This window comes from Simochromis diagramma, unplaced genomic scaffold (genome assembly GCF_900408965.1).
Source record: "Simochromis diagramma unplaced genomic scaffold, fSimDia1.1 OVJJ01000216.1, whole genome shotgun sequence".
NCBI lineage: Eukaryota > Metazoa > Chordata > Actinopteri > Cichliformes > Cichlidae > Simochromis > Simochromis diagramma.
The window spans coordinates 7160184-7300598 of NW_024386883.1; the positions used below are offsets into that span (position 1 = coordinate 7160184).

The following is a 140415-nucleotide window of genomic DNA, read 5'->3' on the forward strand; positions in this document are numbered from 1 at the left end:
GTACACCGAGAGTACACTGTTTATACTGTCTTTATATTGGACACTCTAAAGTTGGTATGAAGGTGGAATTCAGTGAATGGATCTCAGCATCATCACCTAAAATTCATATGAATATCTGCTGCACTTGATGTAACCCAAGTCTGACCCAACTCTCCGCACAGGTGATGATGCTCCCCAGAAAACCGATGATAGCCAAGACCAAACCTAGAATCCGCCTACAGCCAGCTGTCATGATGAAGCTAAGCTGATGGGTTTTTTTGAAAGCTGCAGAAAAGACTTCTGCAGGAAGTGGCTGAATCTGGGTTCCTCACTTAAGCATTACATTTTTTACTTTATACTCTGAACCACATCTCTGTATAACCAACCTGAGTGCCTTCTTGGTAATTACCATAGTGTTAAACTACAGATTATCTGTTTCAAATTATCAGTGTGACGTTGTCGGGTTTTTCCCTATAATTGTGAAGCTTTCAGACTCCCAATCACCACACCACTGCCTTTGTGTTTGTAACATCATCATTTTTTCCCTTTTCTCTTTTTGCCTCACCTCGCCTTTTTCCTCGCCTTGCACTGCCACAATGTCTTTGCTTCAGTTTCACTGAAATGTGAGATTTATTGACAGCAGATGGTAATGTTAAGTTCCTGGAAAGGACATATGGCACACATGGACTGACATGTTGGTGGTTTGAATGATATCAGGTTTATCTTTATCTCGGGAAGCCCTCTTTGCAATTTGTTGCTCCGTTCCCTGTTCAGCTTGTGATCATTTTGTTTTAGCATGAGATAGCATACAACTATTACTCACTTTACTGAATTGTAGAGGGGGACATCCAAATGCTCTGTGACTTGTGTCAAAGTTATTTGATGAGTACATTAGTTTCAAATTAGTATATAAAATATGTGAACACTACTTTTCTGCATTTACAGTACAAAACAAAAAGTATAGCAAAAACAAAAATCCTAAACAGCCACATTAGCAAATGCAGACCTTGATTAATAAACAAATTTAAAAAACAAATAAATAAGCAAAAAAAGAAAAATATTTTCAGAAACAGACAATCAGATAAGACCGTGCAACTAAAGATAAATATGTGTATTATAAAATATTGTGTAGGCCTATTGTTATGACTGTTTGTTTTTTCTTTGCTAAAGAAAGGCATAGTTAAACCTGCTCCACTGTATCTTTTTGATGCTTACACTTACACATCCAACTGCTACTACATCATTTTAATATTGAAAATGATCTATACAAGAATGTGTGTGTTTCCTTCCACCCCTATAAACAAAACATCAAAATAGTAAAAAAAAAAAAAAAGGTAAACTTTCTTTGGAAACAGACAAACAGCAATAAACAAATTACACTCTAAAAACTATTGTTTAAGCTCAACAAAAAAAATTAACGCAACAGTTTCCATTACTCTTTTTGAGTTATGATAACTTATGTTGAAATTAGATTGAACCAACAAACTATATTGAGTTACAGGAATTAAATTATCCTCCATAATCAAAGGTGATTTTAATTACCATTTACGTAATATTTGGTAGCTTAAAAACATATTTTTAAGTTGTTTACTCATAAAAATTATGTTCCTCCAATTACTTTTTCCACATTATTTGAAATGATTTTTAAGTGTTATGTAATTAATTACAGCAATTACAAAAACAATTTTTTAAAGTTCATTATTTAAAATATTAAGTTGCTGATTTTCATCATTATTATCATCATTTTAGCTTTCTCTTTTTTTTTAAATTGTAATAGCTTTTAAGAAAGGAATTCATTCAACATTTTTTTTATCAAATAACTTTTTTATTTTTTAACAGTAGGCATTTCAACACTTTGTATTTAAAAAGTGAAAATAAACCAGAAATTTAGATTTATACCATCACAGCCAAGTTATAGAATATGCCTTTATGTATTTAACACCACAGAAACAAATGTGTTCAATTGGTAAAAAATCTACTTAGAAAACATTTTGTTGCAGTAATACTTCCATGCAAGTGTTCAGTAAATGTTAACTTTCAATGCCTACCAAACTTTACAAGATCTTGCATCTTTCTATTACACAATGCAGCAAACACCTTTAAGATCAATGTTACACATACTGGATTCAAAACAGTTAACAATTTTTGAAACAGAGTCAACATCTTTAACATAATGATGGTTCCATCAAGGTCAAGGAACAGCTTCTGAACAACTTCAAAAGTATATTTCAGATCCTTGCATTAGCTCAGATTGAGAGCATATATTATGCCCATGAGCAAAACACAGCACCTTGGGAAATTCTGGCCCTCCATGATTTTTGTTTCCTCCACCACAATGGTTGCAGTCTTATGGTTAGATCCAGGGGTGTACCGGTCACTGATGATGGCAGTTTTTATCACCTGCCTTAAGTTCTTCGGTGTCCTTGTAAAGCAAATTTTAAAAAATAGGTTAGTGAATTATAGATTAGACTTTTATACTTACTGAATCTTAATGAATTCAGATGATCAATGGAACACACACACACTGCTGAATTACTTACACCAAACTCCATGAAAAGGTCCTCGTCCTTCTCTCCAAGGAAAGTGATAAGGCAGCAGATGGCTACTTCTCTGCGTGTTTCAATTGTATTGTGCTATTTAAGAAAAAATAAAGTATGAGTATAAAATACATGGGTGACTGCCAACAAAGTGCATTTCAAAGCTACCCAAAGTCTAAATAGTTGTCCTACCTCAAGAAGCATGTCCTTGATCTGCCTGATTCTCACTCCCTTAGCTCCTCCCCTTGATAAAATGACATCCATCAGTTTTGGGGTGCAATTGTCAAGTGTAGCCATTCAAGGCTTACAGTGGTTATTCTCTTGAACTCCTCCTTTATCTGTAGACCACACAAACAGAAGAATTAAACCTTGCAGACTATTAGCTATACTTCATTAATGAATGCTCTAATACATTATTTAAAGAGGATAGAAGTGATCTAAGGCTACCCCAAGTTTTGAGGGAACAAAAACAATCTTGGTGAAGACAAGGGAGACTTCCCCACCATAACCGTGGTGTAATCTCTAATGTTTTAGCAACCCTGTTTTTGCAGAGGTTTCGAATTTACACATTGTTCACTCCCAGCCCATTTTGTAAAAAATGTGTCCCAACTTAACAAAGCACTAATGACCCTAGATTATCACACTATACTAACTGCTTACATAAAGTCTTAATGTTAAGTAGATTCACATAGCCTATGCCAGAATAATGCTATTGGAATGACATTAACAATATTTCACACAATCTGATTTTTTAAAAAAAAAACAAAAAAAACAAAACAAAGATAGCTACAGCTCTTAAGATCAGGAACAGTACTTACTTTAAGCTGTATCACAATACTAACCAAAATCATTTACAATGTAATATTACGTATAGGTCATGCAAGTTTTATAAAGATATAAAATAGGTGAGCCAGACAGAAAAAATAAGCCTCTAGGTTATCCCTCTGACAAAACTATTCACAGTTTAAAGGCTTCTAATTTTGGTAAAAAGAAAAACAAAATCAGCCTAAGATCGAAATTAGATTGCACTGTGTAGCAAAACTTTAACCACGCTTTTCCTAGCCACAGTTGCACTCTCTAGCTGAAGACTTTTGTCAAATGAAACTTTCTAAGTCTTATCCTCTGCTGTGCTAAAGTTTAGAATGGCTAGCATTAGCTACATGTGGTAGTGCAAAGTATTTCCTTATCTGTATGAGCATCACATCATACACAAATCCACTACAGGTGACTAGCACAAATGCTTTGCTTGGTAGAACTGTTATTTGTAAAATGAAATGTTACTTACCTTGAAATGTCTTTTACAAAAGCTTGCACCATGCAACCCACATGTGTGAATTTGCCCGGGCTAGTTAAGTTGGTAGGGGAGGGAATTTGAAATCAGAAGTTACAGTGGAAAAAAAAATAAGTTATCTATTCAATTTCTTTAAGTAATTACAACTTGAATTTTATTTTGAACCCCTAGATCAAATACCTATAAAACAAAAACAAAAAAAACAAAAAAAATAAAAAAAGAAGGTATCTAAAAAAATTAGAATTTTGTTGCAGCAGAAACATAAAAGCAATGAAACTTTTTAGAGTGTTTCAGTCAGTCTTCACATGAACCTGTGGGTTTGCTTCTACTCTGTTGACGCGTGTTTGAACATTTCGCAGAGGGACATCCGCACGCTAAGTAGACTGAACTATATAAAGAACAACTTAGAGATAACCGCAGTCTAGTGATGGGATTTCCAGCTCTTTTTAGAGAGCCGGCTCTTTCGGCTCCGAACCGGCTCTTCTGGTTTTTTTGTTGCTTTAATTAATTTCTTATTAACAATAATATAAAATTATGCACAATAGGAATTACTAATGTAAAAACAAAGTGGTTTTATTTATATATGTTTATATATAAATATTTATGGTGGCCCCTTGAGACAAAGCACGTACAAACTCCAAAACACATTTCTAGCGTTAACTGAACTTCCAAAACAGAGCTACCCAGATCACTCAAATTACACAATTGAAAGCATATGTGTATTGTTTGTGTATTTATACACAAGCACTGTATATATTCAAATAATTTTAAAAAGAAAATGTTCATTTACTGTTACTACCACACACCAAATCGGGTCATTGGTACTTCCTGGCTTGTGTAACCACTAGGTAACAAAAGCTCAACACTGCCCCTAGCATCCTGGAGCACTTCTGTTGTGTTTTGTACGTGTTTTGGAGTTTGTACATGCTTTGTCTCTAGGGGCCACCGTAAATATACTTTTATTTATTCACTCCACATAAAAATAAATAAATCATATAATACAAAAACCAACTATTCACAGTTCAACTTTTAACTAATTAAATTTTCAGCTTTTTCCTTTTAAACTAATTTAAAGTGAAACAACACAAAACACTGCAAACCACAACACAATTAAATATAAACTAAAATATGAAAACAAAAAGAAGATGCATATTCTCTGTCATATTGGGCCTGCATGAATAAACTTTCTGAATCCTTTATCATCCGCAACTGAGAATAGTTGTGGATGATTACTATACCTTTCTAATGTGACCCTGGCTCTCTTTCTCTCTCTCTCCCTCCTGCTCTGTTCCTGTGCTACTGCGAGTGTAACTACCGCCCCTCCCCCCTCTGCCCAGCGTAAAGCACAAGGCTCGCGTGCGGAGTGAAGCGGAAAAAAAGTGCGAGAGAGAGGGTGAGAGAAAGAAAAAGAAAAAAAACACAGCTCGCGATAAGGAGCCGGCTCGCGTCGTCCACGTCAAAGATCTGGCTCTAAGAGCCATTTTGGACGGCCACATCACTACCGCAGTCCAAACAGCAAAAGCCACAAACGTTTGTAGCAATGGTTTGATGCTCACTTAACTTTTTTTATTTCGAACTATGCCTAGAAGAGTAATGAAAAAATAATAAAGCAAAGAAAAACATCTTACTTGAACTTTTATTTGATTTTTGATTTGAGGTTTTCTCATTAAAGGATGATTGTGTCTTTAATAGACTAATAATCAGACCTGTTTGGCACTAAATTATATTCTAAACTGAAAAAGAAGTGGCCTCATGGTGGTTCCTGTATTTCCCCCCACTTGTGAGGCTTTGCCTCGTAGATATTCTGTGTCAACAATATTATTATTATTATTATTATTATTATTACTACTTTTTGGCTTTTCATTTCATTTGTACATAATGTGAATTCCTAAAAACATTTTTGGTGATTAAATCACTACAAGCTAACATATGATTAAAAGTCCAAAGCTAATTTTAGCAGTTTAAGTGTTTAATCAAGCCCTTCCCGGTGTCATTATGAGGATTGTGAAAGTTTTGCTTTTTAAATCACTCACTACACTAAGGGTTTCAAACTGAAATGAGCCGTGGGCCACGGCTGGTACCGTCGTCTCATTGGAGGGCCACTTTAGTGTTCAAGAAGTATAAAAACAAACAAACGCCCACAAATATTTCTGAAAACGTCGTGTTTTGTTTGTTCTTTTAAATTTCGATTATTGTATAACAAAACAAAACTGCAAACATGAACACAATTTCTTTTTCTCACTCTTAACTAACCGAAGCCTTTCATTGAACTACCAAATAAACACATTGGCGCTCTCATTCCAGTCGGACACTTGGCAACACGTCTGCTATAATTTTGTTTGTATTTAACAAAATAAAAATGCAGACATAAATGTACACGTTAGTTTTTGACTGTAGTGAAAATTGTTTTCTTTAGAAATAAGTCTCTCACTACTGAACTAACACTGCGAATCCCTCAACAGGTTTGTGCTCTCTGCTCAAATTGCATTCATATTAATTTTTTTTTCTTTTTAAGAACTTATTTTAACATTGCACTCAACAACAAACAAACTCTCGTAACAAAAAAAGTAACTTCAAGTACCAAACTGCATTATATTTCATCACGTCAATATATGGGCTGCAAGTACGGGTGACGTGTGCCACAAGTGGCCCCCGGGCCACATGTTTGAGGTCCCTGTATTATACTGTATTCCATTATCAGACTATTTGTAAACAAAAAACATGAAATATGTCTTAATGAGGGCACACGCTACTGTTGGCTATACTATTATTGTAGCACAAAGTACCTTGAGGTACCTGCATAAAAAAATACAACTGAACTGAATTGAATATTTCTCTCTCCTTTGACCCACTCTTTATGCAATAATATACACAACTCCTTAGTAGCTTATAAATGAAGACATAAACACAAACACAAATTGTAATCAGACTCTTTATTTAGATGTTTGAAAATAAAGAGCCACTGCCATCAGATGCAACGAAGAAATGTCTGCTCTCACATGCTTGTGAGTAAATCTAATGTACATTTTAATGGTACATGCTCACAAATTAAACAGACAAGCAAAAACCAAATATAAAAAGAAGTATTTAAAAACAGCAAGTAAGACAATAATCCAAATCACTATCAATATTGAACCAGTTTAATAAATCATAGATTTAAACTTGTGGCTGCTCAGTCAGATTTTACAGAAAGTTTAAATACACAAACTTTACTACTCATCCAAATCACACATTTAAGTTTCAAAGAGCTTTTACTCTTTCTAATTAACTGCTTTTTCTTTTTACAAGACCCTGATTTACACAGAGGGAGGTTGGGAGTACTTAACATCATAGCTAGTCTCCTTTTTGAGTGGACAGGAGCTGCAGAGGAGACTTCCACCCAGTATCAGCAGCCCTACAGACACCCACCCGATGTGGAGCGCAGCTCCCATTCTGTATTCTTCATTGTAGGATTCATGAGCTATGGTGATTGTGGTCCAGCAGACTGGTATGAGCACCAAGACACCTGCAATGATGAAGGCAATGCCAGAAACAAAGGCCTCTTTAGTCTTTTGCCTTTCATCCTGAACATTGGTGGTGCAGTTGCCCCCTACCACACCAAGCATGATACCAAAAACACTGATGATGATGGCCATGATGGTGAGCACTCTGGCAGCCTTCAGTTCTTGAGGTACATCCAGAGAAACATAAGCTTCACATGCTGTCCCGTAGTAATAGTCCTGACTCTCACAGTACTTCCACAAACCCAGCCCATTATTCTGAGCAAATTTCCAAGTGGAGCCGATGCAGATGGCCATGCATCCAAGAGAGCCGAAGATGGCAAAGACCAAACCCAGAAGCTGCCTTCCACTAGCCTTCATTATAATGATTTCTTGGCGTATTCTTGAGAGCTGCAGTAGCTTATCTGTGAGCAAAGAGCTGAGTGGGAAGTGGTTTGTAGGTGGTTTTTATAACCAGAGATGTCTGTAGCTTCCTCAATGAGTATTCACATATTTAAAGTTTGCTGAGTATTTAGTACTACCCTTTAGCTAAAAAACTGTTTCTAAATGAAACATAGTGTTACAGAGATACATGTACCAAAAGAGGCACAAAGGTATAATTGCTTATTTTATCATTTGAAATATTTTGAAAAAGCTCTTTTTTTAGTCGAATGATACTAACTATTCTAAATGAACTGCTATATGTCCCCAACAGATAATAGTGGAAAAAATAACACTACTTCAGGGGTACTTTAGTTTCACTGTCAACTTTTCATTTATTAAGAATTGAGGTGATAAAACACAACCAAAATCAAATATTTTTCACTGAAAAGTGTGAAATTTATTCACAGCAGATGCTAAAGTAGAGTTTGAAGGAAGAACAGGTGATTTTCAGAGTGACTTCACTGTCTCTCTGGACTGGCATGTAGGGTGTGTGTGTGTGTGTGTGTGTGTGTGTGTGTGTGTGTGTGTGTGTGTGTGTGTGTGTGTGTGTGTGTGTGTGTGTGTTAACGATCTGGAAGCAAATCATGTGTGGCGAGTTAAGGACCCAGGAGCAGGCGACACAGGAAGACAGGAACTTAATAAAAAGTGAAAACATGTGCCAGGAGTAGAAATAACTCAGCAGGAAAAACCACGACTAAACTAAGTAACAGAAAACTAAAACATAACAATACAACAGAAAGAAATCATAAACTCAAAATGCTGGGTCGAATGACCCAGAACCATGACAGTGTGAATATCAGTCTTCTTTAAAGAGAAAATGAAAACACTAATGGATTCTCACACAAACACTTTCCTCGTGTTTGACAGGTAAACACACTCACATTATAGACATTGTAGACTTCTAAGTATTTATAAAAAGTAACCAATCTAATGTGGTGATATATGCTACTATAGGTATGATTTCCACCGATGTGCGATCTACAGTAATTTCTTTATTTTTGTACAAGTTTTCCCAAGCTTCTCCAATCCTGCTTTAAAACTGGAAATGCCACATTTCCCTGTGGGTAAACTAATAATAACAGTGTTGGTATAATTGAATATATTATAGGTTAAGAAAATGTTATAATTTAATTGTTAAATATGAATTAAACATTTCACAACACATTTATTTAGAAAAAGACAAACAGACCATCCAGTGTCTTTTTTTCTATGTTTGCATTCAGAGGTGAAAAAACACCAGCATCTCACACACTGAGGTTATAATTTGGCATGCAAAGGCAAACTACTACATGTTTTTAAAGTGGAAAAAAAATATCTACACAAGAATTTTTGTGTTTCCCCTCACAACTAGAACAAAACATTAGCATTAAACAAATGTTATCAGTCTTCACATGTTAATGCTGGGTTTGATACTAACATGTTATTTCATTTCATTTAGCGCAGAAAATGCGTGCAGAAAGTAGGTTGAACTATTTATAGGACAACTTGGAGATAGCAGCTCAATGTTCTGTGGCAGTGGTTTGCTATTTAATGTCAGTTTAGTTTAGCTTTGCCTAGGAGCACTTTCAAAGTAATAAAGCAAATCAAAACTGACTCTTCTTTCATATGATTTTTAATTTGTGGTTTAATGTATTACAAAATAACTTTCTTTAATGTTGAACTAGACTGCATATGCAACTACATTTATTAACTATGATGAACATGTGTTTCCTGCAGTACATGTAGCCTGTTGCTTGAATGATAAAGCGTAACCACAGACCGACACACACGTATACAGACACTAATTGCTTGGTTTTTACAACAAATATTTTACACTGTAAATTAGAAATGCAAAACATGAAGCTCAACAGTGTTGTCTTTATTAAAAATATTTTCCTCTCCTCTTGATCTTCAATGAAAAAAAACCTTAATTCTCATTAGTCTTTTAAATCATGAGAGATCTACATAAACAAAAACACATTCTGATTATGTTTATTAAACCTTCACAGAAAAAGATCCATCATGATCAGATAAAAAAAGTAAATATACACCATCACTTATTATAAAATTTTACTGGCATGCAATCTTACATAAAGAAGGAAAAGAAAAGAAAAATGAGGACACTATTCACACCGTGGATACAAATCAGTGACAGCACTCAACAGTTCAGTGATGAAAGAGTAATCACAGACCTGACCTACACTTAAAACATTGGTTTCCATGTCAGACTTTTTTGAAAGTTGAAATGAAGAAGACTACCTAGAAAAACCCCTGTTTCTATACCTATGATATAATATAAAAAGAGACTAAAAGAAATATTTGTTTTACACAATTACACTGCAAACATTTTTGCCTGTTTTGGTCACATTCCATGCTTTATTTTTTTTCTCAGTCAAGAAAAATACAGTAAAGCTTTTCTAAAACATTTCTCTTGATCCCTAGAGACTGTATACATTTAAATTTATTTAGTTTATAGAAGTATTTATATATTTTTACACAGAGCTAGGTTTGGAGTATTCAACTTTAAAGCCATTCTCATTACTGCGTGAACAAAAGAAGCAGAGGAGGCTTCCTCCCAGTAACAGCAGCCCTGCAGATGCCCAGCCGATGTAGAGTGAGGCTCCCATCAATGGAGGTCCGTAGTAAGACGTTCTCGCCATGGTGAGAGTTGTGATGGTGCTCCAGCAGATTGGAATGATCACCAGGACACCTGATATGATGAAGATTATTCCAGAAGCTATAGCCACTTTGCTATTTTTCCTCTTATTTGACACCAAGTTGGTGCAGTTGCCCCCGACAACACCAACTATGACTCCAAAGATCCCGACAATGATGGCGAAGACGATGAGCACTCTGGCAGCCTGCAGGTCTTGAGGTAAGCCCAGCAGAGAATCATATGATTTGCACTCTGTTGTTGGTCGTAGATAGTAACTATAATCAAAGTTACAGGACTTCCACAAACCCTCTGATTTCCTCCACTCAGGGGATCTCCATGTGGGGAGAGCACAGCTGATGATGCTCCCCAGGACTCCGAAAATGGCCAAGACCAAACCTAGAAGCTGTCTCCCGCCAGGTTTCATGATGAAGTTTTCTTGAGCTCTTCAAAGAGGAAAGACAGTGTGTTCTTGAGAGTTGCAGTAATTTAGAAAAGAGCTGGGCAGGAAGTGGTTTTTATGTGTTTTTCATGATCAGAGGAGCTGACTAGTTTCCAACTCACTAATCATGCTGTTAAAGGAAAAGACAGATTGTTGCCTTTAAGCTGAAAATGTTCTCTGAAGGAAACCCAGACTCTCAGAGAGGCATAAAATGTAAAAAGTATAATTAGAAAAAGGTTGCAAAGGAAATCGCATATATTTGTTAATTAAATCTAAAGAAAATTACAATTGGATTATATTTTTTTTAAATGGTCTGTGGCAATCCTGGTTTAAGTTAATTAAATTAAAGTCTTTAATGATTCAGCATTTTGTGACTAAATACAAACAAAATCAAACATTATTGTTTCCTCATAAATAGAGGAATATAAATTCCTTCATTCTCACTGAAATGTGAGATTTACTCATAGCAGATGCTAATGTAGAGTTCCGAGGAAGAAGATGTGACTACAGATTATCTTCATTACCAGTAGATACTTGTAGTTCAGTCACTGATATGTAGCTGCAACGATGATAACAGACTCATCTTCATGACCGGATGTTCTCGTTGCAATTTGTTGCTTTGTGCCTGGTTCAACTTGTGATCATGTGTTTTAAATGAAGTGGCATGTCCTTTATGCTCAGTTTACTTAAATTTAGAGGGGAACATCCACATGGTCTGAAACTTTTATTCAGTGCAGTTTACTCATCCGTTGGCTCGTACTCAGATGAGATCATCTAATGATCTTCTGTAATCCATGTTCTTCTGTGTGCTCACATTGGATACGTTTTAAAAATCTTCTTCAGGAACTAAAGTTGGTTAATGTGATATGTCCAATAAATTTCTGTCATAAAATTGTTTTTATTGAAACTATATCATCTATACTCAACCTATTCAAGATGTACATGGTGAGATTAGTTGTCTCACCCACACAGAACAACCAAAAGTAAAGGAGCTGCCAGTATACAGGGTCTCTGACTGTCTGTCTTTCTTCACTCTCATTTTGTGTTTAACTCTCTTTTCAGTTTCAGTTAATTTAGTGATTGATAGATTTAATTGTATATAGGTAAACTGACGATGGCCGAGGCCAAACCAAGAAACTGTCTTCCACCGCTTCAAAGAGGAGGGGTGATGTGGTCTGAGTGCTCCAGTTATTTAACAGTGAGCGACAGCTGAGCAGGAACTAGTTTTTATGTGGTTTTCACACTTGAAACCACTCGAGTGGCTTCCTTACTCGCTCGCTCACATTGCATGAGAAAGCACACATTAGATTGTACTGATGCTGCAATCTCCAAGCCACAAAATTAAATATAGATATATTACTTAGAACATGTGAATACCAATGTTGTTGACAGCCATACGGCACATTATAAAATATGACTGTCATTTAAAATAGTTTTGACTTCTCTTGAATTATGGATAAAAGAAGAGCCGAGTATGAGAATGCAGGTAAAAATAAGACCTTTGTGCAGTAACTTTTCTTTTGCATGAGAGTTGGAAAGAGTTCACTTAGCTCTCAGTATCTGCACATCGTGTGAAAATATCATTTACACTTTATGCTCTCGTTGCACTCTTTATAGGATCTCAAAGTGTATATATTTACACATGCAGCCTCCTCTTCTCGTGTTGGTTAATTGGACTCTCACCACCATATGTGTAAATTTAAGTGTGAATGGTTGTCTTCTGTATCTGTGTTAGCCCTGTGACAGACTGCCCAGGGTGTACACTGCCTCTTGCCCTAAGACAGCAGGGATAGGCTTAAAGCCCTCCTGCAACCCTGAAAAGGATGAATGGAAGGATGGACATAGTGTGTCCTTGAGAGCTGTAATTTTTATCTGTGAGGGAAGATCTGAGCAGGAAGTGGGGTCATACGCTGTCAATTTTTCAGTCAGTGTTCTGTTTCTTCATAAATAAAAACCAGTTCATAAGCAACTCTCCCCACAAATTGTCAACATAATATTTTCACCCCAAAAATATGTGTTAAAAATATGTACCACTGCGGTACCCAGATGTCAGAGAGAACTGTCAAAACGCGTACATCTGTAGAGGGGGCAATCATAATGAGGTATTTCGTAATTTGCAGATTCAAGCTGCTCTTCATATTTTTTGCCACCAGATGTCACCAAAGAGGACTGTGTTGAAAATCTGTGAGTAATTCGGTGCTTCAGGAAGCTTTATTTGACCATATCTACTTAGCCTTATACCAGATTTAATGACTCCATTCAGAAAAGGTGCAGAAAGTTCTTCTCAAGCAGGAAGACTCCTGGACCAATGGAACAGAGCAAGTTTTACTGTAAATTTAAACCTTAAACTACAAAGTGAGCTCAGCGTAACCAGGGTAACTGTCAATTATCTGGGTTCACTTTCCCTAACGCTGGCAAACGGGATAAGCAGTCACACAAAGTTGGATATCAACTTGCTAATTTTAACCAGGGTTTTGCTGTGCTTTTCACATTAATTTGTTTTTTTAAATCAGAGACCGGAAGAAAAATGAAGGAAAAGACGAAAGCGTTTGTATTCCTTTTTTTCCTGTCACAGTTTTAGTTTCTGAATCTTTAGGACGAGCACGGTTTGCGCTGGTGAAATTCAGGAGAATTCCTTCAAAAAGGTGTTGTTAGCATAAAAATCTGGTGTTGCAGTCTTGTGCTTGTGTCAGTTACTAGTGTTTTTATTTCACAATATAAAGAATATAGGGAAATATATTTTATCTGAAATCAGATAAATGTGAATACATCTTCACAGCATTACAAGTACACGTGATTGTTTATTTTGTTTGTATTTTCACACATATATTTACATTTATTCTGAAATGTACTGGTAAATATATTGAAATGTATTAAATATATATAAATCCTTATATTTTCTTTCTTGTTGTGTGTAACTGGAGTAAGCAACCGTCAGCAAAAAGCCTGCTGAAACGGCTTTGCGGTTAATGAGCTTTGCGTTTAGCCACTTTAACAAAAAAGGAACCAAAAAGAGAAATAAAAAAATACACATCATTTTACATGCTCAGAAATATATATTCTCATTTGAGATAAGTCTTACTTGTATACAATCACATAAACAGATGATACTAAAAGATAAAACATAGACTTAAACCAGTGGATACAGAGTCAGATTTTATAGCATTTTTAAATGCACATGCTTGGTATGATTTTACACAAAAAAGGAACGTCTCTTTTCATACAACAAAGTGAACAACACAAATAATAAATTTTTAAAAAATGCAAAGGTGGTTATAATGGTGTAGGATACAACAAAACAGATTTAGAAGCAAGTTACATAACCAAACTGCAAAATTTTTCTTTTTTAATCTGATTTTATACTTTGTTAATCTACTCATTCAAAGGACAAAGTAAAGATGAAAACTTTCAGAAAACCTTTTTCTTATTTCCAATAGACTGCTCGATGTATAAAAATAAGCCTTATTACATATGGCCTTGCTTACATGGTAAGAGTTGGAGTACTTAATGTTTTAGTCAGTTTCTGCCCTGCAGAAAAAGGAGCTGCAGACAAGGCCTCCTCCCAGGGACAGAAGGACGGCGGTGAACCAGCCAATGTAGAGCGAGGTTCCCCACTCCATCTTCCTAAGCATCCCATGGTGAGGATCATAAGGAGACTGGGTAGGATGAAAATGATCACTGATGGTGTTGGCTGTCCAGCTGACTGGTATGAGAACAAAGAGGCCTGCAATGAGAAAGGCAATTCCAGAAGTCAGAGCCATTTTGCTCCTTTGCCTTTTAATTGGCACAAAGTTAATAAACTTGCTCCCAGCTGCACCAAGCAGCATCACAAGGAGCTCAATGATAATGGCAATGATCATAAGTACTCTGGCAGCCCTCAGCTCTTTAGGTAATGGTGTGTGCTCGTAATCCATACACACACCAAAGGATGAGTTTTCTGCGAATTCACATTTCTTCCACAAACCCTCTCCACAGCAGGAGTACACTGTGGTATCTTTGAAGTCTGTTATGATTTATATTTATATTTAAATTAATTACTTTTTCAAAGTAACTTGCCCAACACTGGATGCAATACATTTAAAAATCCAAACAAAAGAAAACAAACATTTTTTAATTGGCTTCTTTCAGAAAAACAGCCACCAAAAAGATATCTTTAAAAACACTAAGCAAAACTCAAAATGCCCAAAACATGATCTCATTCTCTTATTAACCGACAACTTAATGTGACAATTTTACTGTTACAATACAATCATACCTAATCAAAAAACTGCAAACAAATACTGCAGAAAGGTATTCTCAATGCAACTGCAAATGAATAACACAATCAATATTGAACAGTTTAATAAAGAAAAAGTCAAAGATCAGATCTGGATTTAAGATACACAATCATGTTTTATAGAGGTTTTGAATGCACATGCTTTTGATCTTTACAAAGATAACAGAAAAAAAGGGAAACTGTGTCCAAATTCTTATAGTAAATAGCATAAACAGTAAACATAATAAGAAAAACTGTCTGGTATAAAATACAACAAAATATATCAAGAATTAAGTTACATCCACAAATTGCCGAAAGTTTTTCCTATTTTAATTATTTTAAACTTTCTTGTACTACTCATTCAACCTTTTTTTTTCTTTTTAACAGACTGCTGGATTTCAAAGCTTAGGTTAATATGAGTAACTAAGTAACTGCTCTTTGTAAAAAAGACTATTTACAAAGAGTGAGGGTTGACGTACTCAACATCTTGGTCAGTTCCATCTCTGCAGATAAAGGAGCTGCAGAGGAGGCCTCCTCCCAGGAACAGAAGTGCTGTGGTGATCCAGCCAATGTAAAGCAAGGCTCCCGGTTCACTCTTTACACGGTCACCCTGCAGAACATAGGTGATGGTGATGGTGGTCCAGCAGACTGGTATTAGCACAAAGAGGCCAGCAAAGAGAATAGCAACTCCGGAAACCATAGCTATTTTGCTCTTTTTCATTTCATCTGGCACAAAGTTGATGAATTTGCTCCCAACAACACCGAGCAGGATCCCAAAGACACCAATAATAATGGCAATGATGATGAGCACTCTGGCAACCTCAAGGTCTAGACTTATATAGAGTCGTTTTCCATATTGTTTGCACTCCACGTGCTCTGCACTGACGGTATCACAGGCTTTCCACAAACCTTCAGATTGTACGTTGTTCGATGATTGATGGTCGACTTTATGCACTGTCCATGTGGGAAGAGCACAGATGCTAATGGTCCCCACAAAGCCAATGATGGCCAAGGCCAGGCCCAGAAGCTGTCTTTCACAAGCCACCATGATGACGCTGAAGCACCTTTACTCTTCAAAGAGTAAAGGTGATGTGTTAACAGGAGATTCAGGAATTTATCTGAAGCGCTGAGAAGGAAGTGGTTATCATTTGGTTTTAATACTCAGAATTTGACTGTGGCTTCCTCGGTTCCTGTTCACACTTCTACAGGAGATGACAGCTTTTAGTGTTGCCTCTGAGTTGAAACTGGTTTCTAAAGAAAGTGACACATAATGGCAAAAAATAGCACACAGAAGAACTAATAATAATTTGAATTTGAAAAATGCAAGTAGTATTTGATTGGAACCTACTAAATGTGCATCATCATTGCTGAAAAATGCCACATCTCTGTTACAATTTTAATCTCAGTGTTAACTTTTTATTCACTTAGAAGTTTATCACAAAGTAGAAACAAAGTCACTAAGTAAATTATTTCAGTGCAAATAAAGAAATCAAAATTTGTTCAGGATCACTAAAATTTGTGAGATTTATTCACAGCAGATTGAGCCTTGTGTTGTTATATTGTTAATCTCAATCCTTCTGAAGAAATGCTGTGTTTAAATTAAAGTGGAAACTATGATTGGGAACTTCATATACGTGTGAGATCAGTAGTCTGTGTGTGTGTGTGTGTTTAATGCATGGAAGTAATAATTGCATACGGAATATATTTCTGAAACAGTGGGAGAAAGATGAGAAACAATACCCTGTGTGAAAAGCAGTTTCACTGCAGGATATAGTGTGAGAAATACAACCACACAAAGCCGGCAACACATTAGGCACCAAACCAAACCTTTTAGTTGGGCTCAAAACAATTTCATTTCTGGTGTTATATCACACCTGTTTACTGGCAACAATTGTTAATGTTTTTTAATTCCTTTGGTTTTCTTTCACTTTGTTTGTGCTGTTAAATATTAATTCTTGTATATTTTAATCTTTATGTTTATGTTTTACTAACAGTTTTCTTCTTTCCTTTCTCTCCCGATTTCCCCTACAGAAAATTAATGATACGAATGTGAATGTCATGGTCCTGGCTCTTTTGACCCAATGTTCTTCTCAACTTGCTGAAAAAACATTTTAACAAAAAGTCTGTTTCATGCAGAGTGGCCAAGATGCTGATGTTGTTTCATAACCAAATAGTGCAGCCTAGTGTTAGGGTGATTTTGGTAAAAGTTGTCATTGTACTTAAATTTGTAAACCTTGTCCTGAACTGCATGTTCAGAAATTTTTCTGTCCCTTTCTTACTTGTAGGATGGTGGAGGAGGTTATAGCTATAGTGTTTAACTGCAGGCACATTTCATGTAAGGTCCTGGTTTTCTTATTTGGTAAGGAATGTAAGGACACTGTTTTTTTTTAGTTGTCTGGGATCAGGTGAGGAGCTTTCAGCTCTAAGGCCCTGATCCGATCGGCTCCCCTTGCAAGTTGAAATAGATTGATCTCTGATTGTCTTGCTTTGTTTATGGGGATAAATCTTTGAACTAGCGAGGCCTGCAAGTGCAGACCTAGTGTTAGGGTTTTTTGTTTGGTTTTTCTGTTTTTTGTTTTAAACAAGAGAGAAGACAAATATACTCCAATTATAATGTAGCGGCACGAGGAGGGGAGGAAAGGATTTGGCTGGGCAGGTTAACACTGAACCTACATCCTGTCGACAGATACCAAATTGTAGCGGTGCGAGGGATTACGGAGGGGTGCTACCTGGGGGAAGTTACACCCCAGGAAAGAATATTAGATTTTGCGCTGCATTCGCAGACTTCACTACAATTAACCCCCGGGATTTGAATCGTTGTCCTGACTATTGACATTTACTGCCAAGGTCTAAACGGTAGGGGTGCAACGATACACAAAATTCACGGTTTGGTTCAATACTTTGGTGTCACGGTTCGATATTTTTTCGATACAAAAAAATGTTCATTCCTTTTTAATTTGTCATTTATTAAAATTCTAAATATATATTTTAACTCAAAAGTACAGTTTTTATATATAATGTTGCTGAAACAACAAAGTAATAAAATAAATAAATAAATCTATCTGATCGAGAAATCACTCATATTTGGAAAAGAGAGTTTATTACAGAGAAATGGCTCTTTCCAAAATAAAAGCTATAGTATACGCTTCGTCTGGGCTATATTCTCAGCAGCATATTAAACATATCAGGTCCCCATAAGGAGAATCATGTGATAATGGCTGTCTAAATGACTCGGGTAAAGTTTGTAGCATGCGTGCTTGTTGTTTTTGTCTGCTTCCACTTGTCTTTGCACTAGGATGATGTTGGAGTAAATGTGCAGTCATATTCATTGTGTTCCCACTAGTGCTGTCAGCGTTAATCTCATTAAAATGACATTAAAGCCATAACGTCGCAAATCTCCGTTAACGAGTTACCGCGGATCGCCCCATGTGTGGGGCTGGATGGCGTCAACACGTTAACGATCTAACTGCGTTAACGCACTAGGTCCCACAAATGTAACTGAGCATTGCGTGGCACATCCAACATACTGTTTTACTTTTGTCCATGACGCGCTAACATCAGGGTCATGCTTCACATGAAAACCAAGATAGTTCCATAAGCCAGATCTGAATGAGGGTGGGGGAGGTTCAATTTCGGGTAGCATTGAGGCAGTTGCCATGTTGCAACGAGCTTAACTTCTGTCTCGCTAGCTTGCGCTGCGCTCAGTGGATCTGCGCTCGACAGTGCAGCCTAGGCGGAGTAGTCGAACGCATCGTCAGAAGAAAAGTTGATAAAATAAATAAAAAAATTTGTATTGTTCGATACCGATATGAGTATTGTTGCACTCCTACTAAACGGGGTAATTGTATTGGGCACCAGTACCTGGGGACTCCCAGTCTTGATTGCTCTACTCCCTGCTACCTGGCGAAGATTATGCGGATTCGACTGTATCCCAGCATTAGCCCAAGTAGTCCTACGTAAAGGGGCTACACCATTCTGGACGTCAGCAATACCTGGCAACGGATTTGTGCAAACTGACACCACAGTGGATGTTAAGGGTTCTAGCTAGCCTGATCGACGTGGGCGAGGAGTCTCCAGTCTTGGTTGGCAATTTCTTGGGGCCGGATTAGGTTCAAAAACCAATAAAAACCACTCACAACCTTGCATAGGTTCCTCTATAGGGGCAGTTTCTAGTAGTTGAACTGGAGCACTGAAGGGACAAAGGCTCTCAAATTCCACATTCTTCTTTAATTGTGAACAGCGAACATGTTTCACGTGACTCGGGTTATCTACCAGAGCAACAGTGTACATGGACCCATTTTGGTCAGGGGCCTCAAGCACTTTATACACCACTGAACTCCAAACACCCTGAATTTCATGACGGCCTCTAAGCCCAACTTCCTTCAGGTAAACCAACTGACCTTCTCGCAGGGGAGCATCCTTTACACACTGGTCGTGGCGCGTCTTACGCCAGTTAGCTGCAGGGATTTGCTTTGGTCGGGATGCCAGCAAATGACCCACATAAACATTAGGATGGGTTTGTGCATCTTTAGCCGACTCCTGGTGCCACTTTTGGATGTCTCCATACATCCCTAACCAGTATCACCATTGAGAAACCACATCTACTGTTCTCTGAACACCCTGATAACCGTACTACAAAACCTGACCCTGAAGGGATTTGGGCAACAATGTCTGCAGCACCTCTCCTCTCCTATGATGACGCCATCCCGCTCCACTGACCTACGCCATTGCCTGGCCAACCTGAGGGCCCGCCTTGAAGTGCGACCACGCTCCTTGGCATCAGGCCACCATCTCGGTTTCCAATCAAGGGGTCAGTTTCCTGTAAAACACGAAGGTCAGACAATGCATACCCAGGGAAGACAGAGGTAGTGGCTTGAACAGCAGGGGTTAGTGGTTTCCTACCAATAACCCGGGGCAAAGGGTCAGGTACTACAGACTGTGAGCCTAGGACGCCCCACCCGAACCTCGGCTCAATGGTTCACCCGGCGGAAGTTTCCCTGAATGGAAGAGCAAACAACATTACTTGAACAGGCCTGCGCTGGATTGCGTAGGCATAACTGTGGGCCAGGGCACTCTCTGGCAAAATGCTCAACCTTCTGGCACCGTCTGCAAATTACGGCCTTATTACAGGATATGGCAGGATATGGTTAGGATAAGCACTATTCAAAGCAGCTCCTTGCGAGCTAATTCAACTGCTCTTGCTGACTTTTAACAATCTCTTTTAACTCCTGTAATTCAGATTTATAGGCTGCAATACCTGCCGGACTACCTCTAAAAGGGACCTCCTGGATCAATCAATTCAGATAGATGTTTCTGTTTTCTAGTATATGAACAGTATGATATAATATTGCCCCTTTAAGAATGCTTTTAAGTTTTCACAAACTGTACTGTAGGCCATGCCAGGCGTAATGTTTGTTCTTATAAAGATATCAATTTGTTTGGAATGATATTCCACAAACTCTTTATCTGACAAAAGAAGAGGATTGAGTCTCCAGGAGTACACAAAGGGATCATCCGGGAAGCTGAGTTCCAAAACAAGTGGACTGTGATATTACTGTGCTATTGTATTTACAAGTCTTGATATTAGGAAGCAATTTTTTGTCGAAAAAAAAGTAATCCATATGAATCTTTTGTCCGAGGAGCAATCTAGTGCTAGATCCGTAACAGTATTCATGGCTCCTCCAAGGACCAATTGGTGTGTATCAATCTGTGGAAGGGAATTAAGAAAGTAACTGAAAAATTTTGAGTCATTCCAATTCGGAGCACTCAAAAAAAGTGAAGTATTAAAAAGGAATCCTGTCACAACTACATAGCGACCACCTGGGTCAGCTGTTGTGTGAGAGACTATAAATGGCATATTCTTATTGATCAAAATTGCTGCGCCTCTGGCTTTACCATTAAATTTGGAATGAAAAATGTGTCCAACCCAACTTCGTCTTAATCTGGCATGGTCATTATTCTTAAGGTGTGTTTGTTGAAGAAATGCTACATTTCAATTGACTGCTTGCTGCAGTCTCTGAGCAGCTAGCCTTTTTTTTTTAGCAGACTGCTTAGGAGGTATTTCACTTCAGGATAAGCCAAAAAGACGGAAAAAACAACTACTAAAACAATGCTGACTTTCTTAATAGAGCTTAAGGAATCTCTGAAATCGGGCCACAATAGGTGAACCATAAAGTAATTTAACAAATAACTGGGACCTCGTGGTTTGCGCGTCTACTCCATAACGTGCCCCTTACTCCGGCTCCAACACATCAAATCTTGAAGCGTGGGATGCTGTTTGTCTTTTTTATTTTTACTTGTGGTGTACTGAGAAGGTACACTCTGTAAGGCTGCATCTTTAGCCTGAGTATGAATCTCAAAAAACACTTCCTCCATTGAGGAGACAAAACTATTCACAGTAGATTGGCTTAATCCTGCTGCCCTGAGCTGTGCAACAGCAGAGGCACACATATCCAAAGTGCTCTTATTTGACCTTTTCAACTTTTCAGATGTTGTGGGTGTTTCTTCTACATTAGTTGACATCACCTCTCCTGTAATGCTAACTTCTTTAACTTCCACATCAGGCTGTAGATTAACATCAGCGTCAACCTGTTGGTCAAAATAGTTAACATGTTTGGTATTTAAATGTTTTCTAAAACCTGTGGTTTGGATGAATTTGTACATGTTGTGAAGCATGGTGTTGTAAGATGTGCCAAACACAAAATGTGCTTTAAACAGTTCATCAAAAGCACCAAGTGAACAGGTAGACTTGCATGGTATGGCATTGTTGTCAAGAATAATGAAGAACCGGTGGATGTCATTCTTTTTCATCCCAACAGCCAGGAGGTAGGGTTGAGTGCTGGTAGTGATGGCATCAAGGTGCTCTTGGATATTTGCTCCAGTATGAAAAGACAAATACAGACAAGCAATAAGAATCAAGTGTTTCTTAAATTGGTAATTCATAACATAAAAACAGAAAAGAAACACAAACCTTCTTGAAGACCACAAGATGCCGTTCTGCTTAAGAAGCTGATACATTTCCTGGTCTCTTCTGACCCTGACCGGATGGTGGAATCAGATGTAATAGCAATAGAATTGCTGAGAGGTCACTGTCCCAGCCTGCAAAAAATACTTGTTTTTAATAAAGTTGAATCATCATCATCAACAACACATTTCAATGCATCTGCATTGACAAAATGTTTGAGTAGACCCAAAATACAAAAAGGATAGCTGTTCTGTGACAAACATTATATATGCTATAAATGTGCTAATCCAAGAAACAACAGCTCACCAATGTCAACATTAAATTCAGTGGAATCCTCAGGAGAGTCAACTGCCAGCAAGAGTTTTTTCAGGTCACTGGTTGAAGGAAGCTTTCTGCCTTGTTGGATAATCTTTCTTTTGAATGTTGTTGGCCACCTTTTCAGCAACCTGCCTGATACATCCTCACCAAACATCAGTACAAAATCCTGTTCGATCTGTAACAGGGATAGAGAATAGAGAATTATATCTGCTGTCTGCAAAAAATAAAATGTGTTTACATTGTCAAAGTAATGACAAATATTCACCAAGCCTTTGATATCTTTGAAATGTGGAAAAACAGACAGTATGTTGCTTGACAGCAGGGGGTCAAGGACCATGTTGTGTCGATAAACAAATGTCAACTTAATCTTCTTCTTTACTGTGTCTTTATCAGCTGAATGTTCCATCAGAGAGATTGCTTCCTTGCACTCATCCTCACTCAGTAACTTCTCTGTAACAAACTGCAACTCTCGTCTGACAGTTGGTCCACCACACCGGACTTCACCCGATGATCCATCTCCTGGTGCTAGACAATACGAAATACAGCTTTATCAAAACTAATAACAACATTTGATAACCATTATTAATACAGTACCACAATTTGGAACTGTATACTGTATTTCCACTGAATTATAAGTGTTACCTCCAGATGATAATCGCCTCCCTTTAGCAGTGCATCTCTGTATGGTTTTTTATCCTCCAGGCCAAGTAACCAGTGCCACTTTCGCAATCATAATAATGTTCCTTGGAGAGTGACATGTACAGACATTTTGTTTATTCATTTATCAGTTATGTAACAATGAACAGTTGATAAGGACGTACATTTTGGCAGGATTTAAAATGATTAAATGCGATTTTAGTTGTATCAGTTATTACTGTGGGCTACTTACATAGCCATTTTTGGAGTACGGGTCACTGAGGTAAGGGAAAAAGGTTACAATTCCTCTGGCATACATTTCTTTTACCTGCCGTGGTGGTGATGTACTGCAAGATCAAAAGGAAAAGGACTAGTCAGCTTCCCTGGAATTAATAGAGATTTAAAATCATTTGAAAATGATAGTAAAATCAAAGGGCCAGAAATAAATTACCCATTTTTTTCTGTCAAGTCAGCTACCAGTATGTTGACTATTTTTCTTCTGGTTTCATCCACCAGGGACTTTATATTTGATTGTATTCATTTATTATACGTTCTCCACCAGGTTTGCTGGTGAGAATCGATTCCACCAATTGGAAAACACAATAAAAAACATTCTACATGTTGATATAACCACAGTTCAGAGCACTTAAACTACAAACAAAAATGACACTGTTAGAAGAATGGGGAACTCTGCTAACTCTTACTTGCTTAGCTTCTGCATCCAGCTTCTGACGTTTCCTAAAAGGGCTGTCTGAAAGGATGACCGTATCCTGTGAATCTAATGAATGTGGCGATAATAACTGGGACTGCTCAGGAGACAATTCTGCAGAAGCTGTTTCCAGTCAAAGCTACATGGGAGGGACCCAGAGAGAGTTTTCCTCATGCTTTCATCCAGAAAGTGCTGCTAGATTTGTACTTGCATATTTAAAGTTTGCAGTGATATTTTGTTTGGATTCTCCTACCTTCTACATCCTATCCAAACTGCCACTGGCAGCTTCTGCATGTTGAGGCAGCAGGCTGGCGCTCCATGGAGCCCATATGTTATGGTTTAATTTGCAGTTAAATCCCCAGGTGATAGCTTTACTTATAGGTTAAGCCTGCTCTGAACTCTGATGGTTTTTGTAGGACACATCATGTTTTGAAAATCTTGGCTGAAGCACCTCTCTCTGCCTCGTTGTCACATGAGGTGGGAAGTAACAAAGTACAAATATTTTGTTGGTGTACTAAATTACAATTTCCAGGTACTGTACTTTCCGTGAGTAGTTTTTACTTTTTATTTTTACTCCATGCATTTTTAAATAAGTATATGTACTTTCTATTCCTTTTCAAAACAGTCTTGTTACTTTTGCTTTAACACATTTGGGGGTAATTATTTTATCATCACATCAAACCTATTTGAGCCTTAATAAACCAACAAACATTAGCAAACTGCACACAAATTGTTTGTGTGCAGTTTGTCACAGTGTGTTGCTAGCTAAAGGTCCAGCTGCTATATTTCACAGGAAGAGAAAAAAAAGAGAGCTAACTTCACTCAGAGATAGAGAAAGATAAGAAAGCGCACAAGAGAGGAAGAAGAGAGGTTAGATTCAAAGATAAGGACGGCTTATTTACAGCTTACGTGTAAGTCCTCATGTTTTTAAATCAGATGTGACATTATGTTTTTTTATATTGTGAAACATGCTGCAAAACAAGGCACACTAACAGCTATTTAACCCTTTCATTATGACAACCTCAATCTGGATTATTCATGTTATGCATGGAAAGATTGTAGACTGTACCTAATCAGTTTCAATATTTTATTAGTGTATCGGTACTTGTAGCTGAGAGTCTATGATGGATTTGATACAGGGCAGGAAATCAAAACCAAATAAAAATAAATGAGTGACATAGATGTAACCATTTTACTGTGCAGATGAATGCTTATAGCCTGTGCAAAGTGCATATGCTGTATAGTAGAGAGATCTTATTAAACTCTACAAAGACATTTTTAAAAAAAAATTAAATGAATGTGGACAATGTGGACAGTGGTGGTTGGCACTGTTGTCTCACAGCAGGAAGTGCATTCAGTGATCGTGTGTGTAAGTTTCAAGCTATAAACTGATCGCCTGCTCAGTAGATTCCCGGGTCACACACTTGGCTTGGTATTGCACCCTGGGGAGCCTCTGTCAGTGCGCCCCAGGGTGGCTGTGGCTACAATGTAGCTTGCCATCACCAGTGTGATGTGTGAATGGGTGGATGACAGGTTGTGTAAAGCGCTTTGGGGTCCTTAGGGACTAGAAAAGCGCTATACAAATACAGGCCATTTACCATTTGCCATCTCCATCACAATTTAATGGCTGAAGATCACATTTAATAAAAACTGATGATGTTGTATTGTTTTGCTTCCCAGAGGTCTGCTCTAATTTAACCTGTTTTTCTTCCTTTCATCAACTTTATTTCATTTCATGAAAGTGTGCAGTGATGTTTTTTCTCCTAATTTTTTTTTACAGGATCAGGATCTCTGCAGTCTGATCTCACTCACCAGATTTCAAAAACCTCGGGCATCTACCTGGAGGACCAAGGACACACCGAGGTGAAGTTATAGCCATCATCAAAGTTGAATAGCTGAAACAGCTTAAAGAAGCATTAAAGAATTGCACTGTTATGCTATATAGGTGAAAGGTTTTATTGCAGATATGAAACTAATGGTTGTGATTGATTCTGTAACACAAATTTATACAAATGCCTTTACAAAGTGGATAAACATACTGCAGAAACGTATAGGTCATACCTAAAAGGGCATTTAAACTACCATTATGACTGGCAGGGACCACATCCTCAGCTGGACTGAGAATATTTCTTCAAAGACATGTAGGATGTAACAGAAACAGATCAAGGCCTGAGACTGTGGTTACGTCAGTATGACACCAGCTCCCAAGTTAGACAGATCCTTTATTTTGTTTTATTTTATTTTAAAAATTGATTTCAAGGATCCTAACAAGCTCATGCAGCAATTTTCCTTGTTTAAAAAGTATACAACACAGTATGAAATGTGGCAACCACAGTGGGCCAAACACGGCTATGGCCAAGTTTTATCACACCAATTTTACACCTTCTACACAATAATTTAACACCCTTTACTCAATAAAACACACCCCATTTATCACGGCACACAGATCACCTGAGAGTATCAGGCTCTTTATGATCATCAATAGTATGCCTACATTTTCTTTTAAAATCAACAGCATCCAATCCTTTAATCAGTAAACTGTTAACGAACTCCACTCCTTCCTGCAGGTGCAGTCACTTTACCCTGATTACCTCCGGTGCTTTCACTTCACTCTGTGCTATGCACATCAGAGGGATCGCCGTCAGCTGTGTTTTTTAGCTGCCGATATTTAAGACAGGGAAGAGGCCCTAAGCCAGAAGGACAGTTGTGTCTTGGGTTAGTGTAGGCAAAAAAAAAATGTTGGCCAATATTGCAAGTGTGTTTCGAGTGACTGCCCAGAAGAATGTAAGTACTCAGTTTTTATTTTATTGTGACCTGAGTTAAAGGCTTTGTTTTTGTTCTTGTTTTTATTTAAACATTAAAGCTTTAGCGCTAAAATATTATTTGCACTTGAGACTACTGGAAACTGACAGTCTGCTTAAAGACTGTTCAGTGCATGGCTTAACTACAAACCTGGTTCTACAAAGGAGAAATTCTTTTGGCTTGTTGGGGAAAGAACCACTAGTGTTAGTTGCATTGAGTGATTAATGGGAGCAGCGCTTGAGGGAAAAAATGTCTTGGAAGCATCATCTCTGTGGCTGTCTCAATATGACATGCATTGCTTTTAAAGACTAAGTGCTTAAATCTGTTTCAACAGGGTGCTGCACTGATTATGTCAGCACGCACATTCACTGATTTCACAACTCGGGCTACCTTTGAAATAAAGGTAAGATTGACAGTGAGGTCTTGAACACAGACTGGCACTTGGCACTTTGACTCATGGATATTTGCTTCTCCAGGAATGTGACCTCTTCCTGCTGGATGAGGGCCCTGCCACTCAGGTGGTTTTGACTCGTGATGAGGGTCTGCAGTACTACCGCACAATGCAGGTCATGAGACGTATGGAGCTGAAGGCAGATCAGCTGTACAAGCAGAAGATGATTAGAGGATTCTGTCACTTGTATGATGGCCAGGTTGGGTTTTTTTTTTTTTTTTCTTCATCTACAATGAAACTCATGGCTGGTATACATTGAATACCTGCTAAAGATCTGAAACTGGCTTTGAACTGCAATCTGATTGCAGTAACGCAGTACTATTACTGTAAAATACTTTTTGGCTACTCTTCAGAATCTCCCTTTAGGTCCAGACACATGAAGTTGTTTTCTCATAATAGGAAGCCTGTGCTGTTGGTCTTGAAGCCTCAATTAACTTGTCAGACCACCTGATCACAGCATATCGTGTCCATGGCTACACTTACACCCGGGGAGGGACTGTCAAGGAGATCATGGCTGAGCTCACTGGTGAGTTGTTGAAGACTAAAGATCAGTAAACATGGGACTCATTTTGGCGACTCCACTGTGAACGTGGCAGTTGTAAGTGTTCAGATCTTGCCAGAGTAACTTGACAGGTTTTTAATATTTCCCAAAAGTCAAGCTATTGAGGTTCAGAAACTTAAAGATTATCCTAAAGAGCCCAGTACATGGAGTACTACAGTTACAAGATGACAATAGAAATGTCTCCCTAATTGGATGAAGGTGGCACAATTGTGGCTTGCCCTTGGTGGTTTATTCCCTGAGATTAAGGCTCTAAGAAGTTTTTGGCATCACTGAATCAAGGAACAAATGGCAATAAGTACTCTGAGATGGAAATACTTTCGTTATGTCAACTAATGTTTTCCATGCACAGGCAGAAGAGGTGGAATTGCAAAGGGCAAGGGCGGCTCTATGCACATGTACTGCAAAACCTTCTATGGTGGAAATGGAATTATTGGTGCTCAGGTAAATGTCATCTATGTGTCTTTTTGCCTTCTATGGTTTAAACATGTCATTGGTTTGGAACTGACACTTGTTGTACATTTAGACTTTAACACTAATGTCCACACAATGTGAGATTTCTCTAGGTTCCTTTGGGTGCTGGTGTTGCACTTGCTTGCAATTACCTGGGCAACAATGAGCTGTGTGTCTGTCTCTATGGTGATGGTGCTGCCAACCAGGTATGTAGTTTTTATTTTGTATGTAAATGGGTTGAAAGCGCAACGCTTGGCTCTGCACGGCCAGTATCTGTCAAATATGTGCTAAATGCACAACATGACTAAACTCTAGGAAGTCTTGAAGCTGTAACTTCACAACTTTGCAGGACAACCTTTAAAACCCTTGTGTATATTCAACAGGGCCAGATCTTTGAAACGTACAACATGGCTGCTCTCTGGAAGCTGCCTGTTATCTTTGTCTGTGAGAACAACCGCTATGCCATGGGCACCTCAGTGGAGCGAGCTGCAGCCAGCACAGATTACTACAAGAGAGGAGAGTTCATTCCTGGTCTGAGGGTAGGGGGTCTGGCATGCTTCGGCACATCTCTCATTAGTTGTAAAATAGTGCAGCTCAAAATGACAGTTGCTCTCATTTTGCAAAGTCTTGCACTCTTTAATCAAAATGCCAATTATTCAATCTGGGTTTGTTTAGTTACAAATGCATGTCTGAACTCTTTGTTTCAAACACAATGCACACTAGCTGGAAGTGAGAGAAATGCCGTTTGGAGAAATGGCAGCCTCAAATGGTCAGGTAAATGGCCTGTATTTGTATAGTGCTTTACTAGTCCCTAAGGACTCCCAAAGCACTTAACACATTCAGTCATCCACCCATTCTCACACACTAGTCTAATGTTGAATTCTGAAGTTCACTATCAGACTGCAATACAGACAAGTATACCAATTCTGACTCCTTGTAGGTTTGACTAATTTAAAATGTGTCTGGTGCAACCATGGACTTGCATATGGACCCTGTCAGTGGGGGGTTTTTTTTTTTGGTTTTTTTTTTTTGGTAAGATGGGATTAAAACTCAGTAACTGTGCGCAGGTGGATGGAATGGATGTTCTCTGTGTCCGGGAAGCAACCAGATTTGCTGCTGATCACTGTCGCTCTGGGAAGGTATGTTTAAAATGCTTAATTGTCATTTGCAGGATATGAAACTTGTCTCGCTGAAATTCTTTGTCCTTTGCTCAGGGTCCTATTCTCATGGAACTCCAGACATACCGCTATCATGGACACAGCATGAGCGATCCTGGACTTAGGTAAACGTCTACTTGAGCCAGCTTAAGTTGCAGCAACTTAAGTTCTTGTTTAATCTTACAAATGTCCTTTGCCGTTCCTATGGCTCTGATCTCTGCTCCTTGGTCTCATGTATGCCCTCTGTAGTGGCTAGTTCTGCCTACAGAATTTCAGTATCTTCTGCTAGATTTCTCCATTTGACAGACTTGATGCTTCAAAATAACTTTTAAGTCTATCCATTTCTAATCTGCATAGAAATGGCTTATTGAAAATTTCAAGGCACTAATTTTTCACTTTGAGCATCTAAATCACTTTTAAATGCTCAAAGAACATTTTTTTTTTTTTTTTTTGGGCAACCCTTGTGCATCCCTAAAACTGCTGCACCATCTCCCCCTCTAGCTACCGCACACGTGAGAAGATCCGGGAAGTGCGCAGTAAGAGTGACCCCATCTCCATGCTAAAGGACCACATGCTCAGCCACAACATGGCTAGTGTGGAGGAACTCAAGGTAGGAGATGCAGAAATCAAACTTATGAGCAACACTTCTGACAGTTTAGACCTTTTCTTTGCAGCGAGTAATGGAAGTCTGACTAGCTAAGCATACTAACATTTGTGATCTCACTTGAACTAGTATTAATGGCATGCTTTACATGTGAGGATAATGAAAGGGCTGCAACTCCATTTAAAATGAGATCCTCCAGGCAGAATTGCCTCCTATACTGGGAGATGCCTTGTTTAACTGTCATTTCTGCAGGGAATTGATGTGGAAGTGAGGAAGGAGATTGAGGCTGCAGCTCAGTTTGCCACCACAGACCCAGAGCCCCCACTGGAAGAACTGTGCAACCACATCTTCTACAATGAGCCACCTTTTGAGGTGCGCGGAACAAACCCGTGGACCAAGCTGAAGTCTATTAGCTGAAGTTCTTGACAACCACCTGTCCTTAATGCACAACATGTACTTTAAACGTGTGCCTCACACCAGAGCCAAGACAAGATCAGATTCACTTTACTACCTGAAGTCTTGAAATTGCTACAGTGAAGTGTTAATGTTATCAGTGTAAGACTTATACCTACATTTATGCTCTTCACCATATTTACATTGGCCAGAAATGTTTAGTGATTGGCTTCTGGTAGATTTCATCTTTTTACTTGAGCCACATTCCTTAAATCTCTGGCTCTGACTAGATTATTTGCTGTGTAATCTAGTAATTTTTGAGGTGCTATAAATGTTTAGTGTCAAAGGATGTATGACCTTAACATGGCTTTGTGCTCCATATGTTTAAAGAAGTCAAATTGAGAAAGTGCTTGTCTTCACATGGTAACTTTTCTTGACACAACTGTCTGAGGTTTAATCTGACTCAAGTTAAGCGGATGTGTTAGCATAGTACTCAAATCCTGAGGCCCTTTAAGAGTGGCTTCACTTCAGGCTTGACTTGAACTAGAAATGTGAACCCTAACATTGGGTGACAAGTTTGTGCATCTGAAGACTTAACATGCTTCTGTCACTGCTGGATTTAGACTTCAGGCCAACTTTAACAAACTTTAGGCTTCAATGTCTTAAGATTATGGTTGCAGCTCTGACAAAGAACAATGGTCTATGACTGTCTAGTCTCAATACCTACAAAACTAAGAGGAAAATGGCTTTAAACTATTGCATGAGCAAATATTACCAGAATGGTCTATGTAGCCTTCTCTAAGGGACACTCAAGAAATACCCTACTTGATCCCTTTCCAAAGAAGTTGCTAACTTTTGTAGCATTAGCACACCAGTACTTCAGGTTTAGTCCCACTCCACTCATCTAAACTAATGTGGTGTATGGTGAAAACCCTCCAGGTTGCAGCTATCCTTGCAGCCACTTCATGTTTTCTTTTTTTGCTGTGGGACTTCCAGGTGCTTGCAGCTATTCTCAATGCCTACAGTGTCACCTTCTGGTAGTGGAGTCTCCTCAGGCCTGATTACCTTTCATTATGATTGAGCCTTTATTTCTCAGTTGCCTGCAGTGAAGTTGGACCCCTTCCAAACATTACACAAGTCCCATTAGAGATGGGGCAGAACAGGTAGCTTGGAAGCCAAACAATGAAATGTACAATGGAATGGTGGGGGCTGGTAGAGGATAAGTATGAGAATGGAAAACTAACTTCTCAGCACAACAATAACATGCATTCACACCTCAACACCATAAACTCACGTGACAAGCAACAGGGGTGGGTATGTGGTGACAGTTTCTACATCCAGATGAACAGAATCAACTTTCGGGGAAACTGCATTTTTCACAGTTGGTCTAATGTCCGTCACTGGTCACCTGGTCTATCAATTTCTCGTTGAAGAGCTGTGAGCTTCTCCAAGATCTTATCCATATTGCGTTCAATGAGCACAGTCTGAGTACTCATGGCCCTTCCCATCGCTTCGATCAACGCAGCCAGCCTTGTGGGGTTTTGAACAGCTGTAACCGCTTTCTTCAATAAGCCAGAGCCCAGCCAGTTCCAATCAGCAGGAACCCTGTTATCATGGCTCTTAATAGGTATAAATCTCAATCGACAGTCCTCCCAGGCACACAACGCACCAATTCCTTCACCCGTCCATTGTGTATCTGTGGCACTATGTCAAAGACAGAGACATGAAAATAGTAGCCCCCCATTTTATTTGATGCTCAGAGACATTTTCTTTTAGTAAGGCCACTGCAATGTAAGTTTTACTGTTGTATAAGTTCCGCCAGCAGAGGGCGCTCGGTCCTGTACGCATCGGTAGCTGACGCTACACTAGAAGTAGTAGTGTCAGTGGCGAAGAGGCAGCGTACGGCCTGCGCGCCAAAGAGAACTGATTGTCTTATTTTTCTGTTTTTACAGGTAAGCTGGGTGGTTGATAATATAAACAGATGTTATAAAAGTGACAGACAGCAGTGGCGATTAATGATAAATGTCTTGTGTGTGGCGAATGTTAAGCTAAAAAGCTAATTTCCGAGTTGGTCCAGTTGTTAGCCTGTGCCGATCCAAGTGTTATACTGTACCGAAACTCTGAGCTCGGTGCAGGTGTATTTTTGGGTTAAAGCCACAAGATATATATTTTGCACAATAAGAGAAAATGTGAATTGCTTTATGTTTAGTTCATGAAGAGTGAATGCTATAGAAATATGTTAAGAAAAACATTTATTTGAAAGAGATCTAGTTTATTAAATACAGTTAAGAAGACAGGTTCATAAATAGATTAAAACAGTAGTAAAAACAAGATAAAACTGTAATGAGAGTTCACTATGTTATTCATGTGTATAGTAAAAATGTATTTGTGTGATTTAACCAGTTTACAAAGGTGGTGCATGTGAAACTGTATAAGTTACTTGTATAAAGTAATGTCAGCTACACTAGAAGAAGTAGTGTCAGTGGCGAAGAGGCAGCGTACGGCCTGCGCGCCAAAGAGAACTGATTGTCTTATTTTTCTGTTTTTACAGTTTTCTGTAAAAATAAATATGTTGCACGGGAGATGAGTTGGCCCATCATTTCAACAGTGTAACATATCCGACAGGAAACGTCCCTGTAGGACGGTTGGGCTCTTCCGAACCCAGGCTGCTTGCCGAAGAGTGTGTGTCAATTGCATTAAGAGACCAGTCAAAATCTTGTTGGCTGAATTTTGGTGGGGGGGGGTTTCACCCAAAGGACAGTGAGAGTGTAAAGAAGTATCCAATTGGCAGTTTGCTTCAATGCTTACAGTTATGCAGAATTAGGAATGCTCTTTGTGACAGGTGGGTACTGACATACATGGCTGCAGTTGCCAGCTGTCTTCTAGGCTTCACCTCTGCTAATCCTGCATCTCTGAACTGGACCTCGTCAGTATTTGGGGTCTCATAAGCTCTCCTGTGATATTTAGTTTGCATACTTGGATTATTCAAATAAACTTTTAATATATTATGCTAAATCTATACAGATTTTTCTACATCAGATATGATAGTACGAATTAGTCAACCTGTATTAAAGTCTCCCTCTACAGCCTGTTGTTTCATAGTTCCAGCAATGAAATTAGATTTTAAAAATAAACATAGATGACATTCTGTCCCCTAGGCATCCACCAAGATCCCGCTGTCTACAGTCATTCAGTAACACTCAGAACAATATGATGATCACTGGATAATGTTAATAAATATCTTTTCCAAAATATGAACGTTTTCTACATGTCCTAGTTCAGCGGTCCCCTACCTTTTTTGCGCCACGGACCAGTTTGTGCCCGACAATATTTTCATGGACCGGCCTTTAAGGTGTCGCGGATAAATACAACAAAATAAAACTAGTACCGGTACCGAAAAAAAGATTTATTCATAACACAACCAGAAAAACCGAGTTAATGGAAAAAACGATAACAAAATAACGCTAAGACCGGTACCGGTCCGTGAGAGTTGGGTCGCGGAGTATGGGAGTGCCTACTGGGGTCAGCGGGGGAGCTGGCCCCAGGGAGGGGTCACCTGCCCCTCCCTTCCTTCCCTCCCCATCTCCAGCTGCCTCCCTCTTCCCGCTCCACCACAACCACCCACACATGCAGGGCCTTGGAGTAGGGGTATGTCACCAGGGTGCAGAGGAGGCTACCCCCCCCTCTGTCCCCTTCTGGCTGCCTCTGCCTCAATTTTATCCCACAACTTAGACATTCACATTACTCACACTCTCATTACACATACATATAGGATCTTGGGGGTGGGCACGATACACGGAGTCCAAATTACCATCAGGTTGTACACCTCACCCCCTGCGTCGTTTGCCCACCTCTCAATTTTGAATACACGTAGACATTGAGGGCTAGCAGGAGGGACTATGCGCTTACCCACCTGGGTCTGGGTGCAGTTCCCCCCTCCAGGGGCAAGGGTACCTAGACCCGGTTCGTAGAGTACGCTTGGGGAGTGTGATCGTGTGTACAGCGTCTCTTTATGTCTGTCTCCACGTTGGTTGAGTGTGGAGTAAGTGTATATGAGAGCATGAGGGTGGGAATGGATGTTTGTGTCTGTGTGTGCCTGTATGTCTGTGTCTATATGTCAGGTTGGGTATCAGACGCCACCTCTCTGGGGACATCTCAGGCCCTCCAAGGTTTGGAGGCCTATCTCCACCCACCACCACTTCCCCTGCCAGTGGCGGACTCCCTCAGGTGTCGGTGCGTTGGTGGTTCTTTGTGTCTGGGGGTGGGCGTCCGGGTACACACCGGCTCACTCCTTGGCGGCCGCTTATCGGGGCCTGGAGCCTGGGGCTCGCTCGGGCCACTTCGGAGGTGGGGTGCCCCCGGCCTCTCGGCCTGGGGCTCGGTCACTCAGGCACAGCTGGCTGCCGGCGGAGCTCACGGGCACGTCACTGCAACTCCCCCTGGCTTCTGCTCCGCGGCTGCTGAGTGAGCCCTCATCTGGGACTCTCCTCAGCTCTTACTGGGACAGTGGCGCGGCTGCCCCTCTGTTGGTTTTCCTTGGTCTCTTGTGTTCTGGGGGCCTCTGGATGTCTGGAGTTTTGATCTCCTCCATACCTGCTTCATACCCTGGAGGACGGGGCTGTGGCTCCCCACACTCCCTAGCAGATCGTTACATGGAGAAACCTTTGGAATGCAAGCATACTGATCCACACAGGTATGCACACAGGTGTACACACGGGTATTCACAGACGCGGACTACAGCTTTCTTGGCTGCTGCCTCAAAGCACATTGTGCGCTGTCTATCTTGCGTGCTGCACAATATCGTTTATTATTTAGTATCTACTGCTAGCTAGTTTATTGTGATGGTGCCGTTTTTTTTTTTTTTTTATTATGTTGCTCTTTGTTGTTTGCTTTCTCTTCTGTTTTGTTTTCTCCATACAGGTGATCCAGGTGTTTTGTTTTTGTTTGTTTTGTTTTTTTTCTTTCTTCCCCCCCCCTTCTCACCGTCTCTTCTCCCCTTTGGTTTTCTTTCTCTCCCTCTCTTTCTTTCATTCTTTCTCCCTGTCTTATCCCCAAGTCATGTCTGTCCCGTTTGTTGCAACTGAAAATAAAATAAATTCATAATTATAATAAAGGTCAATCAAATGGACCAATATGGCAAGGCCATGATGATCCACTTGGTAAAATAAATCCGCTTGGCATCTTTCTTGGCCTTAAGACAACAATTCTGATGGCTAAAGATCCAAACGGGACACAAAAAAGAAAAAAAGAAAAAAAAAAGGTGTCGCGGATAAATACAACAAAATAAAACTAGTACCGGTACCGAAAAAAAGATTTATTCATAACACAACCAGAAAAACCGAGTTAATGGAAAAAACGATAACAAAATAACGCTAAAAACCCTGAAAACCATAAGTTTCACACCCGAGTCTCAACTCTCACGGACCGGTCCGGGGGTTGGGGACCGCTGTCCTAGTTTACATTATGAAAGAATTTATTATGAGTGAGAATCTCTTGATAGTCTAATACTTTCCCGCTAAACAGTCATCTTTTTTTTTTTTCCTGCAAAATATTTCATTTCTTTATTTCATATATACCACTTTGTAAATCCTGCTGCCTAAAACATATTTATCAATTGAAGAAAATATTAAGAATTAAAAACCCCACAGAGAAACATCAGAAACTTCTTTTTTTTCTTTTTCTTTTTTTTAATTTTCTGGGGGAAAGAAGGGGAGAAAGAAAGAGGGAAAGAGAAACAGCTGAGAAGAGGGACGGGGGAGAAGGGCAAAAGACAAAAACCAACAGAATGAGCAGAAAAATAAAGAAAAAAAAAAAAAGCATAAACAGTCATCTTCTACTTCGGTTAGGTTTATTTTAACATCCGTTTATTAAAACGTATGTTTTGCTTTTGTTTTATTTTTTACTGCAATTCTGTTAGAGTAGCTTTTACTGTTTAGTGCTTTTAGTGTAAAAACAACCTGGTTGTTAAAACTAAGATAAGGCAGACGCAGGGAAACGCAGACGCAGAGAAACGCAGATGCAAACGCTGAAGAATCTACAATGGCAGAAGCACAAATGAAAATGGTCACCAGACCCAAGAAAAAAAAGTGCAAAAAAACGAAAAAGTGCCTGAGGAGCAGTTACTCGGGCATATACTCTGGCTCTTCTTGATTTGCAAAACAGCATGGCTGAGGAACAAGCCCTAAAAATTAAGAAATGCAAGAAAACACTTAAGCAACTTCTGTAAGAGGAAACCCTGAATCCTTCACTATTTCAGAAGCAAAGGAGGACATGAATATGGACACACAGGGAAATGTGAATAACCCCAGCGGACAAAACCCTAGGCCTAATGGAGGGACTTGGCAACATCAGCCCTATTTCAAATTTAGATTTCATAAGGGCAAAGGCCAGTATAATCCATGGGACAAGATTTCTGCTCTCAGACAGCAACTGCAAGCTTCCCACTATCATCAGAACCAGCTTTTTTTGGAAACTGGAAGTTGCTAACAAGGTTGCTTTATATTACCAAACTGGATGATGTGATCCTTTCCCTGCAGCAACAAATCAGCCACCCTGCAACAGAGCGGAGTCTGCCACTCAAACCACAGAGGCTTCACACACAGACTTTGTAAGCCTGAAATCTTCTAAGGAGGTTGAATTTGAGGTCCAGTGCAAGAATCAACAAGAACAGACAGAAATGCTCCAGCAACAGCTCCTAGAAGCTCAAAATCAACTGAAGGAGCAGTTAGTTAATGTGATACACAGTAGCAAAAGAATAGCTCTACCACATGGCTGTAGCTCAGGTGGCACCAGGTTATCTACTAACTGGAAGGTTGGTGGTTCAGTCACTAGCAGCTCCAGATATCCTTGAGCAAGACACTAGCCCCAAATTGATCGCTGACCCATCCCTCAGAGTTTGAATCATAGCTAGAAAGCACTTAAGCATAGCAAAGGGTGCTCAGATAGAGTAGAAAAGTGCTGTTAAAAACACAAACAAAAACAAAATTTACCATGAATTACTGTACTTTGAGTGTTTTTATTTTGGAGCAGGGAAAAGACAAATTCAAGCTGTTTACTTTTTGATGACTTCTTTAGGAATTCAAAATGGCTCTTGAATAATATTAAGATATATTTTGTGTTCAGTTGATTATTTGTTAATCAGTGTTATTTGCTGCACCAGCAGAATATGAATGTGATATTCAGTTGATGCCACTAGGTGGGAGCCTATGACCTGTAATGAGCATGTTGGATCTCGGATGACTGCTTTAGGTGAAGCCTTACTCTTTTATGTGAAACCCTATTTGTGTTGCATTCACAAAGTCTGTGATGCCTCTTGCTCTTCTAATGTTTAGTGTTTAAATAATTGTTTAAATATTTGCCATGGTGTCTGTTTTACCTGTGTTTCTGTGGTTATGCTTATTTCTTTTTGTTTCCTTTATGTTATTAAATATTGACGTCTGCCTTTTTGTTCCTTTTTTCTGTCTCCTGTGTTTTGTGCTGTGTGAGTTTGTTCCTGGTGCTTATTTTCATTTTAATGGTTGTATTGAATGTCTTCAAATCCACAATTTAAATAATCTTGATGCAGCTGTTGTTTTGAATAATAAATAAAGTGTAACTGAAAAGAACTCCCTGTCTTATGTGGAAGGATGACCCTCATGTAGCTTTCTGTGTTTTATATGCGGATGAATATTAGTTATCGCCTTTTATTACACTGTGATCTTGAAGTCATTTTTGACCAGGATACGTCCTCCAGTCCACATGTTAAAACAAATATGTAGCACTGATTTCTTTCACCTGATTACTGAGCAATGCTAGAAACTAGTTCATGCTTTTGTTAATTCAAGGCATGACTATTTTCATTCTTTAGCATCAAGCTCTTTTAAAAGCTTTCAGTTGGTCAAAAATGTCATGGCAGAAGTACTAATCGTGTTGACAAAGGGAGGCCTTATTTCTCCCAATCTCCATTTCTCTTAATTTGCAAAGTTAAGACTGGATCAGGTAACTATTAGCTGTGTTGCTTTATATTTGAAATGATAGATGAAGAGGTGGAAAAACTATATGGATCACCAAGCCACCTAATCTGCTCTGTGAATTTTGTTCCAATGAAAAGGAGTCAAACAATACCAGTGGCAATAAAACCCTTTTCATCTCTTTCAACTAACTGTGGCTTATGTGTTTCATAGCCTGCACAATGGTGTTCAAAGAGAGAACCGAGGTATGATGACAGTGACTTTTCAACCTATCCTGAAAATAATCGAGACTCGGATGGATCATAATCGAGCCTCGGATGGGTCTCAGGCATAATAGCAGTTAATTTTCCATTTTGATCTCTTGAGTTTATTTAATAGTATCGCACTGCTGTTTGCTCTTGCTCTGATTAATGTATTTACAATATTAATCAAGTGAAAACAATGAAATATTAAACAAATTAAATGGTTATAATTTCAGGCATTGACATTGACAGCACACACGGTTTCAACCGTATGACCTGGAATGTAACACATGATTGTTTTTAGTAGTGGACCTTCACAAATACTTCACTGAAATCAGCTAATACCTTTATCCCTTGAAAAGATGTAAGCCTAATACAGGTTAAGACAAGAATGCTACAGAACATAACATCAAAATATTGTTGCACTGCTTACAGTTCTACATCAGATTATCATGACTTCCACTGTAAAACTGCCACTGGATGCTTACATGTGCCGTAAATTTGTGACCTAAATTAATTGTTTTTTCTGATTCTAACAAGCTGTGCCTGCCCAGTTAGTACTTTACCCACAGCTGAATATTGAATATTACCTCTTAGTTTGCAACCATGCAATAAATTGAACAGGGTTGCAAGATGGCAGATTGGGTAACTCATGTCGAAATAAACTGACTGTGTTTAGAAAAGTTTGTAGTCAACATTTGTAGATTACCCATAAAAGTAACCACACCCATAGGGGGATTATGTTCACACTAAAGTACCTGTAAACTGGTTGAAAATTTAGTGACTCATAATAATTTTTAAATGCAAGGACATTAAAACTAAATGGGGGGGGTGGAGACAGCTGGAGTACCTGGAGAGAACCCACACAGACACAGGGAGAAAAATGTGCAGCTAACAGTAGTGAAGGAAAACATGGTGACGTACAGTGGGAATAAAATTAAAGCTTGGTTACAATGGTGAACTTGTTTAGATTTACTGAGTGGTAATACATAAATAACAGTCTCCCTTTTATGTCCATTGTTATATTAATCAGTTTGATGGATTATGTGAAAAGGTTCCTTGCTTAGATGCTGATTTTATTCTTTGTTCTTTCTCTGTTTGACTATTTCTTTAAGATATAGACCCACTAACTTAGAGTGAACTCTCACATGACTACACCTTGTTGCACTGCACTGTTTTTAATGTATTTTGCATTGTGCTTCATGTTGTTGTGTGCTATTTATTTGTCATCTTTTCAAGCTTTTTTTAGTTGTTAATTTTTTAGTTATATTATTACATATTATATTGTGCCTTATGTTGAGGTATTTCAATTGACTGTGTTTTCATAATTGGAGTGGCAATAAGCATTAATCTTTGTTTTTTAGTAGAGGTGTGATGAGCTGTTACATTTATTTAGAAAAAGGCCCGCTTTAGTTAAAAAATATATATATATATCCCAGATGTCCCAGCATCAGGCAGGCACTTCAATCCAGCTTACATCAAAATTTGTAAATATCAATCCTTAGTGTGTTTCTCATTTCATGCAATAATAATCTGCTAATACAGTACAGCCACTGTACCAAAAGAAGCAAGCTGACTGTGCTGTGTAAGTAGAGAGAAAGCTGCTGGCTTTAGCTTTAAAGGTTAAGACAACGAGCTCAAGATATTTTAAAAGTTGTCCCGGGATGGGGTTGCTTTAAACCTGTCTGTAAATGTAAATTGTTTATGTTGAGTGCTGAGCTTCAGAGACAAACTGCTATTTTCCTCTCAGTTTGCTAAATGAAAAACATTTGAAATAAATTTCATGTAAGACAAAAATGCATTAAAAAGCAGAAATATAATGTATATTTTTTGGCTTGTTATAATACAATGGTTATCCAACAGAACCTTTCCACTCTGCCATTTTAAATTTGTTTCATGTCTTATGCTTTTATGATTGATTAAACTGCTTGCTTTTAATTATTCTGCTGTGTACAGTGTCCTTGAGTGTTCTCAAAGGCACTTTCAAAGAAATTGTGTTATTATTATTTTTTCTCTATACATGACAACAGGAGCACACATTTGGACAACATGTGTAGTTAAATTAGACAATGACTGCCAAAACACATTAGTAAATAAAAACCATTGTAGAAAAATATTTATCAAAAGTCTGAAGCAGACTAAATGGACAAAACAAGTTCATATTTAACCAGGTTTTATTGTGCACAGGAAATACGTACAAAAGACAATGAGGGGATGTAGCAAGGGTCTCAGACGTCGAGGCACTGAAGCAGAGGTGGTTAGGTGCAGAGCTGTGTTGCAGATGACTGATGTCATCAAATAATTTGTGTGGCATCTTATTGAATGCAGAACACCTGATTGTTCTGTAAACAGTTTGGAATTTTTTTTGTTTTTTTAACAAAAGAGGCAAAAAGTAAATGGCTGCAAATAACGTTGTTTGCAAAACTTATGCATACAATCTTAAAATTGACAATTTATATTTGCATTTAAAATTATGAAATATGATTCAATAAACATGTTTGTGGTTGTTACAGTAAAGAAATATAGATTTTTCTACTCAGATTTGATGTAAATTCAGACAAAAAAAAACATACATTTTGTTAATACAGTATGTCAAAATTAAAACATAACTGTAAATTCAGACACGTGAGGTTGTGCTGAAAAGAATGATACCAAACAAGGCAAAGTAAATAGTTTTTACAGTGAATATGTAGAGATCAAATCAAAAGTACTCAAAAATGGTGATTTATATCCTGGACCCCAGAGGGTTAAACATTTTTCTTAAAGTAACGCAATAGTTACTTTTCAAGTAATTAATTACTTTTAGAATCTTGTAACTAGGTTACTAACTCAGTTACTTTTTTCAAGAAGTAACTAGTAACAACCTGGTGATTCCGAGAATCCAGGAGTGACAAAAGGCGAGTCCCGTGAGTAGTGGCATTTCCAAGAAGGGGTTTGCAAGCAGGTTTGTAGATTCTTACCAGGTGCAGCCACTGTTTATGAGATTAAACGTAGGTGAGGTTAATCAGAGGCAGGAAAACTAGCAACCAAAGAAAATGAGGGTACATGCAAAGCAAGGAACAACAAAACACTCCCGCAAGCCACAAGGAGGCTGTGAGGTCATTGACAAACTGACAGGACGGCGCTGGCCTTATGAGTCAGCTGCTGAGTGCTGTTGATGGATTACAGGTGATAGAAACAGGTGAGCACCCAGAGCTCCACCCACATGGACGGACACAGTAAACCACAGGATTCAAGCAGAATAATACCAGATACACTTGCATCATGACAATATTATTGCAGAACTGATGATTTGTGGTCTAGATGCTAAAGCCATTTACTTTACAGCTCTATTTGCCGCATTTTTCATATGATGTGAAGTTCAAGATAATAATACATAATTAACGTAGAGCTTCAATCAATGTCTGAAACAACTGGATTCTATCAGTGAACACATTATTGTACTCTGACAACTACAGCACTGTTTTGTATTTGGTGGATAACACTGTCTGTTCCAGTACTGATTTCTCTTCTTGTTTAGCATCTGTGGGTGGTGCATGTAAATATTGTGTACATGCAGAATACATCAGGGGTAGAGTGATAAATTTGATCCTGAGAAACTTTTCAATCCATACCACAAGATTTTGGAAAACTAAAGAAACTAACGTTGCTTCATTAATACGACAACATGTAAACACCATTAGTTTTTCCACATTTCACACCCATAAGATACAATGGCAAGTGTTAACAAATGACTATATTAAAATTCTTTTAAAATAAAAGGAATCGTGGCTAGAAGGAGAAGCTTGCATCAAAATGTAAGCAAAAAATGAGACTTTTCATATTCTACATCTTGAAAGATTACCCAATGTGCACTTTTTAATGTTTTCTTCAGTAAATTATTAAAAAAATCAAAGATGAAACATTCACCGTACCAATTCTTCAAATAAAAACATGAAGTAACTATAAATGGCGCTTACAGTTACCACGTGGATGCAGGCACAGAGAATACCGGCATGGCCAGTGAAGATGAGGCAGAACCAGGTAGCTCCAAACAGAAGGCAAACCGTGTTATACTCACAAAGAAAATGGCGGCTCAAAACACTCCAGGTAAATGACACCCAGCTGAAACACTTCACGCAAGTCGAGTTGCCCGAGATTCACACAATTTACAGAAAATGTCAGGACGATAAATGTCTCATATGAGATGAGATTTTGGTCATGTCGCACATCCCTAATTGCACTTTCTACATGAAAGTATCTCAGAGGCTCAATGCTCAATATCAACCCTTTCTATGAGTGTAAAAGCCTGAAAACCTGACTGTGTAGCCCAGAGGTGTTTGAATATTTGTTTTATGCGTACATTCAAAACAGCTCAGAAGCTGCCTCTTTTCAAAGGATGTATTCATATCATTATTGAGCTCCTTGTCTGTTGTATAACAGTTTAAGAAAACATCTTTCTCTCTACTTGAAATTAAAGGAGATGAGAGTCTGTTGAATTTCTTTTTCTTTGTTTGGAGTTGCAGTGGATGATTAAGACTTGCTTCATGTGGTTCATTGCTTCAGAGCTATATTTTTTAAATGGGTCAGCAGGACTGGCGGCAGGCTGAAGTGGGGGGCTGGTGCTGTGGCTTTTGGATGTTTTCAGAGTGTTTTGCATGTGAACTGCCACATGCAAAACATGTGAGAAATCTTTTGTGGGATCAAGTGTTGTGACTGCAAAGTTGTCAAGTTCATGCATGTCACATAATATACTCCACCTTTTGGAGTAGAACAGCTAGGAGAGGTTCCATTGGTGGAGGGTATGGACTGCCCTCAGAGCACCAAGCCAATTGACAGAAACCCAGCGATTCTCTTTGAGTAAGCTCTTGATTTCTCCTTCTTTCCTAAATTAAAAAAAATCTCACACTGACCACTTCCTGCCATCCCTCCTCTTTGAAACATCAGTAATGCTTTGTGATGGTGACAGGTAGGAGGGGTTGAGTAGCGTTGTAGGGTACAATTTGTATGAGCGAGATGCAATGCAAAGTCAACCTCTTACATATAGAATTTCTCGATATGTATTCAGTGAATATCTGCTCTATGTAGTGAACAGAAAACATACCAGATCTTAAAATGTGGATTTGGTGTTGTGTAGTATTTGGTCTGGTTAGGTTGACCACTCATTGCTAGGTTGGCTTCCCAGCCCCTTTATGTGCCGCAGAGTCCACAGACAAGAAACAGAAGCCCAACTCAATCCCAATTTTTTTTTATAAGGTGTTACACAAAATGAGACCTTTTACTATTGCAATTTAACTGGCTAACCATCAAGCAGGGGGTCTTTGGAAATAAAAATCAGATCAGACAACTTATTACAGTATGTTTAACTGAAGCCAAAGCAAAAACGTTTTATTCATATTCATATCGTCAATATTTTCCAAGTTTCAGGCCAACTAGCTTTAAGAACATCATGGGATACATTCTAGTTTCAACAACAAAACTGCACCAGTATATCTATTACATAGAGCAACATAAAAGAAGAATTGGTACGGTGAATGTTTCATCTTCATATTCTGAAATTTGATGTTTGAGAATAATGCATTTTGTCATCATTTCAGTTTATTTTGAAAAATCTCAACAGGATCTTCAGCTTTATTGTGAAAGGTTCATGTGGAAAATAAATAAGCGGATGGCGGGTTGGGTTTACCATTGTTGTTGCTAACAAACCAATGAATAAAAACAGTCACTTATCCGTCTGTAGTTTGGTTATTTTAAATATAAGAAAAAAAGAGAGCTTTAAGAAGTTAATGTAGCCACTACAGGGACCATCAAAAACAAAAATATTGCCGTAAACAGTTTATTTTGCGACACCACGAAACAAATGATAGCGTATAATATTAAACTATAGATGTTTTCATATCATTATCCGATATATATCGTCATATCGAACAGTCCTAAGTGCAATTAGCAGTTTTACAAAATAGAAATAAAAAGACAAAAAATAAATAAACTGTCATCCAAAGTACAAATATACAGTGAATCTTTTATTTTTGTTAAGATACAAATACACAAAGGGTTTTTTTTTTCTTCATTTACAGAGTACAACATGCACAAACAATGGAGAACACATAGTTTAAAAATGTTACAAAGTCTACCACTGAATTCATACCTATTTTTACCTAATTTTTTAATAAACGGTAATAGCTTATTTTTCTGTAGCTGACTGGTTTACTTCATTTTGTCTAACTTCCACTAAAACTATCACTGAAATTCACTGAAAGTATAAAAGTATAAAAAGACTTTTTCACACATGCAGTAATACAAATATTGCAAAAGATTATGAGCCTTAAACAAATACTATTCATTAAAAATTTTTAAAACATGTGCTCTACACAGCATATCGGACATTTTTTCAGTAAACATTTTGTATTATCATATGCAACATACATACAATCCAAGAGCAGCTCAAACAGACTTCATTTTCCTTGTAGCTCTTTAAAAATATTAAAATACATAATTATACATGCAATTTACTATATTAATGTGTCACATTTCATTATGATTTGTTGTAAAATTTCAATATTGTGCAATTACAGGTTGACAAAAATGATGAAAATCGAAGTTCAAAGCCCAAAACAAAAAAAGTCTTTGAGAGTGCACACATTGTCTTGTGAACTGTTAACTGCAGCATGTATTGGATGTTCTACAGCATGTTCTCTCATCCTCTACAGCATCTGTAGGTGGTGCACAAAGTAATTCCTCCAATGACGAGGAGTGCTCCAGATACCCATCCCAAATATATAGAAGCTCCCAGCTCTCCTTGACTTCCTGTTGTGGCCACAGGATTATAAAACCCTGTGATGATGCTGTAAGCCGACCAGGTGACAGGAATAATACACACGATCCCTGCTATGATAAACACCACACCTCCTGCAATGCCGGCATTGGATTTGGTCAGTTGGTCATAATCAAAGAAAGAAGTGCATCGAGCTCCAACCACTGTGAGCCCGATGGCCACCACGCTGACAGCAATAGACACGCAGATTAGAGCCCTGGAGGCTTGCAGCTCTTGTGGTAAAGCCAAAACAGAGTCATAGTTTTTGCATTGTGACTGACCCGTGCTCTGGAACACACAGTTCATCCATAAGCCTTCCCAAAACACCTGAGCAGTGATGATGTTTGACTGTATAAATGCCGACACCTTCCACATGGGCAGTGCACAGATGAGGATGGTGCCAAGAAAACCGAGGATTGCCAAACACACACCAACGATCTGAGTCTTCATGTTTTCAGAAAATAAAGTATATATTTAAAGTAAAAAAAACAAAAAAACCATCAGAATCAACCTCCAGTTGAGTTTAAGATCATTTTTACTTCCAGTTGTCTGTAAATGCTGCTGGTTGGGTTTTGCTTTGTTTTGCTCCTCAGGTATGAGAAAGGCAAGAGGGAGGGGACTCTGTGTTCTGTGGCAAGTTTCCTGTTTGTCTTGATTCCTGCTTGACCTGAAAAACTAGTAGAAGGCCATTAACAGAAGCAATCGTGTATAAAAACTTGCTTTGTCATTACAAAGGATAAACAGATTGCAGTCTCTATATTGCTGGTTTAAATGAGCAGAGTTCATGAGGTATACTTCTTGTATTTTAAAGTCCTTTCACATATTACCAGAATGCATGAAAAACTAGACCAGTATCAAATTACTGATGCATTTTTATGAATATTTCTTGGCACTTAAATGTTTTAATCTTACTAAATAAACAAAGCCTATGTTAGCTCATGACCTCTTTTTACAAAATCAAGTCAGCAAGCAAAACTGGCAGACAGATACATCACAGGCCCCTGAAGATTTTTTTTTTAAATCTATATCAGATGGGATGTCACCTAGTAACCACATAAGGTAAAATTGTCAATTTGGGACTTTATGCACCAATCACATAAAGTCCCAAAGCACAATATTCGAACCTATAGCCACAAAGCCTTCATTACATGACATGTTACCTAGCAACCAGCAATTAAAAGCAGACCAAACACTCCAGCATCAAGCATACCAGTTGTATGTCAGACGGGCCAGATAGATTTTTAGCTTATTTTGTACTACTGCCCCCCCTTCAAATACAATATAGTGCACCTCATGAGCTTATAGCGCATTTTTGCTGATTCTGGTTTGGCATTTGTTGCCTTTTAGTTTAAATTCTGCAAGACAATTTGCATGCAGTTAGCTGCCTTCTCTAGATTCCTAGAGTTTGCGTTTTAGTTGTGAGCTGGAGTGTAAAGTCTACCATGTTTGCTAGAAAGTACGGTCTACAAAAGCAGCCTTTTAGCTTTTACTCATTGAAACCCTCCACTAGAGCAAAGTTTAAATTTATAATATTAAAAAAAATAAAAATAAAAAAAGGGGGGGGGAAGAAAAACACAACCATAGTCAAGTTAGTGAAAAGTTTTATTAAATCTAAAGTAAAAACACCTAAATATTTAGTCCATAAAAACAGCGTAGTCCATTTCTCTTGAGGGTGACAGTCTACAGCCGTTCCAACCTCTTGCAGACATTTAAACATATGCTCCACCACCTGTTGCAGAGCGTGGAGCAGAGTATTTGACAGAGTATCCACCATCTTTAGGCTGCTTGCACTGACAACAAAGGAGTGCACCTCCAATGATCAGGAGTCCAGATGAAGCCCAGCCAATGAACAGCGATGCTCCAAGCTCTCTCCTCTGTCCGTCAGACATGATTGGGTTGTAGAAGTTCCTGATGACCTCATTAGCAGACCAGGATACAGGGATGAGGCACAGGATGCCACCAACAATGAACACCACCCCCGCAGCAATGGCCACCTTACTCTTGGCAGTCTCCTCTTCAATGCAGTTGGTGCACTTTCCGCCTGCGATGGCAAGTAGGAGTCCCATTAGGGTGACCAAGATGGAGATCACAACCAGAGCACGGGCTGCCTGCAGGTCTTGAGGAAGAGCGAGCATGGAATCGTAGACCTTGCACTGCATCTGGCCAGTGCTCTGCATTACACAGTTCATCCAGAGACCCTCCCAGAAAACTTGTGCTGTCACGATGTTGTTTCCAATGAAAGCAGACACCTTCCACAATGGCAAAGCACAGGTAATTATGTCCCCAGAAAAGCCAATCACTGCCAAAATGATGCCCAAGATCTGAAGTCCTGCAGATGCCATACTGTCTCTTCTGGTGCAACAGAGAGCTGTGAGGAAGAATCAACTAGAAACACAACAAGACACCAGCCCTCAACTGCAGCTTTTATATCCACATGGGAGGCTCGTGGTTTCTCCTGATTGGTTATTCAGAAGTGTTCAAAGTGAAAACACCTGTGGTCATTAGGACTGATCTCCTGCCCAGTGATAGCTGGCATATGCTCCAGATCCCCTCCAACCCATTTTCTTATGATAAGCCAATAAGAAAATGGATGAATGTTTGCAAAAGTGCTGTGAAAACTGAAATGAAAAGAATGTTTAGAATAAAAATCTTCCACCTAAATTAATGTCTTTTTCATTATTTTTTGTGGGTGTTTTTTTTTTTTTGTGAGGCTATGAATTCACACAGACAAAAGTAACAGTTTTGCCAAGAACATAACAATGAGAAGAAGAGTGATTTTAAAGATTGCATTTTAATATTGACTTTAGTATCTCGTGTAACAATATGAGATCATAATGATTGCTTTTGGTTTTACATCTGATTTCATTTTCTTTTACCAGTGCAGCAATCAAGCTGAGTGAGTCCACCTGTGGTAATTAGGTGTGAGGCATTGGCTTGGGGAAAAAAACAAAAGAAACAAACAGTATTAAATTAGACATGCACCACGTTGGTTGTTTCTCAACCTGTGATCCTCCTTGGTATGGTTGGTTTCTCTTTTAATGAGCCTATCTTATCAGGTAATGGGTTTTAATAGTTTTGATATTTTTAACCAAATCAAACTTACTACTTTTTTATGATTTTGGGATTTCTTACTTTCTTTCTCCAGAGGCAATAAAAATGTTTACCCTTCTTTAGAGTTGCTGCTCAGACATTTGAATTTTTTTATTAAACCTAACATGATGTGGTTCGGTTTGTGCATCATTCCATATATTTAAAATTAATTAAAAAGAATTCCCCCTTGATTTGCACTGTTAAAGCTTCTTTTCTTTCTCTGGGCTCTGTTTGGGGACAAGTGGGCCTCTTTGTTGTCAAGAAAACCTCTGAAATCAAATGGAGCGTGATTGATGCAGTGGAGCCAGAGCCCACCCAGAGGAGGGCTGTATTCTGGGGGGATTTGTAGGTCATATAAAACTTCTGCTGAGAGTGGACTCTTATTTGGAAACCCTGCAAAGAACTGACTCGTCTAAAAAAAAGGGGGGGGAAAGCTGTTATGGCTTCTTTAGGGTTGCAGATTCTGGGTGTTGGGCTGGCTGTGCTTGGGTGGATTGGAAACATACTGATCTGCATGCTGCCCTTGTGGAAGGTATCTGCTTTCATTGGAAATAACATTGTGGTGGCTCAAACCATCTGGGAAGGACTCTGGATGAGCTGTGTGGTGCAAAGCACCGGCCAGATGCAGTGCAAGGTCTACGATTCCCTTTTGGCCCTGCCTCCAGACCTGCAGGCAGCTCGAGCCATGATCGTCATCTCCATCCTGTTTTCTTTGTTTGGCCTGCTGCTTTCTGTGGTTGGAGGTAAATGCACCACCTGTGTTGGGGACAAAATAGCAAAAGCCAGAGTTGCTATCTCTGCAGGCTTTTTCTTCATCCTGAGTGGGGCTCTGTGTCTTGTGACTGTATCGCTGCCTGCTAATACCATCATAAAGGACTTTTACAACCCCATGGTTCCAGATGCTCAGAGGAGAGAGCTGGGTGCCTGTTTGTACGTGGGCTGGGGTGCAGCAGGGTTACTACTGATTGGTGGTTCACTTCTCTGTTGTCAGTGCCCAGCAGGAGACAACCGCTACAGTGGTGCGAAGTACTCGGCACCTAAATCAACAACACCCGGGAAGGAATTTGTCTAAGATTATATTGCATTACATGAGAAGTGGATGAGCATGACCTCTTTCACAAAGAGTACAAACCTGTTTCTTATCACAGTGTATGCATAGTGCAGGTGTGACTAACACTATGGCCTTTTGTCTGTCAAAGTGTGTGTGATGTTAGATTACTGCAGGATTGGTGTGCTGGGTTTTTTTTCTAACTCCTATATTAAAGTTCTTTAAGTGATTTTTAACCAATAAACTGTTTATTGCCACATGTAATTTTTTAATTGTATTTATTCTGCTTAATTCACTAAGATGTTTTGGGATCTGATTCCCCACCACCATCAGCAGATCGACCCCTCTGGTAGTTGTTTTTACAATTCAGACTTGGTTTTCAAACACAACTCGTGATAATACTTAATTTCCCAAAAATATTAAAGTTAAGATAAATTCTGCATTGCTTTTACTTTTGAATGTATACACCACTTTGCCAAACTTTTTTTTTTTTGGGGGGGCTGTTTTTAAATTTGATGGTACTGCTACTTTTACTTTATCCTCTTGCTATCTCCCAAGAGGCCAAAACTGGTCCAGGAACAGTGTTTATAAATCACAGTGATGTGTTTGTGTTGTCCTCACTGGTTTCAACTGAGAATCAGGGAAAAAAAAAAAAAAAAAAACCCATTCAGGTGGTTCAGATATATCGTCTTTCCAAGACTTGGCAGATGTCCTCTTACTGGGCAAAGTGTAAATATCCATTCTTTAGAGGTGAAAAGGGGTTCCCTTAGTAACACGAATCTGAACAACAGACTGTCCATTTTACTGAAGACAGAAACTGTAAATTCCTGTCTTTACTACACGCCAACTTCCTAGGAGTCTACTCCCTTGAATTCTTGAATGCTTTGTCATTACAGGTTACTAAGAAGTAGCTTATAGTTCTAGTTTGGGTTACAATGTGTCTGTACTCTGAGTTCCAGGAAAGGAGGAGGAGCTGCATGAACAAAGCTTTGTCTTTTTGGTATTTAAACCCTGTAACACCAAGTGTGTCACATTTGATGCACAAGTTTTACAGACCTCGACGTCATCAGTGGGATCTTTTTTTTTTCAAACCCTAAGTCACTCATGTTTTTGAGCTAAACTGTGAACAATACAACTTAGACATTATATGCAAGTTGGGTTTCATTTTTCATTTGTCACAAGGTTCAATAAGGTTCAGATAAACACTCCCACTTCAAAAGGTTCAAATTCCCTGGCAATTGAAGGCTCATTATCCATTATTAGTGGGAGCTTTAAAAAATTCTGCATACAATCAAGTCCATTTCTCTTCACATGCAACTTACAAGATATATATGACAAACTTGGTGGTATTCATGCAAAACATTTATTTGTGAAAAATACACATTTCATCTAAAAATAGCATTGACATTCATTCAGTAACCTAAAATATACTTTAAAAAAAAGAATCAAGATATGATCAAGACATGTATGAAACCTATTAAATGTAGTAAAATGTGATCTGTTTTTTTTTACTGCCTTCAGCCTTCAGAATTGTTCGAGTACACTGCTGTGCCTTTTTATTAGCATTGTAGCTGAGACACTCACACATAGTCAACATTTGAAGATATGCTTCTTACAGGTGTGAATTTGGCAGGTATGTAGGGTCTGCCACCAACTTTTGGGGGACAGCTGCTGCAGAGAAGACCACCTCCCATCAGCAGCACCGCAGCAGAGCACCAGCCTATGTAAAGTGAAGATCCAAGCTCCCTTCTTTGAGCCTCAACCAATAGGGGGTTATAAAAGTCGCTGATTACTGCATGAGCTGACCACGATACAGGAATCAAGATCAGCAAGGCGGTTATTATGAATATCACTCCAGCCACGATGCAGGTTTTAGCTTTGGCCACGTCATCCTCCATGCAGTTGGTGCATTTTCCTCCGATCACAGCCATGAGGATGCCGAATATCCCAACAATCACAGAGATGATCACCATGGCCCTGGCAGTCTGCAGGTCCTGAGGCAGAGCCAGCATGGAGTCGTACATCTTACACTGCATTTGCCCCGTGCTCTGGACCACACAGCTCATCCACAAGCCTTCCCAGATCACCTGGGCTGTGACGATATTCGCCCCCACGAAAGCGGTGACTCTCCACATGGGCAAACCGCAGGTGATAATGGCGCCCAGCCAACCAAAGAAGGCCAGTAAAACACCCAAGATCTGGAGGCCCTGAGAAGCCATGAAAATGCTGCTGTAACAGATTTCTACGCAAAATTCAAGAAATAAGAAAAAGAAAAAGTTGGCACCACAGAAAATTTAACCACACTCCAGTCTTGTATGTGCTGCAGATACACCTGCCTGATGATGGATTTGCTGTGGTCTAATGTTCCTGTGCCTAGCTGTGAGAAGATAGATGCTTGCTGCTGTGTTTCAGGGTGGAGTTTCTGTGTCCTCAGACAAAGGGGGAAACTGGAGACCTGATATCCACAGACCTTATTCTCTAGCTTCCTTCATTGTCCTCACACAAACAAGCTTTATTCAGTCGTTCAAGACTTCAACAGTGGGAACAACAGTGCTATCAGATCCTCAGGTGTCCTCACACAAACACGCACACTCTCTCTCTCACACATACACATACACACCTACAAACGTGCATGCACACAAAGGTAAGGTCAGTCTCTGAGCAAAAACAAACTCGTACGAGAAGCTTCTTCAGTTCTGGGGTCAAATGGTGGCCCTGTGGGTGTGTCCCCCCAAAGAGGGACAATGGAGCCCCTGATGATCCTCTACCTCCTGACCCAGTATGAACCTTCCAGATCCTTCAGGTCATCTGGATCCGGTCTTTTATCAGTTCCCAGAGTCAGAACCAGACACGGAGAAGCTGCATTCAACTTTTATGCTCCTTATATCTGGAACAAACTCCCAGAAAGCCTCAGATCAGCTGAAACACTCAGTTTATTTAAATCCAGGTTGAAGACTCACCTATTCTCAGCTGCATTTGAATAAAGCACCAAATCCACACTTTTAAGCTTAAATTTCAAAACTTACATTTAACTACTGATTTTATCTACTGTTCTGATTTTATCTGTTTTGATTTTATATACTGTTTTGTTTGTTTGTTTGTTTGTTAATTAGTTTGTTTGTTTGTTTGCTTGTTTTAATCAATTTTAAATCATGCTTTTTATTTGTTTTTGTTTCTAATGTCTCTGTAAAGCACTTTGAATCACCTTGAAACAATCAGCCAAGGTTTCAGGTGAGCTAATTGTGAAACCTGGCCCCACCCTTTCATGTGATTTCCTGTGGTCAGATGGCCCAGGATGTGAGTGGGCGTTAAGGCGTCTGGGAAGGGATCTCAAAACTGGATTATAGATGGCAGACAGTTGGTGTCGAAAACCACCGCCTCTGTTCAAAGATGGTCGCTCACAGTGAACAATGATGGCTTCTTTCACTCCTCTTTCAAACCATCTGTTTTCTCTGTCCAGAATGTGAACATTGGCATCATCTAAGGAGTGACCTTTGTCCTTTAGATGCAGATGGACCGCCGAGTCTTGTCCTGTGGAGGTGGCTCTTCTATGTCTTCAAGCAACTCCAGACGCTTTTCTTTCCAAGCTCCTTAGACTACGATGACCTGGATGACTGAAAACCTTCACAGACCTTCACAGACATAAATTAAGAGCTGACTGTAGCTCAGGTGGTAGAGCAGGTCAGCTACTAACCAGATGGCTGGTGGTTCAGTCCCAGGCTCCTCTAGTCTGCATGCCAAATATCCTTGGGCAAGATACATCCATCAGAGTGTGAATGCCTATGAATGTTATGTAGTAAACACTTACAAAATGTGATTGGCTGAATGAATTAGTTGTGTAAAGTGCTTTGAGTGCTCAGATAGAGTAGAAAAGCGCTATATAAGAACCGTGGATTGTTTTACACTCCAGAAATGTTTGCTTACTACAAGACTTTGTTTCTTTTTAAATATTTACTCCCCTAACAAATAAAACTTGGTTCTGTGACTACATTCAAAGTCCAAATACCTTTGTTGTAGGTTCACAGTTTAACCAGACAGGCCGGTTTCCAGCCAGTATTATTCTTGCCACAACCAAACTTGTTCAACCAGAAAGTCGGAGAATGGTTGCTTCTCACATACTGTGACGTTTGTTTTTTAAGCATCCTTGTTTTGATTATGCCGTGTTACATAATGAACATGTATGTTACAATTAATATACATTAAAAATGTGTCAAACGCACAATAAAAAGAGTATGGATACTGTAAATACACTGTTTTTAATGTTAGAATTTCCTTTAAATGTGATTGTGGGTGACCACTGAATGAATCCTGTTGAACACAAACATTGAGTGGAAACAAAAAAACAGTAACACATATTCTCAGATTTGTAAACAGTAAAAATATTTATTTACAGTAGAAGTGGTGCATTGAGAATTTTGTATACATAGTTCTGAAAAACAATCTACAAGCACAGGAGCAAAAGTGAACATTTTAAAAAGATACATAAGCATATGGATATACTAGACTTGTTAGCACTTACACAACATAGTACTTTTGACACAAACACACACTGTAGACTATGTAGACTTGGGTGTGGTTCCTTTCTTGGTGTTAACATCATCTCAAAACACTCCAACACTCTCATGAGGAGTCACGTTTCATCAAGTAACCTGAATTACCAACACACACAACCCATAAACTCTGGTGCATCTGTCCCAGTAAATATTTCAGACGTAGCCTTTCCCAGATATTGGTGCTGAGGCATCAGACCTAGTGGCAGCTGTGTACCTTGCATTGTAGGGTTCTTTTTCTTTTTTGGGGCAGCTGGCACAGAGTAATCCTCCTCCGATAAGCATCAAAGCAGAAGCACCCCATCCGATATACAGCGAGGCACCCATCTCTCTCTTCTGGGCCGCGTTCACAAGAGGGCTGTAGAACTCCTGGATAATAGTGTTGGCTGTCCAGCAGACAGGGACAAGGCAGAGGACCGCAGCGATGATGAACATAACCCCAGCTGCGACAGCCACTTTAGCTTTTTGCTGTTGATCCTCCACACAGTTGGTGCATCTTCCTCCAGCTACAGCAAGCAGAATAGCCATGACGCCTACCACAATGGAAATGATAGTCAGGGCCCGAGCACCCTGGAGGTCTCCGGTGAGGGCGAGCATGGAGTCGTAGACCTTGCATTGCATCTGGCCTGTGCTCTGGACCACACAGCTCATCCAGATACCTTCCCAGATGACCTGTGAGGTGACAATGTTGCTGCCAATAAAAGCAGTGACCCTCCACATGGGAACAGCGCACACAACGATGACTCCAATCCAGCCAATGATCCCCAAGGCTGCACCCAGCATTTGGAAGCCAGCAGACACCATTTTGGTCAGATTTGTTCTTCAAGCTGCTTCAAATTAAAGTCCTTTCTCTTTTCAGAGGTTGCTGATAAAGCTCTGAGTGCGTATCGACGTTCTCACTGTGGAGTGATACAGGCTGTTGAATATTTGTTTCTTCCTTGCGATGAAGTCGAGTTTTCTGCCGGTCAGACAAGTCTGCTGAATGGGTGAGGAGTGGAGCAGGTACAAATGCCTGATGGAGGAGGGGCAATGGAGAAACAGCAAACCGTCATCAGCACCTGCTCTTCAGATCCATTCCCTAAATATAAAGTTTCACCTGAACAGGTGAGCCGGTGAGCAGGTGGGTGGAGTGATGTCCTGAATGTCTGGTGACTCAGTCAGTCTGAAATGACAACACCTCTGACCAAAACTTCCGACTAACCAAAAATGGTCATGTGCTCAGTGTTTTTGTTGTGTTACACCTGCGCTGATAATGGATGGCATCCCGCTGGAGTTCTCTCTCAAGTAAATGCACATAAATGGCCTTGCAAAAGACTCTCTGGAGGAACTGTATCTTTCACTTTACAGCATGTCAAGAGGTTGAGGGGGGTGGACACAGCTCAGGACTGAGGGGAATATTATTCTTTCACTTAAAGTTAATTCGAATACTTTAATTGATTTTAATATTAAAAGTGAAGTTAAGAGTACAATCATTTGCTTGATTAGGCTTTGACTATGTCCCTAAAAACAATAATGATCAGTTTTAATCTGATATGAGTATTAATAATCTTTGACAGGAAATTATCTTCATCTGCTTTTCCCAAAGTCCCAACGAGAGAGTGATATATTTCCTTATAATTAGTTTTTTAAGAAATCATAAATAACACAAACAGTTTTTTATAAAATACCAGTACTATCCAGTCATATGCAAGTCGGAGTAACAAGTAATATCACAAACTGCCCACCTCCTATTACCAGTTTTAATTTGCTTTTTATATAAAATAATATATTTATATAAATATCTACTTGTACATACTTGAGAGTAAATTTAAACAGAATTTCTCTTACTACTATGGCGCACCTGCAGTACCTTCGCAGCCCACCAGGGGGCCCCAGCCCACGCTTCGGGAATCCCTGACCTATTTTATTAGATAACTGCATCCAGTGTAAAATACAAAGGTTCAGATTTAAGTAAATTAAGAACAGTAAAATAATTAAATCATAAATTGAAATGAAAAGAACAAAGTACACCTAACTGTTTGCTCTACATTTGTGTTTGACCTCGAATGAAAAATTAGCAGAAATAACATGTAAGCGTAGTAGTGTAAATCTTTCAAGCACTTACTCTTCACCAAATTCATGAATTACTGGTGTGTGGGGTTTTTTCAAAGAAGTGCACGTAGTGTAGGGTGTCACTTACAGTCAGCATGAAGGAAAACAGGAGATGAACCAGCTCCGGATGTCACTCTTCCACTCTGTTTGCTTTACAGATTGTGAGATTGTTGCCTCTCCCAGTAGCTCAATACTGACGAACTCATATTATCCTATAACATTCTTGTGTGTGATGTGTGATATCTAATCAACCTATGCTTCCATAAACACTTCACAAGACACACCTGTTGTCCTGTCACTTCTGTTTTCTCAAACTGTTCCTGGAGAAAGAAAAAATAATATACAATCTTATTTCTGAACATGTTTGGACACTGTCTAAAATGTCAATAAAACAGATGCTGTGATTTGCAAATCTCCCAAACTCCTATTTTATTCTCTATAGAACATGGGAAACATGTCAAAAGGAAAAGAGGGTCATCCAGCTTGTCAACAGCTCTCAGTGTAAAAGCCAGCATCTCTGAAGGTATGGCAGTGCCTTTGGATATAGTAGCTTTCAGGTGGCATCTTTTTCAGAAAAGGCCTTGCATATTTAACAAAGACAATTCTAAAACACATATTGCATCTATTACAGCAAAATGGCTTCATAGTAGAAGAGTTTTGAACTGACCTGCCTGCAGTCCAGACTTTTTACCAGTTAAAAATATGTGGAGCATTACGAAATGAAAAGAAGACCCAGAATGAATGAACTGTTAGTCCTACATCAGACAGAGATGGGAACACTGTGCTCTCCCAAAAAGTTCAGCAGGTGCTTACCTTATTTCCAGATGTTTACACACTGCTGTTAAAAGAAGAGGCAATGCTACAAAGTGAGATATGTTGCTTCAAAATCAGCAAATATATTTCCTAAAATATTGCATTTCCTTAAACAACTGATATGTTTTTTATGTTCTATTGGGGGTTTATGAGATTTACAAATCATTTCAGTCTGTTGTTATTTACATTTTACACAGTGTCCAAACTTTATTTTTCAAATACGGTAAATATGTGATTTATGAAGTGGGAAAAATATTAAGAAGGCGTGCAAACTGCAGGCTGAGGTTGGAGGTGAGAGAAGCTCTGTGAGTGTTCTGAAGCTCAGACTGAAGGCCAATTGTAAATGTGAACATACAAGAGCTTTTTGTTTGCTGAAGGTTACAAGAAAAGAGCTTTTGTTGTGTATGAAGCTCATTTAGGGTGAGTGGATGAAGGCATCAAAGAGTAGTCAGTGAGGTGATGTACAACATATTTGGCATGTCTGGATTTTGCAGCTATTGCAGCAAATCAAAGCATTGAAATCAAAGGAGAATGATAAACTCTGTTTTGTCTGCTATGTTTCCCCTTTTATCTGTTATTCCTCGTTGTGCCCAATAGGTGACAGCAGTGTCTATTTTTGTGCTTGTGCATGTATGGCATGTGCACACGCATGTATGCAGTTGGTGATGTGAACTCTTTTTCTGCGTAACCAGAATCTGAGGTTGCAGTTAGTAGAAGCAGCCTATTAATTTTAAACTTTGCATTTACAGAAAATAATATCAACTTTAACCTTTTTTGCGATGCAGTACATGTACTAAGAGATATATGTCTGGAAGATTGTGAAAGTGTGCTATCACCTGTGCTCAAACATCCTTTATTTCCATTTCTTATGTGACCATAACTCTCTAAGCACCCATTAAATGCAAGGCTCCACCCTCCTTTAAAGCATTTATGGCTTTGTAACCAACGTTCTGCTTCTAGAACAGAAGAACAGACAACAAAGGCTGCCTGTGGAAATCACCATCTCTCTGTGCACTGAACTGCTTGAAATGAAATGGGATTGGCAGTTTGCTGGAAACTTGAAAAATCAGTATATTTGAAAAAATAATTTTTTTAAATCGCCTAAACATACAAACAGTAAAAATAAAGTAAATGAAGCAAAAACCCGTGTTTGTACAGTTCTAACTAGCTTAAAAGTCAATATTTAGTATGTCCACCTTCATTCTTCAGCACAGCCTGAACTCTCTTGGGAAAAGTTCCTTTTAATTTCTTTAGTCTTCAAGAATAATTTCCCAGGCTTCATGAAGGACATTCAAACCTCTCAATGTTGGCAGACTTTTCTTCCCATTCAAGCTCTGGAGAGGCCAAAATGGCTAATAGTGTGTTTGGAATCGCTGTTGTGCTTAAAAATGAAGCTGCTATCAATCAGACGCTTTCCAAGTAGTACTGCGTGATGGATCACAATCTGACATTTTTCTGCTTTCATGATTGAAGAAATGACTTTCAGATACTGTAACTTCTTTTTTTTTGTTAACCACTTGTCCAATTTTCTAATTTCCTCATGCTAAAATAAGCCAAATTTCCAATCTTTTAGATGTAAAGTTGGTTCTTATTTGAGTTAGGGGCCTGTTTTTATCCTTCAATGATTCCTTTGTAGATATAAAGTGGCTTTACAAACAAAAACAAAAAAACATTACTGAAATGTTTTTGTTGTTGAAAATGAGTGAAAAAGCAAACACTGTCCAAAGAAAAACTTGAGAAAGACCTTGGGAAAGTCCAGAGAACTTTTGATCAAGACCATTTTAAAGCATTCAAAGAAATCTGGAAGCAAAAAGAGTGGATGAAGAAATGGCATTAGACTTTTGCAGAGTACTGTATCTCAGTGAGAGCTTGTGATTAATATCTTAATATGAAAAAAGCTTTTTAATGTTTTATATGAAGTAGCGCTGCAGACAGTTCAATCTGTAATCTGGAAAGAGATAAATACTCAGTTAAATATGTTAAATATAAAGTTTTTATCTATTATTTGAAAACTGACTAACAGTTTAAGTGTTACTGTAGGTGAAAGAGGAAAAAGTGCCTCTCATGTTTTCTGTATTCGGGTTACTATGCTCCTTGTGTTGGCAGTGGGTTGATACTCATACAGATATACTATCTGGATTTCCTCTGGTAGTTAACCAAATGATACGGTTGCTGTTTACGCTTGAAATCCCTGTTTACACCCCCTTTAGATATGATGAAGGGTCTCAAACACACACACAGAGGTGGAAAACACAAAATGGGTAATCCCTCTGTAAACTGAAACTAATTCATCAACTGACAAAACAATCCATTGAAATTATCCACACAATGTAAATCTGCTTCAGTGAAAATGATATTAAAAAAAATATCACTATTGATAATCATAGACCATTCTCAATAACATATTCAAATTATTTTCAATTGAGATCCAGCTCTCTGAGACAATTTTATGGCAGAATAATATCTAAACTTTCCAGTAGTCATAGTCTTCCTGTTGCTTCTTGGTGAATAATTCTCAACAGGCAGTTCCAGGAACTGGGTTGCATAACTGGCCGATCAAAACACTTGAGTCAGCGTTCATGCTTCTAGTTTTTGTTTTGCATCTCTTATCCTGTTGAGTACATAGCACTTGAAGTTGTAGTGTACTGAGTTTAATTAGTAACACAACACAAGTACAGTATTGATACGATCGTTCTATTTCCCACAAAGGCACAAGCTGGGGTATTACTAGTATTTACAATTCATTCAACAGAAACAAGTTAGCAGAGAAGGATGTAAAAACATTACTGTCACACCAAAATTAGATTCATAATTTTAAGGTGATAAATCTGCTGTTTGGTTTTATATGTGGTTTTTCTTTTGCTTAGTTTTTTTTTTTTTTTTAAGAAAAAGGCCATCCTCATAACTGAATCACAGATACAACTGACTCTGGATGAGAAAGTTTCATTAATTATACTTACAAGGAACAAGGTATTTGAGGCCTCGGTAGGTCGTGTAATCCTTCGTAAGGCAGAACCATGGATTTATTATCTAAAACTACTCCATGTGTATTTAAAGCTTCATATATTAACTAATATCTTTACCAACCTCCAGGAAGACATTTAGATGCTTCTATGTTCAAAAAACAAATTCATTTTTATAACTAATTCTAAAGTGCAGTAACCGGCTTTAGCGATACTGCTTAGTGCACTCGCAAGATAGTTCTCAATGAATTAGAGTAAATGAAGCTAAATGTCAAAGAAAAAATGTATGTACCCCTCCTACACCAAAAAATATATACTTTACTAGTATTATTATTATTATTTTAGTAGCCACAAGGGGTTACCAGATGGTCACTGACTGATCATTATTCACCAAATGGTTTGAATGTGTGATTAAATTAGAATATGCTGTAATGTCTGTCGAGGCAGACATTACACCGAGACTGGGGGCATGAAAAGAGAGACGAGACTAGACTCTGAGACAAGGAGAAAAAAGTGAAACTAAACGCGGAACCACAGGGAATGCACAGAAACCAAGAGACCAGAAATTATAAATAATAATGAAAGCATTAATTAATAAAACACAAAACATTGGATCACCGACCCAGGACCATGACAACATCAACTCTCCTTTTATGCAACTTACTTTATGTCTGCCAAACCCAAAGAAAACTTGTGATGCAAGAATATTCAGAGTAAGTCACATACTGCCCAGGGCTGCAGGACCATGACATAAGCTGCTTATACCTAAATGGCTAACCACCCCTGAGGAAGAACATTCCTACTTACACAGTTTTGCTTTATACCATTGCATTACTGTTGCCTGAAATCAATACCACCTGACTTATCACTTAAGTGACTAACATGGATCACATTTAGTGGGGTAGAAATTTTGTATCTTTCCAACTAACACATCTCTAGTGATCAATCAAGGTTTACTGAGCTAGCATTTTCACTGACTGATGAAACAACATAATTATGGCAAAGTCACCAGATCACCCCAAAATCTTGGATGAATTTGCTTACAGTGCTGTCTAAGAAACTTGGAAAGAAAAGCGCCTGGAATTCTTTAAGTTTCTTGACAACTGAGTGTTTTACTCAGTTTCTTGCAAGTTACTAATAATATCGTACTAATAATAAAGCTGATATTATCTTACAGTTCAAGGTCAGATATGATACTCAAAATAAAACAAGGTCTCACCATAAAGCAAATGAGATACTGGTCCTATGATCAATAATGAACCTTTTTTTTTCACTCCTTCCTTTATCTAATGCCAGCAATCATTGTCAAGTGTTCCTAATCATTTGCTTCTTGTGGCTCTTCACTGTTGATGGTTGTGTATTTTAGCTAATGCTAAAACATTACCACATAATGAAGCTAAGTATAAAAATGATAACATGAAATATATTATTGAAATATATCAATTTCTCTTTTATCCTTCAGCTGGGATCTGTCCAAAATTGCCACGGCAAGTGCAAGTTGTAGAGACTATAGCAGTAGCCACCACAAATGTTTGAGTATATTGATTATAATGGTATCAGTGAGAAAGCAGCAAAAGTGAGTAAGATGCATTCATTAACTTGCACAAATTAATTTTAAAGCCAGCTGATGCTCCAGAAGCTGCAGATGGTCTCTAGTTTGGTGGATTGTTCAGGCAAGTTTGCTTAATGTCAGGTCCGACTACTATCATGCATTATTAGCAGCTACAGTGATGCCAAAAATTTCCCTAGTGGCTTGTGTACACAAAGGATAGATTTGGAGCAAAAGCAAAGAAAGGAAGGAAGCAAGAATAATAACTGCACTATCATATATTTCTTGTTTAAACACGCAAATAAAGACATACAATTGACAATCAGATTTGAGTTGTTGGTTCACTGTATTGTTTCCTTCCCAAATACAACATTATCTTAATAATTGCCTTTTATTAGGCTTTATCTTATCGTGGTTTCTGGGTCACCTTTTTTTGACCGGGAGTGTTTGACAAATATTACAGTTTGATAAAGTGTACACGTATGCAAGACAAAGTGTGATCAGGTAGACAAAAGTATTGAGACACTTTCATAGAAATACAGACTCAGTGACTGATACTAAGAACACTGTAGGTCTCTTCACAATACTTTACTGCTCTGTACTTTTGTATAAGTCCTTATTTTCATGTTTTGAAACAAGTACATTTTTGTCACACTTAAATGTTTCGAATCGTCAAACACAGTTTAATGTTAGGCAAAGATAGCCTGTGTACATACAAAATACAGTTTTTAAATGGTGATGTCATTTATTAAGGAGTGAAAGCTATCTAAACCTTCGTTGCCCTGTGTGAAAACAGAATTTTCCTTCTAAAATAAATAATTAGCTGTGCCACCCTTGGGAGTAAGAACAACAATTGAGCATCTGTGCTGACTGAAAGGGAATTTTTTGCATCGCCATGCAGGAATTTTTTCTCACTCTTCTGTGCGTAATTGTTTTAATTTAGCCGCAGTGAAGGGTTTTCAAGCATGAATGCCGTTAAAGGTCATGTCAAAGCATCTCAATCTGATTTAAGCCCGGACTTTGATTGCGCCACTCCGCCGCAGATTATTAAAGTTGCAATGGGGATATCAGCAATGAGTTTGACAAAGGTATCGAGACACGGGTCAGTGACTTTTATTAAGAGTCCATTAGGTCTTGTTGTAAAGAAGTCTTCTTCGTCATTATGTAGTTTTTCGGGGTCATCAAAGATTAGAGAAATCCTTATTTCACGTTTGCCTCAGTCCGCACAGTGTAGTATGCTAACCCGAATAAAAAGAGAGACACTGTGCTTACATGTGAACTGTATAACTAAAATTATTTTTCTGCATCAAGCCACTGTTACTTGTGTTACGTGTGATGTTACTGAGAAAAACTTGTTGAAGGTAACACATTAAGAAAAAGAGTTCCTCATAATTCTGCTAATTATTAGCTCTCTGATCAGAGCTGATGTAAGTTAAAGATTTTTCTGTGCTGCAGTGTCTATCTGCTTTAACAAATCACTTCTATCTGAAGATGACTTGTGTGTCCAAGCCCAGTGAATAACGAGTTTACTTAGGACTCAGTAAATTAACTCTACCTGAAATACAGCAAAGACGGTTTATGTTAGAACTTTATCTGCTGTATGGTGACTTTGATTTGCTAGTTATTGGATGGATTATGATGGATGTGGTCCAGATACTTATGTTCCCCTCAGAATGATTTGTAAAACTACAGCAAACTTTTTTTATACATCATCAATTTTTCACTTTAGCTTAGTTAATGATGAGATAACTGTAGATAGATAAGCTATAGATATAAGCCTATGTTTGCTCATGACCTCTTTTTACAAAATCAGGTCAGCAAGCAAAACTGGCACACAGATATACCTCCAGCCCCAACCACACCTCACGCACAATATTCAAACCTATAGCCACAAAACTTGGATTACACGTCATGTTATCTAGCAACCACCCAATTAAAATCAGACCAAACACTGTAGCATCAAACATACCAATTGCATGTCAGATGGGCCAGATGGATTTTTAGCTTATTTTGTACCACTGCTTTTTTCCTCTCTTCAAATACAACATCAATTCAAGTGCACCTCATGAATTTAACACTTTGCGTTTTTGCCGCTTCTGGTTTGGCATTTTTGTTGCCTTTTAATTTTAACCATAATGGTTAAAGTATATACGCACTTGTAATTTGTGCTTTCAACAATTAAAATTCATTTTAGGCATTCACGACTAATTTTCTGATTAACTATGTTAATCCTGCAACATTACAAAATAACCACATTAACAGTGCAATAATTTAAAATACAGTAAAATAAAATGGAAAAATAAAATACTATAAATGAATACATGCTGCAAATACTGTACATACAAATGCAGTAAAAAAAATTACTGCAAATTAGATTACAGTAAATAACCATTAATTAAATTTACAATAACTACTGTAAGCCTTCAGTTAATCCAAAATGCTGCAGCAAGAGTACTGACAGGGACTAGAAGAGAGAGCATATTTCTCCTATATTGGCTTCCCTTCATTGGCTCCCATACACAATAAAGTGCCTTGAGACAACTGTTGTGATTTGGCACTGTATAAATCGTGTCCTTTAAAAAAATGTTTCTGTAACTTTAATTACTGTGAATGTAATTACAGCCAGACAATTTTTTTCTATGTATAGTACTAGTATTAACTTGTTGGTAGAAACTGACTAGCATTCAGTAGTAGAATTTACAGCAACCTATTAAGTTCACACAAGGCATAGTAACACAGCTATATAGTGCATTCTTTCTGCTTCTAGTTTGACATTAACTCAGTTTTACTGCGAAACTAGTTATGAATTTCTAACCCTGCAGGAACTACTGTGGTACGCGTTACTGGTGTTAAAACTGTAATAATGTGTGTCAGCTGCGGCTATAAAAATGTGACACAGAAAACTGGAAATGGAAAAAAAAATAACATCAAGTCAAATATAATAATCTGTGCAGATTCTTTTTATTCCTCTGTCTCTCCCACTCTGTGTACACACACGCTTTATGTATGCTAACGCTTACATACAAATCTTTTAGAAAGCATGCGGTCCTGTGTGGTCACTTATCAACTGCATAACAAGGTCTGTCCTGGCCACTCATTATCTATTAACAGCAATAAAACAGGCACACCTAGAGCTACCAGGGGCAAAAGGTTAAACCATGAAAACACTCTTCATTTGAAAAAGCACACAAACGAGTGCCAACACACCCAGGCGATAAATGAGGCCGATGCACAGGACTCACCTGATTGGCTTAGTTTGGCGAGTGATGTCATCCCCTAGGTGGGTCACACCAGTTTATAATAAAAAGATACACAGATAAGGGTCAACGGCTGCTCAAGAACGGACAAATACATGGTGCAGAAAGTCCCTGGAGGAAGTACACTGAGTGGATTCAGCAGGAACTACAGTGGCTACAGCTTCAGAAAAGGGCGTACCTTTTGGAGAGAGGTGCAGAAAAGAGGAAATTAAAGGACCAAATAACAAAGGCTTGAGATAGTCACTGAAGCAAACACAAGGAAAAGGAACTTGAGAAAATAAGAAGAGAGAAAAAACTTTATCTTGTCTTGAAACACAGGGAGAGAAAATATAAAAAAGGACTGCGTGGTTGCACCATGGCATCTTTTGGACTTGAGCTGGCCGGCATCACCCTGGCAGTGTTGGGGTGGGCTCTCACTGTGACCAGCTGTGCCCTTCCAATGTGGAGGGTCTCGGCCTTTATTGGCGCCAACATCGTCACTGCTCAGGTGTACTGGGAGGGTCTGTGGATGAGTTGTGTGGTCCAGAGCACGGGCCAGATGCAATGTAAAATCTACGACTCGATGCTGGCTTTACCTCAGGACCTCCAGGCTGCCAGGGCACTCACAGTTGTTGCCATCCTAGTGGGGTTGATTGCGCTCCTCATTGCCATGGTGGGAGCCAAGTGCACCAACTGCATCGAGGAGGATGGGGTTAAAGCCAAGGTGATGATCTCTTCTGGAGTGGCGTTCATCATAGCAGGTCTGGCTCAACTAGTGCCTGTTTCCTGGTCAGCAAACACCATTGTCGTCGAGTTCTACAGTCCAATCATCCCTGCTGGGCAGAAGATGGAGATCGGGGCATCACTGTATGTGGGATGGGCTGCCTCAGCCCTGCTGGTGACTGGGGGAGCTATCCTCTGCTGCAGTTGCCCTCCAAAGGAAGACAAACCACTGAAGTATAACATACAGCCCCAGAGTCGTGCAGCATACTCAGCCGCTCCGATGTCGGCAGCTCAAAGCTCCTATACTAGAAGGGACTATGTGTGAGTGGAAAAGGACAAAAACTAAAGAGGATTGGAGGGGATTGCATGCTATTTTTATAAAAATGTAGTTAAACAGATACAAATGTTATGGTGTATGGAAATCTATCGATATTTAGGATGACAAGAATGTCTATATAGTCTTGACACTGAATTTGCAGTTTCTTTAGGACAATGTTTACATATTCTCTATATTTAGTCTAACTGAGCAGATTGAAATTGTGATCATGATCATGATCAGTTATGGCAAACGATGTGATTCTTTGTCACAGCACTGTGAAGAAACATTTGCAGAGAAAAAAAATATTATATATATTTATTCATAATATAACATTCATAGCATTAGTGTCTGTTGTGGACGGTCGTTATTCTAATGATCAATGTACTGATGACTTTGTATATATAGACTATCATAGATTCAAAGCAGACAGACACCGTAACTGGAATAAGTTTCATGTGATGACTTTTTGGACGTTCATACAAAACAGACATGCTGAGTCACAGATGTGAAACAGCATGCAGCTGAGCAAAGTGGAGCTCACCCTCGGCTTCAAACGAAGGTCAAAAGGGTGGCAAATGTATGATTTATTAGAATGATACGTAAATAATTTTATTTGTTCATTCTTCCTTATTTTATCATTTGATGTTTCTGTATTCCTACCGTTTTTAAATCTGACAAACTTTCATGTATTGTACTTTACTTAATGTCCTTCATTTCTATGTATTCACCTTTATGTGTTTGACAAAAAAATCTTAATATTATCTGATTTTTGATACAACTTTTATAATGCATTTGACTCCATAAATACAAATATTTTATTTTGGAATCTGACTTGATTAAAATACTTTAGGTTAATAAAGTAATTACAAGTAACTACTGGTTTAACATTGAGTGACTGTTTAATGTTCTACAAGAGTGCATGTAAACAGGTTTCTAAATTCTGTAGAAAGACGAAGAAACTAAGAGTAATACGTAATCCACTGGACAACATTTTAACAACATTTTTTTAAGTAAAGCACAACAGGTCACATAAATAAATGTACCAAGTTCATTACACATTCATCAGAGTCTCTTCTGAAACTCACGCATGAAATCTGATGTCATTTGGGAAAATGTCCCTTCTGTTTATTGTCTGATTCAGTGCCTTCACAGATACCAACTTTTTCCTGGTTTGAATAGTCAAATTATCCTGACCTTTAGCATGTGAGCAGCCACCCTGTGCTGCGCCATTACAGCACATGACTGACTCCGCTCATCAGCACACTGAGTAAACTTTCAACAACCAGGAAAGGCTTTTATTGGAACTACTGAAACTCCTTGGTAATGAGACATAAAGGCCATAGATAAAGAAATCTATTCCCATTAAATAAGTATTAAAGAAAATACAGACGTTAATCTGAATCTGCAAACTTGTGAGGAGAGTAAATGTGGTTCATCTAAGGTGTAATGCAGTAATAGAAACACCATCAGCATGTATTCTTCTATTTGTTTGGTGGAGATCTTTATCTTAAATTACTGGGGGGAAAACAGCTGCTGCTTATGCTAATGCGTTTGTTTTTGGTAATACAGGTGTTAGCTGTTATAATAGCAGTTGTCATTCATGAAAGGATGATGTAATACATAAACATCTGATCCCGATGTTCATGATGAAACTGCAAACAGGCTCCCTTATTTTTTTCAGTCTTGTTTTTATATGTTTGAGCCCTATTTTGGTTTATGACAGCATATTGTTGACATGCAGTTGTGTGTACAGCAGAAACGTTAAGTCACTGAGCTTGTTATCGTGAGCTGTGCATTTGAAAGAAAAGTTTTAGTTTCCATAACCAGCAGAAATTATTATGTGAACTGTGTTTTACATATGTAATAAAATCTCTCTTTTTACAGGTTATTAGAAAATCATTACCAAAAATTTTAAAATTCTTAAAAAAATATAATGAGTCTACTTTCCTAACATGCATTAAAACCCATATAAATCACATTACAGCACATAGTTCCACTCAAAAGTTTGGGGTCAGCTAAAATTTCAATCATAGGGGGGTTCATTTCATTATCGTTTTTTTTTTTTTTTTAATAATACTTTTTCAGAACTCATTCTATAAATTGTTTGCTGAATTACAAAGTGATAGGGAGCTTTTGTAGCTCACTTTTTCTTGGGTGGACATGTGTGTGTTTCAGGGAAATGATTGGTCAGAGGCTAACCGATACTGAGAAGGTCACGCTCTCTCTGTATGCTTAGGGTGTCAGACAACAGCACTGTTATGTTTTCTCTCTCTTCATATTTGTTCTTGATGCAGTTATTCCGGTTCTCAGAAGAGCTCTGGGATTGTTTTCCAGACACTAAATCCTGACTGTCGTTAAAAGTCTGAATGAATGAAACCAGGGAGTAACAAAATAATTACCTGAGGGTTATTTTTCACCATGGTTAAGTTTCTGATTCACAACAAAGCTTTAGAAGTAGCCTGAGGTCAAAGGATTTTTTTTTTTTTTGCCCCGTAATGTTAATCACTTAATGCAAAGTAGCATTTACAGTTAGCCAGTAACTTTTTTATGCTCTTTTTTTTTCATTCATTCATATGCAGTGAATTAGAAGGTCAAGTGCCTCGTTTTGGTGTCTTCTTCATTATTACTTTGTACAGTCACAGTTTAATCACACACATCAAGTCAAGTCAAGAGGCTTTATTGTCATTCCAACCATGTGCAGCCGTACAATACACAGTGAAACGAGACAACGTTCCTACACGACCATGGTGCTACATATAACATATAAAAGACAATCAACACAGGAGTAGATTAAGTGCAAGTGTGCCAAAATTGCAACAAAACAGAAAAAAAGAAAACAAAGGCAGTGTAACATCAGACAGAACAGAACGATACAGACACAAGATAGTGCTATAGAAATGTGCAACAACGACAGTGGTTTGTACAAAAGACTGAGCATTTTGCAAAAGTAACTTGATGTATGAAGTGTGATGTGTTTGTGGATAAGATTGTGCAGATAAGTGCTTGGTAGGGACGTGTATGAAGGGATGTGTGAGTCCACCCACGTGATGGTGAAATCAGTTCCTGGGAGAAAACAGGTGAAATGTTTTACATAGTTCTTGGAATTTAAGAGAGAACTACCTTTGCCCATCCCCCACAAACCACAGCCACACCTTGCCTCCATCACATCACTGCTCTCTTGCTCTGCCTCAAGCTCCCCTCCTCCACTGTATGTTCACATGTGTGTATTTGTTCTGTGTGTATGTGAAGACAGCCTCTCGCTGACATCAACACCAGAGGACTCCTCCTTGTTCTCTCGAGGTATAAAGATATCTTGTTTCTGTAGCAGCATCCTAAAGCTACGCCACACCCTCATACAGCTGCTCACACTTCAACAAACACCTGACAGTAAAGCAGAATCCTTTTCACCAAAGACTCACCCGAGGGACTCAGTTTGTTGGACACTGTGGACTCGCTTTTTGGATTTTGTTCTGTCACCACACACGAGAGCGAACATGTCGATGGGTATGGAGATCGTGGGCATTGCCTTTGGAGTCATTGGTTTTCTTATAGCCATCTTATCATGTGCCCTACCAATGTGGAGGGTGACTGCCTTCATCGGCGCTAACATCGTCACTGCTCAGATCATCCAGGAGGGTTTGTGGATGAGCTGTGTTGTCCAGAGCACAGGTCAGATGCAGTGCAAGGTCTACGACTCGCTGCTGGCCTTGTCTCAGGAACTGCAGGCGTCCAGAGCAATGATGGTTGTTGCCATTATACTCGGAGTGCTGGGCGTCATGATCTCCATAGTCGGCGCCAAGTGCACCAACTGCATTGAAGAGGAAGGAAGCAAAGCCAAAGTGATGATCATCGCTGGAGTCTTCTTCATCCTCAGTGGCCTCTTGGTTCTCATCCCTGTTTCTTGGACTGCCAATGTTATCATCATGAATTTCTACAACCCTACTCTGCTCAGTTCTCAGAAGATGGAGCTAGGGGCGTCACTCTACATAGGCTGGGCATCAGCCGGACTGTTTCTGATCGGAGGGGCGATGTTGTGCACTAGCTGCCCACCAAAAGAAAAGAAATATCTGCCACCCAGGATGGGGTACTCGGCCCCACGCAGCATTAGTGCAGGTGGAGGATATGACAAGAAAGACTACGTCTGAATTAATGCTGAAGGATGAAAGGAAAATTATTTTTGTGTGTGAGTTTTTGTCTGTATGCATGTTACTTTTTTTTACCGGAAACCACAGCGTGAATCCGACTGAAAGACTCCGAGATGAAGATGCTGTAGAAATATTAATCTTTTGCTTTGCTTTTAGCTGATATGTTTATTCACATCCTTTTGTTTTGCTTAAAAAAATAGACTTAGATTTTTCAGTGCTTGAACATGGGAGCTTAAACAAATAACTTATTTCTTTTAAGATTTTTAACTGGGAAAATATTTCTACTAAATTCTTGGCATTATGTGAACTTGAAAACACCTGTGTGTCGTCCTCTTATTAGCTCTTGGCTGGTTGCGTGGTGTTGTGTTTCACTGAAACCTGCTGTTAAAATGTGATCTGTCATTTCACTGACAATGACCAGGAAGAGTCAGCTCTCATTTTACATGCATTTGGTTGGTGTGATTGTTCAGTGTGTTCGTGTGTGCGTGTGTTTTGCATGACCTGTAATATTTGCTTAAGAGAGTTTCTGCTGAGACTGAAACTACAGATAGATCCAATACTGCCCCAGGTGAAACTTTGTCTTCCTTTTCACAGTTTCACTGTGTGTGCAAATAGAAAATAGTTTTTCATGTAAGGATAACTTTATTTCAAATGTCTGTATATTCATGTGTTTAAAATTTATTTCAAAATGTTCAAATATTCAAATATGTTCTACACTATGCTCCTTTCTTTTATTATTTTTTTTTTATTTTCTGGAAGTTGACAATGAGCGTTAGTCACAAATTTTTCTCAATGATTTTTTTAAAGTTTTTGAATAGATTATAACCCATGTTTGGTCCATTTTTTGTTAAGCATATAACCAAGGACCTCTTTAGTGTATATTTATGTGTGCGTGATGCTCCAAGGATCCCATGTCTAGACCCTTTTAAAAAGTATGTAACCAAGATCCTCTTTAAAGTATATTTATGTTTGTAACACCACAGCAGTTTGCAAAGTACATATGTGTTTGTATTTCACAGATACTGGTTGGTTTTCTTTGTGTATTTGCTTGGTTGGTTTGTACAGTTCGTGTGTGTGTGTGTGTGTGTGTGTGTGTGTGTGTGTGTGTGTGTGTGTGTGTGTGTGTGTGTGTGTGTGTGTTTAAAATAAGTTGATCATTTCTTCATTTCTTAAGTGAGTGAAACTGTTCAAATATGTGTCTATGCTTAATTTGCTGTTCTATATTGCCATTGTAAATTCAAATATGTTGAAAATTAACAAAATAATAGTAATACTACTGCTAATAATAATAGTTTTAATAAAATTCTTCTTAGCTAAAGCAACAACCTTGACTCCTTTTTTTAAAATATATATATATATATATATATAAAAAATTCCCCACTCGCCCCTGTGGGCGGTCAATCCTTCAAGCTCAGGTCCTCTACCAGAGGCCTGGGAGCTTGAGGGTCCTGCGCAGTATCTTAGCTGTTCCTAGGACTGCGCTCTTCTGGACAGAGATCTCCGTTGTTGTTCCTGGGATCTGCTGGAGCCACTTGCCTAGCTTGGGAGTCACCGCACCTAGTGCTCCCATTACCACTGGGACCACCGTCACCTTCACCCTCCACATTTTCTTGAGCTCTTCTCTGAGCCCTTGGTATTTCTCGAGTTTCTCGTGTTCCTTCTTCCTGATGTTGCTGTCATTCGGAACCACTACATCGATCACTACGGCCGTCTTCTTCTGTTTGTCTACCACCACTATGTCCGGTTGGTAAGCCACTACCATTTTTTCCATCTGTCTTAGCTCGGTCATTCTCCATCACCCTTGGGGGCATCTCCCATTTTGACCTTGGGACTTCCAGGTTATACTCGGCACAGATGTTCCTGTACACTATGCCGGCCACTTGGTTATGGCGTTCCATGTATGCCTTACCTGCTAGCATCTAGCACCCTGCTGTTATGTGCTGCATTGTCTCTGGAGCATCTTTACACAGCCTGCACCTGGGGTCTTGCCTGGTGTGATAGACCCCAGCCTCATTGGATCTTGTGCTTAGTACTTATTCTTGTGCTGCCATGATTAGTGCTTCCGTGCTGTCTTTCAGTCCAGCTTTGTCCAGCCACTGGTAGGATTTCTGGATATCAGCCACCTCCTCTATCTGCCGGTGGTACATACCGTTCCGGGGCCTGTCCTTCCATGATGGTTCCTCACCTTCCTCCACTTTCTTGGGTTTCTGCTGCCTGAGGTATTCACTGAGCACTCGGTCAGTTGGGGCCATCTTCCCAATGTATTCTTGGATGTTCATTGTCTCATCCTGGACTGTGGTGCTGACACTCACCAGTCCCCGGCCCCCTTCTTTCCGCTTAGCGTACAGCCTCAGGGTGCTGGACTTGGGGTGAAACCCTCCATGCATGGTAAGGAGCTTTCTTGTCTTGATGTCAGTGGCTTCTATCTCCTCCTTTGGCCAGCCTATTACCCCAGCAGGGTACCTGATCACGGGCAGGGCGTAGGTGTTGATAGCCCGGATCTTGTTCTTACCGTTCAGCTGACTCCTCAGGACTTGCCTGACCCTCTGCAGGTACTTGGTGGTTGCAACTTTCCTAGCGGCCTCTTCATGGTTCCCATTCACCTGTGGGATCCCCAGGTACTTGTAACTGTCCTCTATGTCTGCAATGTTGCCTTCTGGTAGTTTGATCCCCTCCGTTCTGACTACCTTCCCTCTCTTTGTTACCATCCGACTACACTTCTCCAGCCCGAACGACATTCCGATGTCATTGCTGTATATCCTGGTGGTGTGGATCAGTGAATCGATGTCTCGTTCACTCTTGGCATACAGCTTCATGTCATCCATGTACAGGAGGTGGCTGACAACTGCTCCATTCCGTAGTCGGTATCCGTAGCCAGTCTTGTCAATTATCTCACTGAGGGGGTTCAGGCCTATGCAGAACAGCAGTGGGGACAGAGCATCTCCTTGGTAGATCCCGCACTTGATGGTGACTTGTGCTATAGGCTTGAGGTTGGCCTCCAGTGTTGTCCGCCACATCCCCATTGAGTTCCTGATGAAGGCTCTCAGAGTCCTGTTGATCTTATATAGTTCTAGGCATTCCAGGATCCAGGTGTGGGGCATTGAGTCATAGGCCTCCATGTAATCAATCCAGGCAGTGCACAGGTTGGTCAGTCTGGTCCTGCAGTCTCGGCTGACTGCTTGGTAGCTTGGTGCCAGTAGCTGGTGTTTTGCGCCTCTGGTATTCTTGCCCATCCCTTTCTGTGCTCCGCTCAAGTTCAAGTTCAAGTTCAAATTTTATTTGCCACATGCAGTGGCAGGTTGCCCTGCAGTGGAATGAACCCACCCCCCGACCTTACACACACAACACAGACATCACATGGGGATACAAGTCAGAGAACGGCTGCATTACAGAAAAACCACTGAAATGTACACTACAATGGGAAAGTACAAGAGGAAAAAAAGAGACCTCTACTCATGCTGGGCTATAGGAGGACAGCATGAGAACAGGAAACAAAAAAAACTCCTCTGCACAGAAAGCACATAAATGTCCACAGTACAACATTATAGAGCACGTGACCAGCAACAGGGTTGGGTAGGGGATGAGGAGTAATCCCAGGCAACACAGCAGCCATCCTGCCACTGCGCCATCTCTCCAGCGCGGGCCCAGACCCACCTCGTGTTCCCAGGAGGCAACAAGCATCGAAGGCGTTGGAAGGGGAAGGGGGATGAGTGAGTGCTCATCAGTGTAAGTGTATGTGTGTGTGTGTCCAGAGTTCAGCTGAGACAGTGTCCTTCACCCTACCACCAAGTAAACAGTCTTCCAGCCAACCCAGGTGGCCTTGCATAGAGTGGGAAAAACAGTCAAAAACACAGTCGTTATCAGGGTGTTGTTGTTCGGCTCCAGCCTTGAGCCCACAGCTGGCGCCGAAGGGATAGCCGCAATAAAATGGTGATTTTTCTTTTGTGCGAACAACTCATGAGAATTTCAAAGCTGTTCTTAACACTCCGACACTGGTCTCTCAATCTCCCGTTGGAGAGCCGCGAGCTTCTCCATGATGTTATCAAACTTGCGCTCCGTGGTGTTGTCATTCTTGTGCTCAGAGAGCTGATTCTGAGAACTCACGACTGCAGTGAGCTGCTCCACGATGTAATCCAACTTTCGCTCAGAGGTGTTATTCTGAGTGGACTTCTCCTTGATGTAATCCAATGTACGCTCAGAGGTCTTATTCTGAGTATTCACGGCAGCCGTAAGCTTCTCCAAGATCTTAACCATGCTGTACTCAGTGAGCCCATTCTGAGAAGTCGTGCCTCGCCCCATCGTTTCAATCCCAGCGGGCAGCCTTTGGGGGATTTGAACAGCCGGTTCCGCTTTCTTAATTCTCCGATAAGCCAGGGCCAAGCCAGCTCCGATCAGCAAGAACCCTGTTATCATGGTTCTGAATAGGTAGATATCTTTAGCGTCCTCGATCGACAGTCCCGCCAGGCACACGATCCTCCATTTCTGCCACCTGTCCATCGTGTATCCGGCAGGGAAAGTCCCTCCAGGGCACTCGGGCTCTCCCAAGCCCAGACGTCTCGTTGAGAAGAAGGTGTCAATAGCATTCAGGGACCAGTTTATCAAATCCATAATTCTCTTTTAGGTTTTAGAGAACAGACTGTGAGAGAGTGTTCCAGGGAAAGTAATACACACGAGACAAGACAAGGACACAAGAGGCTAAGCAGGGAAGATAAGGGGAAGGAGGAGAGGAGAAAAGTGCAACTGCCTGTGCCGAGAGCCAAACGAGAAAAAAGAAAAAACTCTCATGTATTGACCCATGTGCCTGTTTATCTTAGCCACTATGATGCCTGACAGGAGCTTCCACGTGGTGCTGAGGTGGGTTATTGGTCGGTAGTTGGAGGGGACCGGTCCCTTCTGTGGGTCCTTGAGGATCACGACTGTCCGGCCTTCGGTTAGCCACTCCGGGTGTCTCTCGTCAACTAGCAGCTGGTTCATTTGTGCTGCCAGGCGCTCGTGGATACATATATATATATGTATATACATATGTAGATAGATAGATAGATAGATAGATAGATAGATAGATAGATAGATAGATAGATAGATAGATAGATAGATAGATAGATAGATAGATAGATAGATAGATATCACAAAGCAAGTGTCACCAAAGCACACGATGGCTGAAGATCAGGTTTGGCTTCCATTCGGTTACTTTGTTTAGCTAGCAGCTGTGTTGGATCTCTCTTTTGGTTTATTGGGAGACCTTTGTAACACTTGGGTGTGGCAGGGTGCAGAGAGGAACAGAAAGAGAGAATAAAACACAGGCACCTGGCCTGTGACCTTTACACAGTAGGATATTGGCGCTAAGCCTGGTTTTAACTTTTATTTATTTAAAGTAGAACACTGTGATTAGCAGTGGCTGTTCACTCTGTGTAGCTTGAAAGAATACACAAAATAAAGTTTTTTACTGAATGTGTCAGTGCAATCAGTGCAATTTCAGCGTTTCTTTGCATTTTAATTTCACATATTGTTTTTCTTTCGTTCAGCGTCAGTAAATGCTGGAGGGTCATTTTTGAGCATCACATCTTTGAATCACTAAGTCGTGTTTCATAGTTTTTACACATTCTACATCTGAAATAAAAGGAACAAACGTACTTTAACAGTTAACAGTTGTCAAGTTTTTACTCACAAGCCACACACATGTTCTTTATACTGGTCCATTAATCTTAAAGTATATGAGCTGGGTCAATAAATGGATTTTTCAGAAGAAAAAAGAAGGAGAAAAGAGGAGAAAAAATATCTGCAACAATTTTGCTAATAAGTGGTAATCTTTTTTTTTTTAAACAAGATAATAAATCAACATTCCAATTTCAGTATCAAAATCCAGGCTTAAAAAAGAAAACATCTGACTGTGATTAAAACCAGTTTACCTTATATTTTCAGCTCTTATGAATGAATGCTTATTCTTATTGACTGCTTTACACAGACTACAATCCCTTGTGTCAGAGAATTGTCGTTTTTTTTTCCAAAGATGTTTCACTAATTATCTGATAACAATTAATGTAAGAATGTCATTTATTAGGCAAGTAGAAGCATCTCATCAGAATTAGTGCATGCTAATCATGTGAAATCTCTTTCATTTACTCTATATTAGGCTTAAAGTTCGGCAATATTTGTGGTCTGGATGTTTGCCCCCTTCATCTATCTACATGGCACAGAACCCCATGTTGGCGCTCAAAATTCAACAATGCAGAAGTGTTCTCAAACCACTCTGACACAACTTTGTAAGAACAGAGGTCTGCTGCGCTTCAATTTTGTTAGATCTAATCGCTAAATTGAATCTGACAGGTTGTCACTTTTTAGACCGTTTTAAATGCAATCTGTGGACTATAATGTGGCTTATGTGATTTATATATGGATTCTGTAAATAATTTAAGTAACACCCCATTCATAGTTTCTTTTTCTAATTTTGGTGAATGAAATCATGCTATTTTATTTGTTGGTTAACTAGCACAAATTGGCAGGTGTTAGTGTCTGTGGAAAGCAGTCCACAGCTTCCACTTCTCATTCAGTCTTTTTTTCACTCAGAGATATCATGGGGCGCTGTGCTGGCTGATGCCTTATGACCATCCTTGCATACACAAATGGTGACTTCAAGCACCAAAAAATCCCACATAGCCTATGATGCTAAATCCAGGCCTTTGCACTTTTTTCTATTCTATCTATTTATCTATTTATCCATCTATTTCCACACGTAAAGAAAGCTTTAAAAACAAGTGGATTGAAAGTTGTTGTTTTTCACATGTAGGTTTGTTTATTTTTTAAGATAATACCTAAACCTATTTTATACACTCTAAAGGTTTAATGTATAAAAAAAAATGAGAAATAAGAAATAGAGAAGTATGACAGGGCAAAAAAACAGAAGAGAGAGAAGATGGAGTCATTCAATATTGTGACAACAAATACAAAGAGGATGTGCCATTGTTTTTTCCGTCACCTAATACCACTGCTTACATAATTGAATGTCAGGTTCCCTTTACAGCAGAGACACATGAAACTGACAAGTAGTTAATTTCTTACAAACAGAACAATAATCATAAGGTCCAACTCAAACAGACTCTAGGAAACACAGGCTCAGGTTATCGCTGATTTCTTTAACCTCTTATTAGATGGAATGTAAAGTTGCATGAAGCAGATAAAGTATAATCTGCATCTATAATTGTGTCCCAGAGATGAAGGCAAGATCTTGACCCAAGTCCCCACCCTTATCAAATGTTCTAGTTGAGCTTTTGCTGTCTATTGAATGTTTTGCTGCTCGAATGAGGGAGACTTTGATCCTAGATGTTGACAGCAATGAGTGATTGTCCGGATGTTATATATTACTGTTCTTTTCCTCTCCAAAGCCATCAAGATAGTTCCCTTATCTGGATTTTAACTTTTATGACTTTGGGAGTTAATAAACCTTTTATATTTGTCGTGCATCCTGTGAATCATTGTAGTAAAAGACTAAAATAGCAACTTATTTCATGGTTTTTTGTTAGTGTTGATTTTTTGTAATCTCTTGTCTTGTTTTCATACCCTTCCACCTTGTATCTTATCTATGTCAAGTTTACATGCATTTGTCTCTGCTTTTAGTCAATCGCTTCCTCTCTTATTTTTGTGCTCACTTGTCTTTTCATATTTCTTGTTTATAGTTTCTCCAGTTTCTCAATACAAACCTGTTCCCGATTCTTCGAAATAGCTCTTAGTATGTCCACCTATCCATTTTCTTACAGGCCAGATAGTTCACTGCACTGCCCTCTTATGATCTCATCTTGTATGTGCTGTCGTCCACCTTGCCTCAGTTTTTGTAAACCTGCACTTTATGTTCTTTGTTTGCTCACGAGTCAGTTTGCCTTTTACTTTTTGGACTTTGAATTTCTTGGACTGCTTCAACAGCTTTTGAGTCAACTCCTATCTGTTTTGTGTCCTGCATTTGGGTTCCTGACAGATTTGTTTGGCGTTAAGTGTAACATTAAGTTCCATAAAAGACATTATAGGTTGCTTCACATCAGCAACGTGTCACAGAATTTCTTAGCAGGTTTGTTTCCCTGCGCTAAAGCCCCATCCTGCAATTTTAACCATTTTAAAGGTTGCTCTGTGACCTAGACAGCACACCTCACTGATGCGTTTGATGAAATTCAGCTTATGGAAACCAGCTAAAAAGTCTGCCAGGAGCTAAATGTTCAACTATTTCTATTTTATTACCTTTTTGTCAATAAAACACTTGCCGAATGTAATATCACAATTTAAGCAGTAAGAGAACTATTGTTTCAACTAATAACTCTTTAGAATATTAGTTCTTTAGGTTTTCTGCTCCGGGATCGGAAAATAGAAAACACATTGTGCCATGTGGGAAGTGAAGTGACATGCTTGTCGAAGATTAAAATCATTCATTTGGTTATCAAAGTAGGGAAGTACTCTTACATTTACTTCCATCACAAGACTGAATGTTTCCATTTCATCGTTTCTGTGACAGCTGAAAAAGTAGAACAAAGAAATGTCACTAGTTATATAACCTTTATGTGTTTATGTGCAGGAACTATGAAGAAAGAAGTTGAGAATAAAGGAAAATGCTTTAACTATTCATTTAGTAATTATTACCCTAAGTTTGCTTGTTTTCCATTTTTTCTGTGTGAAAACACAGTGTCATGACAATAGTGAAAAGATGCACGTCTGCCACTTCCCTTTTCTTCTCTCCCTCAGGGTGCACCACATGCTCTCCCAGGGCCTCGCTCTCACACCATCACTATGGCGACAGCTGGCGGCGGCATGCTTTATCCCACAAGACACAGCTCCCATAGCAATCAATGTTTATAGATGCAGCCAGGCTCTAAGAGCTCTCGTGGTTTGTTTTTGTGTTCCTGAACATGATGTAGACGCATAAAGACAAAACCTAACTTCACTAATGAAAAACTAAACCAGATTGAGAAAGAAGGACACGACAAAGACAATATGACACAAATCAAAGACTCAAACCTAAGATCTAATAACTTTCAGAACTAAAAAACCCACAAACTGCTTTTTTGGCTCTGGCGAAAACATCCTTACGATCCATTTCATTGACTATCACAACAATATAAAGTCACACATGATGTTGGAGCAGTCTGCTGAGAGACATGTCCACAAACAAGAAAGTCACCTCTTTGATCTCTAGAGATTTACTTGTCTTCAGTAAATGTTCCTCCTAAGACAATGTAACTCAACAATAAAGGATTTGCACTCACAGATTGGATTTTAAGCAATTCTTCAAGAAAATCATTAAGTTGGCGATGAGCCACTGTAGCCCAAAGTATGAACTCTGGCGTCACCTAGTGGCTTAACGACGCAATGTGTGTTTGCATTGTTGCATTGGTGGTTTGCTTTTCTGTAATTTAATGTTTTTTCAATTTTATTTCTGGTCAACCTGTTGTGGTGAAGAGAGAGTTGAGTGTAAAAGCGAAGCTCTCAATTTACCAGTCGATCTACGTCCTTACCCTCTCCTATGGTCAATAGCTGTGGAGAGTGACTGAAAGAACGAGACTGCGGATACAAGTGGCAGAAATGGGCTTCCTCCGAAGTGTGGCTGGCATCTCCCTTAGAGATAGGATGAGAAGCTTAGCCGTCCGGGAGGGGCTCAGAGTAGAGATGCTGCTCCTCTACATCGAAAGGAGCCAGTTGAGGTGGTTCGGGCATCTGACAAGGATGCCCCCTGGCGCCTCGTGGGTGAGGTGTTCCGGACATGTCCCACCAGGAGGAGGCCCCGGGGCAGACCCAGGACACACTAGAGGAGATGGCTGGGGAGAGGGAGGTCTGGGCTTCTCTGCTTAGGCTGCTGCCCCCGCGACCTGGCCCCAGACAAGTGGAAGAGGATGGATGGATGGATTTTCCATTTAATTCTGAAATATAATGTTTGTTCCAGAAACTTTCCAACGTTCTGTTTTACAAAAACAAATCTGGAAAAAAAAAGTAAAGCCCATTATTCTTGTATTTAGATTATTTTATCGGATTCCTGAACGTGAAAAAATATTTTAGGACACTTGGTTATTTTCTGACTTCTCAGAAGTCAGAAGTTCAATGGGCTGAAATTTGTGAAAAGAAAAAAGTGAAATCGGTTTATTTACCAGATAAATAACAATATAATTTTTGATTTTCAGATGGTTTAGTAAATTTGTTAAGCATTGTATATACATACAGTCACCTGTAGGTATATATGTACCTACTTTTCGACCTGGGTCGAAACAGACCCCCCGAAAATACTGTACATGGTAGAATGTGAAAAGTAACTAAATAGCGCTTCTCATGCTGGTAGCCTGATAGTCTAATTTCAGGGGAAAGAACCGCCCCTCTGCGTCATTACGCACAGCACAGCCAGGCCCTCTCCCTGTAGTTTCAACCTCCGGCCGCTCTGTGCATGCCCGCTCATCAGCTGTCACTGTGGCCGTGTGGAGACGCACATGCTGTTTTTCGACTACCTGGTAACGGAGCATATGCTGCCATGAGTGCTTTGTGTCGCCTGCTTCAGAGAGGACTGCTGAGCGGCCGGCCTCTGTGTCGTTTATTCCCCGGACAGCAGGATGTTAGCGGGGTGGCTCCCGCGGTCCGGTCAGCCAGCTCATCCAGGTATCCGTGCTAGCTTTCCCGGCTAACAGATGCCCTCTGCCTGTCACGTCTGTGACATGGTTCTGGGTAGATATGACAGTCCGGTGTTTCTGCTATAAAATAAAAACTGTTTAAAACCGTTATATAACCAAAGGAATCTCTGGCCACGTCATACAATTTTTGTCTTTAAACGTTACTTTCACAGTTTTACGTAAATGACATTCAGATGTTAGCTGCATGGATAACGGGCAGCTCAACTATCATCACAACCACAAACAGGATTTTAGATCTGAGCTTTTATTATTTTATATTTTATATTGTCGGGATAAATAAAACAGTCTTTGCTGTTATCTAGTTCGATTATTATATGCTACATACCTTCTGAATTGCCAGCAGTTTAGCAGTCATGCTAAGCCTGATTAAAATAAATGCTAACGTTGTTGTAATAAGCCCTTAATCTTACCTTTGTTTTGTTACTTATTTACATACATACAAATGATTTTACCTTAATTACTTTAATATTATATGAATATTGAGAGGTACTAAGAGGTTTATTATTATTTAAGAAAGGTGTGCCCGGTAAACAGGCAGCTGCCTGCAGATATGGTAAATTTCCATTTCAGATATATTTTCAATATAAAAATAAATAAAAACACATTGAAAACCTCAGCTTAATTAGCTTTAACTGTGTGATATTTTCCTAGCAAGCATGACAAATATTTGCTGTTTCCAGCTCGTCGACTTAAAATGTTTAGTGCCTATCTTTGATTTATGTCGTTGTGAATGGATTATCTCTGGACGATGACTTCCTGTTTAACGAAATAAATGTATTGAAGCTGTCGCCTGGCACTGAGGGGCTTTAAAGTGTGTCGTTTTCATGTTTTATAGACTGAATAAATGAATAATCAAGCAAACAATCACAGGATGAGTCAGTGATGGAATAACTCACAAACACCTTGTCTCATTGTCCAATTAAAACCTGAATGTATTATTTTTCTCACAGTTTTCTGTCAGTGTTTTAATCTATTAACTCTTTGTACATGTTGTCATGTAATTAGTCATCTTCCCCTTATTAACATTGTAATGACAACAATTTAAAGTCACATTGATATCCTATGTTTGCACGTAAGAGTAAATGTATTAAATTTATTTGTACATGTGTGTGGTTGCCTGTGTTGTACCAGTAGGTGACAGGAAAATAATTCCCATCAAATAAATTATTTTAACAGGGCAGTTTGAATGGGATTTAATATTAGAGAAGAAAAATGCCCTGTAAGTGACTTTAAGCATTTCTACTCCCTAAAAGTTGAATAAGAGTTTTATTTGTTGGATTTATTGCAGTTCCTGTCTAAGTAGTAACACAAATCTTAGCACAGCTGGAAGCATAGAGGTTCATTCTAATAAACATGAATGTTTTTTTCTTTCCCAGCCTCCTCAGTCCTGTCAACTTGACCTACGACGTCTTCGATGGGAAGGGAGAGAGCACTCCCCTGGTGTTTCTGCACGGCCTCTTTGGCAGTAAATCTAACTTCCACTCAATAGCGAAGTCCTTGGTGCAGCGCACAGGCAGAAAGGTAATGCAGTGATGAAGACAACAGACCTGTCAGTTTTTACATCAAAAACGTTCCCACTTATGTGTTCACTTTAAGCACCCTGTTAATAGTCTTCATACAAAAGCAGGTATGGGAACGTACAGTTGACAGTGTGTTGTGTGTAATTTGATACAGCTTCCCAGCAGTCTGTGCTGTTGCGAAATTGCCCTGACAGATAATCTCTCATGTGTTTCCTTGATGAAACTCGTGTTCACAACACATTCTTTGTTCGTGCTGGGCCCAAGACAGACACAGCTGACATAAGAGCCGATTCTGCGTGTACGCTCTCTCGCCTCCTCTTCTCCAGTCCAAGTGTCCTAACTGTCCTTTGTCCAGTTAGGTGCTGACAGTAGATGCCCGTAACCACGGCAACAGCCCTCACAACCCCGTGCTGACCTACGAGGCGATGGCGAATGATTTGAACCACCTCCTCGCCCAGCTCCGTATCGACAAGTGCATCCTGATCGGCCACAGCATGGGTGGGAAAACAGCCATGACGACCGCTCTGACGCAGGTCAGCGGTCACAAAATGTCACATGAATTTATCATGATAGTACAATTCCCTCGCTGGATGTCACCTGACCTTTTTCACTGTACATTCCTATGAACTTAATAATCCTCCTGTCCTAGCAATTTCCATTTTCTTACTGGTTTTCCCACAGTGGCATTTTTTACTTCCATTGTCCTGCTTGTTTACCTCAGTCTGTCTGTCTCTGTAGCCTGCTTTAGTGGAGAGGCTGGTGGTCGTTGACATCAGTCCTGCTCAAAGCAGCACACGGACCAACTTCCGGTATTACATCCAAGCAATGCAGGAGATGAAGATCTCCACAGACATCCCTCGTTCCACTGCAAGGCGGATGGCTGAGGATCAACTGCGCAGTTTAGTGAAGGTCAGGATCATCCATTACACTTCTATAATTTAATTTCTTATATTGTTGTTATTAAATGGTATTGCATTTCTATTATTCTGTTAGTATTCAGAGTTGTTTTTTTCTAAGTCTGTGTTATTATTTTATTTCATTTACTAAATGTTTTGTTTGTTTTTCCCACCTAGACTAGTTGTAGGTAATTATCTTCATTGTGAGTGCTTTTTGATATGATACCAGTCAGTATTTTAAATAAATAAACCAATAAAACCAACCTTTTCCCCAAAAACAATTGTTAGTTTGTCAGAAGTGTCATTTATCTGTTTTGTTAAGGGTTTTTGTATAGATATTAAATCTGTAATAGCTGATCTGCTGGACCACTTGAGGTCAGCATTGTTCCATAACAAAGCCACTTACCATTTTAGAGTCTTGGAGAGACACAATAATGGCATTGATTATGATGACATAAGACCAGTATACTGTGTTCTAGTCACAGAGGCAGGCCTAAGTCTTTGTTTGTGTTAATGTTGAGCAAGAAGGCTCCAGAAGGTTTTTAAGAGCTTTTCTTCTTAAGAAAAGTTCCCTGTCACATCTGAGAAGGATGTTAGTGAGGAATGTGAGTAAAGTAAAAGAGGAAAGCTGTTTTCCATAAAACTATAGACTAATAATTTACATCTGTAAAATGTTAATATATTTCAATAAATCTATGTAGATTCACTACATACCAGCCCCTTCGCAAAAAAGGTGTTTATGCAGTTAACAGTTAAGCTCGTTATTCAATAACCTGCTGTTTCCTTCCGCAGGAACATTCAGTGCGTCAGTTCCTTCTCACTAACTTGGTGGAGCAGAACGGACACTACGCCTGGAGAGTCAACTTGGAGGCCATCTCAGCGCACCTTGATGACATCATGAGTTTCCCCAACTTTGACACCGGCTATGAGGGACCTACTCTGTTTTTGGGTGGAGCTAGCTCTGCTTATATCAGGTATAAAACGCAGATTGTGAACTTTTTTGAACAGGTAAAATATTTCCTGAAAAAGGTTCATATTATAACATTTAAAGCTAAAGTATTTAGATTTTATATATTTATGAAAATAGGAAAATATTTAACAAAAAAAATGCAAGTGGACACAAAATCATTCTGGGATGCTTGGACTGACCATTTAGTCAGTTTCTCTGATTACAAAAATGTAAACAATCCAATTAAAAATGATAGAGGTTACCTTGAGCTTATCGTAAATACCTAAACTTTAACAGTTTTGCACTGTGTGTAAAGGTAATGCGACATCTATTATATGCTGGATTAATCGCTCAATGATCACAACAAGAGTCCACAGACTGAATAACAGAATGTTTTTTTCTTTTCTCCTGCTCTGTTGAGTGTTTCTGTTTATTATATCTCCTTTAGTCTTAAGCTGTACATGAGACATAAGAGACGTTGAACTTTCTGCAACAGCAAAGACGTTTGCAGAAATACAACTTCCAGAGAGAAGAGAGCTTTTATAATTTTTTATTGTTTTTTTATCCAGTTTAACTATTAATTCTAATGTTGTAAATGCAGTTTTTAATGTACAGGTGACCATTAAATTTTAATTTAAATAATTAAACTAATTCAGATATTACTTCAAAGTAAGTGCCTGAGAGTGACTGCAGAGTGATGAGACTTAGTATTAAAAGGACTTTGGCTATACTAGCTAACATGCATAATCTGTAACAGGTAAGTGAACTTGAAAGCCACTGGCTGTGAGCACATGTGTGGCTCAAGAAAATACTAATGAACTCAGGTTTAAACAACTGGAATGCAAAATGTTGTCGTAATTATTCAGACAGAAGAAGGCACAGTAATGGATATAAGAGAAATAAAATAACACATGATTATCCCTGAGAGGGTTTGCTTCAGGAAAGGCATCCAGAATGAAAAAAAGAATCTAAATGTGGATCCATCTGCTGTGTGAAGCGAGCAGCAGAAAGACTTTAGCTTAGAAGTAAGCACATCACACCAAAAAATATCCAAATATATTAAGACTGTCCTTTTATATACAGAGGAGAATGGCTAGACTGCTTTGAGCTGATAGTAAGGCAACGGTAACTCAAACAACCAGTTTTTACAACCAAGTTATGCAGAAGAACATCTCGTATTGTTTAACATATCAAACTTTATAGCGGATAGGCTGTAATTCACACAGGCTCACCAAAATTGGGCAACAGATGATTTGAAAAAACGTTGCCTGGTCTGACATTCGGATGGTAGCTCCAGAATTTGGCGTAACAACATGAAAGCATGGATCCATTCTGCCTGGTTGCCGGTGGTGTAATGGTGTGGGGGATTATTTCTTGTACATGTCACAGCCCACCAGAGTATTGTTGCTGTCCACGGTCATCCTTTTATAAGCACAATGTATCCATGTTCTGATGGCTGCTTCCAGCAGGATAATGCATCATGTCACAAAGCTCAGATTATCTGACACAGGTTTCTTGAACATGACAGTGAGTTCACTGTACTATACTTAAAGTTTCAAGCACTTGTTGAGTCTATGCCATGATGAATTATAATATTTCTAAAACCAAAGAGACGTCTGCCCTCTACGAGCAGGACTTAGAAATCCATTGTGACTGATATAAATTCTTATATATATTTATATATGTATTATATATGTAAATATACATGAAATAAAAAGACTGTATAGTGTAAAATAAACATACCATTTAACAATATATAACCCCAAAACACGAACCCAAATACCAGTGATTAACAGGTTTCATTTATATTCCTTTAGCACTTTTTCAGTTGCATATTCATGACTTTTACCACCGCCTGTCTTCCTTATAACACCCTCCTCTTCCTCCTCCTCCTCGTGTTCACTCCTGATCCAGCTCCGACGATTACCCAGAAATCCAGAGGCTGTTCCCCAACGCAGATATCCAGTACATCCCAGATGCCAGCCACTGGATTCACGCAGACAAACCCTTAGATTTCATCAGCTCCATCATCTCCTTCCTTCAATCCTAGCTGCCTCCAGCGTACGGGTCTGAACTTTTTTTATGCTCGACACCGTGAGCATCCGCTCGTCAAAAACTGAGGGTGCCGAATCAGCAGCTTCAGCAGGAGCAAGTGTAACTATTAACGATGCTTGTATTTGCCAACACTGGACCAAACTCACCCTTATACAACAGTCAGATCATACCTTTTAACAATATAGCACTTAGTGTAATGTACTGTAGGTGAACTTTTATTTTGTTTAGCCTCTCTGCCAGACAGGTAGTGTTATTAGATTGGCTGGTTTCTAGATGTGTGTTTGTTTTTTTGTTGATTTTTAGATAATAGAAACAAAAGAATCTCCAGTTTAACATAATGGGGCAGTTTTTGGAGGCGGTATACTAATCCAAAGAAATTCTCATTTGCACAGTGCTTCGTTTGTTTCCAGTGGCTTTAGGCCGAGGACAATCTGGGACCGCTGAAGTGTAGAAAGTCATGACAGCACTGCGATGAAACAAATACTGTAAATCTTAGAAGTGATGAATGTGTTAAGCAAAAAAGGTATCAGGAAGTTCGAGCTTGGCGCAGAGGACGTGGTACAGGATTTATGTGGTCAGTTGGTTTGTCATAGGAATTTATTTTACTGTTGATAATAGTGATATATTCAGCTTTTGGTGCAGAACGCGTCTCTTCGTTTGTGTATCTGCTGTGTGTCGGACACGAGGATTTACAGGTCAGTTGCATTTTGCAAAACTCAAGGTCACGGAGAGCGATGGTTGTGTTTTTTAGGCCAACTCATGCATCTATGAAAGGTGAGCAGAAACCACACATACAGTATTATCGCACTGTTTCCTGAGTGTCTCAGGTTATAACTGGATATACTACTTATTACACACTTATGCTATTGTTTTGTCTGTCTGGGGATAAGCATCGGTAACGTCGTCGTGTCTTTGTATGTGGTCAGTCCAAATAGTGTTTTGATGAAACAATGTTTTACCAGTCTGTATCTCATTTATCTCTACAAATAAGGCGCGTATGGGTATCTCACAAATATATGCTGCAACGAGGTACAACTGTACCTTGTTATGTGATCGTAATAGTAGTGAAACTGCCATTGTGTGAATAAGCAGGGTGTTGTTAATTTGTATACGTGCCTCTTTTATCCAGAGCTCCTTTTACATTTCTGTAAAACTTTATTAAGAAAAAACAACTTTTATTCTTCAATAATAATCTAGTAGAGTTTAGATTGGCAGCTGGGTTGCCAGTTCTGTGTGAATTTTCTCACAAGGAAAAGTTCAAGCACTTAGATGTTTACCAGAGTCAATGTTTTATGTTCTTTTATTGTCATTACGGGCGTCTAAAAAGGTTTAAATGGTCAGAATTAAGTTGAGTGAAACTCTTCTTAAGTAGTTAGTTGTTTTTTTTTTTGTGAAGCTCCAGCTAGTAGAGACTCACCCTTTCTTCCTCTTTTAACCCACAAGACAGATTTTGTCTTGTTGCACAATATTAATAGTTGGTTAGCACTTCCACTTAAATGCAGATCTTGCTAAAGCTTCTGGACTGTTGCAGTGGGATGAGTGGATGACAAAGCAGAGCTCTCCATCAGCAACAGTATAAAAAAATATTGTCAAATTATTCAGTAACATTACGAGTTGTTTGAAGACTGTAACCATCTGTTCAGGATTGTATAGAGTTTCACTTTGAGCATGCCTTCTCTCTCTCATCGTCAGGTGTGACTTTACTGTGCTATATACATCCCTGTTTGTTGAATATGTTACCATTATGATGGCATTCATTCTAGATAATGACATATATGTATATAAATTTTAAATGTGTGGAAGATGCATATATATGTGGAATATATATTGTTGAAAATATATTATACAATAAAATGACCAGAAAAAAAAACAGTTGGTCATTTTTCTTTCTTTTTCATATTGCAAAAAGCAAACATGCTGACAGTGAACAGAAGACTGTAAATGATGGATGTCGCTCAAAGGTTTGTGTCGAGCCTCAAAGCTGAGCCAGTTCACTGTTGCTGTCTTGGCGTTTTCCAACTTGAAAATAACTTCACTGAGAAATCAAGGGGCAGTACATGTTCATACAGCGCTGTGAAACAGTATTTGTCCCCTTCCCAATTCTTGTCACACTTACCATATTTTCCATAGGCAAGGCAAGGCAAGTTTCTTTGTATAGCACAATTCAACAACAAGGTGATTCAAAGTGCTTTACAGAGACATTAGAAACAAAAACAAATAAAAAGCATGATTTAAAATTGATTACCATACCATAAGGCGCGGAGTAATCCGGGTCCAAAACTCCGTCTGCTTCAGGTCCCAAAGTTAAACGAACACTGCAGCATCACTGAGAGTTAAAAACTGTCTAAATTCCTTCATTTTTAATATTTTTAATAAAATGTTTAATAAGGTTGCTGCTTTACTAGACGTAAGAATTAAGTTTAACATCCAGGCATCCATGAAAATAGAATTTATTAAATGTAACAGAGTTAGAAGTTAGCGGGCAGTTAGCTCACTAGTTTCCACCTAAACATGACAGCATGTCCTGAGTGAGAGATTTCTGAAAAAATTAAAAAGTACAGCTCTGCTATCACTTCCACCATAAATAAAGACAGAACACTAAACAGCAGTGACGTTTGTAGGGTTACTGAAGTTGGGCTAGCTGGTATAGAATGATGTGCTACGTGAACGTTAGTGACACAGCTATGTTAGCATAATATTAGCACAGTAAAGCTGAAGGATGAACGCTAAGTTTTTTTTCGCTCAATAAAGGTTAACATGAGGGTTCCAGATGGTTAGGGACAAATGCAATCGCATGGCAGGATGCTGTAAACGGACCAAACTTTAGTCAGGAGGACAACTAAGATAATCCATCCACAATATGAGTCATTAATATACTGCAACAACATGGGAATAGAGCAGCTGCGAGAGAATTCAACATTAATGAATCAATGGTACGGAAGTGGAGGAAGCAAGAAAAATGAGTAAAGTTTGACTTATCTGACTGTTTTGTTTTGCTTAATGTGCCTTATGTATGAAAACAGACCCGTTCATCGACAGTGCGCCTCATAATGTGGTGCACTGTATGGTCCGAAAAATAGGGTACGTGTTACAGATCATTAAACAAATTTTAATTTTAGAAAAGATAATCTGAGTAGATGCAAAATGCAGTTTTTTAAAAGATGATTTCACTGACTAAGGAAAACGGTTAAACCTAACTACCAAACCTTCCTGGTCCTGTGTAAGAAAGTAATTGCCCCCAAAACCTACTAACTGATAGGTTCACCCTTGGCACCAAGAAATGCAATCAAGTGTTTGCTGTAACCGCTTGATTGCATTTCTTTTGTTTTGGCCTAATCTTATTTGCAGAATTGTTTTCATTCAGCCAAATCGGAAGGTTTTTGATTATGGAAGTTTAAGGTGATGCCAAAACATCTCAATCTGATTCACATCCAGACTTGAATCAATTCAAAACTTTCATTTTACAGGTTTTTGGGGGGTTTTTTTTGAGCCATTCAAAGGTGGACTTGCTGATGTGTTTTGCATTGTTGTACTGCTGCATAACCAAATTGAGCTTCAGGGCACGTCCTGATGTTCGGACATTCTCATTTAGGACTTTCTGGTAGAGAGCAGAATTCATTTTTCCATCAATTACAGCAAATTGTTGTGGTCCTAAGGCAGCAATACCACACTATCACCATCACGTGTGATTGTTGGTGTGGTTTTATGTCATATGTAACAGAACTCAGACCCTCCATAAAGTTCAGCTTTTGTCTCATCAGTCCACTGAATATTTTCCAAAAACGTTAAGATGCTTCTTGGAAAATGTGAGATAAGCCTTTGCGTTCTTTTTGGTTATGGATGCACTTTTTGCCCATACTCTTTCTTAATGCTGACTTATCTTGATGCATTCTCAATCATCCAGGTAAGTAAAATCCCAAAAAGTTGATTCTGTTCATCTACGTCCAGATGAACAGAATCAACTTTTTGGGGGTTAATGCTGACTTGTGAGTGCTGACCTCAACTGAGGCATGTGAGTCCTGCAGTTCTTTACATGTTCTGGATTGTTTTGTGACCTTTAAGTGATTTCTTGACTCACCAGGTCTGACAGTAAACAGACCCGGGTGTGGCTAGTAAACCTGAACTCAGCTTTCCAAAAAATGTGGTTAAGCACAGTTAATTCATAACTTAACAAGGAAGGCAATTACTTAAACCTACACCACAGATCATGTAGGTTTTTCCTTAAAGGTACGGTGTGTAAAATCTGACCATTAAATGTCAGTAGCTTGCACAGTTTTGTTTTCTTACCTCTCCCAGTTCAAGCACAAAATCCTGACTCCAGTGGCCGTTGTAGAACAAACAACTCTTGAGTGTTGTTCATCTGTAGTGAGTGTAGGCTGTCAGTATGCTGTTTACCTCGGTTTGTCCACATCTACTTACTCTGCAAGAGGCTGTAAAAGTTTATAAAAGGAGTCTGGTATGAGTCAGAGAAGCTCACTGTCCGATGACAATGATAAAAAGGTAAAATGTTAAGGAAATGCTACGCGGTAATCGCTGCTTATTTTTTTAACACTCACGTGTTAGAGCCCTGACTTCAGCTCAGGAGCTGAGGCTTGCGGTAAGGAGGAGGAAGAGGATAACATTTTATTAAGATGTTTTTATTTCTTTGGTGAAAGGTTCCTCTTCTCAGAAATATAAAGATAAAGAATAGATATTAAGTTTTATATCTTGAAGGTGAAGGCATGAATTAAAATTTGCATCCGCAAATGGCTACAAGTTCTTGTTTCCTCTGCTTTTGGCATACTGCATATATGACACATATATTAGGCGGGATGTCCATTGGGATACTGGATTCAACATGGCAGCTTCCACAAACAGGCGCCTGTTTCTGTGCATTTCTAATGGATTCATTCTAAGTTTAGGAGACCAGAATTTCAAATCAGCATCATGTTGCCTTGGTAAGACTTAAAAGTAGTGACAGAGCACCCCATCCCCCACCACCCCTGCCAAAGAAATATCAGGAAATGTTAAAGGTAGCTGAGATTAAATGGCCCCTCAGATTTTTACAGTCACAGCCTTTTTATTCAAAATCTAGAGGAGTGGACCCTTGCTGTTCAAAACACTAATTCACTTTTCAGGCCTTGAGAGCAAACCCCACATATAAAGTTTATTATTTAAAGGGACTTAAAATAAACTGAAGCTGGACACCAAGAGTGCTTTTTATACAGCATAAGAACTGAATAGGATTTTAATTAATTTACAACAACAGTATTTGTAAAACTGAATAAGATTAACAGTATTTAATAATTACATGTCTTCATATTATGTTTCATACATAAATTGCACTAGATTCAAGATCCAAAATATGTTTCCCAAGAATATTGAAACATCTCCTCCAGGTATGTTGAGATATTTAAAAAAAAAATACATGATGGTTCTTGCACAGAAAAAGTTCAGTGACTTTATAAAAACTCCTTAAACAGAATTTGCAATATGCAATATTATTGTTCTTTGCAGAAGTGTAACAGAGATGTCCCTTTATTCGCTCCAGACCCAGTTCTCTGGAGCGTTTTCGCATCACACTTGTTTCAGCTGTTTATGGCTGCCTTCCTGACAAGCTGTCACATCATCCTGTCCAAACAACTAAGACTTTAAGTAAGAGCAGAGAAGGAGATCAATGTGAAAACAGTCTTTTAGTTTCAAACGGCGCAGTGAGGCTCAAACGACAACGAACAGCAGCGTGTTTTTCACTGTGGAGGAATTCTAAAGAGCTACACGTCAAAGTTTTGCAGCAGAACGAGTGTTTGAAGTCATTCGAAGTCATCACTACTTCAGTCGAGCGATACGACCTGAAAGCCATCGTCTTCTTCCCTTCCTCTCGCTAAATCCTGGTCTCCTTGACGACTGCTCTTGCCCATCCTGAGCTTGTCCCTCCAGTTGCTACTTCTGCCAATGGTAGGGGGCGTTTTGGGAGCCGGAGCAGCAGATGCTGCAGACTTGGAGGTGGGGTTTTGGTTTGAGCTGTTTGCGGGGGTGGCGGCTCCAGCCACAGGGAAGGTGGTCGGCCGCTGCATGGGTGCTCTGTTCGTCCTCCTCAGGAGGCCCATGCGAGAGGGCTTCTTCTGGTTCTGCTCTGCCTGCTGCTGACTCTTCACCTGCTGTTGGAGGATCAGCTGAAAGTCCTCCTGAGGTAAGTCAAGGAAAAAACAATGTCAGCACATCGTTACAGCACATCCATCCCTTTTCTTCTGCGTACCCATATAAGGATCATGGAGAGACTGGCCTATCCCAGCTGTTATAACAGTGGCAGGCAAAGTAGACACTGGACCAGTCGCCAGTGTGACACAGTGCTAACACATAGAGGCAGTTCACTCTGACATTCACAGCTGTGGTCATATTAGAATCATTCAAGCACATCTACAGACTGGTCTCTAAGCAAAGGTAGGAAACAAGTGAGAAAATATGCTGATTGACCCAGTTTTATAACATTAGAGTGTGACATCTGTGTCACACATGCCTTTTCTGCAGCTGCTTTCAGAGCGATGCATGTATACTGACTGAATAAGAGGCTGTACAGAAATGCATTAAGGGAAGGCCATAGAGACAGATTCAGGGCTTTTCATGTTTTTATATCACAATTACCCCACTAATAAGTGCTCACACATAATGCATGCGTACTGTGAATCTGTCTAATAAAGCAAAAAACATAACTACATTAAATTTGGCCTTTATCCACCCCTGGATCACCCCCAGAGTTGCTGTTATTGCTTTTTAGATTCCTCCAAGGAAGTCCTGTTCTGAGCAACCATCAGCTTTAGTGATGGTTGCTCCTTGACCTTACCTTATCCGTAATGACTATTAGACCAATCTGAATATTGTATTAGCGTTGAGTCCAAAGACGACCAAACCAAAGACGGCATATCTGGTCAGGAACTCAATAACACTTGAATTTGTCCCACAGGTACAAACTATCTACTTGGAGTTTAATGGAAATTTGATGATGCCCCTAATACTCATCATGATGAGTTTTTAAGGACCATTTGAATATTTTGGGGGTTTTTTAAGGGTGGCTGCATAAGCAGAGACTGCCCTCACTAACTTCTGATGCAAACCCAGTCATTTTGTTGCATAAGCAGGCCTGAACTATGACAGAAACACCTCAGAGCTTCAAGGTCGACTCCAAGTAGGATTTCAGGTGTAACAAGTTAAGTCACGAGTCACTTGAGGGACAACATTCAGCAGAAATGTCTTCTACTGTGATGCGTAAGTTCAATAAGACAGGTCTATAATCCCTCGTCTGCCTGCTTTCCTGGGTTTTTGGCTACAAGTCTACGCTTTACAATATTTCCTCTTTCCCACATTGTAAAACTCAATGCTGACATCATCGCTCTAGTCCAATCATTTATCTTTCTCCGAGCTGCTCGTGTCATTCTATCATTCAAACTTTATTTCATTTTTTTTAAAACACAGATACCACTATACTCTGTTATGAGGGGTCATCAAAGTCTAATCACCAAACATCATGTTGAGTTCTTCCCAATAATCTCTCCTTAAACAGCGAATGTGCAAAATTTGTGTGTAAAAATATTTTTTGGACACTTCTCTTACAGCAGCCATTCACACCGGCAGTTTTGTGGCATTTTTTTATTTTTGTCATAAATTAAATTTTCCAATTGTTTTTCCCACAGGGATGAAACAGATCTGACCAATCAGACCATTGGATTTGGCTACGAGTGCACCTCAAAACGCGCACCAATAAGGAATATAGATTATATAGAATATTTTACCTCAGACACACAGCTAGACAGCTCCAAGTAAATGAGCTCCCTGAAATTATTTGATCCCAACTCTGCCAACAAAGCTCAAACTGCCACACTGACATCCTGAAATATGTACGAAAGCAGCCGCGATCCACTTTCAGCACCACAGCTCTTCCTTTTCTTGTTTAGAAACATCAAGACCAGCTCCACATTGCCTGATGTTGACCTCTGTTTTTTCAAAGTGCATCTTTTGAGGACGAATTTTTCACAAAATCGCAACGTGTTCGGTGTGTGTGTTGTTGTTTTTAACAGCTCGTTCAGTGCATAAAGGCTTTAAGGGATGACAGTATTTTTATACCAGCGTTGATTCCACGTTCATCTTTATCTTGTAAAAAGGTTGTAACATTAAAAACATTTACTGTATGGTCCTTAGGATTAACCCAAAATAAACAGTGGAGTCCCACTGTGTGACTTAGCAGACTGCATAAAGACATACAGATAAAAGGATCACTAAAACTACACAAATAAAAGCCAACAATTAAGAAATTCTAGGAAAATGGCGCTAACGAAGGTCTAAACACAAAGAAATCTAAGATATAATGAATGGGTAGGCTTTTGATATTTTACAGAAAGCCAGAAACACACTTAAATGAGATTCACATCCTATCCTGAGATGCATCGGAGTGAGATGAACACTGACAGTGACAGTAAGGTTTTGATGTTTTGTTTCAATTACTCACAGATGTGTGATGCATTAAAACCACACTTTTTCTTCTAAACTATGCAAACATAAGTCTTCCATCTTTCATGCAGTTTACGTGAAATGACTTGAGGTTTCAGGTACACCTGAAACAGATGCTGCTGCTCTCAACATTAAAGAGCATGCCGTGTAGTTTCAGTTTAACACTGCAGCAGTCAGGCGCTCGGAAGATGAAGATGTGGGCCATAAGCCAAAGTGCCAGAACAGCTGCTGGCATTAACGCCTGCACGTGATGGCGTGCTGAATTCAATACAAGAGAGTTTTAATTGCAGTCTGGTGTGTGTTTTTATTGGCTGAACACGAAACCAGGTTGTGAAAGTATGTGTGCGTGCGTGTGTCCTACTTTCCCCCACTTCTTTGAGTGTCTTATGTTTACACCTTCCCACCAGCTCTCTTTTCCTCAGTAAAGCCCAGTGTGCTCAGATTATAGATCTCGGTTGAGTGTTTGCCCAGAGAAGCACACCCTTGTGTTGTCTCTGTTAAACATTAAACTCATCTCAGGTTTACCTTCCAGGCCTCGAGCTCCAGCGACAGTTCCAAACGTTTCTGTGCAGCTTCCAGCAGGTGGTTGTTCAGCGTCATCATCTCCGTCTTACTCCGCAGCAGCTCGGCCTCCATCGCCTTTTTCCTGCACAGAGGAACAGAAAGAATGACACACTCCACAAAAATAGATGCAGTACAGTTAGCTTCCCTCTTTTTTCCCCCCTCTTACATTTTGATTATTTTGCTCTTTAGAGGAGTGTGACTGTGTATGTGCTCACTTTTCTATGGCCTCATCTCTGTCCCGCAGCGCCTGCTGGAGAATTGCACTGTCTTCTGCCACCTTTCCTCCAGGTTTGGACTCCTGGATGGACAAACAGGAAAACATGGCAGCGTTATCTTTCTTTCCATTACCTAACATTTTCCACATTTAATCTCACTAACTTTAGTCTCTCTTATCAGCTGAAATCTGGCCTCTACCTTAGTTCCACACCTTGAAAGTTTCTGTAAACATCTCACAAAGCAAACTCCAGAAAGACTTGCTAATGGTGTTACTTGTAAACTTGTTCGACTGCATACCTGAGCTTAGCACATGGGTGGAGGAATTAATGATGTTTTTTTCTGAGGCAAACAATGACGATGTTTCATCAGGAGGAGACAGAGATGCCCTCAGCGTGAGCGTTAGTATCTGTGTACAAGCCTCGGGGCTAATGCTTAGAGGATTTTTGTGGTGTTAGCCAGAGTCAAAGAAAAATGACTCGTGTTAGGATGTTTGTTTTATTTACTGTGGCCCATTTTCTCAAGTATAATACACAATTTTGCCTTTACTCTATAATTTCCTGTTTACTGACTCCCCAAAAGGCCCATTGTTAGCCAAAAACTAACAAAAGCACTACAAAAAATGTATTAATGCTTCTTTTGAAGTCACATTAATACCAGGAGTGCCCAGTGGTCTAAAGACTATATAATCACTAATGTTTAAGGTTATACAATGGAGCAAATAAATATTTGATATCTTGCTGAATTTTTTAGTTTGCTCACATACAAAGAAATGAGCAATCACTAATTTTTATAGTAATTTCATTTTAATGGTGAAAGACAGAGAAGCATCCCAAAAAACACACATTACATAAACGTTATAAATTGATTTGACTAACAAATTCAGCGAGGGATCAACTAATAATTTTGCTCACTGAAACTAAAATTTCCATTTCAATCATTTGTCACCTTTGACCTTCTGCTAGCATAAAAACACTCGCCTGAGTAACATGTCCACTGAAACCAGCTCAAACAAAGACGTCAGAGAAATAGAAGTGCTGACGAGCTTTATTTACTCTCACCTGTTTGGTGTGGCTGATTGCCAGTTTGCGGGCCACGTTCTGCAGCTGGCCCAGAGCGGCGTCCAGGCGGTTTTCCCCATCGGACGGCTTGATCTGGCTGGACTCTGGCTCTGTCAGCGGGTGCAGCAGCCTCAGAATAGACAAAACTTCCTCTGTGACCTGGAATAAAAATCAACGGAAAGGAATTTTTTTTTTAAACCTCCAGAGCTCTGCAGATGTATACCATGGTACTGTGTTGTGGTAAACTGTACCCGATCTTTGTGTTGACTCCAGCCCTCTCCTTCTCTGCTTTCCTGCAGTTTGTCCACCTGGGCCTTCAGCTTGATACTTCGTCTGCGGGACAGCTCCACTTCTCGCCGTACTTCTTTAAGCTACAAACACCATAATATCCCATCAGAAAATGTTTAGTTTCTCTTGCTGTGAAAGTAAATCAAAGCCTGCACTCAAAAGCTCCTACTTCATGACATTTTTTACACAATCTGAACAGAAACTGCTAATCTACAATCTCGAGTGAAACAACAGATAAAAAATCCAGTCATACTAGTTGAGAGGTCATCCAACACTAAACTGTTTGATAACGTTCACGTCTTCACACATGAATGCAATCCTGGAAGTGTGCATACACACAGATATCAGAGATATAGGACTAATAAGCGCTGTTAACATGTGTCCAAAATCATTCATTGTCACTGGAAACTGAGGTTTACTGCACTCTGACAGCAGAGCATCAAACGTGTTTTTATTCTACTTCATTATGTTTGCATGGCAGGACTCTGTGCGCTTTGTGTGTTTGTACCCTTTGATACACTGCTAAGCAACAGTTCAATCAGCCTCCTCCCTGTTTTACAGGTTTCGTGTTTGACAATCCTCTTCAAACAGATCTCAGTTCAAGCGCTGGTGCTTTAAAATATTTGTGGTTTTTACACACGTGAATATTAAAAAGACTATCTTGGCGTTACCGTGTCTGAGTAGTGTCCCAGTGTTCTGCGTCTGCTGAGCGGCTTGCCACTGTTTAGCAGGTCTGGTAGGGTCCCGTCTAGGTAGTCCCTCTGGAAAGAGTTTGTGTTTTCATTGGATCCTGACCCTTCAGAGTCCCTTGCTTCCTCTGAGGCCACCTCACCCACGCTGTCTTTCTCGTCAGACTGTGAGGTGCTTTCGTCGTCACCCAGCTCATCTTCGCTGATATCGTTCAAATTCAATTCGTTAATGAGGCATGTGTTTTTACCAGCCAGCAGACTGGCAGTGTTTCCTTTAGAGTAATCTTTCTCTGTCTCGTCTACAGACTCTTCTGGATCGTCTGTCTTTGTTGTGGCATTTGGTTCAGGTTCTCTTGGCAAAACCATTGCTCGGTAATAAGTATATTTGTTCCTGAGCGAGCCCAGCTGTCTGTCCTCCAACCTGTTCAGAGAGGAGTAGAGTTGCTCGCTGGTGGTGACTCGAGGTCTCAGCTTCTCATTGAGGACTGAAAAAGGCTGACTGAAATCCATGGCCGGCTCTGTAGAAGTCACAGGCAGAAGTGGGCTCAGTTAAACCATCTGCAGACAGCGCCAGGTAAAAACAAACTCAGGAAAGCAAGAGGAAGTCCATAAAACAAGGTGGAGTGAGGATGACAAATAGAATGTCATTAAACTTGTTTTACCTGAACTGTGTGCGTCTTCACTGGGGCATGATATGACACGATGTGATGTCAGCGGAGGCTGTGGCTTCAAGTGGCCCGTCTGAGCTTTCTTCCTCCTTTTTCTGCCGCTACAAAAACATGACGTGCAAACATACCACAGCAGCAGGGAGACATATGGGAGGAGGGCTTCTGATACAATCTAGTTATTCAAACCTGACGCATGAAACTTTATTTAAACTCTTCCTTTATCAAGAAAGTCACACATACATAGAACATAGCTACTAGGAGTAGGCCAGTAAACAGAGGTGAAAATAAATTGCACAACAGCATCAGCGGAAGTGAATGTTTGCTTGTGAAAAATCACACTTCTGATAAGTCCCTGATTTATTTTTGGTACTGAAAGACTTTGGGGAAAACACCAGTTAGAGTCATTCCTGATATCTGAGGTAAAACGGATTCTGTGACAAACCTCCCACATGCCTGTGCAAAGATGAATCAGTAAGTGACTGAAGGAAAAAAATGATCATCGTCAGTTATGTGCATTTAAAAAAAGCTGTTTCCATTACAGTTCACATGGTTATGCGATTCACCAAGATGCAGCAAGGAAGTGGTTCTTGATTGTGTTTTTCCCACTAAGCCAAGGCTGTTTTGAGCAAGAAGTAGGTCGCCTCTAAATTAAATATTCAGCCAGATAGGCCCACTTTTTTTAAAAATAAATTCTCTTAAATATGGAATCAGACTTCTCTATTTTACTGTTTTTAAATGAGGTGCTTCTGCTTTTTTACCCGTCAGTGCCACAATTAATCTTGTAATTTGCCTTAATTACCTTTTTTCTTTTTTTGCAGTATACAACTACTTTATTGTGGCTAATCAAAGTCAGTAGAATGACAGACTGAGGCACATACCTATCTGAACAAATGTTAGAAATTGTTTAACTTTATTTATGCCTCAGAGTTTTAATCAGATATATGTGACACAGAAAGTTTTCACAGGACTGCATTCAGTCACGCTAGAAACTAAATACACCCTATTATCTACAATCCTGTAGAACCACATCTAACGATGTGGAGGAATTTTGGCTCACTTTTTTACTAATGTTGTTTCAGTTCATTGAGGTTTGTGGGCATTTCATTATGCACAGCATTTCAATCATGTGCTTCAACATTTCCTCCTTTCTTTTTCAGTCATTCTGGTGTAGATTTGTTGCTGTGTTTGGGATCAATGTCCTGTTGCATGACCATACAACCTAGCTTGAGCTGTTGGGTGGACGCCGTCCACCCAACAGCTCCACTGGACGGCCTCACATTTGAATCTTTGGTATATAGAGGACTAGGCCTGTGGCTGCAAAACAAGCCCAAACCATCACCCCTCCTCCACTGTGCTTGACAGCTTTTACTAGATGTTTCTGCTAATGTGCTGCGTTTGTCCATTACGTCACATATCTCCAGTTTCACCTTCTCTGTTCAAAGGACATTTTTCCTTTTGTTCATATGCAACAATGCAAACCTAAGCTGTGTTCCCATCTTCTATTTGGTTGGAAACCCTTCCAAACAGGCCATGTATGCTCAGTATTTTTCTTATTGTACTGTCTTGGACTTAACATTTAACATACTAACTGAGGCCTGTAGAGTCTGAGATGAGAGCACTTTGCTTTTGCGTATCATCTCGGAGTATTGCATTGTCTGACCTTGTGGTCAATTTGCTAGGAAATCTACTCCTAAGAAGATTGTAGCATTAAGCTAACACACACCTACTTAGTTAATCGAGTAAATTTGATAAGCAGCACCTGGCTGCTACTTATCCACTTGCTTCCTGTAGAAGCTGTAAGGCCATCTGCATATAGTCCCGTCTATGAGCCTGTTGCAGCTAGCTATTGGTTATCTTAGCTTAGCATTTTTGACCTCGAGATCAAAAGCACCTCAGCACATTTAAAGCTTTCTAATTAACTCTTTATGTGGCTTAATTCTCACAAACAGAAACAAAAAGAGTAAAGAATTAAGAACAGATTATTATTATTCAATAATAATAATAATAATAAATTTTAATTATAAAGTTGCCTTTCAAGACACAAGATAAAATGAACAAACAGTGGGTTCACAGTGAAAATGCACATTTGAGCGGATGGGTTTTGAGTTGAGATTTAAACTGGGGGAGAGAACCAATATTTCATATATCCGGGAGTAAAGAGTTCCACAGCCTGGGAGCAGAGCAGCTAAAAGCTCTGCTTCCCATGGTGCTGAGGCAGAAAGAGGGCACAGCGAGCTGGATAGAAGAAGAAGATTGAAGTGAGTGGGCAGAAGAGATAGTGCTTAACAGGTCAGAAAGGTAAGGAGGTGCCAGGTTATGAATGGCCTTGAAGATGAGCAGAAGAAGTTTGTATATTATCTGGAATTTTACTGGGAGCCTGTGAAGTTCCTGAAGAAAAGGGGTGATGTGCTGGTAGGAGGGGGGTTCTGGTGATAACGCGAGCAGCAGAGTCCTGAACCAGTTGAAGCTTATGGAGGGATTTATGGGGGAGACCATGCAAGAGAGAATTGCAGTAGTCAATACAGGAGGTAACGAGACTGTGGACAAGAATGGACGCAGACTGGGTGGAAAGAGAAGGACGTAATCTGTTTATGTTGGGTAGATGGAAGTAGGCAGAATGGGTGAGATTATTGATGTGAGATTTATAGGAAAGTGAACTGTCTAGGATGACACCAAGGCTCTTAACCTGAGGAGAAGGGAAAACTGTGGAGTTATCAATAGTGAGTGAGAAATGGTTCAACTTCAAAAGGTTGGATTTGGTGCCAATAAGGAGGATTTCAGTTTTATCCTCATTGAGCTTTAGAAAATTAGAGCTATTTACTAAGTTTTGAATGCTTTCTGCTGTTTGTAACTGATGTAATAACTGAACAGTCTGGCAACACATAAGATGAAAAAATATATATTTATGATTAAACAAGATTTTTTTGTTTTTTTGTTTTTTTTAAAGACAGACATAGTAGGTGTTAAAGGTGTTGTTACCGTTTGGGTGTGAATACTTGAGGTGAAATGTGGTTTTGACCAAAGAAATTGTGGGGGAATATTTGGGTTGGAAGCTGATATCTACAAACAGTTCAATTCACAAATGTAAATCTCACACTAGTATTAGATTGTTATACATATTGCTTAAAATGTTCAATTAGGCAACATAGTTATTAGGTATTGTGAGCTCAATAATAATTATAATAAGCTGCAAAGTGAACTTGGCAACGTCCCAAAGAAATACTTGTTTCACATTCATTCTCAGTGCTGCTACAGATGGTTTTGTCACCACGTTTATTAATGAAGTCCTCCTGAGCCCTGATACATATGTCAGATTTAGATTTTTCAATTCTATTTTTTTTTTAATATTATGTATTTAATGTATATGAAATAATCCCATGACTTTGCGTTCTGATATCAAAGCAAAAATATTCAATAAAACTTCACCATGCTCCAGAAATATTTGTGCACAATTGCTTCACATTATAACGCATTCCAAGAAGCTGCATCATCAGACAGTACCTGTGGAGGTGGTCTGTGACAATGTGAGGCTATTCATATGCATTCATTTGCAGGGCGGTCCCTGTTGTATTTCCAGTGAAACAATTTTAAAATGTCAGCAGTGTCGCGTGTTTGATTTTTGTCTTGTGTAATTATGTTCCAATCAGAAAGAAAGTCAGTAAGCAAAGAAACACATTTAACTCTGTTCTGTATTTTGGAGTTATTCTCACTGTTTTGGTAAGGTTCAATAAAGGGGGTGGAGCCTTGTGGAGCACAAATACCAGACTGTACAGCACCATTTGTTTTTCCTCAACTGAATGAATCAAGGACCTCCCAGGTCTTTGGTATTAATACAGACATTTAGCCTGTTCTTAACCAGGAAGATTTAAAAAAAAAAAAAAAAAAAAACTTTCTGCAAAGTCATTCAGAATTTGATAACAAGACATCCTAACATCTGCCTCTAACTTTGCTCTCCTTCTCAAGAAATGCAGCTTAAAACAACCTCTGCACAAGCTGTTTGATAACAGTTTGTCCATTTTATATCATTAGATTATTAGAATAACCAGGACTCAAACTGATTCTTTGGTCAGGGCTAAGACACTTCATCACAAAGTCAGAGGTCTTGGCTTTATACTGTTACTGTATTTAACCAAAGTGAAGTTTTTCAAAACATTTCTGGTCTGTTTAGCAGAATGAGCCCAATCAGTCAGACCCTCACTATGGGAAAGTAAACAGAAAGCCAAGGACAGGATTAGAGAAGCCTAGACTGAACAAACGGACCAATTTACTACCCAGTCACATAGAAACACTCAACAAAAGACACATCCCACCACATGGAAGGAAGACTATCAATGCTGGCAAAGAGTGCCCCACTTGTTCATTTCACTGGATATGTTCAGAGGCATGTAAGCAAGTCTCTTTAGTTAAGCCTGCACTATGCAGCAGAAACAGCTCAGGGATGGGCAGCCATGTGCTGTGACCAGTGAGGAGAAAGAGAAAAGAGGGGCACAGAGGGAGCACAAACAGCAGTGCTCCGTGGGGATTATATAGTACAATGAGGTCTTTTGAGAATAAATGTGGGATAAATTCAGGAATTCACAGGGATCCACTGAAGAGAAGCTAACGGGGGAGAAACATGATCTCGCAGTACTCACGCTGCAAGGTTGCAAAACGAGGAATTTCAACAGTCCAGCCTAGAAAGAAGGAAGTAGTTTGGAGAGAGCTGAAGAATTTTAGATTGATGTTGGAAGTGTCCAGAATTGACAAGATTAGAAATGTGTACATCAGAGCTCAGGTTGAGTGTCTTGGGAGCCAAAGGTTTGAGAGGCAAGGATAACAAGCTTGGACATTTACAGAAGAGAAATGGTGGATATATTGGACAAAGAATGTTGAAGATGGAGATGCCAGGCAGGAAGAAAAGAGGAAGACCAGACGGGAGATTCATAGATTTAGAGAGATGTGAGGGATAGGGTGAGATGGAGGCAGATTTATCTCCTGTGGCGACCTCTAAAGGCGAAGTAGCAAATGCATGGTGTAATCATTTAGCATCTGGCATGATGTTACTGTTACAGGTAAACAGAAAGTTCTTGGAAAATAGCAATAAATTATTTTTTTCATCATTTTAAAAAGTATTTTTTATTAAATGTTTCATAATGGTAGATTTCCTTTATTCTTTATGAAATTCTCCACAGGAGAAATATAGTTAGCTTCACGTTTAATGTGAATTTCTTCCTCATTTTTATTTAGTCCTTTGCTTCCATCTTGTTGTAAACTTTAAAGTCATCACATTTATTATTAAAGGCTGTTCACTGCTGGCTCAAATCCACACTGCTGTCCTCTGAGGCTATAGTTCTGCTTTTTCTTTTTTCTTCCTGCCCTTCTGTCCATCACTGGCAGCACATCTGAATCCAAGGTTGTCAGAAGCAGAGTCGGGAGTGTTGCCCATCCTGCAGGATGCACAGTTGTAAGCATTACTCAAGATTAAATCGGTGGGTCTGGGTCTGAACATATGTTATCTTTTTTTTTTTTTTACCTCAGAAACTCACCTGGTTGTGATTCGAGCCTTGTGATTAGCTGAACCGTCCACTGTGTCGATCCAGGAGGCACCGCGCAGCACGTACATCGGCCTCGCTGCTGAAAAGCGTGTGGATGTCCACTCCCATGTATTTCCCATCATGTCATACAGTCCTGGAGGAAGATTTGTCATTATGTGTTAATGTTCACAACACAAAATGTGAGAAGAAAAATCAAATTTTTCCAAAAGCTCAAAACACAAATGTAAAGTCTTAATGCACAGTTAATATTCCTCTTAAACATCTTAGCTACCAATCAGCTCTTTCATCATGCCGATAACATGTATGTTAAAACAAGATTACCATAGCTATTCTGGGGAGGGTATGCTGTAACAGGAGAGATGCCGTGGTATCCATCCTCTGCAGTGTCTCCATCTGGGAAAGATCCCTAAAATACACGAAAGCTAGAATTACCACAATACCACACTTTAAATCCATGTTTGTCCAGACTCACAATACAGTAAGTGAAGAATTACATGAGTCTTAGTCACAGATGGGCAGTAAAGCGTAATCTGATTACTTTTTTCAAGTAATGAGTAAAGGGATTACTATTGCAAAAAAGTAATTAGATTACTGCTACTTACCCGTAAGCAGGCTACATTACTGCGTTACTAAACCATTATTTTGTTTGTGAGAGTTTCTTATGACAATGACGTACGAGCGTGCGACGTCCGTGGCAGCAACAGACGTGTGTCGATCAACAACAGATAATATGAACTGCGGCTGAGTACTGAGTACGACCATGTGGCGTCCACAGTACTCTCTGCGTGGGAAGAAAACGTCTTTCTACAGCAAAAACTTTAACTTTAAATCTGAGCAAGCACCTGGCAAGCTGCCACAGGAATGTTGAATTCACAGAGAAGCCCCCGGATCCTATACAGCTTTATAACGTATTTGTAACGTATTCAAGTTGTGTATCATGTTTTTTAAAGTAACTTAAGTAATAAAGTAACCAACTACTTTTGAAAAGAAGTAATCAGTAAAGTTAACGGGATTACTTTCTTGGAGAAGTAATCAGTAATTAGTAACTAATTACTATTTTCAAGAAGCTTGACCAACACTGGTCTTGTCTTAGCAACAAAGATTAATCTCCCCAACTCTGGATCCATACAAATTTAAAATATAGTCGCATGTTTTGTTCCTCAGTAACAAAACATGCGAGTGTAAAACATTGTTTTACATAAACACAGAGGGTTTTTTCTGTATTCATAGATATACAATATATATTTACTTAATAACAAAGACAAAAACATAATGTCAGTGGCTAAAGAAGCATTAGTGAAAACCTAATCAGAGCCTCCCATGAGAACAATACTAATGACCTAATGATGACCTAACCATGACTGCAACATGCTGACCTGCCACAGGTTGGTTCTGTTGGCCTGGAACTTGTTTCCCCATGGGTAGGTCCGACCTGCAGCATAACAGCCAGGAAAGAGATTAGATGAACAATAAAATTATATTTCAGTTTTGTGAAAAAGTCCATTATTCAAACTAGTTTCCTGATTTTTCACAAAGACTTGACTGAATCTGAAACACAAAAGCAGTTTTGGGTTCCTCTGTCGAGACAATAACAAAGGAGCTGCTGAGCAGAAACATCACTGTGTGTGACTTAAATGTTGTCAGCTGGAAGTGAAAGTCAAAAACTCGACTATAATAGCAGTAAACATTATACCTTGCAGCCCCCCACGTGCAGCCCACTCCCACTCCTCCTCCGTGGGCAGTCTCTTGCTTTTCCAGCTGCAGAAGGCCTGGGCGTCATTCCAGCTCACCTGAACCACTGGAAAGTCCAGACGATCTCGAATCCCCGAACCAGGCCCTGAAGGCTGAACAGTAGAGGGTCAACGTGCGTGGCAAAAAAGTAGGCATGGCAGGAAGGCAACAATAATTCTACCAACCACTCGTTACAACAAATGTGTAAAGAAAAACACCTCTGAATACTGAAACTGAGACTACAATTTGGTCGGGCTCACCAAAGCAAAAGTTAGACAACAGAAGACTGGAAAAATGTGGTTTGGTTTGATAAGTGTCGATTTACGATAAAGCACATTTGGGATGTGGACGCAACAGAAGAGTTGCATTGTGGATGTGCAGCTGATGATCTGCAGCGGTTGTGTGATGCTGTCCTGTCAACATGGACCGAAGTATCTAGGAATGTTTCCAGCACCTTCTTGTATCTGTGCCACAAAGAATTCAGCAGTGCTTAAGGAATAGGGGTCTGACTCAGTACTCGCATGGTTTACCTAATAAAATGTAATAAGTGAGTGTAAACAAAAACTGTCAAAAACATAGGAACAAACTCACAATGTGCAACTCACCTGTCTCCAAAACACACGCTCTATAGGCAGCCACCACGGAGCAGACTGATGGAAAAGATGAGGAAATAGGTCAGAAGCTGTTTACAACAGTAAGACGCTCTACATTATATATTTTATTTATTGTGGAGAATCTCTTTAAATGCTGAGATGCCTACAAATTGTTTCATTAATTATTATGAACAACACTAATGTTAGACATATAAAAACAGCAAATCTTCATATCTGAGATGTATGCTTAAAATTGTGAAATAAGGTCATTAATCTAGCTGGTAATCTGATCTATTAATCAGAGAAAAATAACTCGGCACCTCAATTCTCTGAGTGACTTTGCTCTTCAGCTCTTCTGACACAAAGTCCTGAAACACGAAACTCCAGCCAAACGTCTCGGCTTCAGTTTTGTACTTCTGGGCTCTCACAAAGTCTCTGTAGCAAATAAATGAACAAGTCACCGACTTCAGTGTAGTAGTTCTGCCTTAATTCCTTTTCAATGTAGATCTTATTTACCTGAAATCGGCGTTTGTGACGGGGTGTCTGTCTATTTCAAAAGGCTGAAGCTCGACCTCCTTGGTGGGAGACTCTCCGTCTCTCCCATCGGGTGCACTGGTTCCCATTAACATCTTTCCTCCCGGGATGTTCACCATTTCCTCCGCGGCTGCCAGGAACAAACATGCCTCGATGGGTATTTATTTAAGTGTTAATGTTTTTGTTAAATTCAGAAATGAAAGAAAGAGTCCTCTTACCGGCCCCTGTCAGTAAAAACACAGCAAACATCCAGAATACCATCGTCTTTGCTAAAACTGGTTTGAAACCACGTCTAAACAAAAATATACAAGTTAAACATTTAACCACGTTCAAATGGAGAACTTCTCAAAGTTCAATTTCATTTTTTTAGTCGTTTCTATCGGACAGATTTCACCGTTGCACCTCAAAATTGGTTCCGTCCGTTTTTTCAAATTCACGCGATACTTCCTCTTTCTCAAAGCTTTGTAGTTTAATAATATTGAGAATAATATTAATATTGTTAATAATAATAATAATAATAATAATAATAATAATAATAATAACAGGAAGAGTATTACATTGGAAAATATTTCGAGAAAGACGTAAACACCGATGCTCTGCGCTGGTGTAATATAAATCGTACTCAACCCTATCTGACTGATTCAGCTTCTCAATTACAGTTACAGGTTATCTTTTACTCCCATGCAGCACATCTGTGTAACCCTTTCTCAATTCTCAAGTACGCGAGTACATCTGCTCTCTGGTGTTAATAGGCTATTTCAGCCCAACACCCCAAGTACACATTACACCACTTTTAATGCGCTACACTGTCCACTTGACTTCTGTTATACCAGGGGTGTCAAACTCAAATACACAGTGGGCTAAAATTCAAAATGAAACAAAGTCGCAGGCTAACATTAATATTTATTGAAAAAAAAAATCTTCCTCCAGATATAAGAATGAATCTTTTCTTATGGACTCAAACAAGTTTAGCTGAAAAACTGAATATGGAACAAGCAAAGCTTAATACTAAACAATATATATATTAGCTGTATAATACCAGCAGGCCAGCTCTAATAGTAATTTGGTATGGCTTCGCGGGCCAAATGTAATTAGGCTGCGGGCCAAATGAGTTATACTGAACCGCTAACATATCTGATATTTGCTATTTTTTTAATGTGAATTTGAGAACTGCTGCTTTATTAAGCATATTTACTTTTTAATTAAAATGTCTTAATTATATAGACTTTTTTTAACGTTACAAGAACTCAGGGATCTCCCAATGTTTGTGATCAATGACGTTTTACTCATTGGGGTCTTTTGCTGGGATGCATTTATTGTGAAGCCTTCATTTTGATGTCAAAAGGCAGGTGAATACAGAAAGTTCAGAAGTGTTTGTGTTTTGATTTGGTGTGTCGTGAAAACTCTTTAGAAACTAGAGCTTATTTACAACAGTAGAAAAGTGAAAGAGGAAGCACACAAAGGACACATGCAGAGGATCAGTGTGACAGGAAGGATGCTAAGGGGAGAGATAAGAGGAGATGGAGGCTGATGACCTGCTTAATTTCTTATGCTCCGGTCCAACACTGGTTGTGCATTACAGATCACATTTTCCCTGATGAGCTTCCAAAGCATTCATGGACTCCGAGCAGAAAAAACACAGATGTTAACTTTTATATGTTTGACTGATTAATTCTTCAACGACAAAGAACCACATTTTTACGGAGCCAGGAAAACCTTTAATGGGTAGAAACAAAACTGAGGCAGAGGTCAGTGCTTTTAACAAAATCTCATAAATAAACCAATCATTTTAGAGGGAGGCGATGACAAATCCATGGAAAACAAAAAGAACCTCATGACTAGCATGACAATGATGTCTGACAGGCGCTGCGATGGATGCCGTGGATGTTTACAGCGGGCTGTCCATCAGACTGGGGGTGCTTCAGAGTGCCTACAGCGGGAACACGTTGACTGAACCTTTAGGTAAACAACTATCCCTGTGAGTATAACAGCTGCAGCTTCTTTAGGTGACTTTAACCTTTGAGAGAAGACATTCCAGCTCGCATGATCTCATCCACCAACAAGATGTTGCTTGCGATCACCGTGCTGTGAACAGAGACCCGTGTTAGTGACCCATGTGGGCGATACATCGGGGTAATTTAAAACATTCCTTCGTCTCACCATGAGTGAAGAAGCTGTTTCTTGACACTGTAATTATCCCATACGCCTGCTTCTCCTGCCACCATTGGTTCTCCTGCAAAGCAAAAGGTTAAAATAAAAAAAAAAGGTTTAAATTCTGCCAAATTGTTACTGTTTAATAACTTCACATAGCTAAATACAACAATTATAGAGTTTTACTCTAAACTTTAAAACACAATCACTTCAGGATTGACTGATCGCTGCTGTGGTTCTCACCTGTGCTGAGGTCTACTCCAACTAGCTGGCCAGACTCTTTGTACTCTGTCTGCAGCTTCAGCAGGGTCTCCTGTGGGTCGTAGCCAGAGTTCTGGGCCAGAACCTAAGATCAGAAAGATGGCATTTTAAAAACATCAGTAAATTTTGATACAGGATGGACTGTAAGAAGGTGACAAATAATGGTGCAGCAAGAAACAAACTAGGTTTCTGTTAATAAAAATGACAGAGAAAATGAATTATTCTTTACCTTAGGGATGACTAGGAGAGCATCTGCAAATGCCTGGACTCCCAGCTGGGCTCTGCCTTTCACATTGGGCTTGTGTTTTACCAGAGCGTCTGCCACAGCAACCTCAAAGGCACCTGCACCGGAGACTACACTACCTGAAGACATGGAAAAATAGAGATATTATTTAGGAAAGCAAATAAATGTGTCATATAAATTAACCCACTCGAGGAGGGAACAGCTCTAATATTTAAAACAATTAGTGGAGTTTGTTCTGATCAGCTGAATACATGTAGGAGAGACTAAACTCTCCTAATGCAGAGGATAAGATCAGAGTCATTGTAGCACAGACACTGGAGACCAGGGAGAGCCACACTAGCATCCCTGGGTGTTCGCTGTGCAAATGAGACCTGTTCTGTTTTCCTTAAGGACAAATTAACCACCTTCAATTTCAGCTTGTTATCAACATAAAGAGAAAATGGATATTTTGAACTACAGTTTGTCCACACAATATTTGGAAAAAGCCTAAAAGGACTTCAGAGTGTTGTTTCATGAATGAATTTCTGCTTAAAGAATTCTAAAAACACTGATTTGTCTGCACACAGACATTAAAAAAAAGTGTTAATCTGTTTAAAAAGGTAGCATTTTACAAGCCATACTAATGGTCAAGCAGAACATCCAGTAGGATTAATTCAGATAGAACAAAACTGCAGAAATTCATCATCAACAAAAGTTTATGTTAATAATTTTTAGTAAAAGGATTTTAAAAAGTAAAATAAGCATAGAGGAAATGTTCAGCTCTTACCATCTTCAATAGCGTTCTTTACTGCCCGCAGACCGTCCCTTACGGCATCTTTGATCTGTGTGAGGGTGTGTTTGTTGGGTCCCTTCACCAGCAGGGTAACTGAGCGAGGGTTTCCACACTTCTCGATGAACGTGTACTTCTCCTCTCCCTGCAAGCAAGGTTGCAGCATTAATATCATTTTAATTTTAAAAAAGTTTAAATTTCACAGTTTTGTGGACTGAAAGGTAAAAAATAGACCCCCCCCAAAAAAAAGTCTCACCAGTGTGTGTTCATAAACCAGGCCAGCATGTCCCAAGCATTCAGGTGTGAGGTCATCAACTGAGTTCATGGCGATGCCACCGCAAGCGAGGGTGAGCCTGTCACAGGAACGACACACTGAGTGTAATTCAGCTTCTTAATATATGACAGACTGACACCGGCTGTTAGTGTAAAGCACCTGTACGGGTGTGTCTGTGCCAATTTCAAAACATAAAGCATGAGCTCATCTCAGCATGTTAAATCAAACAATTCAAAAATCTTCTATGAACTTTTATCTAAGTAATGTAATGTTTTGCTCATCTCAACTATAAAACACCACCAACATTTATAACACTGAAAATATTTTTCTCACCTCTCCATGTTCCTCCTCTTTGCCCTCCGCAACCCAACAATGCCCTCTTTGGCTAGGGCGTCCAGGGAGAATGGGTCAATACCCTAAACACACACACAAAATAAGAAGACATGCTTGAGACTGCAGTTTACACTAAATAGTTCAGTAAATGTAAGCGATGTAAAGATTATCCTGATCCGCTGAATACATGTAGGGGAGGAAGAGACTCTCCTAATGCAGAGGTACAGATCAGAGTTACTGTAGCACAGACACAAAAACCAGGGGGAGCCATGATAGCATCCTTGGGTGTTCGCTGTGCATGCAGCCAGATTGGCTGGGCCAGTCTCAAAAGGCTTAGTGTTCATATGAAAACACAAAGTCAAATTACGAGCCTGTATCTTTAGTAGTACAAGCCAGACTGAACTGAGTTTGACAATTCTTTTTTTAAACGTTAGCCTTTGAACTATGTTAACATCCGCATTTTCTAGCATACCTTCTGGTTAATGACGACAAAGCCCTTGTCCCCATTGGGACACACTTTGTTTTTCAAGGCGATAATCTTCTGCACGCGGTCCTCGATGAACTTCCTTTCTGCAGCCACGAGCTTCTCCCTCTCATCAGCACTCTTGTAGAAGAAGCCAGAGTTGACCTCGGTCTTCTCGTACTCCAAAGAGACGTTGCACGTCAGTATGTAAGCATCCTCCACCCTCTTCTTCATGTCTGGGTGCCGGGCGCCGTGGTCCAACACCAGACCTCTGATCAGCCTAAGAAATAACAGATCAGCATTTAGAATTCACAGTTAAGCACAGTCTTGTCTTATCCCCCTCTCCACCTCTGTATTTACACTTACTGTGTATCACAGTCGGTCTTGTGCTTCATCTCCATGATTTCCACCATATACAAGTCAGTGGGCTCATTGGGTTTAGCGATGGCGAGCACAGCATCTACTACAGCCTGCAAACAGACAAGGTGATCACAAGCTAAATGAGCGACAGCTAAGATTAGAGAATAGAAAAGTGCACTCACAACAAGCTACAGACTGCCATAAAGGTTCAAGAATAAGTAAGCCCTTAGGTCTGTGGCAACTTTGAAATGTCAAAGTAAACTAACTAATTGGCTATAAGGTAAAAACATCTAACATCTATCACTGCTTTGTGCTCGATTCCCTCATGTCTCACCTCAGTGAGCAGGTCTGCCAGCTCTGCGTGGACCTTGGTTCTGAGGGAGGTGCGTGCGACGTTAATGAGGGTCTCTCTATCCATTTCCCGAGTCACCTTTACTTCCTCAAGAACAGCCAAAGATTTCTCTTTTGCTGCCTCAAAGCCCTCGGCAATGATTCTTGGATGAAGACCCTGCAACAAGCCATTAAAATGGAGTTGTGGTTAAAAAAAAGATACCTCAACAATTCATTCACTAGAGAGACTGACATGCCAAATACAAACACACACTGTGAACTATCTTGTACCTCTGAAATGTAAAGGTCAGCCTGCTTCAGCAGTTCACCAATGATGAGGACGTTGGAGGTGGTACCATCTCCTGTGATGTCATCCTGTGCAGTGGCAACCTTGGCAATCAGCGATGCTGTAGGGTGCTGAATTTGCTGAAAGGGAAACAGGTTGGGAAAAATTTTATGGAAATCCTCATTCATGGGTAATTCATGGCAGCAGTGCTAAACCTACTGATCCATAATTAATTATTATGAATCCTCAGTTGCATTACAAGGTACTAAGTTTGCTTTGAAGTGCAAAAAAAGGTATTTCCAGTTGCTCCCTTGTTTCCCCAAAGGGGTTGCCTCAACAGACAGATCTACAAGTTGAATAGGCACAGATTTTACACCGGATACCCTCCCATTAATCTGTACTTGGGATGGCATTAGGAGGATAGCAGGTTGTGTGGCCCGGTCAGCTGGTAAAGACTTCTGCGTTCAATGCATTTTTTAGAATTTAGGTACGTTGTAATGGTTAACGAATTATTGTCAAATTATTAATGTGCACTGTGACAAATGTGGAAAAAGTGCCATCAAGTTCAAACCCTAAAGCACATCTATCCAGATATTTAAAGCTCAGTCAGATAACATGCTGCTGTTAAACTCATTGTTTGTGCGAACAAAGGCTTAAGAGACATATACAAACATTTAGGGTGTGGTCACTCTCTGTGAAATAGGCAATACAGTACTAATATGACATCACTGACAGAAGATCCTCATTTTACAGCTCATCGTGTCCCTTACCATCTCGTGTAGCAGGACGTTGCCATCTTTGGTCAACTTTATGTCTCCTGCACCAGACACCAGCCTGCAGATCCACAGAGACAGAAGAGGGTTAATATTTGTTACCCTACCTACTAGCGGCTTATATTATGATAATGCAAACTTTCACCCTATTATTGTTTGCCTGCTGAAGAACTCGCAGATTATGGCTGTTAGCTTTTATTTATCCATTTCCTCACATCATCTACAAATCCCCAAACAAATCTCTACCTGTAACTGAGTTATTCAGTCGCTCATCAGTATCTTTAGTTAGCGTTAAGGCTAAACTTGTGGACACGTTATACTTAGTACTACGACTTTAACGTAAACTGGCATGATCTGCTAACCGACTGAAGCTAGCATGCTAACGCTAGCTTTATGGCTGTCAGAGCGGATCATGACGATGACTGGGCAGGGCAACGAGTGCCGGGAAAATCCGCTAACCGTTTACGGATGGCAGGCCTCAATTTATTTTAAGTGTTTTGGACAGGTTCTCTGTAATAAAGAGTGGATGGTTTCTACTTTTCAGGCACAAAGACTTTGGTGGCGACATACCGCTATCGGCTGCAACGCTAAACCGGTGAATTGCTGCTAACGTTAGCGAGTTAGCATATCACGCGTGCTGCACAAAGAGCTCCGGCGGCACTCACATTTTCATGGTCCCCTTCGGTCCCAGGTTGCTTCTCAGCACATCCTGCAGCCCCCGGGCGGCACTAATGTTAACAGCCAGGGCGGCCTGGGCTCTGGCCACCTCTGCTTTGGGGTTTAGAGCTTTTACGGCAGCCATAGCGCAGCACAACCAGCGAAGTACAAGTAAAAAGTATCGCCGGTAGGGAGTCCACGCTACTCTGGTTCGGAAGCTCTCGAAAGGGGAGTCGCTTTCCAGAAGGCTCCAACACGTGTTCTCGTGCTGCATTTAGGGGACAAGCCGACGCTGGGACATTCCGCATTTACAGCTATTACAACTGGTCCACACCATGATTTATATCAGTGCAGAAAAGTCATTACATTTTTCAAACCCATGGAAATATCGTGTCAGGTTGACTCGGCTTCTCCAAAAGAAACGTTAGAACACCTTCAAGGCAACAAAGTCAGATCATTTGTTTTCCGACTGGCAATATCGGTAAGCAAATCACAATGAAACTGTGAACAATGTCCTGAAAAGTTATAACTTTTTGCGTGAAAAATATTTAAAATATATATTTAAAATTTCCGACAGAATCCATCCTCTCCTTACTTTGCAGCATTAGTGCCGAGCATTAACGTTTAAGATTTCCATCACACCATGAAGGCAGCATAAGTCACACCCTAGACACCAATGTCTAGAAATACAGCACACACACACACGTTATTTTAAACGATTACTATTATTATTAAGCCTTACCATTTTATATAGTAGCATCACACTTTCTTCAGCATGCAAAATTAATATGCATATTTGATTTTTTTTTAATGCTGAAGAAAACAGAAAATTGTGGTCTGACAGTCAAAAATCAACTCATGTTCTAACATTTCAAACCTATGACAAAGAGCGCTCTTAATTTTTATCAGAAGTTTAATTAAATATGTACAACTAATCTTATTAAAGCACTGCATTTTACAATTTATCACACAAGATACTACTCCTCTCCTGTTCACAGGGTTATCAACACCCGCTAGGTAATAGAAGACCCTGCACATTCAGATTCAGGAGGGTCTGTAACTATGGTTTGGCCAATAATCCCACTATGTATATCTACAATCTGCCCATTTAAAAAGAAAGAAAGAAACGAAAGAAAGAAAACATTGATCTTAGTCAGAGCATACAATCACCCAGACATCATCTACTTGATATAGGGAAAGGCCAAACTTGTCAGTAAGCGTACAGCAGGCTATGCTGTAAATACAGATTAGTTCCGCTGGATTCAAAAACATATCTTCTGTGTGGAAGAGCCACGTGTGTCATATGTTACAATTTGAACAATCAGGAGTTGTGGTCAGTTTAAAAAAAAAAAAAAAAAAAAAACACAGGGCAAATAATTCAAATTCAGTATTCATGATTCTGGTAAGACAAAAAACAAACAAACAAACAAAACAAAACAAAAACAATGAGCTGGCAACTTGTGTGTATGTAGTATTGTTGACAGGAATCGGTTCATCCAGTCAAATGATTCTGAAAAGAGTAAACACCAAGTTGGCTGTATCAAAGCTATGCAACAAAAGAGGAGTGGACACACGATGAACTTTGAGTGAGACTGTGGCTCTGAAACAGACCAAAACCTGTAACTCTCAGCTTTAGTGCTCATTTTATAACACTGAACTTTAAACTGCAGGTTTATCTCTGTGAAACTGACCACTCAGTATGTATTTTAAGCCATGTAATTTTGACAGTGAGCTACTGTGAGCTCTTATTTTCTGCTGTAAGACACTGGTAATCATTATTTTGTTTCAGGACTCAGAAATCATATTAAATTTTCTTGTACATTAAAAAGGCCCCGTGACCAGCACACAAACAACAAAGAAAGGAAAAGAAAATGAAGACAGACAAGACATTTCAAACACCCTTTAAATGACAGAAGGTGAAGAGGAGTGTGCCCCAAATCATAAGCACACCACATTAATAGGTCAGTAACACAGTAGCTGCTGTAACAGGTACAGTTTTGGTGACAATCATTTTGACCTCATCATCCAAACAGAAAAAGGGGAGAAAAGAAACCAAATGAAAGGAAACAAGATTGTGTTGATGTTGAGCCGATTTCCCTGGCAGTGCACACTTTGACGGTTGGTTACACTCTCGACAGATCAGTGTAATAGTTGCAGTGGCGGCTGAGAATTCTCCTCAGGTGTTAGTAGTTACTTCAAGGGCGAAGTCTTCATGGGAATCATTATTCTAGACTCCATGTGCTGAATAAGAGGGACTGTGAGGTAAAGAACAAACAACAGTCTTAACAACAGATTTCCAACAGGGAACACAACTTTATCTCATTTAAATTTGCTAATGTTTCATGAATTTATAGCTAGAGTTCTTAGTTTAGTTTCAATGTTAACATCCCAATAAAAGCTCTTTTTTTATTAAAGCCTGAGTTGTTGTAAGTTGTCCTTACACCAACACTGCTGAGTGTCTTTGTAATCCCATTGAACATAACGATTCCCTATTGCTAAATCAATCCTTCATAGATTCAGGCATCAGAGAGACGCTGAAGTAGAATTTATTGTGCCACGTTTGTTTCCATTTGTGTAGGTATGAACAAGTGAAGAATTATGAGTATGTAATCTACAGACATGCTTGTGTGCAGTTCTCCAAAGAAAAGGAAAGAACGAAGCCCAAAGGTGATGAAAATCAGGCTTGAACAGTCTTCTCTGCAGCACGAGCTAAAAGCTAAAAGCATGGACTAAAGCACAAACAAGAATAACTCAGAGCACCTGTTTATTCCACATATTTTAAGCTGCTTTTATTTGTTTTTAAATGTTTGTCCAATGCTGCCCCTCTGTACCTCTCTGAGCTTCTTCATCCATACATACCTTCCTGGCAGACCAGCTCCTGCCGAGTGTGCCTAGGACTAATCGTAAACTCAGAGGGGATCGGGCGTTTGCTGTGGCAGCACCAAAATTGTGGAATGAGTTGCCTTTACATGTTAGACAGGCACCTTCCTTATCCGTTTTTAAATCACGTCTTAAAACATTTATTTACCTTGGCTTTCAGCACAGCACTTGTTGATGTCTCTTAATATGTTTTCTTATTAATTATATTATTTTTAATTTTAAGATATTTTAGATGTAATTTAAACTGTTTTCTCTTTATTTTATATTTGTAGCACTTTGGCCAACATTGTTGGATGTAAAGTGTGTTATAAATAAAGATGCTATGCTATATTTGTAACACAGCTCACTGGTGAAAGTCTGCAAAGCTCTATGTACAACCAACAAACTTTAGAGCAGAAGTGGGCAATTAATTCTCCCAAGAACTTTTACAGCCATGACAAGTTTTAGTGGCTAAAATGTCCAGTGAATGAACAAAAGTAACTCACTGACACTATTGTTCCCGCCTCCTCAAGTAGACTTTGGCTGTAGCTGAATAGTCAGTTTTTCATTGGGAAGCTTCCTAACAGGGAGAGGTTACATTTTCTAAACACTAAAGAAAGATTATACAATGCTTCTACACCTCATGCAGCTTACGAAATTCACTGGCATTAATGAGGTTTAACATAATTCAGTTTGCAGTTTTGCCAGCATTTAGGGATAACATTAATTCACATAAAACATTATTAAAAGGTAGATGCCACACTGATCATCTCTTCAGCAGGAAGAGACGATGTGAGCAGAAAGCAGCTAAATAAAAAACTCATTTATCACAAAGTTGTCTTTGTTTATATGATCTGCAGCAACCACAGCAATGACACAACAGGATGAAGTATCAAAGATGTGCATTTTGCAATTCACCTTTAGATTATAGCAGTTTCAACGCTGCGAAGCCAAGTCAACAACATCTACTGACACACTGCAAGCACTTTAGTGCAATCTGAGTCTCTTTTCCTGTGTCCTGTGGTCTCCTTCACTGTTTTCCTTGATCTCATGATGCTTTTTCTCCCAGTAAAGCGATTATAAAAAAGACACTTTGTAAAAGGTCAGTTTCTTTTCTGTAGGTTTGCACCTATTGTATCTTTTTAAAACACGGCATTTAGTTCTCAAAATTCATTATTACCAAGGTGTGTAAAAAAGTCAATACTTCCAGTATTTGAAGCCCTGAGAAGAGAATATGTTGACAGTATTAGTAATTAGTCTTCATTGTTTTAATCTATTCTTGATCGACAATTTATAATAAGCTGTTGGCAGCTTGGGTTCATCCGAGCTTAAATGTTTGAAATTAATATTTTCATTTAATGTTAACATGACACAAATATGGATAATAGATATAAAATAGGTTAATTTTAATGTCTTATGCCCACAACAGAACAACAAGACTCAGCACTTACAGTAACTAAAACTTGCTTAAGTATAAAAGTATCAGACTGAAACCAACCTGTGTAATAAACAACCTCGTCCCAGCCGTCACGCTGCCAGGCTGCGTTTCTGATATTTTCTCTGGACTGCAGGTCCTTGTAAGCTGAAAAGAAACACGTTCAAACTCACTGAGTAAAAGCTGTAGCTTTTTAAACCAAAGACGAATCATAACGTCAAACAGTCGTGCTCAGGAAAATGTAAATACTTGACAGCTTTTGCATTAAGTTCACTTCCAGAACCTAAAGGTGCACATCGTCACGTGGAAAGAAAGAAGAGCAACACCAAGTAAACTGTTTAATGCTACAAGCAAAATGGGAGCTTCTTTCAGCAGTACACATTTGATGCCGGATGCACCCTCCAAGGGATTCGTCCCCTCTCCTGGTCCTGGACTCTTTTACATCAGCAGTCCCCAACCTTTGTTGTGCAACGGACCGGTGTAATGTCAGACAATATTTTCACAGACTGGCCTTTAAGGTGTCGCGGATAAATACAAAAAAATTAAAATAATATGACCAAGACAAAAACTGTGGTAATTTGTAAATATAATAATAAACCCGAATTCACTGTGTAATTGTGTAACTTTATTAGCAGCGTCCTCCTGAAATGTACCAACAACATTAAGAGTAACATCCTCCTCTCTGCCCCTTAATGCTCTCTGGTCACTATGGTAACGCGTAAATATTTATTTCAAAATAAGACACACAACTATAACACGGGAAAAGACCCGGGGAAACCGAGTTAGCAATAAAAACCCTGAAAACCATAAATTTCACACCCGAGCCTAAACTCTGGTGGACCAGTACTGGTCTGTGGCCCGGTGTGGGGACCGCTGTTTTACATCTAAAAGGCATGTACCAAAAACATGTACATACATTTGCATTTGTAGGTGACCTAGACAATATTTGCAGCATCTTTCTTGAATGATCCTGGAAACTCATCTTACCCCATAAGTGGTGAACTGTGTACAGACTTCCAATCTGTGAGAAAAAGCCTCCCACCGCCTCTTGGTTCTGCTGGCGAATCTCAATAGCCCGAGCCCTGCACAGCACCAAAGACATTACACAAAACAGCTTCTAAATAGAGTGGCAGTAATTAAAACACCACAACATCCACCAGTACTCCCCTCATTTCAAGTCAGTACATCAAATTTCAGTTTTAAACCATCAGCCTTGTTATAATCATCCCTGCATATTTGGTTTTATAAAATTAACAAAAATCTATTTCAATTCAACAGATGAATATATTGACATATATTAAATGAAGCCCAGGCAGTTAATGGATTATTATATGCGGTCATGCGTACATTTTGTAGTCAGAAAGTACTGCAGACTCATTTTCACCTGCAACAACATGTGAAACCAACAAACTAGCAGTGAGGAACTTTTTAGATTGTAGCTACAAGACTAGTACAAAGGGAACTAAAGCTCGCAAAGTTATCCCCCATAAATGATCAAATTCGGTGGCTCAGATATTACATGAAAAAGGAAAGTTGTGCCTTACCAGTAATTTCCCCATTCAATCATTGTGCCTGGCTGAGAAAAAGAAGGTAAAGATCATGTTCACCACATGTACCGCAAAATACAAAACAAAAACGCTCCCCCCAAAAACCCAGACTTACAGAGGGAGGAGGACTAATTCTGTGGTTCATAAAAAAAAGAGTTACCCTGAGTTGATACGATCGGAGCTCATAGATGTTGGGTCCTGGACGAGGGACGGGTTCGTTCCAGAAACTGAACTCCAGCAGCAGCTGGTTCCTACGAGACAGCAGCATCTTCCCCCTCTCATTCCTGTACTCCATAAACTTCTACAGCAAAGACAAATGAAAGAAGCACAGTGCTCAGAAAATCTGACTCAGCTAAAATAACTGCCAAATATATTTGTATTCATGTTGTTCGACTGTGAAGTCTGATCAGAATCTAGACAATGAAAGTCAGCTAGTGTGCATTCAGACAATTTAAGTGAAAGAAAATATCTTTTTACCTGGACTCATAAAAAAAAATAATAATAATAATAGTGTGTGTGTGTGTGTGTGTGTGTGTGTGTGTGTGTGTGTGTGTGTGTGTGTGTGTGTGTGTATATATATATATATATATATATATATATATATATATAGAGAGAGATCACCTTTTCTGAGAAGGTATAATAGAGAAGTAGTGATATGCGGAGAATATATATGGCATTTATGGTTATAAATATAGTGTATACACTTCTAATTTGCCATGTGCTACTTAATGTATGCAGAGATAGATGAGTAAATTATCTGAGCAGATTAACAGTAGTATGTAGTTACTAGGGGTGCAACGATACACAAAATTCACGGTTCGGTTCGATACTTTGGTGTCACGGTTCGATATTTTTTCGATACAAAAAAAATGTTCATGCCTTTTTAATTTGTCATTTATTAAAATTATAAATATATATTTTAACTCAAAGGTACAGTTTTTAAATTTAACCCTAACCCTTGTGCGTGTTTTTTATTTTGACAGCGAATGCGCACCTGCGGACCACTTATGTGCAGCCCTGGTTATTTAGCTCATCATATCGCAGCCACAGAAATTATTTTGTCCATGAAACCATAAAGCTGCACTTTCTTTTTGCCTTATAGTCTGATTTGTCATAACTTCTCCGTTTTGTGGTAAGCTTTTCTTTGGCTGTCACTTCTTCACCCTGACCTGTCTTATTTGGCTCAGCAGAACTAAAATATATATCTGTCTGTGAAGGTTCTCAGTCATCCAGGTCATCGTAGTCAAATATATATCCTACTGCTTTTACACACGCACTCACATAAGCTCAGCGATTCTCTGCGCGATCAACCTCTCACATGTTTAAGCTGCGGGAGATTTCACTTGTCATGTTTGCATAGTAAGCTAACGATTAATAAGACGATGTCAGAGGAATTGGTGCACAAATTATCATCACTCACAGATCAGTGCTGTCGCTCTCTATACACAGTTCGCACGATTGCAAAGTGAAAGCAAAAAACAAGCGCAAATTCAAACGTGATTTCAATATGTCACATATTGACAGTGGCTCACCGATGCCAATGACATAATTACCCAGCTACATTTCTGAAAGAATGCAAAAGCATTGACATATATTTTTCCTTCCTACAATAGCCCGACGGGCAGGGAAGAGATAGATTTTGGTAGCCCGACTGGAAAAAATCGCTAGCCCCAGGACGTCGGGCTAGCGATATTGCGAGCCCTGTATCTGATTGAGGAATCACTCATCTTTGGAAAAGAGAGTTTATTACAGAGAAATGTCTCTTTCCAAAATAAAAGCTATACTATCCGCTTCTTCTGGGCTATATTCTCAGCAGCATAAGGAGAATCATGTGCTAACAGCTGTCTAAATGACTCGGCTAAAGTTAGTAGCATGCTTGTTGTTTTTGTCTTTGCACTAGGATGATGTCGGCGTAAATGTGCAGTCATATTCGTTGTGTTCCCACTAGTGCTTTCAGGTTAATCTCGTTGAAATGACCTTAACGCCACAACACGGCAAATCTCCGTTAACGAGCTACCGCCGATCGCCCCGTGCATGGGGCTAGACGGCCAACACGTTAACGAGCTAACTGCGCTAACACACTAGTTCCCACTAGTAATTGAGCATTGCATGGCACATCCAACATACTGTTTTACTTTAGTCCATGACTCGCTTACCTTCAGGGTCATACGTCACATGAAAACCAAAATAATTCCAAACGCCAGATCTGAATGAGAGTGGGGGAGGTCCATGTTGCAAAGATAGCTTAACTTCTGTCTTGCTAGCTTGCCCTGCGCTCTTCCTTCTGACTATGCTGTCTGTGTTGAGCGCTCAGTGGATCTGCGCTCGACAGTGCAGCCTAGGCGGAGTAGTCGAACGCAGATTCACTGAGCGCTCAACACAGACAGCATAGTCAGAAGGAAAGTTGATAAAATAAATTACAAATGTTGTATTGTTCGATACATATGCGTACCGAACCGAAAGCACTGTATCGAACGGTTCAATATCGATACGAATATCGTTGCACCCCTAGTAGTTACTGATTAAAGTTTGTGGAATTGTGCAAATTAAAGTCATGAGGTTTGCCAAAGGACAGTTGATAAAGCAATACAGGGAGCGTCACAGATGTGCAGGACCAGTGCACAAAGCCTATGCACGGTTTTGTAGCCTCTTGTTTACATGTGGTAGCTGTATTCTGTCACCAGGGGGCAGAGCCACAAATATGTGAAACAGGTTGATTTTCTTTGTAATTATCTGACCAATCAGTTCATGCTCTTCAATGTGGGAGGAACACATTATTACAAGCCACTTACTTTATTTTATCTGCAGGGCTTTCCAAAAACTAAGAAAAAAAAACACATTTCTGAAGATTAAACCTGCAGCATGAATCATCTGTTCATTAACACTTTCCTTCTTCAAAGCATTACTGTGTAAATAACCTTTAAAGATTACTGGAAACATTAAAGATAAAGATGGAAGGAAAATGTCACGTGGGTCTAGCTAGATGGGTGCACTGCTGGAAACATTGGCCTACAGATAACCAACGGCCAGTAGGCTTAACTAATCAGAGCACCCGTTACCTTATTCTGCCTGAGTTTGTTCATGACTTCGGTGAGAGCCGGGTATCCTCCCCGATATCTCCACAGGTGAACTAGAATAGAAGGAGCAGAAGAGCCAAAGATAACGTAGCTCTTAAATAGATCTTGTCTTTTTTGGGGGAGTAAGAGTTTTGTTTTTCACAATAGCATCTGTGGTTAGACCTCCCTATGAACCACCCGTGATTGTGGAGCATGACGGGATTCAGTCTATACAGCATGAATTTCCAGTCAGTTTCTGTGTATGCATGTGAAAGGACATCATGTCATCTTACCACTACAATTATATCTCAGAAAAAAGAAAAATTCTTAATTTCATGAAGTGAAAAAATGAACATGGCACTAACATACACTCCCCAGCCACTTCATTAGATACACATTGCTATTATCAGGTTGGACCATTTTCTGTCTTCAGAACTGCTTTAATTCATCAAGGTGCTGGGAACAGTCCTCACGGATTTTGGTTCATGTTGAAGTGACAGCATCACATAGTTGCTGCAGACTTGTCAGCTGCACATTTATGATGAGAAACTCTCTTTCCACCGCATCCCAAAAGTGCTCTACTGGATTGAAATCTGGTGACCAGTCTTTGTAAACCTTAGAGATGGGTGTGTGGGAAAATCCCAGTAGATCAATATTTTGTGTGTTGTGTGTGGCACCAACAGGTATGCCACATTCAAAGTCACTTAATACACCTTTCTTCCCCTTTCAGATCATCAGTTTGAACTTTAGCAGGATTTCTTGACCATGTTTGCATGCCTAAATGCACCGAGCTGTTGACATATGATTAGCTGATTAAATATTTTAGTTAATGAACAACTGAACAGTGTACCTAATAGAGTGGCCATTGAGTGTATTTAATACATATAGTATCTCGGAAAATATTAAAAGAAACAATTCTAATGTTTATTTCCACATTAAACTAAATGCCTTTAATCTGTTAGTTCAACATTTAGCATCAAACTGCAAATCAGAATACAAAACACAACCATGACAATAAGACGGAGCCAAAAAGGGACAGCGACAAGCTAAAAACATAGCACCATATACTGTCTAAGTGTTCACATGCTGAAAGTGTACTGATGCAACCTTTTAGAAAACCTTTCCTGACACTGCCAACATTACAGCTCTGTAACACCAGAGAGGGCCCACAGCTGTGGAACGACAAATGTCACCACTTGGACAAAATGGAGAGCAGCCAGGAAAAAGTTCAGTTCAGTCTCAGCTATAATTAACTGAAATAGAAAAGCTGAGAGAGGAGAAAAAACACAGTGCCTTTAAGTAATGTCTGTTTTTACACCAAGATAACGGCATAGTTTGAAAATTCTGCCACACCTCAATGTAACTCATCTGCAGCGGGAAACAGAAAGCAGCAAGATTATCCCGTTGTACAACTTGATTTAGCTTAAACACGTACAGATTCTCATTAATCAATAGGACTCACAATCAAGAGGTCAAGTAGTTTGCATCTTGTAGAGCTAAAAGCAACAATATTTATTATAAAATGAGTCTGAGCATTGCATGAAATACGCTGGATTAAAAAAAATCCAGGTCTCAAGTCTGTATCCATAAACTGCTTATTTAAATAAATAATATTCATGATGAACATTGTTCTCATTTTTACCTCGTAGTAATATGTTGTCTGTGAGCTTTCAATCTCATGTTTCCTCTTCTAAAAGAGAAGGTTGAGCTTTGACGAATAACCAGATTGAATGGGCTCAAATAATTCACCTCGCTGACATTCAAATACAAAGTCCGTTGTAACTCAGGTAGGGTGGATGTTCTTACCTGCCTGATCCTGCTCCCCATACCATGTGTTCCAGGTGCCTACAAGCTCACAGGGGTATTCAGGGTCAGTGTGAATGTTAGGCAAGACATCCTCACTGAAGACACAGACAAAAAGAAAAGAAAAAGTGTGAAGATGCAAAATATCTGACATACTGGTTCCAAAAAAGTGTTCTAATGTGACATCTGAATTAAGATAACACAACAAAGACTCATACCAAAGTTCATTGTAAGCATCGAGGCACTCAGGTTTGACATTGTGAACTGCAACAAAAGAAGAAAAAACAAAGCATGAGTAGACAACATGATCAAACAGATTTCATGGGTTTATTAACTGTTGTGGTAATCATTAACTGTGTCCCACTGCCAGCAATACATACACTGTATTTTATACAGGTTGTTGTCTTCTTTTTTGGCAAGCAGGTGAGAGTGAGCATCTTTTCTGGGGATGACTTTTCTAACAAAAAGGGATTTGAACCAGCTTTCATCACCAACATTTGAGAGGCTCCTGTGATGGGATTAAAACATTTTTTTTAAAAGTTGGATACAATCAACATTTCTTTGGCTACACAATGCAGCATTTAAGTACCAACAACAACAAAGCTCCCCTAATAATCCAACCCTGTTTCCTTCTATTCTGTGTTGTATTTCTCTGTGAACATCTGACATATATAGTTTCGTGTTAAACCTTTAATTGCTGCTTTATCAGTCCAAGTCTCAAAAATACAGATGTGGACGGGCTATATTCAATAATACCTTTACTATTGTTGTTATGAAATCTGTAATTTCAAAAGTGTCCTGGCTTCCTAATGTGAATAAGGTCAGTTTTACTGCAAGAGCCCGAGGTGCAAACTAGTAAATGTCGGCTGAAGAAAAGGTGCAAATCTTTTTTTAGCCCAGCCAACCTATGCATTTCAGAGGTCAGCAGCTCAGAAGGCTGAGGGGTCTACACAGAGCACAAAACCCTGAGATTAGTCTGCACTGACTTTAATCAGCCTTCCTACATTTTCTGTTAATGTACTCGAGCTACAAGTGCCAACAGTCACCACGTGTAGCGGCTGAGCTTGTTTATCAGGAAACAGTCCACCGGTTTTCCTCATAATGCACCAAAAAAAGGACACATTTTAGTGTCAGTCTGTAGTCAGGTTTATACAAATATCTGCCTTTCAAAGGGAAATAACAGCTTATTTTAGGCCGCTCAGCTACTGCAGCGAAGAAACTGAATCGTCCAGTGACCAAAACAAGCACAGCTGTGCAGCAATTCAATGCATTTTGACCTTGAAGTTGAATTCAGTTTAAGACTCAGAGTAACTCGGCGGTAAGTTTTTAATCATTTCTTCAACCCAAGTCTATAAAATCACGCATGACATTATAAATCAGACACTGGCGATTGTTAGGACAAGTTGCCTCGCTGTTTATTTTAAAAATCGTGGGGATAATAATCAATGTTAGCAGAAAGTTAGCAGATTTACAGCTACATGGCTAATGCTAGCTACATTGCACAGAGATGTAAACGTAGCGAACGTCCTTACGTTCCCTTTAGCATTAGCTTAACCGCCTAGCAGAGCCCGCACGTTGTCATTGGGCTACACGAGCAGAAGTTTAATGACTTTTAAGCAATATTTATGCACCTGCACAGATAAACTGTGTATAGAAGAGTCTAACCTGAGGGCGACGTTCACCGGGCTGCTCGCATGAAGCCCGCTTCTCGTCTGTTTAAGGCCTCTACCCACTGTTTGAAGGACTCTGATCGCCATCTTTCCTCGAAAGCCGTGTGGAGGTTGCTGGAGGCTACAGCCGCAGTCCGTTCCCGCAGGAGCTGACGTTACTCATGGGAGCGTGACCCCGAGTTAGAACCGACAGTACCGGAATCACTTGTGGAGCTGATTTAAAGCACAGATATTAACACAGCTCAATACAAAATACGCAGAGTTCGCTGTTGTTGGATTTATATGAAGTTTTCATAGTTTTGGGGGCTTTGATCGATCCGCCTGCTGAGCTTGCATTTATAACCTGCATATTCCCATTACTTAAAAGTGAACAGTTTGTCCCTAACAATTTCATTCACTGCACCTTTGTGCAACAATAAACTGTAAGGACAGCTCCTTCAGTAATTAGACCAGACTCACTGACTGCATATTCATTATAGCAGCCCCACTTACAGAGCCACTGGAATCACCCCACCATGTCCAGATCATCACTTTACACACCCCTGCATACAAATGTTGTTGTTTTCAGATTATAAAGTGCATATTATTTATAAATGCAATTTGCACTATTCTCTTAAACAATCTCAATTTTACTTTTTATTCTTCTTTAGCCTCAGTTTTATTTTTACTGGTTTTTTTTTTTAATCACCATGGTATACATAAAAGTTGTGCACTATCTCAGTTTAAGGCCTTCACTATGCACCTATTGTACTCTGACCATTATTTATTGTAAACTATACTATTATTTCTTCTTTATCCCGCTGATGTAACATAATTTTCCTTGTTGGGTCAATAAACGTCATTACAACTTCACTTAAAGCTCCAAAGTACCTTATATTAAATGCAAAATGAAGCAGCCAAAGCTTCATGCATGTTCTATGATAATAACATGTCTAATGTACGTTTTTTGTATTCACACACCTGATATCTACTTTCTTAGTTTTAAGTGAATACCATAATGGCATTTATTTTATCCTCCCTCCTCTCCTTTTCTCTTGGATGGGTCCTCATGGATGGGCCGATTAAATGATCCAGCCCAGGCCTTCACCTTTTGATTATAAGATATTCCTAACCTGGATAACAGACACGAGTATCTTCCATGACATTGTTTTTTGCGCTGTTGTTTTATTTTGCAAATTCCTCTGAAAGGTGTCCACTACCTGAGCAGGTAACAAGGAAGTGATATTTAGTCTCTTCACCCATACATGTACAGCAAAGATTCTTAGTTTATAAACATAAATCCACATTAACACTTGAAACACAAGCATTGTAGAGTGACAAATAAGCTGATATTACTGCATGAAATCACAGTTTTCTGTCATGAAGTGGGAGTTTGTGCCGGTGGGGAATCGGCTCTACTGGGGGCAGCAGAGATGTTGAGCTCCTGCAGTTTCTCTGACAGCGTTTTCTCCTCTTGAAGTGGAAGGTTTGTCAGAGGCTCCACAAATTCAGTTCCTGCAACCCTCTTTCCTGTTAGGGGGTCAACCACCCGGCCAACTTTATACACAATCTCTGACAGTTCATGCTTCACGTGTTTGCTTCTGGGCTCAGGCAGAGCCTTGAGGAGGACGATATCTCCCACAGTGCACTGTTGCAATGCATCATGGGCAAAGTACGTCTTCCTTTTGTTGTAGTACTACAGGAGAAGAAGAGACAATATCACAGTTATTCAAATATAAATTCATAAATGCTTGAACGTTTATGCCCAGAATTTCTAGTTCGAACCAAGTGGCAGAAAGCTAAGACTTTTGTGGCCTGAGGCCCCCGTCTCTGCTTTTTGCAGATGATTTGGTCTTTTTGGTTTATCGGGTAGTCACCTTCAGCAGAAATGTGCAGAAAAGTCACTGAAACATGGGACAGTGGACCTCCCATCCATATAAAGGCATAAAAATAACATAATAATAACGCCCAATATAAACAAATAACCGCCACCACGTGTGCCTCTTGCCTCTACAGAATAAATTGCAAGGCTCACAGTTTTCTTACTGACAATAAACAAAAATGTTTGTACCTCGGACAGAATTGTATTTAATGTCATGAAAACTTCAAGCTCTCTTGAAACTTTTGCTAAATCATCAATCAGGAAAGTCAGTTGATGCCTTTATTTTATTGTATTTGGATTACTTTAATTCATTGTTTATTTGTCTAAGCAAAGACTCGTGGGACTGATCAGAGGTTGTACAGAGTGCCACTGCGAGGCTTTTGACTAAGTGACACTGTTGCTAACCCAGCTGCACTGGTTCCCCATTAACTCCGGAGTTCACTTTAAGATTCTGGTTTTGAGTTTTAGAGCTCTGCATGGACAAACACCACTGTACACCAGATAGCTTTTACATCTGTACGTCCCCAGGAGGGCCCTGAGGTCATGTGACCAGGACACGCCGGCTGTGTATCATGTAATGCTGAGAACAAGACGAGGGAGCTTTTGCAAAACTAGCCTGCACACTCTAGAGCTCTTTCCCTCTGAGCTTGAAATCTTTGGATTTGGTGATCTCTCTTAAAAAGCACCTAAAAAAAACAATCTTTTCAAACTTTTTTTTAAACTTGTTTTTATGTTCAAGCACTTTTGTTTAGAAGCACTTTCTGACGATATCATGACAAGTCAAATTTTGGTTACTGACTATGTCAGTCCTCTGCATCCATGCTAGCTCTGACTCACATTAGCACTGTCATGCTCTTAACTCTGGTCACATGACCAATTACACTCTGTATACAACAAATCTTACATAATGGTCACAGCATTTTAATCAAAATGACATTTTACAGAGGTATACTTAAATCACACTTTTATCAATGTTACCATTTTAATATCTTATTTAATCCACTTTCAATCTTTTTTTAAACGCTGTGTCAACTCAAAACAACATGAATTTATATCTGAAACATAATCATCTCTGAGAAAGTTACACTGCATTTCAGCGTTACTTCTAGTCTATCCAATCTCTAATTTCCTTAGAAGCTTGCATTACAGCAACATTATACACTGGTGCAACGAGATGTACAACAAATTTTGGTAAATGAGAAAAAATAACTTTGTGAAATAAAATAAATAAAAATTAAAATACCTCTATGTTTAAAGCAATGAAAAAAATTGAATGTTTCACCATAGAAAACTCAATTTTGTTGAAAACACTGACATTTTCTTAAATTAATTAAAAGAGACTACACCATGAAGTGAATAGAGCAAAGCCTCAGATCCTCAGCATTGCTCCTAAGTTCCAACTCCAGAGTAATGCCAGTGATCTACTCATTTCCTCTGATAGTATGCAATGAGTCTGACTTGCATAACCTCACCAGAACATGTATGTGAAGCCTTTTTAGGACATCCACGAGCCTTCGCTATATATAAAGATAACATCAACAGCACCGGCTCACTCCCACACACATCTGGTGTGCAAAACTGTCCGTTTACACACCTGCATCAGGGTATATTCTCTCCCTAAAGGTATCTGACTCTTTTCTCTACAGGACCTTTAGCTGTGGACACCATCTTTAAAAAGGCCATTCAAATATTTTTGTTTTTACTCTTCTCTCCAACAACCTGTAATAGTTTCCTTCTGTATTTCATTTACTCTGTAGCTTTACCGGCCTATTTTAAAGCACTTGTACTCTTATTTTATAAAAGGTGCTTAATCCCCTAAAGGCTCACCTTGAGCAGGTAAGGGTCCAGCACCAGCCTGGTGACTCTCACTTTGGCAGTTTTGTGCATCTTGGTCCCGATGACTCTGCCGATGATCCATTTGGCATGGACTGATGCGTGCTGGACTGACATCCTGCAAAGCTTTACTCAACCTGCAGAAACAAAATATTATCAACCCTGACATCATTATATACGGATGAGACTCAACTGAAATGTAATCAATCTAAAGACACGTTCAGTTACAGTTTTACCGGATAAAACCTCTGAGCCGACAACTGTACTAACAATGTGAGTCAACGTAAAACAGCCGCTAAACGGTTAGCCTTATTATGTTAGCATTAACTTAAACATACATTCATTTTTTTTTAAAAAAGGTCATAAAAATAAACTGATGTAATTCGGCAGGAACAAAATACCATTGAAAGTAGAAAATACAAAACTAACTCACCACGGGAAAATATCATCAGAAGGTCATACAAGCTCCTCCATGCTGTTCAGTTCTGCTCGTTTCGTGACGTAAACTACGGCTAGTAACGAGGGACATTGACAACAAGCTCGTGTGTATGGAAGCTTGTTTCTGACACTGGAAAACGAATATTCTTTGCCACTAATAAGTAAAACCTCGATTTATCGACTCAAACGTCTGACCAAATATCTTGAAATAAAAAAAAAACTAACGTAAAATGTTATTAAGGTCAAGACAGAAACTAAACACAAACAAATGTTATTTTCAGCTACGGAAACAAGCTTCCGTATTTACGTCCTACGCAATTAGTCACAATTTTCCGTTTTAATTTCATATTACTTTATTTATGTGTAATTATTTTTATTATACGTCATCTAGGATTGAATGTGTGTACTTTCATATATTTTTGCAATTTTTAAGAAATAAAATAAAATAAAATAAATTTTTAAATTTATACTACTTGCTTGAAGTGTTTTTTTTTTCACTTTTTTCAACTTAATCTGTAGTGACATGCTAAATACTGGATGCTACCGCCTATATTACCTTTCCTTTCTGTTTGATCAAAGTTAAAATCTGACTTCTGTTTGTCTGTTCGGTTGGTTGTAATTTTTATTCATTTATAACCTTTACTTGAATCTGAAATGATGACTACACTGCACTGTCTTTTGGGCAATAATTATGTAAATATTTATTGGACATATTCTATATATGACGTCACTAGTGAAGGGCAGTACCTACTTCTTTATGCAATCTACGCAGCTCAAGAGTGGCTGAAGTTAAAAACTTGGAAACTATGGAGCATCAACAACATCAAAGAATGTTAAACCATTTTAGAGCCAAGCCAGCCAGTTGAATGTGTTCTTACCTACACTTCTGCTTTTCTTATGTGCAGAGCCACAGGTCTAACTTGGTGATATTCAAGTGTTTACAGATATGCAGTTGTGGTCAGAAGTTTATATCCACTCACCATGAGCGTGAAGATCATCGTAATTCTGGGCTTGTAATTATTTCCTTGATCTGTTCTTTTTTCCAAAGTGTAATGATTGCACAGCATATATCTTTAATCAATTAAAAGAAAAAAAAGAAATTGGTGCACAAGTTTGAATATATTTTGGATTTTCTTTAATCCACACAGAGTTCAAAGTATGCATAGAGGCCCAAATAATACACATACTCACTTAAATCTTCTACATTCTACAGTGTCTTTTAACTTGACAAAGCCCATTAACTTCTCATTAGTGATTATGATTGACTTCTCGTTCAGTATAAAACAGATTTGTTTGACAGTGTTCATTGGATTGACCAATACTCAGAACAATGGGAAGGTCAAAGGGACCCAGTGAATAGGAAATAAGGAGAATTGTAGAGTAACACAATCTGGGAAAGTCTCCTGGGTCTTTTTCCAAATAGCTGCAGATTCCAAGATCATCAATTCAAATAATTTCACATTAAGTACAACTTAGTTGGATGTGCCACCACTTTGCCAAGATCTGGAAGAAGATCCAAATTGTCACCATCAGACCAGAGGAAATTGATTTGAATGTTCTGGAACAACTCAGGATCCACACAGCCTCAAGCCTGCCATGAACTGGAATCTGTTGGAACAGCAGCATCACTGTCCACAGTTATGGGAGTTTTAAGTAACCATGGACTGAAAGTGTGCAGACCAATAAAGAAGCCCCTGCTCCAAAATCCACACCACGAGTTCAGCGGAAATTTGCAGCTGCTCACATGGACAAGCCAAATGTCCGCTGGAAAAATGTTTTTGGTCAGATGAGACAAACATTGATATATTTGGCCACAATTACAAGAGGCATGTTTGCAGTAAAGGCTTTTAAAGAACACTGTAGCACTGTAGCAGCTGTCAAGCATGGTGGTGATAGCAGTTGTTCCAACAAGACAATGACCTAAAACACACATCAAAACTGGTTTTGGAATAAATAAAGCTGCCTAATGCTAAACTTCTGAAATGACCTTCCCAAAGCTCCAGTCTCAACACTATTGAAAATATGTGGATGTGTGTCAGGAAGCCAAGTAATTTAAATGAACTCCAGTCATTTAACCAAGAAGAGTGATCAACTATCCAGCCACAATTATAATTGCTGATGTCAACCAAAAGTGTCAGGTTAAAGTTCAACTTGCCAAATTACTAATAATGAATGTATATAAGCATCTGAACAGAAGTGGGTTTCCCTTTTCCAGTTTAAATAAAATATTAATTTTAACCACAAGATGGCAGCAGAAGAGAAGAGAAGAGAAGAGGTGTATTCTTACTGAAAAGGATATACTTTGAAATTATGGGAAAAAAGACAAAATAAATATTTCTATATTTATAGGCTCCAGCCTCCCCTAAATTGAAACTTTTATAACAAGTCGTGCAAAGGACGGATAGATGGATAGTTTTAATGCAACAACATGACAGATGTTAGGTAGTGTTGCTGTGCTGATGATTCAGTGAGTAACCAGGGCTGCAGAGGAAGAGTGAAAAGAGAAAGGGAGGAGGCGATCAACAGTAATAAACATCAAATATTTCCCATCTTCACGAGTGTGTTTACACTTGGTTTTAAAATGCATCTTGTGTGATCAGATCATAGCTTGACATTTAAGACACATAGTTTTTGTTGTTGTTGTTGCCAGTCAAGGATCAGCTTAGTGCAGGATAGCAAGAAATGAATAAATAAAATGATAACAGTAATGTAAAGAAAGACACAGTGGAAGAAAGACCTGTTGATTGAAACAACTGGAAATCCTGAAATAACAAGAAATCTTCATAATGGAATATTATCACTTATGAATAGTCATTTATATTTTCTTTAGCCTGAAATAGTGGTGTGAAATATAAGACCTCAGGGACCAAAATCACCACAGCAAAAACTCCAATCTGGTCCACTGGACTGCTTTGGAAAATGCGAAGGAGGACACAAATTTTAGACATTTAACTGTATATTCACAGGTTTTACAGCTTTTCTTACAGATAAAGACCTCCCGATGGCTATTCATACAGCTCGAAAGTAATTAAGTTATAGATTTCTGTAATTTACTCATTTACTTCTTGTAATTGAAGCCTGAAGAGTCATGCTAAAAGATGCCTTTCCATTACTACAGCTGCATTTATTTATTATAAATACATACTACTCTTCTTTTTCTTATATTAAGATGTAATTAATTAAATATGCAATTACATCTCTGTACACTGACAGAAAGAGGAGTTTCACTGGTCTAGCCCATATAAGATCCAAGTGGGCTGTACGTGGCCCCCTGGCCTAGACTGTCAAAGGTCTGCAAAATGACCAACACACTAACCAGCCACACTGATGTGAGTGATTTTCCATCACCGGTAAAGCACATATAGCGTCTGAAAGAGCGAGGAGGTGGGGGGTTAACATTCATGCATTCATACCACATTGTTAGCAGCTTCGTCCCTGAGCATTGGCTGCAGCTCAGAACCAACCGCAGGCAGACCAATCTGGTCTTAATCAGAGCCATGTTGTAGTAAAGCACAGGTCTGGGTCTCTGTTTCCCATTTAAGGCAGTGCAGGATTGGTTTACCTCTGCCAGAATGACAGCATTAGCCAACTTTAGTCAGCTTCATACAAGAACACTGAGACAATTCAAATAATACCAACTGGTTTCATGCTTTTCCCTGCTGAACTCATTGTCTGCATGGGGCTAAACCCATGTAGGTCAAATTAAAGGTGTCACCACAATCAAAAGAACATGAAGTGTGTTTTGGTGCACCTATAAAAAAAAAACAGTTCAAACCCCTATTAAAGTTTTGGGTGAGAATCATATGGTGAGGCTACAAGAGAAAATCACACGGTATCAATGGCCATATTAAAATATTTACCTAAAGATAATCACATACATAACTAAGTTAAAATGCAGCCAGTGTTTTCATACATGAGAGCTGACATGGTTGCTTTATCAGCTCTGAATCATGTGAAAGCTCTGCTGGTGTGATATAAGACAGAGGTCCGATAGCAAACCCACCGTGTGATTGCACATGTATGTTTTCTGTGATAACACTGTGACCCTCTTAATCAGCATGTTTTATATTTCCAGATTATCATGCTGGAATAATGTAAGCATCCTCCTGAGTAAGTTATTAGTCTCTAGATATAACATTTTTCTATAGATTAGACAATTTAGTCAGGGTGTTTGTTCATGACTTTGACTGAGCCTATCACTAAATTAAGATCAGCCCTTAGGACCTGGACATGGGGTGGTTTTAAAGCTGAGTGAATGTACTACAGAAATAATCAGAATCTGTTGTTATTAGAGTCTATTTTATTGTTTCTCAAGTTTACAAAAAGTTCAAAACATCCCTTAAGCCCAGGGTGGGATATGTGGACTTTATCGTAAATTGAAAGAGAACTTTTCCCCAGTGTAGGGCCTGGGTAATGACAAAGAAGAAGAAGAAGCTTTATTTCTATAGCTACAGTCATATAGTCAGGTTATGAACTCAAAAACATTACTTTAAAAGATTAATAACATTTTTAAAAAATAAGAACAAAAAAAGATTTAACAATTTTTAACGGCTTTAAAGCTGACAGACTCATTAACTTCTTACATTAAAAAAAGCTTTGGCGCTAAATCAGTTAAAAAATGCTCCTTTGTTTTAAGCCTGGTTCACAGAAGCTTTAACCCACCTGAGGGGTCTGAGTTAAAAGTTATAAAACAGAAATCAGAGCAATACTATGTAGTTATAAAAAACAAACAAACAATCAAATATAAAACTGGATTTTGTAACAATGGGGAGCCATTGTTATTCTGCCAGGCCTAGAAGGCAACAGTTGCATCATTTAGACTTGCACATAATGACCCGATGCATTCGTTTGCATAATGTCACTGGGGAGTGCTGCCCTGAAGTTAGCAGTAATTATTTTCCACACACAGGAAAAAAAATTCTTACATACCAAGACTAAAATCTTGACACACTGCTTTACGCTTACTTTTTAATTATATATATGATGTATTTTAAACAATTAAGGTTAAGGTCAGAGATATGAGTGACATAAAGGGTTAAGAAGACGAGTTTGCAACAAGGAATGTTGCATGAAGTGACCTATAAATGTGTCTTTTCTGACTGGCAATAACCAAAGAGGTGGAAAGCATTAAACCATAGTCTGTCCCTGAGCCTCATCTACATCTCTCACCAACTCTGCACACCTTTTGCACACCTTCAGTTCCTCATTGTTAGAATTCGTGGTGTGAAACTCTCTTGTAAAGACAAATAGTAACAAAAGAAGAGTTAAAAGAACTAAAAAGAGCTTTCGCTGCTGCCATTCACTTACATTTAAAGCATACCAGGGCATTCGGTTTGAGCATATTGTGGTCCAAAAGGAAGGATTTCATACACAGAACTAAGGGCTACTCAGTCAGAAACTAACATGACTATAAATTACAATACCAAATGCTTTAACAGAAAAGGTCTCACAGACCACATACTGCTTGCTAGTTATCTCTATAAAATTGTGATTTATTGTGGCATATTGTGAAGTCTGCTAACACAGGTAGTCTCTACAGTGTAGCACATAAATGGATGGTTTTTCACTTTTTGTTTTAACTAAATGTGTTGATTCCACCTCTGTTTCAGGTCAAAAGTTTAAGGTGCAGCAATGAGGAAGGGTGAGGCATGTCACGCAGGAAGAAGCTTAGCGGTGCTAACGTTTGTGGTCAATGCAAAAGCGGCAGTGAGTCACACAAAGGCAGGTAATGTGTTTGTTTTCATGCTGGACTGACTGTAGCGTTCATGAAGGTGTTCCCCTTCAGGTTTGCAGCTAAAATCTGAGCTGAAGTGGAGACGAGTAGATAGAGACGGTCTGCGTCTGGCAGTCTGCTTTACCATCCCAATGTTGGTTTAACCTCAAACACCAATATCATGTCCTCTTCATGCGCCTGACTACATTCAATGTTAAAAACCCCCCAAAACAAAACAGAAGTTGTGCAGCTTTCTTAAATGCCAAAAGTGTATATCCTGGCCCGGGTCTTTCGGTCTGGAGTTTTCATGTTCTCTCCAGGTACTCCTGCTTCCTGCCACATTACAGAGACATGCAGTTAGTGGGGTTAAATTAATTGGTGATTCTAAATTGCACATAGGTGTGAGTAGGAATGGTTGTCTGCCTTTCACCCTATAGTAGCTGCCCCCCTGCAACCTTGAATTGGATAAGCGGAAGAGAATGGATAGATTTAGATGGTACCATGTGGTGCTGATGTCTGAATTTGAGGCAAATCCTGTTTTCACAAAGAGAAAAGAATGATCACAAACTGTCAACAGTGGAAAAAAACAAAGATACTGATGAGCAGCAACACGTTTTTCAGATCTGGTTTGATGCTTCAGATTTGATTACACAGCTCCATCAGTCTGAGGCTTCATGCAGTATGCAGAGTTTATATTTCTGACCTGTAGAAATTATTTATCTGAATGATCAAATAAAAATGGTACTTGGACACCAACAGCACCACAGTCTTTTCATACTTCAAGTTGTGATCCGCTGATCCTGTTGCTAAATTCTGCTGAGCACCGAAATGAAAAAACATTGTTGGATTGTGGGTAAAATGATATTGCTGTTTGTGGAAACGATTTTTCTAACTTTTAAATACATTAAAGCTGATTGTAGCAATGTTTTAGGAGCGAAATACTACAATGAAAAGGTAGTCTTGTGTAAAACGTTTCCATGTTGTAAGATTTTAGTATTAACGGATTCTTAAAAAGTGTGACAACCACTTGATTCACATGTATGGTGATGTATGATACGTCTAAGTCAGAGGTGAGAATTTTGTCGTGTGTTGTGACAGGCTGACACTGTCACAACACATGACACGCTCACTTTTCCTTCACACCCAACTTCTGTCATACACAGCAGTACAAACTGGTTGTTCTCACTCCCCTGCCTCTAACAGCATGTGTTGTCACGGCTAATGATAATAATTGAAAGTGTCTGTTTATTTCAGAATTTGCATGCAAGCGAACGTGTGACTGTGTTCTGTTTATGCTAGTGTGCACAGGCCTCCGTCTGTGTCCGGGCAGACGTGATTCTATTACATCAACATGAAGTTCTGGGTCCGCGGGGGGAGAGACATGAATCATTCAGTAGTAACAAAAAAACAAAAAAACATCCAATGATGAGAAGGGATTTTGCTCTTTGTTTCCATCTCTACAGTAAACAGTCATGTGGCAAAAAGAGCATTTAATAGAATTTGTTTCTAATGCCACAGTTTGTTATCTGTTATTGTGCATTCATAGGAGAGTTTTGGTGCCCCAAAAAACAAAAAATGTGACTTCAGATCCTCTCGGCTTCCAAAACTTTGCTTAAGCAAATGTGAAGGAGAACTGATTTGCATTTACACCACGGACCATTATGGCTGTTTAGCAAAACAGTTAAATCAACTCCAGCACAGTCTCACTTATATCTATATTATATATCTGATATCTATATTAAACAGCAAGTTTTGGTTCATCTGACCTTCACCAGCTACATCAGGTGAATCTTGCCTGTCCGTACTGGGATAGGGGAGTGGGTAGGGCGGGTCAGTAATCTGGGCGTTTGGCATATTCCTGAGCCATTGTTAAGTTTTTGTTGTTTGGCAGGGTGGTGCCATCAAGGAGTCTTGTTGCCATGTGTGTTTGGTTTACAACAATGTTTAGGTGGGCAGCGTGTGTCAAATTAACATCCACGTGATTTCCAGATTCCACGTTTTCCCCGCACATGTTGAATTGTCACGATAGGATTAGAGTTATTAACTTTTGCTGTTGCAGCTGACACGTATGCATGCATGACTGTGATTTGGAATTTAAGTCAGGTGGAGCACGGACACGCACACACATATATATACTGATACTGACAAGCACTCACTGACGCATCACCCTCCCTACCCCGGATCCAACGCCACCTCCAACGCTTACCTCCCCTCTGATGTGGACATCGGGTCAGTTGGAGGCGCAGTCGAAGATTGCAGCGGTCCCAGATCAGATGTACACACTGGAACCCTTTCCCATGTTGCTTGTCTGTGTTTATTGTGCTATGGTGTGTTGATATCTGTGCATTCCTGTATTATCCTTTTGCTTTTTGTTTCTGGGTAGCTTTATTTACACTACGTCATGTTCTGAGACAGTCATATTTGGTGATTTTTTGGTGACGCCAGTTTGGCCTTTTAAGATTAAAGCTCCCATCACTCCCATCCATGCTTGCATTGATTCTCTCTGGGTTCTCCAGCTTCCTCCCAGAGTCCAAAGACGGTGTTTCTCTGCATTAGTCCTGTGATAGACTGGCAGCATGGACAGGGATTACCCCACCTGTTGTCCTATGACTGATGGGATAGGCTCCAGCACAACTGCTGAACTGATGGATGGATGGATGGATGGATGGATGGATGGATGGACGGATGGATGGATGGATGGATGGATGGATGGATGGATGGATGGATGGATGGAGGGAGGGATGGATGGATGGATGGATGGATGGATGGATGGGTGGATGGATGGACGGACGGACGGACGGACGGACGGATGGATGGATGATGGATGGATGGATGGAACAGTGATTGTGAAGATGAATAAACTGCTTTAAAAAATCAAATATGATCAGTGAATAGCGTGTTTTAAAGACTTTGTGGTTGAATGCTTAACAGTTGGAGTTGAGCTCTTGGGCTATGTCACCTTGCCGCTGGGGACATCCAAGCCATTTTCAGTGCCACATGTTGTACTCCAAACACACATTAAACATTAGAGTAGGTCATAGGTAACAATATGGTATCGGTTTGGCTAATGTGCTTCAAATTAAACTCCAGTCAGGGGGGATTTAGAGATATTCTCCAGCTTGTGACATCACCTCCTCCTGTCTCTGCTGCCAGCCCCCTGACCTTGTACATTGCTTGTAGTAAGGGGATACTCTCTTTAAATGGAGCGTCAAACAGCTAACCTATCTGCATTTGATAACGGGGCTCTGAGGTTTAATGTAGGCAATATCCTTGTCAGTACCTGTGGCACAAACACAGGAGGTGTTCCTGCTCTGTGTCATACTGCTAAGAATGTGAAGCATGTGAAGCAGGTATGTTATTGTAAACCCCTCAGCCAGCAGTGGATTTCTCATTTGAAATCTCCCATGAATGCCATTTTTGCCCAATCTCTGTCTTATTATTGAATAATGAACTCTGAACCCTTCAAAGCAGTTCTTTAGATGTTTTTCTGGGTTCTTTTGTGACCTTCTAGATGGGTCATTGATGCTCTCTTGGAACAATTTTGGTAGGCCGGTCACTCCTGGGAAGGTTCACCAATATTCCAAGATTTCTCCATTTGTTGATAATTGCTCTCACCGTGGTTCACTGGAGTCCCAAAGCCTCAGAAATAGCTTGTAACCTTTTCCAGACAGCTAGAGATCAATCATTTTGTTTCTCAGCTGTTTTTTGAGATCTTTGAGCTAATTTCTGTCATGGCACTGGGTCTGTGATCCAGTGTGTGTGTAGTTTCTGGTTTAAGTTATAATTCTTCGATTTAATGATATTCATGGTTCTGTTTCCTTACCGCCCCTGTGTCCATGTTTCATGTGTAGTCGGTCATGTGTCTCGTGTACGTTAAGTTCTGTCTCCCTACTTATTCAGCTGTTTCCCAGTCGTGTCTCTTGCGCTCCTGCTCCCTCCGATTAGCTCCAGCTTGTTTCCCTACTGTTTCCCAACGCCTCGTTATCCTCTGTGTATTTAGTCCACTGTCTTTCGCTGCCTGTTGTCCTGCTGTCCCGTGTTGCTGTGCGGTTTCTTTGTGCGTGGCAGCTCCATTACGAACCCCCGTTCTGAGTTCTTAGTTTCAAGTTTGTTACTACTCCTGCCTGCCCCTCATTGACACATGACAACTTCACTTTGTCAGACTGGTTCTATTTAAGCAATTTCTTGATTCAACAGGTCTGACAGTGATCAGGCCTGGGTGTGGATAGTGAAGCTGAAGTCAGCTTTCCAAACAAATGTGGTTAATCACAGTTAATTTTTTCACAAAGGGCCAGGTAGGTTTGATAGTGATTTTCCCTTAATAAATGAAATAATCATTTTAAAACTGCATTTTATATTTACTCAGGTTATCTTCGTCAAATGTCAAAATTAGTTTGATGAGCTGAAACATGTAAGTGCTCCAAATATGCCAACAAACAAACAAATAATAAAGCATTTTCACAGGACTGCCAATATGCCATTTGAGTCTCTTGCATATCTGTTTTAAGGGAAATATGTAGTTCAGCTTCTATATGCTTTAAAATCTAATTATTTAATGTGTGTGTTTGATGGAGATAGAGCTTTAGAGCTCTTGTGTTCCTGTGGAAACTGACGCCTGCTGTAGCTGTCCAAACTGATCAGTTTTGTCCTCCGCAAAAAGACCAACATTAAAAAGTTTCAGGCCACGTTTTTAAAATTTAGTGGGAGTACGCCTTTAAGAGTCTGAAGGAATCCTATTGACTGCCTCATGATTTTCTATCTTTACACTGACAGAGGAAAAACATGAGTGGATTAAAGAGCGATGGCTGTAGTACAACCGCGCACATTTCCCACAGTACAGTGAGGTCATGTTCTTGGCTCGATATCTGCGGAGACCTCCACAGATAATGAACCTCTATCTCTGAACACACAAAAAATGACAGCTTTAAGTCTCCGCTGATTTGTCTACTCTACAAATAACAGTGAAAATAATTACTCATAGAGTAAATATGGAGCACATTTACACAGACAGACCATTAGACCCACATGATCAATGATTACTGCAGAAAAGTTTAGGTGTTTAATCAAGTACCACCAGCTGGGTTATATCAAGCTGCATAAATATTGCTGGACGTTGGTTAAACTTGTGAAAACTGCTGTGTAGATATATACTTATTATTTGCTGTACTAATTACCAGTTCAACGCCAACAATTTCCAGAATTAAAGAGGAAAATTGAAAGAAAGGGTAAAAGAGTGGCAAACCCTAGGCGGGCTGTCG

General features: G+C 39.4%; 17 protein-coding genes, 2 long non-coding RNA genes and 2 other non-coding genes across 22 annotated transcripts; 5 read left to right on the plus strand and 16 right to left on the minus strand.

The window, feature by feature from the left end:
* Positions 1–2109: 2109 nt before the first annotated feature.
* LOC120733757 lies at positions 2110–3758 on the minus strand. The gene is made up of 3 exons (XR_005695899.1): positions 2709–3758; positions 2520–2612; positions 2110–2401 (listed from the first exon to the last, which is right to left on the minus strand). It is a non-coding gene; the product is annotated as an uncharacterized LOC120733757 (long non-coding RNA).
* A 2888-nt stretch (positions 3759–6646) lies between these two features.
* LOC120733659 (claudin-4-like) lies at positions 6647–8256 on the minus strand. Its single transcript, XM_040031967.1, has one exon. The coding sequence runs from the start codon at positions 7665–7667 to the stop codon at positions 7104–7106; it is 564 nt and encodes a 187-aa protein (XP_039887901.1). The 5' UTR covers positions 7668–8256; the 3' UTR covers positions 6647–7103.
* Positions 8257–8525: 269 nt separating this feature from the next.
* Positions 8526–10836, minus strand: LOC120733658 (claudin-4-like). Its single transcript, XM_040031966.1, has one exon. It carries the CDS (start codon positions 10787–10789, stop codon positions 10202–10204), a length of 588 nt encoding a protein of 195 aa, XP_039887900.1. The 5' UTR covers positions 10790–10836; the 3' UTR covers positions 8526–10201.
* Positions 10837–14891: 4055 nt separating this feature from the next.
* Positions 14892–16285, minus strand: LOC120734356 (claudin-4-like). Its single transcript, XM_040033130.1, has one exon. It carries the CDS (start codon positions 16105–16107, stop codon positions 15514–15516), a length of 594 nt encoding a protein of 197 aa, XP_039889064.1. The 5' UTR covers positions 16108–16285; the 3' UTR covers positions 14892–15513.
* A 6063-nt stretch (positions 16286–22348) lies between these two features.
* Positions 22349–24382, minus strand: LOC120734058. 2 transcript variants are annotated; one of them, XR_005695963.1, is made up of 4 exons: positions 23682–24382; positions 23231–23324; positions 22984–23084; positions 22349–22866 (listed from the first exon to the last, which is right to left on the minus strand). It is a non-coding gene; the product is annotated as an uncharacterized LOC120734058 (long non-coding RNA). The 2 variants fall into 2 exon arrangements; XR_005695962.1 differs by lacking the exon at positions 23682–24382 and adding an exon at positions 23429–23468.
* A 1966-nt stretch (positions 24383–26348) lies between these two features.
* Positions 26349–31025, plus strand: LOC120733660 (pyruvate dehydrogenase E1 component subunit alpha, mitochondrial-like). Its single transcript, XM_040031968.1, has 11 exons — positions 26349–26470; positions 26823–26891; positions 26965–27138; positions 27339–27465; positions 27851–27942; positions 28065–28157; positions 28335–28490; positions 29019–29090; positions 29166–29233; positions 29610–29718; positions 29965–31025. Exons 1-11 carry the CDS (start codon positions 26423–26425, stop codon positions 30127–30129), a joined length of 1173 nt encoding a protein of 390 aa, XP_039887902.1. The 5' UTR covers positions 26349–26422; the 3' UTR covers positions 30130–31025.
* A 12635-nt stretch (positions 31026–43660) lies between these two features.
* LOC120733665 (claudin-4-like) lies at positions 43661–45560 on the minus strand. The gene has a single exon (XM_040031972.1). It carries the CDS (start codon positions 45537–45539, stop codon positions 44973–44975), a length of 567 nt encoding a protein of 188 aa, XP_039887906.1. The 5' UTR covers positions 45540–45560; the 3' UTR covers positions 43661–44972.
* Positions 45561–46678: 1118 nt separating this feature from the next.
* On the minus strand, positions 46679–47493 carry LOC120733664 (claudin-like protein ZF-A89). Its single transcript, XM_040031971.1, has one exon. The coding sequence runs from the start codon at positions 47429–47431 to the stop codon at positions 46799–46801; it is 633 nt and encodes a 210-aa protein (XP_039887905.1). The 5' UTR covers positions 47432–47493; the 3' UTR covers positions 46679–46798.
* A 555-nt stretch (positions 47494–48048) lies between these two features.
* On the plus strand, positions 48049–49419 carry cldn29 (claudin 29). The gene is made up of 2 exons (XM_040031970.1): positions 48049–48145; positions 48422–49419. The coding sequence occupies exon 2, from the start codon at positions 48619–48621 to the stop codon at positions 49249–49251; it is 633 nt and encodes a 210-aa protein (XP_039887904.1). The 5' UTR covers positions 48049–48145; positions 48422–48618; the 3' UTR covers positions 49252–49419.
* Positions 49420–50391: 972 nt separating this feature from the next.
* Positions 50392–52043, minus strand: LOC120733661 (claudin-4). Its single transcript, XM_040031969.1, has one exon. The coding sequence runs from the start codon at positions 51444–51446 to the stop codon at positions 50808–50810; it is 639 nt and encodes a 212-aa protein (XP_039887903.1). The 5' UTR covers positions 51447–52043; the 3' UTR covers positions 50392–50807.
* A 1542-nt stretch (positions 52044–53585) lies between these two features.
* On the minus strand, positions 53586–54865 carry LOC120733666 (claudin-4-like). Its single transcript, XM_040031974.1, has one exon. The coding sequence runs from the start codon at positions 54579–54581 to the stop codon at positions 53934–53936; it is 648 nt and encodes a 215-aa protein (XP_039887908.1). The 5' UTR covers positions 54582–54865; the 3' UTR covers positions 53586–53933.
* Positions 54866–64155: 9290 nt separating this feature from the next.
* Positions 64156–66262, plus strand: cldn3d (claudin 3d). The gene has a single exon (XM_040032210.1). The coding sequence runs from the start codon at positions 64806–64808 to the stop codon at positions 65475–65477; it is 672 nt and encodes a 223-aa protein (XP_039888144.1). The 5' UTR covers positions 64156–64805; the 3' UTR covers positions 65478–66262.
* A 2528-nt stretch (positions 66263–68790) lies between these two features.
* Positions 68791–70938, plus strand: LOC120733667 (claudin-4-like). Its single transcript, XM_040031975.1, has one exon. It carries the CDS (start codon positions 68966–68968, stop codon positions 69614–69616), a length of 651 nt encoding a protein of 216 aa, XP_039887909.1. The 5' UTR covers positions 68791–68965; the 3' UTR covers positions 69617–70938.
* Positions 70939–79974: 9036 nt separating this feature from the next.
* Positions 79975–87563, plus strand: abhd11 (abhydrolase domain containing 11). The gene is made up of 6 exons (XM_040031976.1): positions 79975–80233; positions 81642–81786; positions 82145–82318; positions 82524–82694; positions 83474–83655; positions 85545–87563. Exons 1-6 carry the CDS (start codon positions 80025–80027, stop codon positions 85678–85680), a joined length of 1017 nt encoding a protein of 338 aa, XP_039887910.1. The 5' UTR covers positions 79975–80024; the 3' UTR covers positions 85681–87563.
* Positions 87564–89164: 1601 nt separating this feature from the next.
* bicdl2l (bicaudal-D-related protein 2-like) lies at positions 89165–97803 on the minus strand. Its single transcript, XM_040031977.1, has 7 exons — positions 97644–97803; positions 96964–97499; positions 96256–96375; positions 96005–96163; positions 94946–95028; positions 94692–94812; positions 89165–91849 (listed from the first exon to the last, which is right to left on the minus strand). The coding sequence occupies exons 2-7, from the start codon at positions 97489–97491 to the stop codon at positions 91496–91498; spliced, it is 1365 nt and encodes a 454-aa protein (XP_039887911.1). The 5' UTR covers positions 97492–97499; positions 97644–97803; the 3' UTR covers positions 89165–91495.
* Positions 97804–102842: 5039 nt separating this feature from the next.
* sumf2 (sulfatase modifying factor 2) lies at positions 102843–106454 on the minus strand. The gene is made up of 9 exons (XM_040031978.1): positions 106260–106454; positions 106024–106171; positions 105828–105942; positions 105520–105564; positions 104877–105027; positions 104560–104615; positions 103505–103589; positions 103175–103316; positions 102843–103075 (listed from the first exon to the last, which is right to left on the minus strand). The coding sequence occupies exons 1-9, from the start codon at positions 106300–106302 to the stop codon at positions 102973–102975; spliced, it is 888 nt and encodes a 295-aa protein (XP_039887912.1). The 5' UTR covers positions 106303–106454; the 3' UTR covers positions 102843–102972.
* A 1278-nt stretch (positions 106455–107732) lies between these two features.
* cct6a (chaperonin containing TCP1, subunit 6A (zeta 1)) lies at positions 107733–113188 on the minus strand. The gene is made up of 13 exons (XM_040031979.1): positions 112951–113188; positions 112283–112346; positions 111518–111652; positions 111231–111404; positions 110903–111006; positions 110546–110816; positions 110074–110156; positions 109723–109819; positions 109464–109611; positions 108683–108816; positions 108436–108538; positions 108202–108274; positions 107733–108126 (listed from the first exon to the last, which is right to left on the minus strand). Exons 1-13 carry the CDS (start codon positions 113085–113087, stop codon positions 108054–108056), a joined length of 1596 nt encoding a protein of 531 aa, XP_039887913.1. The 5' UTR covers positions 113088–113188; the 3' UTR covers positions 107733–108053.
* On the minus strand, positions 108926–109061 carry LOC120734449. The gene has a single exon (XR_005696015.1). It is a non-coding gene; the product is annotated as a small nucleolar RNA SNORA22 (small nucleolar RNA).
* On the minus strand, positions 110238–110373 carry LOC120734448. The gene has a single exon (XR_005696014.1). It is a non-coding gene; the product is annotated as a small nucleolar RNA SNORA22 (small nucleolar RNA).
* Positions 113189–113837: 649 nt separating the features above from the next.
* Positions 113838–125823, minus strand: LOC120733672 (protein NipSnap homolog 2-like). The gene is made up of 10 exons (XM_040031981.1): positions 125308–125823; positions 124023–124150; positions 123861–123906; positions 123646–123740; positions 121843–121913; positions 118944–119084; positions 118781–118812; positions 118224–118318; positions 117300–117383; positions 113838–115197 (listed from the first exon to the last, which is right to left on the minus strand). The coding sequence occupies exons 1-10, from the start codon at positions 125397–125399 to the stop codon at positions 115133–115135; spliced, it is 849 nt and encodes a 282-aa protein (XP_039887915.1). The 5' UTR covers positions 125400–125823; the 3' UTR covers positions 113838–115132.
* A 633-nt stretch (positions 125824–126456) lies between these two features.
* Positions 126457–129568, minus strand: mrps17 (mitochondrial ribosomal protein S17). Its single transcript, XM_040031982.1, has 3 exons — positions 129440–129568; positions 129001–129143; positions 126457–126987 (listed from the first exon to the last, which is right to left on the minus strand). Exons 2-3 carry the CDS (start codon positions 129121–129123, stop codon positions 126670–126672), a joined length of 441 nt encoding a protein of 146 aa, XP_039887916.1. The 5' UTR covers positions 129124–129143; positions 129440–129568; the 3' UTR covers positions 126457–126669.
* Between the last annotated feature and the right edge of the window lie 10847 nt (positions 129569–140415).

What these genes read in the sequence shown, in the direction of transcription:
- LOC120733659 (XM_040031967.1), bottom strand. Translation starts at nt 7,667, where the DNA reads ATGAAGGCTAGTGGAAGGCAGCTTCTGGGTTTGGTCTTTGCCATCTTC.
- LOC120733658 (XM_040031966.1), bottom strand. Translation starts at nt 10,789, where the DNA reads ATGAAACCTGGCGGGAGACAGCTTCTAGGTTTGGTCTTGGCCATTTTC.
- LOC120734356 (XM_040033130.1), bottom strand. Translation starts at nt 16,107, where the DNA reads ATGGTGGCTTGTGAAAGACAGCTTCTGGGCCTGGCCTTGGCCATCATT.
- LOC120733660 (XM_040031968.1), top strand. Translation starts at nt 26,423, where the DNA reads ATGTTGGCCAATATTGCAAGTGTGTTTCGAGTGACTGCCCAGAAGAAT. An exon ending in ATGAGCGATCCTGGACTTAG is followed by an intron (nt 29,234 to 29,609) that starts GTAAACGTCTAC and finishes CTCCCCCTCTAG; the next exon opens with CTACCGCACACGTGAGAAGA. An exon ending in CTAGTGTGGAGGAACTCAAG is followed by an intron (nt 29,719 to 29,964) that starts GTAGGAGATGCA and finishes TCATTTCTGCAG; the next exon opens with GGAATTGATGTGGAAGTGAG.
- LOC120733665 (XM_040031972.1), bottom strand. Translation starts at nt 45,539, where the DNA reads ATGAAGACTCAGATCGTTGGTGTGTGTTTGGCAATCCTCGGTTTTCTT.
- LOC120733664 (XM_040031971.1), bottom strand. Translation starts at nt 47,431, where the DNA reads ATGGCATCTGCAGGACTTCAGATCTTGGGCATCATTTTGGCAGTGATT.
- cldn29 (XM_040031970.1), top strand. Translation starts at nt 48,619, where the DNA reads ATGGCTTCTTTAGGGTTGCAGATTCTGGGTGTTGGGCTGGCTGTGCTT.
- LOC120733661 (XM_040031969.1), bottom strand. Translation starts at nt 51,446, where the DNA reads ATGGCTTCTCAGGGCCTCCAGATCTTGGGTGTTTTACTGGCCTTCTTT.
- LOC120733666 (XM_040031974.1), bottom strand. Translation starts at nt 54,581, where the DNA reads ATGGTGTCTGCTGGCTTCCAAATGCTGGGTGCAGCCTTGGGGATCATT.
- cldn3d (XM_040032210.1), top strand. Translation starts at nt 64,806, where the DNA reads ATGGCATCTTTTGGACTTGAGCTGGCCGGCATCACCCTGGCAGTGTTG.
- LOC120733667 (XM_040031975.1), top strand. Translation starts at nt 68,966, where the DNA reads ATGTCGATGGGTATGGAGATCGTGGGCATTGCCTTTGGAGTCATTGGT.
- abhd11 (XM_040031976.1), top strand. Translation starts at nt 80,025, where the DNA reads ATGCCCGCTCATCAGCTGTCACTGTGGCCGTGTGGAGACGCACATGCT. An exon ending in TGCAGCGCACAGGCAGAAAG is followed by an intron (nt 81,787 to 82,144) that starts GTAATGCAGTGA and finishes TTGTCCAGTTAG; the next exon opens with GTGCTGACAGTAGATGCCCG. An exon ending in TGACGACCGCTCTGACGCAG is followed by an intron (nt 82,319 to 82,523) that starts GTCAGCGGTCAC and finishes CTGTCTCTGTAG; the next exon opens with CCTGCTTTAGTGGAGAGGCT.
- bicdl2l (XM_040031977.1), bottom strand. Translation starts at nt 97,491, where the DNA reads ATGGATTTCAGTCAGCCTTTTTCAGTCCTCAATGAGAAGCTGAGACCT. An exon ending in TGGGACACTACTCAGACACG is followed by an intron (nt 96,376 to 96,963) that starts GTAACGCCAAGA and finishes TGGTGTTTGTAG; the next exon opens with CTTAAAGAAGTACGGCGAGA. An exon ending in CAATCAGCCACACCAAACAG is followed by an intron (nt 95,029 to 96,004) that starts GTGAGAGTAAAT and finishes TTGTCCATCCAG; the next exon opens with GAGTCCAAACCTGGAGGAAA.
- sumf2 (XM_040031978.1), bottom strand. Translation starts at nt 106,302, where the DNA reads ATGGTATTCTGGATGTTTGCTGTGTTTTTACTGACAGGGGCCG. An exon ending in AGCGTGTGTTTTGGAGACAG is followed by an intron (nt 105,028 to 105,519) that starts GTGAGTTGCACA and finishes TCTACTGTTCAG; the next exon opens with CCTTCAGGGCCTGGTTCGGG. An exon ending in CCCTCCCCAGAATAGCTATG is followed by an intron (nt 103,317 to 103,504) that starts GTAATCTTGTTT and finishes ATCTTCCTCCAG; the next exon opens with GACTGTATGACATGATGGGA.
- cct6a (XM_040031979.1), bottom strand. Translation starts at nt 113,087, where the DNA reads ATGGCTGCCGTAAAAGCTCTAAACCCCAAAGCAGAGGTGGCCAGAGCC. An exon ending in TTGTCGTCATTAACCAGAAG is followed by an intron (nt 110,157 to 110,545) that starts GTATGCTAGAAA and finishes GTGTGTGTTTAG; the next exon opens with GGTATTGACCCATTCTCCCT. An exon ending in TGGAGTAGACCTCAGCACAG is followed by an intron (nt 108,275 to 108,435) that starts GTGAGAACCACA and finishes TTTGCTTTGCAG; the next exon opens with GAGAACCAATGGTGGCAGGA.
- LOC120733672 (XM_040031981.1), bottom strand. Translation starts at nt 125,399, where the DNA reads ATGGCGATCAGAGTCCTTCAAACAGTGGGTAGAGGCCTTAAACAGACG. An exon ending in CAACCTGTATAAAATACAGT is followed by an intron (nt 123,907 to 124,022) that starts GTATGTATTGCT and finishes CTTTTGTTGCAG; the next exon opens with TTCACAATGTCAAACCTGAG. An exon ending in ACAAACTCAGGCAGAATAAG is followed by an intron (nt 119,085 to 121,842) that starts GTAACGGGTGCT and finishes TCTTTGCTGTAG; the next exon opens with AAGTTTATGGAGTACAGGAA.
- mrps17 (XM_040031982.1), bottom strand. Translation starts at nt 129,123, where the DNA reads ATGTCAGTCCAGCACGCATCAGTCCATGCCAAATGGATCATCGGCAGA. An exon ending in TGGACCCTTACCTGCTCAAG is followed by an intron (nt 126,988 to 129,000) that starts GTGAGCCTTTAG and finishes CTTCTCCTGTAG; the next exon opens with TACTACAACAAAAGGAAGAC.